The sequence below is a fragment of the Thermobia domestica genome, chromosome 13, assembly GCF_964235325.1.
Source record: "Thermobia domestica chromosome 13, izTheDome1.hap1.1, whole genome shotgun sequence".
In the NCBI taxonomy this organism is placed as follows: Eukaryota; Metazoa; Arthropoda; class Insecta; order Zygentoma; family Lepismatidae; genus Thermobia; species Thermobia domestica.
In genome coordinates, this window is record NC_137466.1 from 180,780,359 (window position 1) to 180,917,435 (window position 137,077).

At 36.1% G+C, this 137,077-nt stretch overlaps 3 protein-coding genes across 3 annotated transcripts; 1 reads left to right on the forward strand and 2 right to left on the reverse strand.

Annotated features, from left to right (window-relative positions):
* Window positions 1-2,514: 2,514 nt before the first annotated feature.
* On the forward strand, window positions 2,515-44,160 carry LOC145668829 (ATP-binding cassette sub-family F member 2). The gene is made up of 13 exons (XM_081737009.1): window positions 2,515-2,809; window positions 6,926-7,120; window positions 10,285-10,491; window positions 18,443-18,631; window positions 22,307-22,447; window positions 24,661-24,787; window positions 26,976-27,078; window positions 29,908-30,003; window positions 32,371-32,550; window positions 34,175-34,315; window positions 38,004-38,195; window positions 40,040-40,243; window positions 41,547-44,160. The coding sequence occupies exons 2-13, from the start codon at window positions 6,928-6,930 to the stop codon at window positions 41,676-41,678; spliced, it is 1,905 nt and encodes a 634-aa protein (XP_081593135.1). The 5' UTR covers window positions 2,515-2,809; window positions 6,926-6,927; the 3' UTR covers window positions 41,679-44,160.
* A 1,558-nt stretch (window positions 44,161-45,718) lies between these two features.
* On the reverse strand, window positions 45,719-77,315 carry LOC145667448 (transmembrane protein 98-like). The gene is made up of 5 exons (XM_081734930.1): window positions 77,150-77,315; window positions 60,262-60,452; window positions 56,849-57,077; window positions 49,930-50,139; window positions 45,719-47,264 (listed from the first exon to the last, which is right to left on the reverse strand). Exons 2-5 carry the CDS (start codon window positions 60,429-60,431, stop codon window positions 47,184-47,186), a joined length of 690 nt encoding a protein of 229 aa, XP_081591056.1. The 5' UTR covers window positions 60,432-60,452; window positions 77,150-77,315; the 3' UTR covers window positions 45,719-47,183.
* An 11,809-nt stretch (window positions 77,316-89,124) lies between these two features.
* LOC145668830 (uncharacterized) lies at window positions 89,125-132,098 on the reverse strand (the record flags this gene model as incomplete). Its single annotated transcript, XM_081737010.1, is given in 11 exon segments — window positions 89,125-93,769; window positions 96,516-96,709; window positions 97,601-97,836; window positions 101,156-101,275; window positions 109,162-109,333; window positions 113,148-113,311; window positions 117,123-117,176; window positions 118,194-118,308; window positions 125,702-125,840; window positions 126,930-126,992; window positions 131,893-132,098. Coding segments are annotated over 11 exon segments (1,521 nt in total). The 3' UTR covers window positions 89,125-93,632.
* Between the last annotated feature and the right edge of the window lie 4,979 nt (window positions 132,099-137,077).

The following is a 137,077-nucleotide window of genomic DNA, read 5'->3' on the forward strand; positions in this document are numbered from 1 at the left end:
ATGTTTTGTGTTTAAGTGTCTTTTAAGACGAGATGGCTTCATAGCTTCGTTACCTAGAACAACAGCACAGATAACACACTGAGGCTTCGGCAAATTGTCTGAGCCGGGAAACTGAATAAGACCACGCTTCAAATAGCTTTCTTTGTAACGACAAGTGGCATGCTTTTTCTTCTGTACTGGATGCACTTCCGTTCTCTTGTACGTCATCTTCAGTATCACTGTTACTGTTGACCACATTTTTGAAAGAATTTTGATCACATGCAGTCATATTAGGAACACTATCAATAGTACGGATTTTTTTAAAATTCCAAAACTAAAGAAAGTTCCTTGTCTCTTACTCATTTTCGATATGGAAAACAATACAGAAGTTCCAGTTTTAAATAATAATCACACAGCATCCATCCACTAAACAGAGTTCTTCATCATAAAATTTGCATTTAAAAGAAACGAGGATTACTTCGGAACTAGTAGTCACTGCACACGAAACTTGTTAACCCAAATGTTGCGAAACGAAAGCCACGACTCGCGAATGGTCTTCCTCAACACGGAGGCTAACAATGAACTAATCTTGGGTAATCTCTTTTCCGAAATAAAATACACTCACACGAAATTTTCCTCTGAAAATTAGATTCCGCGGCTTAAGACAAGGAAACACAGACGTATTCAACTGAAAAATGGTCTGTAGATCCTTGAATCCACCAGATCTTACAACTGAAAATCAAATGACTTGTCCAAACATGTAAATGAGACCAGTTATCAGGCGCGGAAAGCGAAAATAAAGAAGAAAGATGAATTTTTTAGCATAGGTACTGAGTGCATCCGCTCAGCTCAGTACCCACAAAAAATGCCCACATAGCCCATAAAATAAACTTATACCGTGCCGGGAACCCATCTCATGCACTACACCCGGAGTTTTTCTATTGTGCCAGGATTGTAGAACTGTTCCCTAAAATTTCACGAAAGGCACATAACAGTGATGACAATTAACTCTCATTGTTTCTGTTTTTGGCGTTGGTTTACTTTTGGCGCATCATATCTGAATTTTATGTTTACAAGTGTAGGATTACTAGTCTAAAATTATTACAAGTGCTTTATGACGGGTAAAATAAGTGAGTTGATATGCAAGATGCCTGTATAGAAACTATTTTCCACCGGCGGTGAATTTCTGCACAGTTTACAGAAGTTGTATTTTGTTTGCAAGTAAAACGCCACTAGTATGGAACCATGGCAAATGCTATTGAAACTCTTATCATTGTCAAAACCCACTCACTTTCACTACCCTCGCTTATGCGGATACCCACCTTCGCTAACGCGCCCGATCCCTTCAGACGCACCCTCTTGTTAAAGTTCGGGCCCTACAGCTTCGCATGACTCGGTTGGATAGCATTCGTGCTTTTTAGTGGCGACCTAGCACAGGTTGTTTTGTTTTTGGGCTGTAGTCATTATGCATGCATCCGGACGCTGTATTTATACGCAAATCGTAAAAGAATTATAATTTTCCAACAATTGCTTATGATACCCCCTTGAATTTTAACCATGCCATGTGGATATTTTCATGTCGAACAGCATAAATCATTTAGAAAATAATAAGAAGGTAATTAGTGAAAGAATTCCAATTTTTAAACAATTGTTTCGAGTGGTGCGCCAAAAGTAAACCTGCACGCTTTTTTTTTAACATGTTACATTTTTTTGGTATACAAATTGCACAATCACCTATTTTGATTCTTTTAAAAGATGTAATTACATTTGTTCACACCTGTAGAGTTCGGGCGGATATCTTCACTGCATACCTTCTGTAAGGTCTTTATTCTCAGGGCCGGATTTCCCAATAGGCCCGGGCCTATGGGCGCAAGCTCCCAGGGGGCGCACGGCCGAGAGAAAATAATAAAAAATATCTGGAAATAAAAATAAATAGCCATAACTTAACATATTTTTTGAATTGATTTAAAAAATCAGGCTAATAAAGCATTCTGATTTTGAAGTTCATTGGAACAAATAATTGTTGGTGAAGTTAAACTATTTTTCAACATTATGCATCAACTTCGTTACAACATTGATCTCAAACACGGAAGAACTGGCTGTAATTTTTTAATAAAGGTTTTTAGGAAAGTAACTTTAACCAGACTAGGGGGCGGAAAAAATTATTAGGCCTAGGGGCGCCAAAATCCTAAATCCGGCCCTGTTTTCTCTTGCATTTTTTTAAAAATAATATAAAGCGTGCGTCATGTTGTACAAAAAATCATATTTTTCGTATGCCTCTATTAATATTATTAATGGTTCTCTTGTCCAGGCAGCATTGTTTTGAAATACAACGAGAAATAAAGTTGAATGTCGTTAGGTGCTACTCTTTTCTGATTGGTAGTTGTATGCAAGTCCAGAAGAAAATAGAAACTGCTTCTATTTCTTCCAAGTCAGGATCCAAATAAGGACAGTAGAAAATATCAATCTGAACTAGGGGCAAGTTACTTCTCACACGATCGTGAGAAGTAAGGTCGTGAATTTTAGATCGTGATTCGCAGCCTTACTTCAGTCCCGTCTGAGGCAGGCTTAACGGACTGAGGCATTTTAGGATCCAAAATGTCGTATTCCATTTTCTTTCATGTGTTCATAACCACAAGTTGATGAGGGGAGAAAGAAAAGTTCTCTGTCGAGTAGTCTGTGCTGCGGCTCTGCTGCATTTGGAGGCAGAATTCGTGAGAGTACGGAGATTTATAGTAGTGAAATTTTAGAGTATTTAGATAAAAACCTTCATATTTATTTCAGGTGATATTTTGAAAAGTAGGTCTCATTTTCGAAAAATCATTAGCAGGTAAGTCATGATGTCTATAGGCCCTTTGTGTTAAATAACGTAAAATAATTAGATCCACACGAGTAACGTGTCTTCCGTGCTTGACAGTTTTCGCAGAAGTAGGTCTTTCCCTGTTACAAGGCCATTTGGTACAAGCATCTATTTTAATGGTTACGTGATAAAAGTAAGTTCATTGTTTTTAAATATAAGTAAGAGTATCTAACCGAAAAACAATTTAAGCTAAATTTGGAATACATAGCGTGATGGTGAAAGGGACATTTGGCGGTATAGTAAAAACGAAAGTAGAGTGCTATAAAAGAGGTCGAGAACGTGATTCATATAGCTTCTGTTATCTTCTTTAAGTTTTTAAAAAACTAAATAAAGTTACATGTGTTGAAAATTGCTGATATTCTTGTCCGATATACATAAAGTATTCTAAAGTCCTTAAACCATAAGTAATATAGAACAAAGCAGGCGTAGAATATTAAATATGAAGATTGAAATGTAAGATCGGGCGATAATCGAACGTGGGTCTGCGGCTAACTGTACATATGCGTTAAGCTCTATCCAACCCTCTCCAGCCCAGACATTCTTATGTTCAGGACGGTGTTCAGTCAACTTCGATCATCTGGAGTGTAACATAATTTACTGTTACGCTTGAAAAAACTGCAACCATCAAAAAATATGTTCTAATTAATTGCACTAGCAAACTTTTGTGCGGCAGAGTAGACCAGTACAAACTTAAAAAGGTGCAATTTCGTAATTTATCTGAAAATTCACTGTGATTTCCTTAGAAAGTGTTTCTCAAAGATTCTTTTTGCAGAAATACACCATAAAAATTATAGTGTAAAAACCACAAACCAATCTGTGCTAAATGGTCACTAAAAAGCACGAATGCTATCTAACTGAATTAGGGCAGGAGCGTAGCAGAGGGGCCTTGCGTAAGTGAGGGAATGTGTCCGTGTGAATTAGACGCGTCAGGGATAGTGCGTATGCGCGTAAACGAGGATATCACTAAAAAGGCTAGGTTACGTTAGATTAGTTACTTTCTTAAAACATTCACTGCGATTACTTTACCCCTTTCGTGTACTGCAACCACATATGAGGCGATAATTATAGGTAACCAAAATTAGTTGTAAAATTCTCAATGAAATTTTCCGAGTAACTGTTCATGTATAGTAATTTATTGAAGGTCTACTCTTGTTTCTGGGAACACTTACAAATGACTCTCTCAACCTTCTCGTCGAAAATGACATATGTTTTTGTGAACCAATTTAGATTTTTTTTTATTCGTACACAAAAGTGTTACCTTAGTCGTAGTAGAGGACTTGAATAAATACTCTGGTAAATAACCTTCCATGTTTTTTATACACCACTGAAACATTGTTCACATTTGATTATATAAATCTTATTCCATTTCGACATTAGTGCTGTTTCGCCGGACCATGAAAATCGAAAATAAAAGTACGAAAATGTACTGCATACGGTTATATTTGGTTGGATTACATTAAAGTACGTCAGATTACTTGACATTATGCATGCAGTATTCCTATATGGGCCCGGAGTATGAGTAGTAGTAGTATAGTAGAAACGGATTAGAAGCCCCGCAGGGGTTGGTTGGGTTCTGTTCTCGACATGAAATGAGCAAATTAAAGACTTGCCCAATTTTTTCTGTACATTTTATAATGTATGTATCCGTGTTGTAAAACAAGTCTCTCTCCGCGAAATAGTCCGGCAAATTTTTACTTTGAGCCAAACAGTGACTTCAACCGATTCATATGATCCGGTTCCCGGAGCAGTTTAGGAATCATTCCTAAACTGCTCCCTGAACCGGATCACATGAATCGATTACAATTACTAACACATTAAAAGTAATGTACGATGTTAAGAATTATACTATAAGTACAAGGGCCACAATGTTACTAAACATCAATTCAGTTTACCGTCCCCCAAACCCCCCGCTCAAGTACTATAAAAACATCCAAAATAATAATAAATAATCACACCACTACTATAAAGCTAAGATAAGAAGGGAAAAATTAAAAAAAAAAAAAACACTCGTCTCTAATCATAAATCACTGCATGACAAAAAAAAAAAAAAAAATTACATCTCAACAAGACAATAGGACAAGCAGCAGCAAACCAAATACTTTGCCTAATACTCAAATGCAAAACAAATCAAGAATTAAAATAATATGAATTAAAAAAAGAAAACACTCACCATTTCGCCATAGGAGAACACTCATGAATAATTAACTCATAATTCCTTTTACCCACTTTTACCAAACGTCGGGAGTATCTTCAGCCTTCGACCACAACCATGATAGGTTTTCTGTAACTCAATTAAACCACACTCTGCTCCAAAGCGATATGAGTTAATATCCGAATCTAATACAAACTTATTTAAAAACAAATTCAAATTCTTTCTATTAAATTCATGAAACGGTTTCTCAATCGGATTTCCTAACTCGATCGTCGCCATCAAACGAAAATTCAATTACGCGCTCCCCGCATGCCATCAGCAATAGCACACACAGACAAGCACACAGAACATGTGACATCACACTAACAAACTACCATATGACTGTAGAGAGACACCTAGTGGGAAAAATATGAACTAAGACGTCACACCAAAGGCAAGAACAGTTCCAACAAGTGACTCACGCACAAAACAATTCCAGGATGTGACTGAACCTATAAGAACCGATTAAAGTCACAGTTTGAGTCAAAGTAAAGACTTACCAATAGTCCATCCGACTCCACATAAAGTACCGCTTACATCATCAAAAACGACCAACAACTGTTCCCCTATTCCCCCTACCTGACTTTCACAAATTCCTCCTCACAAACTTAAATTCTCCAATTAACCCAGCAAATTTCCTAAAATTGGTCCGGCGATACAGCAGTTAACCCTAATAATGTGTACTGCTCCACAAAACCTAATAACTCTTTCTCTTCATTAATATCCTTTCTTATGAAACTCAAAATCGAAATATCATGTGCAACTCTCATCTTTGAATACGAGGAACTTATTTTCTCATTACACGCTAATGTCTGACGTCAGCATCCCTCCACTCAAAATAGTACTAACAATAGGCAGTTTTTACACTTCGAAATACTTGTTAACATCATTTTATGGAAAGTAGTGAATCTTTCGTAAATTTAACGTGTTTTTCATATTTCTGGATCTACTCTGCGGTACTTAACCCGACTTATTTAAAATGGTAATTTATTTCCAGCTTACTCTCATACTTGTACGTATTTATATTTTTCAGATATCCCTATTACTATTTGTATGCAAGTTCTGAACCATGTTAACTAAGCTTACCAAAGTCATGAACGTTGTTGGATTATAATTAGAAAGATTATTTATTGCTGGGACAGAGCTCTGATTACGTTCCGTTGTATCCAACAGCTGTGAATAAGTGTGTCACGTTGTAATCATGCAAGGTACCAAAGCTTTTTAGTAGGCAAACTATGGAGTGAACATTTTTTTAACTTTCTGCTGGTTTACTTGAAAGCTATGAAAAATACTTGTTGACGAAATCCTTTATAGTTGTAGGTGAAACTAATTTAATATTGGCTCTGACAGACTATTTTTCACTTCCTTTCACACTGTTACTAACTTTCTGACAAAGCGTTTCACACTGTTACTAACTTTCTGACAAAGATACTATACTCAAGAGGCAAAAAATATGTGACAAGTTTGGAAAAGATCTTGATAGCATAGCACCGAACGCATGAGCAAGCAAGCTTATTAAATATTAACTAAGTCACCTTTATTCCCTTTCATATTATCGTATTGATCATTTTTGGACAAATCCTCTCAAAAAAGTTTTTCTTACCCATTATTTTGAAATTTAAGCTTAATATAAGCTTTTAACTGGAAAAGTGTTTTGTATTTGTTATAGGGATATAATTGTATACAGTTCATCAGAGTTTGAACCGAACTTATGTTATTCCTTATTCATTTATTCCACACGTAGATTACATGGTTGGAGAGTTTTTATAGTTACCGATGGAAAGGTCCCCTTTTATTTAAAGGGAGGGGGCTAGGGAGTTGTGAGGTGAAAATTTTACATACTAACAATTATTATGGTAGAGGTCGTTTCTTAGGCCAGTGAATTGATTTTCTAGCAATGCCTTCCGATGCCAAGAAGAAGCGTGAGCAAAAGAAGAAGGAAGCAGCAAAGGCCAGACAGGCTGGAAAGAAGCCAGGGAATAAGGCAGTGGAAAATGGAACGGCTTCCAATAAAGACAAGGAATCTAGTCCAGATCCTAGTCAATTGAATTGTGATGGCACAGGAGATGGGAACGGTATTAGTGCAGAAGGTCAGCTCTAGTTCACTGTTCCTTAGTAGTTTATTGCATGAACGAATTCCTATATAATAAGCTACTCAAATGAGCATTGTTACGCTGTAAATACTAGTAGAACGTCTGCATGTTCTTGTAACAATTCAGTGATTGGTATATACCAAATATATCTATTATTTCTCAGTGGGACAGGGCATTTTATTCCGTTCTGGAAGGATATAGATCACATTTTATGTTATCGTCTTCATGGCTGCTGGGAGATTTGGATAATCTGTTCACTTGTTCAGTTAAGTATTCATCTAAGATTGATATGGGACTAGTGAAAAACTTAAATTAATGAAGGAGCTGTAAATGATGATTCATTAGTTAATGTGTTAAAAGGTACAGCATTTAATTTTTAAGTAATAAATTAGCATAGCTTTTAGTTGTTGACAAGTTATTTCTTATACGACACTGAAGCAATGTACGTATTTGTTTCCTATACTATAAATATATATATATATATATATATTGTTACGCAACTCAACTGAGGTTGATACAACATGAAATGTGGCCTATTTCCTTGACATAGCTAGTTAAAAAAGCACTCCACTGCGGAAGACAATTCAAGTAATTATTTATTACACAACTAGTCATTGGATTTACAGAAACATGCAGATTAGTGAAGCACAAGTTACTGTACTTTACGTGTTATCTCGGGTACAAATTTTGATTGCGAACATTGTTCGTGTTTTTATATAGTTTTTGAAATTTATTTATTTATTGTCTTTTAACGTCCCATAGTTATGCCCTTTAGGCTAAAGGAGAGCAATGATTAATGAAAATGATTTTTGTGCTCTTCCACCGGGAATCAAATCTTGGCACACCTTCAAAAGCATACGCGGTAATCGGTGGAGCAGTATAAAGGGCTATAGTTTTTGGTTCCGCAGTTTATTCAAGTGGGCTAATGGAGAGTAATAGCTAAAATTAAGAAAATTGATTATATGAGATCGTAAGATTTAGCCTGGGACTAAACTTCTGTCCACTTCTGTGAGTAGCGCTGCTAATAATCAATCTACGAGGGCCATTCCGAAAATAATGCCTCAGGGGATGTTGTTCGCGTTGTAGTCAATGTGGAACCTCGCTGCTAATATCGTCAAATTTTCGTTCTCCGAAAAGCAGCAGAACATCAGTCAACCAAAGTGGCTCTGACATAGAAACGCGTACGAAACAGAAGTACTGACTGCTGAACAATTTCCGCTCATTGGCATTCGTCAACGCTGAAGATCTACGGAGAAAATACAGTGGTGGATGTGAGTATAGTGAGGTGATGGGTAATGCGTTTTAGAGTTGGGGGGAAAGGATGTAAACAACAAGCCGCGGCCTGGGCATCCATACACAGCTTTCTCTTTTCACAATGAACAGCGTCTCGGTCAACTCATCCGTGGTGATTGCCGGATTACGACCAAGAAACTGTGTACGCAGCTGAATGCCGGCTATGATATGTTGGAAAAAATGTTGGGAGATAACCTTGGTTATTGCAAAGTTTCTGTGATATGAGTTTCGATCAGTGCTGTTCATTGTGAGGGATGTCAGCTAAGCGTGGACACCTGGGCCTTGTCATGTACATATCCTTGTCACCACTTCAAAATCGCACTACCCGTTCATTGCTTTACTATACTCATATCTACTATATCGTCTCTGTAGTTTTTCAGAAATCGTTTATCAATGTCAATAGGGGAAATTTGTTTAGCGGTCAGGAAATAACATATATCAGTCAGACTCCAGTTGGTTGACTGTTGCATAGTAAGAGAAGGGAAATAATAAATTAGCAGAAATGTTCCCCTTTAATGACTACAACATACACTTTGGACGCTATACATAGACATTTACATACAAAATAAACAAATAAATAAGAAAATGTATTATTTCCGGAATGACTCCTGTAATATGACATGTATTGAAATTCGGTAATTGACTACTACGTGTACTTGAGGATGTCTACCAGTCAGGGAATTTCATTATGGGTTTGTTAACTATTTTATAGCAAGTCCTACCATGTAATATCCTTATCCTCTAGACATTTTGGAAATTATATTGATTGATTAGACCACAGAAACCAATTCCTGAAAATTATGATCTGAATATTGTTTTATTTTTGTAGTCTTGTGGGTGATTGGTGGGATTTTCCTGCTTCCAAGGTACAGATAGTGGGATTCCTAGATAAAGACCATCTTACAAACGGGAGCAAATAAAAGTGATAAGGCTATTTAATTTGGGAGTTTCATCTACGTTTATCGGAATGAATTAAGTGAATGCCAACGTTCGTCTGTAAATACTTGTATGAAACACTGTGAAGATGTGTGTCGATTTTGTTATTGTACTTATACCTTTGGTTTTAAGTTTTTGCCATTAAAATGTGTTAAGTTGTGGTTACTTTAAAATAAACGATAAATGAGAGTGAAATGGGTGGTTGTGAAGGAAGGTCGCTATAAAAGACATAAATTACAGATAAATGAATTATTGTGTACGTTGTAATATAGTGTATAGCCAATATAAACGATGGTGAAAACTTACAGTAAATCTCAGGTTTTATTATTATTAATAATTATTTATTTATTTAGTTATACCAAGAAAAATAATAGCAACAGAGACTAGGAGAACCATGATTTGGTCAAGACATTTAATTATATAAATTTGATAAGACTCCTTGATTTGTGATGTATTTAATGCCTAGTTTTCTTCCCGTTCCGTTGGGACTCAGAACATTTCACGCAATGAATAACTGTAGAGTGTAAAACTGAACTGCGAGTTCGAGTTATTAAGTCGAAGATGTGAAGTGTTTGCACATTCTGTTAGAAATAACGTTTAATATGTCTTATTCAGAAATGTGATATACACCATTTCCTTTTAAACTTTAGCTTCATTGTTGAACTATTTTCTTCGTAGGGCCAACAGAGGTGATGGAGTTAATTTTTCTGTAAATTTTAAGACGTATAGGTAAAATAAGATGATGCAAATTATTTTAAATTGGGACAGAATGAGAGAATTTCGTTTTTGTATGTCGTTAAAATTAAAGACATAAATACTGATTGGTCATTTCTGTTATTCGTATTAAATAATCCGTTGTTAATAGTCTGTTATATATTTTAACACTTCCTGTGTTACCTGATAATTTTCTTTTGTTTTATCTTCAATTGCAGAGGCTTTATGTAAGAAGCTGGAGGCAGATGCCAAACTGAATGCAGAGGCGCGAGCATGCACAGGAAGCTTGGCAGTCCATCCACGAAGTCGAGATATTAAAATAGATAATTTCTCTATTACTTTTCATGGTTGTGAACTTCTTCAGGATACGATGCTTGAGTTGAATTGTGGAAGACGCTATGGATTGATTGGTCTTAATGGAAGCGGTAAGTGTAATGCGATGTGCAAAAATTGAATTAAAGGCTGGTCTACACGCTCCGTCTTGGCAACGATTTATCTGCGCTGCAAACAAGACGCTGCAATTCGTGTGTCTACACAGCACAGTCTTTTGCTCCGCCCTTTGCCACTCAGTTTTACGAAAGCCAACATGGAGGAAGTGTTGCTGTGGTCAACGTTTGCGCTCTGTCTTGTCAAGAGAAATATAATTAGACGACGTAATACACGCGACGTTTAAGGTGGCCCAGACATTGGCAAACAAAGTACCCCTCAATGACGTAATACCAAAATTGTTTCAAAACAAAACAGAATTCATTACCAAAAACACTGTAATGTAATAGTTTTTGTGAATAGCTCTTTACTAGAATCAAAAGAGGGAGGGGGGGGGGCTCTGAGGCCCAAAACGCTTTATTTAATTATAAATTTTAAAAAAGTATTAAAAAGAAAGAAAGCACTTTGTATGACCAACAGGGTGAAGCCTGACAATATCATTTTGTTTTCAGATGTATTGAATTAGAAATGTTAGAAAAATCTAAAAATATAATTTGTGGGCCTCCAAACCCCCCCCCCCCTATGGTATTGCTAGGGTTAATAAAGTAATGCGTGTCGATGATTATATTTAAAGTTGAAAATACTATTTCACAAAATAAATAAAATTTGAAGCAACTTTAGAGAAAGTTTGCAGTCACCGCAAGTCAAAGAAAACAAGTATTTTGACTTGTATCGATTTCATATTGTTTCTGAAGTGGTTCAGTTTTTTTATTTCAAATTTTTGCACGTTTTTCCACGTCTGTGCACTAAAATTTCCCACGGGAAAAATGACCTGAAATCATTACTGATAGCAAGAGATTTTATTATCTCTTCAGAGTCTTTAGGATCATCGTATATTGTCAGTGGCGTATTTAGGATTTTGTTTCGGGAGGGCTATCCTCAACACGTGAATAAGAACTTATATTTTTCCTTTTGGGTGCCGACAAATAATAATGAAGTTTTGCATATAACAAATTTATTTCGGGGAGGGGGGAGGTTGAACCCGATAGCCACCCCCTAAATACGCCACTGTCTATAGAGTTCCTAGATTTCCTGGGAGTTTCTTGGTCGCTCAAAAATGCAAGCAAATCATAATACCACAACACTGGCTTGTATATCTGAGCTTCTCCAGCACCGGATCGAATAGACTTGTTTAGACAATTCTTTCCTGTAAACACTTCGAAGAGAATTAATTTTCTTCACAATAGTTCCCCTGTTTGCAGTGATATCGATTTCTTTGTACTTATTAACTAGAACATCATAAGCCTGACTTTTCTTGTCCTGGTCGCTATATTCTTTTGACTTAACACGCCATAGGCATGGAAAGCTTTTATATAATTCTATAAACTCCGTGAGAAATTGTCTGGAACACTGCCGAAGATCAGCCATCGCTTCCCAATTGTTACCGAAACTGAGCAAATGCCTGAACTAAAGACGGAGTGACCATCTACACGCTACGATTTGTCTGAACACGTTGCAAATGTTTGTGCTAATTTGCTCAGTCTTTTAGCTCTGTGTTCCGTCTTCTTTCAGTTCGGAAAACTGCGCAGGTAAATCGTTGCAAAGACGAAGCGTGAAGACGAGCCTTTAGATGCCCTTATGTGTTACGGCAGATAATATTGTAATGTAGCACACACTTTAAAACTGATTGGGCTTAAGCATGCTATGAAAGGTAAAAACACGAAGGTTGTCGGAATCGTAAAGGGTCACAGTTTACAACTAGACTAAATAATAAAATTTGGTGGAAAAAATTAAAAGAGGAAAGAGAATAGAAAAGAGGGCCGTTTGCTAAGATAAGTGATTGTGTGAACAGATATGAGTGCTTTAAGAACAATGTACAATTTCGTCCATCAATTTTATAGCTGTCTCCTCTCACAGCTAGGTCGTGGGTTCGGTGGTTCGGTGAATTGGTTACCACTGGCGGTGAAGGTAGTGAGGAATAATCTCTATTTATTCTGATCAAAGTATTTATAGGGCTGTTTCATTTCAAATCATACAACGGGTGCCCGTCGACCATATTGAATTCTTATGAAAAAAATGTATATTAAAGATGGACATGACCAGAATAAAGAAACAAAATAGTTTTGGTCTCTGATTTGCAACAGTTACGAGAGTCACTACGAAAGTTTTGAGATGTGAAATAACTTACATACTTAAAATAAATTTAACAGTTACATTTTCTCAAAACATTCACCATTACACTGTACATACTTTTGCATCCTCGAAAACTACTTTTGGCAAGCAGTGTTGCCAGTCTTTTTCTTCAAGTGCTGAAAGTTCATTCTCGTAAGCCACTACAGCTTCTTTAGGGCTGCAAAATCTCTTTCCACGCATGCGTTTTTTCATCCTGGGAAACAGAAAAAAATCACACGGGCCAGGTCAGGGCTATACGGCGGATGTCATGTTTGACCTCAGTAGATTCTAAAAACTGAGTTGTGATGTTGGTCGTGTGTGCGGACGCGTTGTCATGATGAAGCAGGATCCCACGCAATCCAGTTCTTGGACGTCGTTCCCGAAGCTTCTGGAACACTTTTGTTAGGCAAACAGTGGTGTACCACTGAGCAGTAACAGTCCTTTATTCTTCAAGTGGAACAGTTGCAACATGGCCAGATTTGGAGAAGGAAGTTACGACCATCTTCTTTCCCACACTTTGCGGTCGCTTCACTTTCGTGGGTGGATTTTCGTCTGGAAAGATCCAAACCGTAGACTGGCTTGTATTTTCAAGGTCAAATTGGTAGATCCAAGTCTCATCACCAGTAACAATGTCCGAGACGCGTCCAGAATTGCCTCCATCAAATCTTGCAAGCATTTCTTCACACCATTCCACACGCATGCGTTTCTGCTGTTCAAAGTGTGAGGCACCCAACGAGATGAAACCTTTCTGAACCGAAGATGGTCATGAAGAATTTTTGTTACTGCTGGCGATCCAACGTTCACTGTAGATTCAATGTCCTTGAAAGTTGTTCGAGGATTTTCTCGAATCATTTGTTTCACAGCGGCAATGTTTTCATCTGACACAGCTGTTGCCGGACGTCCAGCTCTTTCTTTATCTTTAAGCGATATCCGGCCTCTTCTGAATTCACCAAACTACCGAAAAATTGTGGCACGGGAAGGAGCAAGGTCCCCAAATGTCCCCTGCAAACGGTCAAGGCTTTGTGTCTCGTTCAAACCACTTTTGAAATCGTAAATGATCATTGCCCGAAAATGTTCCCTTTCGAGCTCCATTCTAGACAGCCGAATACTGCTCACATCAACAAACAAGTGAAGGCGATACGGCCACGAGGCGAGTTGAAACTTGCTTCGCTTCTTCGCTCTGGATACCACTACCGAAAGCAATTATTGGAATTCAAATACTGTTCCACAACAGTGCGTATCTCAAAAGTTTCGTAGTGACCCTCGTACAACCTCTTAAAAAATCACCACAGATAGTTACTTTTTCAACAAAGTGAGGAAGTGGCGTTTTGAAGCTATTATTAAGAAAAAAACAAAAAGTGCTAGAAACATTTTTTGTTGTTTATTTTATACTGTTTTCAACTCTTCTAAACCATACCAAACAGAAACATTAGAGGTGTAACGTAAACTGTTAACAAAATTGTTAAACTTGGGGGGGAAAAAAAACTTCGTGGTGCACATATTTCAGATATGTCCTGTGCCTACATGAAAACAGATAAGATGTGTTTTATGCTAGGAATAAATACTATTGAAACATGACATTACGGTAAAAATATTATTTCCTACCTATCTGTACACCACAAGTGAGAATTTAGCATGAAAAAAATGAAGATTTCAAAATTTGACTATTTTCAAAAATTAATATCTCAAAAACCCCGTCTTGAATTTTTGAAAAACTTACACAAAGCATGTACACGACATTGTTCTCCAATCCTGTAGAGACAGACTAGGTATTATTTTTTTGCGAAGAGAGAGATGAAATTTTATATTGTATCTTACAAATAATAGTAAAATAGTGAACAGTGTGTGGGATTGGCAACACTGCTTTTGATTTGAGTTCCACATCCAAGGTGTTATATAAACATAGTAACAATGTAAGTAAATATATTGACCAAGAACAGGTTCGATAAAATCTAGTGTCAAAAATACGTGACTGGCAAACAATTGGATCGTGAAAGAAGTCTGTCATGCTCACGTTCGCCGCATTCAAACAGGCTATTGGTGCTAAGAAAAGATCAAGTACATTAACAAGTGATGCTTCTGGTTTTGCGCCTTGATTTTGCAGAGAACTGGATGGTTGTGTTGCAGGAAGAAATCCAAAGTTATCATTGGGAAACATCCCAAATCTCAAAAATGAAATTACATTTTTGAGTTTTACGTCCCACGATTATGCGGGCTAGGCTAGAGGAGACGGTGATGATGAAAGATGAATGAAATGGTAGAATGAAGAAAGTGGGAGGAAACGGGAGAACCCTGAGGAAACCCACGCACACGGTGTTTGTCCACCACAAACTTCACTTGGCGCGAACTGGGATCGAACCAAGGACCTCATTAGAGAAGTGAACGCTCTACCACTGACCCAAATCTCAATATTCACATGTGTTAGATACTTTCATGGTACCACACATAGCTTTGCAGTAGTCAGTGATGACTGGGCTCATGATAGTGCGCAAGGACTATGTGCTGTCCAGTTGATCATGCGTTTTTTACCCAGGTATTTGTATCTGAGCGTGCAGCTTCCAATTTCAAAACAGATTTCAGTTATTTGAGCTACAACGCAGGAGTGAGAATTACATGGAGATGGGTATTTTCAGCTACTGGGCATGGAAAATGTCCTTATGATGGTGTAGATGGTTTAGTAAAACACCGCAATTAAATTTAATCTGTAACATAGGCTATTGATGCAATTAGAGATGCAAGAGGATTCGTTGAAACTGTCTCTACGTTCATGAATAATACAACATTTCTGTTTTTAGACAAGTGTACTGTCGAAGAATATCGTTCAGTTATAAGAAAAGAGTATGTGAATGTGAAACCGGTGACTGGAATTCAATCTAGCCACTCTTGGATTGCATCACATGAACTTTTCCATTGCCAGAACTGCTGCTCATACAAAGAAACCTCTTATTTTTAGTTTCGTAACCAAACTGTGATGCGTTTGTGTACGTGATTTTGTATCGTGCGTATTAGACAAATCAGTGATGGGCAGTGGCATAACTTAAACCTTCAGCCTCCCCCCCGCGCGCCGCCGTGTAGCTGTTTACGTCTATGGTGGTTGGTGGGACAAATAACACACGTATCACTCAAACTGGAAGAGGTTTCGATCTCTCTCATGACTGCACATGGTACTGCAACTGGTTTCATATGGCCTTCAGTGCAAAATGTCTGTACAATTCCCATAAGAAGAGTACTGCTCAAGATGGATTCCCCTATTCCAACTGGAGGCTCTGCTCGTCTCCACAAATTTCCAGCAACCCAAGTAAAGCTTACAGAAGACGTTTTTGTACAGTTGTGATACACTGGTGAGTGCTTACATAAAATGAAGTCTTAATAATTAATAAAACTGTTCTTGGTCAATGTATTTACTTACATTTTTACTACGGTGATATAACACCTTGGATGTGGAATTTATACCAAAAGCAGTGTTGCCAATCCTACACTTTGTTCACTACTTTACAATTATTTCACAACTTGTGTAAGGTGCAATCTCTTTTCGCAGAAAAATAATATCTAGTCTGTCCTTACAGGATTGGAAAACAATGTCGTGTGCATGCTTTGTGTAAGTTTTTAGTCAAATTTTGAAAATTTTCCTTTTTTTTAATGCTAAATTCTCACTTGTGGTGTACAGATAGGTAGGAAATAATATTTTTACTGTAATGTCATGTTTCCATAGTATTTATCCCTAGCATAAAACAAATCTTATCTGATTTCATTTAGGTACAAGAAATATCTGAATATGTATCATTTAGGTACAAGAAATATGTGTATAACGAAGTTTTTTTCTTTTCTTTTTTTTTTTTTTTTTTTTAATGTTACATCTCTAATGTCTCTGTTTGGTATGGTTTGGAAGAGTTGAAAATATAGTATAAAATAAACAACAAAAAAGATTTTTAACACTTTTTGTTTTTTCTTAATACTACCTTCAAAACGCCAATTCCTTACTTTGCTGCTAAAGTAATTATCTGTGGTGATTTTTTAAGAGGTTGTAACACTGTTTCAAATCATCCGAGACCAAAACTATTTTGTTTCTATATTCTGGTCATGTCCATCTTTAATATATATTTTTTTTCATGCAATTTCAAGATGGTCATAGTACACATTTAGCTAACGTGTACGATTTCAAATGAAATGGGCCTATAGACGATTTTTTTCGGATAGCGTGGCGTTTCCTTGTTTCTCGCGAGGTCATTTATTGGAAGTTATTGATGATGGTGCATATGACAGCTCGGTTTTCAAATGTTCCTGTGAGGTGTTTGCATGTGTATTTGGACTTTTCATATATATCACCAAGGCTATACATTTATTTTTTAAAAGGTTGAGAAAATACATTCCCCTCAAGTTAGATTTTGAGTCACTGTCTCTTACAGTGATTGTCGAAGGAATAATTCATATTTAAGTTTCGATATATATAATATTTCAATATAAGTGAATGATGGAAAAGACCCACGGACACGATGTTGTCCACCTCAAACCAGCTTGGTCCGGGATCGAAGCAGGGACCCCACGCACCAGAGGGTAACCGCTCTACCACTGAGTCACCGTGCTCCCGAGTCTAAAAGTTGAGTTTTAAATATCTTCATAGGTGATAAAACCTTTCATACGTAAAACAAAGCATATTTTCTTCTTTGTCGTGATCCTTGGTTTAATTGTTAAACAGAAAAGCATTATTAATCGGTCTCTGGGACTCGGAAACCTTATTTATGTATTGCGATATCGACAAGCACTTAGCTAGGAATGTTGAAGTTTGGTAGTCAGGCGACGTCACAGCTCCCTTTGTCGGCGTCACTTACATCTTCCTCTGGTCTAGTGGCTAGCGCGTGTGTGGGATTCCATTGAAAAAGGATCCAATACACTGCAGTGGTTTAGATCCTACTTTAAACTGTAAAATCTCATCCTCTGTAGCCTTGCTGCGGACAAGAGGCGTAAATACTATTCATTGAATCAAATCCTCCTAGGGACAATATGTTGAATAGGCTTGAAGTTCAGACACCATGATAAAGAAACAAAACAAATATATTTTAGGGCTACATTTAGTTTATTATCATCATCATTATTATTATTATTATTATTATTGAAAATATTCTGCGGACCACTTGATTCTTGTCCCCTTCAAAAGCATATTTATTATTTTATTTTCTAAGCGTATGTTAATACTAGTATTAATTGAAATTTCCTTATTTTTATATTGCTATTAATAATGTTATGAAATATCTATCGTGGAGGGATAATGAAAGTCACTTGCTTACGTAATTTTCAAACTTGTTTCTGAACTATAATCTGTAATACAAAGTTTTTTTTTTTTTTTTTTTTTTTTTTTTTTTTTTTTTTTTTTTTTTTTTCGTCTTTTGAGACAAACATTTACTCTAAGATAACTAAAGAGGCAGGCCTCGAAAACCACATGTGGACCGCGAACCATAAGTCGAGAAATACTGTTTTAAGGCTTTAATGCGTGAAATATGTTCTTTGAATGAAATATACACATTTGACACCACATGTTAAACCCAGCGTATAGGAATTAAATTCTACAAGCTCCATGAATTCAGTAAGCACTAGATTTGAGTTCTTATGTGAATTGCACGAAAGACTCGCATTTCTTTTCTTATTTTGTTAGCACTTACGTTTGTCCTCTTTGTGTAATATATATATATATATATATATATATATATATATATATATATATATATATATATATATATATATATATATATATATATATATATATATATTTCCTTTTTGCAGGAAAGTCAACGTTACTTGCTGTTTTGGGCAATCGAGAAGTTCCTATTCCAGAGCACATTGATATATTTCATTTGACGCGTGAAATGCCGGCATCGGACAAAACCGCACTCCAATGTGTAATGGAAGTTGATGAAGAAAGAATTCGATTAGAGAAGCTAGCAGAGGAGCTGGTGCAATGCGATGATGAAGGTATGTCATACCTAATTAAAATTAAATATGACAAATTTGTGGTAAGATTAACAACCACATAATGTTGTTAATTTTAACAAAAATGTACCCGACTTTGTACTGTGGTAAAATATGACAATTTCAGTTTTCATATTGATACCATATGATTGATTTACTCCTTTAAGTTATTGCTGTCTTTAATAATTCAGAAGTTATTTTCAGAGAAAATGAAGATCGTTTTATAGCTAGCTAAAGCATTGATTGGAATTAGTTACTATCAGGGTGGAAAAAAATCATGATTTTTTTTATTTAAATCGATTTTTTTGATTTAAATCAAATCTTTCTCTTCGTATAATACAAGTCGCGAACTGAAGAAAAAGCATTACGAATTAGTATTAAATGCCAATTATGCCATTTAAGTGAAAGTATTGGGGTTGAATTTTGAATTAATCCCCAATCGTTAATCTATACAATCCCAAACAATGTTTCTTAACTTTTTTTGTAAATTATAGACTTTTAGTCAAGCATCATCCCTATTTGTCCTAGGATCATTGTTCATACCTCCTTCTCTTCAGAATAGAACAGCCTTTAAAACGGTAACTTTCACATTTCCCTATCATGTCCCTGAAGTGGAAAATTTTGAGAGAAGTCGGGATTTTTTTCTTTTTTTATTATTATTATTATTCCTTTTGGACTCCCCTATGTTAAAGCACAGATCTCAAAATCAACTGGGAAATACTAAGGGTGTACTAAGTTTTAAGCTTCTATCTTGAATAGTAAGGGCGGGAAAAATATTTAACAATGAGCTACGAACATCCGCACAATACCCCAGATGACTCGGATGTAATATAAAAATTTCCTCAGAAATCCCTATTTATCCTAGAATCATGATTTGTGCATTATTCTCTTCAGAATAAAACAGTTTCAAACGGTACCATTCAAATGTCTTCATGCTGTAGGCTATCTGGGGCTGGAAAATCACGAAAAAAGGGATTTTCTGTTAAGAAATATCCTCTTGTTTACTTTTTACCCCTCTGTACCGCCTCTGTTTAAAGGCAAGGATCTGAAACAAATCTGAAAAAATACTAAGGGGTGCAGTGAATGAGTGTCCAAAATTTCAAACTTCTAGATGCAAAAGTAAGCCCGCGAAAAATATCCCCAAATATCCCAGATTCCCGTATAAAACAGGATCTCAGGTAAGTTTCCTGAGACATCCCTATTTATCCTAAGATCATGGTTCGTACGTCATTCTCTTCAGAATAGAACAGCCTTTCATATATCTCTATCTTAGGCGGCAAAATCGCGAAGAAAGTTTTTTTTTTTTTTTTATATATATATATATCCCTTTTTTTCCTTCTGGACCCCCCTGTTTCCGCGTAGAGATCTGAAATCATCTGAAAAATACTAAGGGTGCACTGAACGAGTATGCAAAATTTCAGTCTTCTGAATGCAAAATGTAGGTCCGCCAAAAAATAGTAAAAATAGGCACAACAAAAAATATTTTTTAAATTTATGACGTCATCACATCCTATGTCTCGACGCAGAGAGGCGTGAAAGCATATGTAACGTGCTTTACAATGCCTTCAGTCCTGAAAGAACGAAGTAAAAACCTTTATTGGCACTTTTTTAATCGAATAATGGAGATCTTATCCTATCACCTAAAAATAGGTGATATAATTTAAAAGGTTAAGCGTTAAGGAAAAAGTACAGCAACGCTTATCAAAGTTACACTTTTTTTTTTTTCACAAAAGTTACTGATATTTGGCAGGGGCATATTTTTAAGGAAATTGTAACTAGTTCGCGGCATGAAATGCATAAATTTTGCCTAAAGTTATAAAATTTAAAAAAATTCGGAGAGGGGATAGGACACTTCTAAACACGCCCTATTACCTGGGAACAAATATATAGACGCGCACACAAAAGAACCTTCGTCTTAAATGTCGATGGTGATTTCCCCGTTGGAAAGTTAACGATTTACAATATAAATCTAAGTTACGAAGAGAAGAAACCAGGATTGCCCTGTTACCCGTTCAAAACGGGATTTTCCCTAATCATCCTCTGCATGACACTTGTTTTCATACTATACTGTACATACTGTACATTTGACTCTCATTGTATTATGATTATCATCTTCCATAATCGAAATAACAGAACAGAAATGGGACTTTACTTATTTTCACTTTAAATTACTTTGGAATTTGATTTAAATCAACGATTTTTATTAAAAAAATCAAGTGATTTAAATCAGACTGATTTAAATCAATCCACCCTGGTTACTATTACTAAAGAAATTAAATTGAAACATAAAATGATAACTCTTCATTTTATACGCCGTAAACTAAGAGTAAATATATATATATATAATGCATGCTCTATATATATGCTATACATAATATTTTTATGTTCAGTCATTTCGATACTCCTTATATTACGTGGCATCTTCATCGGAAGTTGTCCTTGAGTGTCTAAATCACATAGATGACTTATCACTTATGACATAATGTTTTTTACCATTGGACAAAATATTACTTCTCGCATACTCTGTAGAAATTAAAATTTTCAAAATAAAATACATGCGATGACTTTTTGCAAAAATAACGATTTTTCTTACACATCTAACCATAAAATCACTAATTATTATATATACGTAAAACTGTTATTTTTGTATAAAATCATCAAATTTATTTTATTTTGAGATTTTTAATTTCTACAGAGTATTCGAGAAATGTTATTTTGTTCAGTGGTAAAAATATTGTGATGTCATTGATACGATTTAGACGCTCAAGGAGGACATTTCTCGTAAAGAAGATGACAGGTATTATGGGGCATTGAAATGATCCGAGATAAATTCAGAAGAATTGTACGGAAGGTATGTAAATTAGTTTGCTCTTACATAAACTGATACATGATCATGAACTTAAGTTGTGAAACACGTCTAAATATTTATCAATGCCAACGTTGAAGCAGTTATATGACTTACATTATGGTATGGTTTATGTATTTTAGTCTTCATAATATTGCTGGGAAGCTTGTCCATACCGGGAATGTTTTTCATTATAGAGTGAAAGCCGTGAGATTTTATTAATAATTAAAACAATAGTGTTTATTAAAAAAATATTCTCATTGAAAATTTCGGCATTTTGGTAAGATAGTTTAGGATACTTAAGAATAGGGCGGAAAGTGTTACATAAATAAAACACATATTGAGAAAGGGATTGTTATAGAATAAACTGTCTTATGTGAGTAAATTATTACTACAGGATTCGGGTTTTGATTAGTGGTGGTTATTAATTGAAATCGTATATCTAAGTACAGTTATTTATAGGAAACAGATGGGAAAAGTAACAGGGTTTTTCTGTAGAGAAACTATGTATTGATAATCCTGTGTAGATATAACCAGAAGCCAAAATAAATAGAAAATAAGTTATCGGTTTTATGCATTACCTTCGACTACTTAGAAATTGATTATTTGGTCATATTAAGTCCTATTAGAACTCAGTGGGTTTCCTGAGCTTTTAAGTTAATAGTAATTTGAGAATAATTGAAAATTAGTTTTATTTTCAAAGGAAATTTATGAAGACAATATATCTTCTGGATTTCTAACATTTTGGCATGTGCTTACGACATTATTATTTTTAGTAATATTATTTGGTGTGTGTGATTGTAAGAGGTAACAATAATTTGATGAAATTCCAGATTCTCAAGAACAACTAATGGATGTATACGAACGTCTTGACGATATAAGTGCCGATACTGCTGAAGCGAGGGCAGCCTATTTGTTGCATGGTCTTGGATTTACGAAAGAAATGCAATCAAAGAAGTGTAAGGATTTTTCAGGTAAGAACTACCTTTGTTTATTCATATTCTTAGATATGTCATTGTTCTAGATCGTGTACACTCGTTGGATATGAGTGTTCTTTCTTTTAATTGGAACGGTTAGTACGTGACATACGCAGTAATTTGAAATACTAGAGAAACTCGCAATAGTTTTTTGGGATTATAGGTACTCACTCACTCTTTTTCCATATCTTGTTCACGGATGCGTTCAAAAAATCATATTAATCATCGAATTTTCTGTGACTATCATCGTTATCAAGACATGTTAAGTAAAAGATTCAGAATGAATATAATTACATACGTGATAATCAGGGCCCGGATCTTGTTGACCTAAAATTTTCTAAAAAGTGACCTATAAAATGACACTAAAATTCCTGTAAAATGACCCTAAAATTCAGAAAAATTGACCTTAAAACTTGCGTTTTCTTAAACGTTTATTTCGTTAAACATTGACATTTTTTAATATCCATTGGATTTTTAATTAACATTTCTAACTCATATTCAAAAAAACTTTGTTTCAGTTAGTTGCACTCCATTGATCATTTATTTCTATTGATCAGTCCATTGTACGGCATTGTAAGTCCTAAGTATTGAAAGCGTCAATTCACCCCTGAGTTGAAACTAAGAAGCACTCTTAAACAATAAAAGTTTCCAAGTGTACACTACATGAGAATAATAGATAAAAACCTGTTTAAAATCTGTGTACGCCTTCTAATCCATTTTTAGTTATTCACGTGATCACATCCTTTGTGGTCAACAACCTAAAACTATCTGTTTGGCCACCTACCAACTTCCACCTTTCGTTAACCAGCTACAGCTTAGTTTTCATTAGCTTGTTAAGAATGCTGTTTTTCCACCCCAATAGTCAGGAAGCAAGAAAAGAGATTATTCAACTTCGTATTTTTTACATCCGTAAACCGTGTTCATTTAAAGATTTCCTTATGAAGAAGAAAGAGAATAAAAGGACCATAAGTGACCTAAAAGTCATCTTAAAATATTAAAAAATGACCTGAAATTTCAAAACGGCAAAAAGTGACCAAAAGTTGACCCTAAAAAACTATATTTTTAGAACGTAGAGTTGATGGATAACGTTTTTATTTGAACTTGCCTTGTCCTATACGTAACAGAAAAAAGTTGACTTGTCAACAAGATCCGGGCCCTGGTGATAATTATATGCACAGGCATATCTATTACTAGTACACTGGAGGCTTCTGGTATGAACTTGATAGTATGCAAACCTTAAGATCTTGTGCTTCTTTTTAGTTGGCAACGACGGTGAAGGTGTATTACCCATGTCGTGATTTAATCATACATTTTATCTCCATCCTTAAGTATTTACTAAAACCGAAAGTGATAGAAATCGACTGCAACACCGGTTTCAATATTGATCTATTTAGAGAAAAAATGGTAAGAAATAGCGAAATGATGGTCTTTTGGAATTAATTTAACGCTCTAAGGATAGCTGTTGTCCTCTCTTGACATCTTACTCAAACCGGAAGTAGTAGAAATCAGCCACTCCCAGTTTTGAACTTTGATCGCCCTAAAATAAAACCATAATATACAAGCTTTTTTGTAATCAATTAAACGTCCCAAGAATGAATATCCATCCACTTTAATTTCTCTATTAGAACCGGTAGTTGCAGAAATCAATCACCTCTGATTCTAACGTGATCATTATAGAATAAAAATGATACAAACTAACGAGGAATGGTTTATCTTCACTTTAATTTCTTTAGTAAAACGGGATGTAGTAGAAGTAGAAACTTCCTACCACTTCCGGAGAAATAACATTCCATACAAACAAAATTCCTTCACATGGAGTACACGTGTCACCGCAACTTGTTTGGAGTGTAAAACTTTTTGTATCGCAGCAGGGTGGATACTATAACTATGTGATTTCCAGTGCTGCTAACTTCTTGTTTTACACGTCTGAAAAAATAAAAGCAATAGTAATAGTCCCAACAGTCTTTGGTTGATAGCGTATCACAATTATGCATTGTAGACTAAAGGGGTTGGGTGATAATAAATTACAATGAAAGAATCAGTGGGAGAAGATACCGAAAAAGCCCATGGACACGATTTATTGTCCATCACCAACTCTCAAGCCTCTCGCACAAAATTAATCGCTCTAATCATTGCGTTGCACTGCTTTTCAACAAGTCTGGAAATGTTACTGTTTTTGTTTCTTATAAAATGCATCATTTTCCTTACAGGAGGTTGGCGCATGCGAATTGCACTCGCAAGAGCTCTGTATGTCCGTCCACATCTTTTGTTGTTGGATGAACCGACGAATCATTTGGATTTGGATGCTTGCGTGTGGTTGGAAGAGGAACTTAAAACGTAAGTATTTGCTTACTTTATAAACTTGCGTGAATTCCTAGTATTTATTGAATTTTCGGTTGATATATATCAAGCTATCTTAAATTGTAAGGAATCACTCGTACGACATGGAGAGAAATATTTGCAGATTGCACTATGCACAATGTTCAAATAAATCAATAGTGTCTATTACAAATTGAGAACTGTAATTTTTTAACGCCTTATTGACGAAGCATCGTGAGGCACTTAGAAGAGGTACTTTATTCCAAAACTAGCTACGATCTTGGAAATCAGAAGTAACGATCGTAGAAGTTAGTCTACTGATTTCACTCCTCTAATAACCAGGGTTGGCTAGATCAATTGATATTGGTTTAGGGTCTGAATAATAGTGAAGATCTGCATTGGAAGGATAAAATAAGGATTGCAAAGGTATTCTCTTTGTATTGTCTTGGTTTTGATTTGGAGGTACCGTTTCATCATTTGCTTAATTGTAGGACTGAAGAATAAAGTCTTAGTCCTGATGGCATCAAACCTGAAATTGAACATACTACTCCCAACTAAGAAGCATCTGACATCAGTAAGGAATAATAAGTGAAAATGTAAGTCTGAACCACAAATCGAGCTCATGTCTCCGGGCTATTGTCCCGGTGTGCTAACCACCACATTATCCAGTCCGCTTCCTAAACAGCTTACAAACACCATTCACTTTTTAGGTTGGTGCTCATACTTTCAAGTCGACAACTACTACAACTCGTCTGTGGCTAAGCGGTTAGCGTACGCGCCTTTGGCGTGAGAAACCCGGGTTCGATTCCCGGCGGGAGCTTAGTGGTTCGGATTCCACGTCTCATCTAGCCTCGCTGCTGAAAGGGACGCTAAACTAAAATCAGTTCAATCAACTCAACTCCTCTTGTGCTAGGGTAACCCAATATCCGGTTTAAAAACATTATGACGGTTGAGTTGTATAAAATACTTAAGAAACAGTGAATTTGTTAGTGCGTATTTTTGCGTTTTTTTATTTATTATTATTATTATTATTTTCTGTTATAATGTTAAGGGGATTAAACTAAGAAAGAGGTTTATTAAACTGCTGGAATAGAAGTCTTCGGTTGTGATTAAAAGTATTTTGTAAATATTTATTTGATATTATTTTTTTTCTTTTTTAAATAATTGTGTTGGGCCATATGTTATCAATTTTGTACTTATTTTACAGTGACATGATTTTAGTTATAGTTAGTTTTGGAACTTGTTTTAATGATTACGTGTAGTGTAGTATTAATTTTCAATCTCTGAATATTTCATCGGTAAAAGGACGAAGTGGTGTAACTCGAAAACACGATTTTGAGTTATGACCAGCATTCATCCTCATTTAACCCGTTCTATCAACATAAAAATTTCTTAGCTGAAAGTCTGAGATAAAAAAGACGTAAACTTTCTGCAGATGGTGTATTTTGAAATGTATAGTACGGTATAATGTTAAAGAGACATTTTAAATTGCTCTATTGTAAAATTATAAAAACCAAGATACGCCACTTCGCCCCTTTACGGGCTATTTATGAAAACTACCAAGTAGCTCTTTGGCGTTAGCGATGTTTTCCTATCCAGTTGGTAGTGCTTGGACTGGGATAGTGTGTTGCGTGGGATTTTGATCTGATATGTGAAGTTCGATATTTGATAACAAATACATATTAAAATACTAGAAAATATAAATCCATGAGATATTTCCTAGCCTAACATTTCCTTTAATTGTAAATAGAATTAAGGATGAGTATGCAAGTAGAATAAATACACTGAGTGATGGTAATAATTTGAAAATAGATTTATTTTTTATTTAATCTTGTGATTCTTTTTACACACACACAACATATATAAATACTCAGAGCCCTGCTTTCTGAGATCAGTTTTTTGGTAGAGAGCTTTTATAGGCTAAAGGAGACAATGTTGGAATGAAGGTCGTGGAAAGAAAGTGGAGAACCCCGAGAAAATTCACGTACGAATTCCTGGAATCAAACTGAAAATCTTTCGCACCAGAAATGAGCACTGAGCTACTGAGTCCTCACGTTCCCCTCGTATTGTCATACATTTACATGTGAGAATAGGTCATTTTGATATATTACTATGAAGAAAAGTTTATTTTTTTATTTTTGTTTATTTATTTTTATAGATTTATAGCAAACTGATAAATATTCTCGATTCTTTTTTATTTTTCTAGGTATAAGAGAATTTTGGTAATTATTTCACATTCTCAGGACTTCTTGAACGGTGTTTGCACGAATATTATCCATCTAAATAAGAAGAGACTAAAATATTATACTGTAAGTACTTTTTTTCTTTTTTAATAATTCATTGTTGATTCATTAAGAAATGAAACTCAGGTTTTTCTTTTCTATAATTTAAGAATTAAGTAAATACAATTCGTTGATTTTGCAGTTGCACATTGGACTTCCAAGTGTATTTTCAAATTCGGAAAACTTGCTAGTTTATTCTTCATGCTGTAATATTAGAAGTTTCATATATATTCAAAATATTGTGATAATTGAAAGGAAGGAATTTTTACAAAATTACAAAGAATTAGAATACAGAATAGAAAAAAAAAGAATGAAATACAGGTATTTAAAGCCTTGTAAATGTATCGATGAGCACTGATTTCACACTAAGGGGTAATATTAGAAGAGGAATTATCCATACTAATGTATTAGGTAAATAGTCACTAAATGTAGAAAAAAGTGAGATCGTTCACAACTAAGAACATACCCTGGGTATATCTTCTTTAATATATTTTATTAAATCCTCAATTGTGTTGCTTTGTAGAACATGGCGCTATCATCAGCAAAGAATGCTATTCTTCTTAACGTGAGAAGATGGTCATAGTTCACATTATTTTAGAAATAACGGAGCTCCAATATTAGTTATTTCTAAGATATTTTAAATTTGAGGTGTATCTCAATGCTCCGTTTTAGAAATAACGGAAACACATACAATGTCTTCCATCTCAAACTCACCTGGCCTTATCTTTTTAAATAAATAAATAATGACTGTCTAACTCTCTTCTATTTCCAACCGAAGTCTGAAAATTTTATTAATGAGACTTCCAATAAAAGTATGAAAAATATAAAGACAGTAAACCATTTTGAACTAACAACAAACTCAGCCCTATACAGGGTTTGTCCGGAAAGTAATAGGACTGAGTCGATTTAAAAAAAATGTATTGAGCCAATCGTTACAATTTTTTAAAAACTTTAAAATAGGCTCCTTCTGCGTCACGGAAGTCGTTCTCCGGAATAGCCTTGAGAGCAGCGGTGCAAGCTGCTTGGATCCCCTCTGTCGTCTCAAAATGCTTGCCTTTCATCGGGCGTTTCAGGCGAGGAAACAAAAAAGAAGTCCGGGGGGGGGGGGGAACATCTGGGCTGTAGGGCGGCTGCGGAAGCGTTGGTCAGGTAGCTGTTCACAAGAAAGGCAGTGAGAGCCGGGGCGTTGTCGTGGTGCAGCTTCCAGTCGGCTCCGATGTCTGGTCGGACCCGATTGACCCTTCGTTTGAGTCTCTTGAGCACTTCCACGTAAAACTTGGCGTTGACGGTTTGTCCAGGAGGAACAAATTCATGGTGGACGATGCCTTTGATGTCAAAAAAGACAATGAGCATCGTTTTCACTTTGGATTTGCTCATTCTTCCCTTTTTTGGGCGAGGAGACGCCGGCGTGTGCCACTCGGAAGATTGCCTCTTTGTCTCGGGATCATACTCAAAGATCCATGATTTGTCACCTGTGATTACGTTATTCAAAAATTGGGGATCACTTTCACATATGTTAATTTTCTTGGCACAATTCCACTCGCCGCAATTTCTGGTCGTCAGTGAGCACTTTTGGGACAATCTTCGCGCACACCTTGCGCATGTTCAAATGCTCCGCCACAATTTCATGAACCACAGTTTTTGGTAAATTTAACATCTGGGCAATTAAACGAATACTTAGTCGACGGTCTGAGTTCAAAACTTCGCGCACACGAGTCATATTGTCGGTGTTTGTCGAAGTCGAAGGTCTTCCAGCACGGTCTTCATCGGCGACCTCTTCCCGGCCCTCCGAAAAGGCCTTGTGCCACCAAAACACACCACATCTTGCTAAAGTATCATCTGGGTAAGCCTGCTTGATCATATCAAACGTCTCTGTCGCAGATTTACCGAGTTTAACACAGAATTTAATCGCGTACCTCTGCTCTAATGAACGCTGCATTTTCGGCTTGCACCACTCACAGAAACACGTCGCGCGAAAAAGCCTGTCCTGACTCTCCGTGTGCTCGGAGACAACTGACCAGCCGCTCGTTCGTTAGCTAGGAACGCCCTCTACCGGATCCAGTCGGTGCGCGCACGCTCCGAAGTACAGTCATGGTGGAATAAAATCAGTCCTATTACTTCCCGGACAAACCCCGTATAGTCTTGTGTCAAATTTCTTGTTAATCTATATGCATCATCTCGGATTACACTGGATCATTCGTCAACAACACCTGCTACGATTGTGAACATGATTTATTTACATAAACGCAGAATTATCTAAAAATAGGTAATACTTGTAAATTTTGCATTCATTCACTGTAAGAATTTTTTCTTTCTTTCTTCACAATACATGTATGAATGTTGAAAAAGTGTAACTGTCCTTTTTTAACGGATTTTTGCAATTATTGTTTTTTGTCTCGAAAATTACTGTCGGTTTTTCAATTTAATATTTTTACAGCATGTAAATGTACTTGCTATACATTGCGAATATCACTTAAAAAAAAAAAAAAAAAAAAAAATACAACTCTTCAAATTGAAATATTTCCTAATACAGAGATAGTTTATTGTTAATTCATTTGATATGTATCCTACACCATCTATCAGAAAATACACAATAAATCATTTTTGGTAGTTCTTGTAGTAGTGTACATAACTTTTACAGTGAGGTGTGGCCAAGTTTTTAATAGGACTATATATTGAGAAAATCAGTTCTTTTATCTCCTTTCTCTTTCTAGATAGAATATTTGGTAATGATATTCAGTCGTCATATAAAAGACTGAAGCAGTTTCAAAATACTTACTAAAAGTGGTAAAAACTATATATAATAGTAATATTGATAAAACATTGTTCTAATATTAATTTTCTTTTTTCTTTCAGGGTAACTATGATGCTTTCGTGAGAACCCGTTTAGAGCTGCTGGAAAATCAAATGAAACAGTACCAGTGGGAACAAGATCAAATTGCTCACATGAAGGTAATAATGAACTATCCAAACCCCTTAATTAAATATATATTAATGAAAGGAGGAAACAACCGATTTATTTTACACACCACAATCCTCTGTAGCTGCGAATTAAACAACTTACAAAGAGCGAAAAAGTGGCTCCGACTGGATCGGGACCGGGTCCATGTGGTCTGAGTGGAGAGCACCGACTTCAGGAATGAGAGAGGTGTTTGGCTGTTCTGGGAAGCGGACTGGGTGGCGTAGTGGTTAACGCATCGGCAAGGTATGTCGGAGATCCCAGGTTCGTGTGCCAGTCCAGTCGGGCTACTTTGTCGCTCTTTGTAAGTCTTCTAATTAAATATTTAAGACACTTTGACAAATACCCGGGGAGTTAATATGGCTCGGATCCAAGTTCATGCCTTATATATCCTGTTGTGTATTATCGTCAGTTCCAAAGAAATCGATTCAATAAGTGATTTTTGAAGAAATATATATTGAGATGATACTTTGGAATCTTATCCTAAAATTCAACTATAAGGTTAGTTTAAATAAATTGAATAAGAAATTGTGAGGTGGCATAAGATATCATGACTATCGACCTTCATTATAAAATTCAATTACCAGGGTGTCTATCGGTCATGAAAGTCATGAAAAAGTCACGAAATTAAAAAAACTGTTATGAAAGCCAGTAAATTTAACTTTTGGATCACGATTTTTTTTATTATTTTTTTTTTTATCTGTACAAATATAAGCACAGACTGGAAAATTTTGCTCTTAAAACGTCAAAATTCACCACCAAAAATGTCTATGATCGGCTTTAGACGCTACTAAATCGCAGATAAAGCATTCTTCTATCGCATGTATGAAAATTCGGCCTAATTTGCACCCACCCTGATTACTTATCAAAACAATGCATTTGGAAATGAAAATAGTAAAACATGAAATGCAAAATAAGAAGCAGCTTCTGATTGATATTGAGTGTTTTTAATATGTAGTTGTGATAGAGTATTTGTGTAGTTAATTGTGTGTGTGACTAAGTGCATAGTGAATAGACCAGATTTCACCAGTCTCGTGATGTAAAAGCCCTTTCAGACCAGCTATTCTGAGTGAGGTTTTTCGTGGTCTTTTTCATTCACACCAGGTAAATATCAGGATCGTACCTAACATAAAGGTCCCAGGCTGCTTCCTTTCTTGCTTTCCCTTAAGAGGGCATAAATGCCGAATGTCCAGAAATACAATTCCTGAACAAAGTTTGTAGCCCTATATGCCTGTATGTAACAGTTGAATAAAACATGTAGCACGAGTTAAATTCATTTTCTCTTCACTGTTTGAACAGTTCTAAAATAATTCCCTCTCCCCATCCTTCATTTGCTATACTATTGAATTTATCTTCCACCGCTTCGAGGTATAATTTTCAAAATGTGTACAGTGAATGAGCTATTCTTATCTATATCTAAAAGCTCCCATATGTCTTATATGTTGCGTTGTGTCGAGGAAAATTTACCTCCCTCTCACTGCACCGGTCTTTTACAATTTTTCGCCTTATCTTCCAAACCATTATAGTGGAATATTCAACATTCCTGGAAGTGATTGTAAAGTTTCCTGACAGTCCCTCTGTACACCCAGCAGTTCAAAAATGAAAAGTAAAAACAAAGCTGTCATCTTCCCTTCGTTCACCACATTGGATTCGTTGAAGGGAATGATGTGTGTCTTCGCTGAAGCCAGAATCTCCCACATACTGAATTCTGTGTTTTTATACTTTAACATAGTAAGTGTGGCATATTTGTTAACGAGATACAGTCTACGAAAAATAATAAAATTATTTATCTTGTAGTGTAAGTTCTCTTTTTATAAGCCCTAGAAATCCTAATCGGATTATTAATTTTCTTATATAACTTTGGCAACCAATTCTGTCGCAATCGACTGCCAAACGTTAATGAATATAGCCTTGAATGGCGTGTAAAAAGCATTGTGAAGCCTGCGTCCTTCAGTTAGTGTCTGGTAGTCGATGGCAGCAGAATTGGTTGCCTAAATTATACCAAGAAAATAATTAATCCGAATAGGAGTCCTAGGGACATATAAGTAAGGTTAGTGGTTGTTAATCTGTATCTTTATTCAAAGATACTGGTAATAATAGTTAAATTGCACATGAAGGTTTTGTACATCTTGTCCCACCTTTTAGACTACTGTTTGGTTCTATGGAATTAGTTTGCTTGCCTATTACCACTGTGATGCTTCTTACGAATATATTGGTGAGGGTTTCAATAAAATCGGTTTAGAATTTGAGCCATTGACAGCTAAATATATACTCCAACGGTTAAGAGTTCATTATTTTAATATAGGTGACAGACTATTAATTTTCTGTTATTAATGTTGTATGTTTTTCTTTTGATGTAGAATTACATCGCACGATTTGGCCATGGCAGTGCAAAGTTAGCCAGACAAGCACAAAGTAAGGAGAAGACTTTACAGAAAATGGTGGCCCAAGGGTTAACCGAAAAGGTGATAGCTGAAAAGGTTGTGCAGTTTTACTTCCCATCGTGTGGAACAATTCCTCCTCCAGTTATTATGGTGCAGGTAAGCAAGGTTCAACTTTAGTTTGATATTGTCAAAGTTTCTATGTTAAATATCTTTAATTTATTTGTTATGTCGCAGATAAACTTTCTCCATTTTATCAGTTATAATTCACTAGTGTACTGGGTGTGTCCAAAGTCTGGAACCATAGGCCAACTTCATTATAAGTAAAGATACGAAAAAATGGAAAGAGAGGCAAGTTACTGGAAGTAGATAGTTTTCAACCTAAAATTGTGGAATGTTTCCAATTGCACCGGCCATTTGTGCTCCACACTGGTAAGATGTCATATGTTAAGTGGAAAAGCAACGTTCACAGTTCAGCATTGGAATGGACCATAGAGGCACGCTAGAATAATACAGGGTCCGTCATTGTTAAGTGAGAGTAGAATACCTTGAATTGGTGTTCGATATCTGGATAGTGATATGAAATGCGAACGTGAAATAAAAGCAAGGATAGGAATGGTGAAAGAAGCCTTTAGAAGGAAGAAAAGTATTTTCTTGGACCTTGAGAAAGACTCAAAACTGATACGTGTGGGGTATTGTACCATACGAGGCAGTAACATGGACATTGCGCAAAAGTAATGAAAAATGAGTGGAAGCTTTAGAAATGTGGGCGTGGAGAAGAATGGAGAGAATTAGCTGGATCGAGCGGAAAACTAATGAGAGGGTGTCAGAAATAGTGGGGGAGAAGAGAACAATTTTAGATATTATTGAAAAGAAGAGAAACTGGTTAGGACATTGACTAAGAAAGAACTGTATCATGAGGGTCGTTCTAGAGGGTATGGCGACAGGAAAGAGAGGGAGGGGGCGAAAGAGGGTACAGTTGATAAGCAGTATCAAAACAAAAAAAAAAAAAAAAAAATGGTACGTGAAGACGAAGAGGTTAGCGGAAGACCGTGGAGCATGGAAGCTTCTCAGCTGCAGCAAGTGAAATGCCAATAATGGTAGAATACCTGTGATTATGATAAGACATCTTACCAATATGGAGGCCAAACACTGATGGCATTGAAACCATTTCCCGATTTTAAATTGAAAACATCCAATTTTCAGGAACTTTCCTCTTTTTATACATATCCCGTTTTTCTTTTTTTTCTTTTTTTTTCCGCATCTTTACTCAAAACGAAGTTGGTCTTTGACCCCAGACTTTTGATACATTCTATATATCAATAAACTTGAGATACTAACTTTTGCCCATCGAAACTCTTACAGGTAGTTTAAAGAATTACATTAAACGTTGAATTTTCGCTGATAGATATCAGCAATATCAGGACTTAGTAGGTAAGGAACTGTGCTTGGGAGTGATAGTGTATAGAGAAATTGTTTACACTAAATGGTTAATTTCTATACATTCTCTCTCCCAGATATCGTTTCTTACCGAACTCTTGATAATACTGATATATGTCAGCGAGAATTTCACATTTAATATAATCTTTTAAACGAATTACAAGAATTAGAAGGACCAAAGTGAGTACCTTTGAGTTTATTGTTAAGGTTACTCGTCAAGCTGTTCACATTACAATACTAGTATATATTTCACAAATTACTCATCTTTTCGTGTAAAATGTTCATATTCTTTTGCGCATTTCTTCTGTATAATGAAGTTATAATTGATATCTGATTGTTTCAGAATGTAAGCTTTAAATACAGTGACAACGGCCCATGGATTTATAAGAACTTGGAGTTTGGAATTGATCTAGATACTCGACTTGCGTTAGTAGGTCCAAATGGTGCTGGAAAAAGTACTCTACTAAAATTACTATATGGAGAGGTAAGTTTATATTACCAAGTCATTTTTGTCTTTCCAAATACTTCGAACGTAAAATCACAATGTAAATCATGTCAATGTTTTCTTGATAAGTTGAATAACTCCACTTATGGAAATATGATTGAATTAGATTTTAGTACAGTAAGAAGGAAAGTTGAAAAATTGGCAGTTAACATTTCAGAATACATGGATCAAACATAAACCACCCATGTTATAATTATCGATGCACAAAGAAACAACTTACGTACGACAGATAGAGAATATATTGGAGGCTCCAAAGGTACATGTCTTCAATATGACTTACCTAAGCAATTGTGCGCCAAACAATATGCCATAAGTAAGGTTCGAGTGTGATTGAAACCAATAACAGGCCCTCTTCACTGTTATTGCACTTGTCTCGGGTCATGTGTGCAGTTTTTGCCAATGAGCGGTTTCAAAGGTCAAATGAAATGGAAATCTCCGAGAGAGAGGAGCAAAAATCTTTATGATAAATTCTAGGTCAAAGTTCGAAGAATTGTTTTTGACAGGTGCTTTTTTCTTTCTTATTTTTCGGGACGAGAAAAGTTTTGGCGTCTAAGATACTACAGTATACGATATTGTAAATTTGCAAGTGGATTTATTTACATTGCTATTTGTAGTAATAAAGAAATTGTCATTGGAAAACATTATTGTAAAAATTAAATTTTGCTTCGTCACCCATCGCAAGTCTTAGGGGCTCCTATGTATCGCTCCCCAAGATCGATATCGAAAATTTAGGATATGGATATATCGATGTTGATAATTTTGCGATATCGAACGTTGATATGTGTCAATATCGATATCGATATATCGACATATCACACAGGCCTCCGATGAGAGCAGAGGAAAAAAAATCACGATCGTTTACTTCCATTGATCATCCATGTCCTTTAACCTAACGAACATAAGTGGGACGTTAAAAAAAAGAAAAACAAATAAAAGTGTGTTGTCCTACATACCATTAAAAAGATCAAAAACAAACCATCTCGTTGAGTTTAAACAATCTAGACGTAGATTTTTTTAGACACCTTGAGCTAGCAACACTTTTAGTGGCCATTTGTTTAAAACTGCAGACCGAGGAGGCATTTTGTTCGAAAGTCAAATTATTTCGGGGACGGACAAATCGTCTGGTTTTTTTTTGTGTGTGTGTGTGTGTGTGTGTGTGTGTGTGTGTGTGTGTGTGTGTGTGTGTGTGTGTGTGTGTGTGTGTGTGTGTGTGTGTGTACACACACACACACACAAGTCAATACACACTTTATTTATATCTGTTACAATCTGAGGAGGATCACTACCTGGATTCGAAAATTTCTTAGTAAAACAGTTAATTGTCTAATTAATTGTAATCAACACAAATCTCGAATGGTTCTCAGACGAGACTAAATCTGTATTTTACGTGTTCAAAGCTTGAATATTTTCACCAATTACACTGTTGGCATTTTCGGAGTAGTAGAAATTCCTTAAGATAGATAAGAATATGATGCCATATAAAAAAAAAAAAAAAAAATAAGAAAGGAAAAAAATAGGAAAGAAAGATGAAAGCTGTGTTACATACACTTGTGGGACTTTTTTTTTAATTAATTAGTTTGATATTTATTTATGGAAAAGTAAATTTTCTTCTTGCCCTCAATGTTTCAAAACAAATTTTCAAACCTTAGTGGCAGAAATTTTGGATGTATAAATAAAATTCAACCGTTTTCGTCGGGACTACCAAGATCTGTATTTAATGCAGATTTTTTGTCGTGCAAACAATTTCTCAGTATATATTTATCTGTTAGGTATTTTTATCCTAAATGTGGCTTTATTTAATTTTGTATAGGACTGCAGAAAGCTTGGAAAACTTCAGCGGTGTTCCTGAATTGGGAAGCAGCTTTTATATCCTGTGAGATTTGGCCTTAATGAAGAATTTTGGACTAAATTTCAATATTTCTATCAATCATTAAAATTTCGAAATTTTATTATAATAATCTAACATTAGTATAGCTTTAACCAAAATCCTTTTTTTGTTTGTTTGTTTGTTTGTTTAAACCAGGTTTTTTTAGGGTTTAACTAATTTGCTCTATGTATTTATGTCACATATATACAGAAATAAGTTTGTTTCGCCTTGGTGTTATTATGCAACAACCGGGTTATGCTGGAAGGGGTCACATAAGCTTAAAGCGGAATCCAAATCGCTTCTCGGCTTACATCCGCGAGAAATTGTCCTTCATTTGAACTCGAAATCGGGACTAATTGGCCACAAACGCGATACTTCTACCGACTCACTCACGAAAGACTCCTGATAAAAATACGTTGTACTGAACTTTTACATACTTGTTAATATAATTATCAAAGAGTCATTTCAGAAGGACAAAAAGATTAACAATTAGAATTACATATGGATAATTTCAAAGTACTGCAGAGTACAGAAGAACTAATTTAGTCTAAGTTGGTTCACTACGACTTTTATTAGTCCAAGTTAAAGAAATACAAGGACTTACTTTGCATAACAGTAAGAAAAGTGAATAAAGATACGAATATTTTGAGTCCACTTTAGCTCTGACCCATTTATACATAAATAGATACCAAAGATACTTCTGATCTCAATAAATGCCTCTCGTGGGGTTTGTATGACCCTCCTCCCCCCCCAAAAAAAGAACGACATTTCAATGTATTTTATCAATAGTAAACATTATTAAAACGAAACAATATTTAGAATTTTTCTTGGTTGCAATTGCATAACAATAACCACCTACTAAAAAAAATCACGAAAGAAACATTCATAAACTTTTTTTAAAAAAAAAATGCTTTTGTAGTATAATCTTTTTGAGTAATGAATAGGGAATTTGTCTGAATATAATACTAATAATATGCGAGAGTGAAAGGTGATAACCCACAAATGTGTGTTCATCAAGATCTTATGAATAATTACACTTTTGCGAACATTTTTCGTTTTTTGGTATAAACTTTAAAAAAAAAAAAAAAAAAAAAAAAAAAAAAAAAAAAAACGAAATGTTAGTGTTTTAAAATGTCACTCAAGTAGGCGTAGGAAGTTGAACACAGTACCATTATATATTTCGAAATAAAAATCAAATGAAGGACATTCATGTGTACCACGATGCTTCATGTGCACAAATTAGAAATATATAAAACCATGTAGATAATTTAAAAACTGGAAACTTCAGGTTCTTTCCGAATATATCCTTTTTGTTAATATTTTCATGTGCATTAAGTAGCAATTAGCACAGAAAAACTATGAAATAACACAACAGCTTGGCCCCTAAACTGTTGGACTTGAACTCAGTTCTGAAAACAGTTTATATATTTGTAGACTGAATATAAAACCCGTGCTAAGTGCCAAAACGAAAATATTGAGTAAACAGCCTAGATGTTACTTCAGAACTGAACATATAGGCACACGCATTCTTCTGGGAATTATTTGAACTACTTCCACAATGAATACTAGATAGCCAGATTTTCACTGAGTAACGTTAGGCACATAGGCTACATTTTTACATTAAACCGGAATTTCCCATTTTTGGCACTTAGCACGGATTATATATATATATATAAAGTAAGCATTGATTCCTTTTAGCAGTTGATTGATGTGTGGAATTTATGATGTTTTCTGTTTAGCTTGAAAAATTCCTGTGCTATTGTAATGGAATTAATTAAATGAAATCATTGTCTTTTGTAGTTGATCCCCACTGAAGGAATGATTCGAAAGAACTCTCACTTGAGAATAGCTCGATATCACCAACACTTACACGAACTGTTGGACCTGGATGTCTCACCACTCGACTACATGTTGCAGTCTTTCCCCGAGGTCAAGGAGAAGGAAGAAATGAGGAAGATTATCGGTCGCTATGGTCTTACCGGACGACAACAGGTATGTATTACTTGTAATTTTTGACAGCAAATTATGCACTCTTACAAAGTTTAGTAAAACAGTATTTCAGACTAATACTTCTTTCCATTTAATTAAAAAGTAGTTGTAGTTGTACACTCTTTAGGGTACGACAATCAGTACTTACATGGGCATAAATAGTAATTTATTCCGAGAATAGTCCACGAAGCATAGAGCTTCCGAATTCCATACAGGTCACATCAAGTTTTCTTATTTTTCCTGGAAACTTTTCAAGTAACTCAGTGAGAGGTAGAATGTGAAAAACATAACATTACTTCATTAAAATGAACTTAACCCTAATAGCACCGTCAATTATTTAATTGTGAACATTTCGGCAGTAAGTTATTGCCTCAGCCCAGATGTCGTCAGCATAATCTATAATTTGGAAGTGAGAAGAAATATTGTGGATTGAGTTAAATTTCGGTCTTCAGCTTACATGTTTATTAAGTTCCTTTGCGTTTTAAAGGAGTTATCTCAAGTTTTAATTTTAGAGGAATGTTGAATATATTCAAGTTAATGTGTGTTAAGATTTTTCTTCAACCAATTACGTTATTATAGGGTAAACAAGTCTATCTAGTAGAAAAGTAATGCTAGTCGGAAGACTATAATCAACGGGATATAGTTCCACGGGAAAATGTTAAATTTCTGAAAATATAAGTTATTTCAGAATTTCTTACTTCGTTCCCACTTTCGTAAAAAAACAAATACTTGCCATGATTTTTTGGTGACCCTCGTATATTTCTAAACCTTAAATGAAAAACGCTTAAGATGAATTACAATTTTTAAAAAGCATTGTTGTAGTATCATCAATTTAAATTTCTCCTGAGTCTTCAGAAAGTTTAGTTATATTACAGTTGAACAGGTACAACATTCATCCTTATATCTGTTAGGTGTAAGTTAAGAAAAAAGTTCAGCTCATTCTGATTTATTTAGCGAAATCAACTGTACAATTCTCAGCTGTCTTTCATCATAGATCGCAACATCCGGAACTAAGTGGTAGCGGATTCGCTTTCAGAACTCATCATTGATTGGATTGTTGAGTGACCAGTAATAAATCTCATACCGCTTTTTGGTTTCTACTTTGAGTTCATGCAAATTGTGCCGAGGTTTCTTGTGCATAAAATCCAGCTGATATTCAAGCATGTCTTAACGATCGACACCCAGCACTGACTTGACAGCTGTTCGTTGTCCAACTTCGGTAGTAGCCAAAATATGTTTATATATCAAGCTGTCACTGCCCTCAAAATGCCTGTATCATTTCGAGACTTTCAACTATGTTAACCGTCCCGTGTTCTTCAGTTTCACAGATCACGGCATCTGTTGTTGATAGATGTTGCTTCTAGCAGTAGCATATCACGACTTGTGTTCATCACTTTCAACCTGCAAATGAAACAACCCTAAAAGAAGCACAACATTCACCAATCCACGGCAACAGCGTAAGAAACATACATGCATATAAATACACACATTCCACAGTTGTCAACTTTCTCAAGCTGTAGGAAAAGGCATTAATTTTATCAAAGAAATGTTAATTCATTCCGAGAAGTTTCGTAGGGGTAGGTTAATTTTTGCTGTTGAGAGTTAACCGATTTGTGATATGTATTCAGTTCTCAAGATCTGCTGAAATTACGTTAATGTCCATTTTTTTACTTGTTGACGATGTGTAAATTGAACTAGAATAGATAAATTTATCCTTAAGACTGCACATGTGAACCGATATTTTGCAAATACACGTAAGCCGTGAGCGTCGTATAAGAAGTTTACTTGTTTCAGAAATGATTTGCGTTCGTCTGATGCTGTACTCATTGTATGTTTTTTTTTTTCAGATTTGCCCAATTCGTCAGTTGAGCGATGGTCAGCGATGCCGTGTTGTGTTTGCTTGGTTGGCGTGGCAGGCTCCCCACTTATTGCTCTTGGACGAACCGACCAACCATTTGGACATGGAGACTATTGACGCCTTGGCAGAAGCTATCAATGACTTCGAAGGAGGAATGGTACTTGTTAGCCACGACTTCAGGCTTATAAGCCAGGTTAGTAATAAAGAATACAAAGCATGTAAAGGTTTCATTGAATGAACTCTTTGATATGTTACTGTACGCTAAAGCATATTAGAAATACACTTGAGAGACGATAAAATAAATAAATTACGAAAATACGTTGTAGCTCCAAATTAGCGGCAGTAACATGTTTTTTTAAGTAATTGGCAGTGAGTGTGGGTAGTTTTAGTAGTCGGTATAGCCGACTAGATACTCACAGTTGATTTGTAAATGAGATATACCGATTTGATATAGAACAGTTAAAATAAGTTTGAGATACATATAAATATAGATTACTGAGGCCATGGTGGCTCGGTGGGAGAGCGTTCACCTCTGGTCGTAGGGTCCCTGGTTCTATCCCAACTCGCGCCAAGTGAACTTTGTTATGGACAAACACGTGTGCATGAGTTTCCTCGAGGTTCTCCCACTTCATTCCACCATTTCATTCATTTCTCATCATCACAGTCTCCATTAGCCTGGCCGGCACAATTGTAGGACGTAAAACTGATAATTTCATATTTAGATTGCTGAAATATGTGTATACATGTTAACTTCGCGCTTACAGTGTTATTACTTGTGCCTGTCGTAGCTCATGATTTTGTTTCTAATATATGAAAGGACATATGTGCAAGATTCACAAAGTGTTACTTGGGATTGAGGATGCGAAAATGTAAGGCTGTCTTTTGGTCTACTTCCGTACATGGCGTCGTTCAATTTTATAGAAAGTGGTGCGTATTTGGCTTCCATTATTCCGGAACATAAATAAAAATATGGTGCAACTAGTTACAGTTTTAAAATAGTGTAAACACTACCATAGTATCAATTGTACAACAAGATGATTGAAACTCTGCTTAGCATAGTGGAAAGAAGTATGAGCGGAGGGCGCGTACTCAGCAAAATGAATCGCAAGGTAAATAGTAAGATGAAATTTCCAAACATGTTTTTAGCCTTAGATGCGAGACATCCGGCTTCAATTCCCAAGTTGTAAGTTCTCATCTCTCTAGCTTCGGTGCTGGAGGACGTTAAACTCAAACAAAATCAAACTTACCCCGTGTGTAAATTGTATCAAATAGAAAACTCCTTCGCAACTATGTGGGATAATTTAGGCGCCTTTGACGTGGGAGCTGATGTGGTTCAGATCTCACGTTAAGCTATAAGTCCACGTATTATATAGCCTCGCTGCTGAGACCTAAGCTCAAAAATGCTAATCTGTTTCAATAGAAGGAATGACATAAAGGTTACATTTGATCCCTGTGATGTATTATTTTCTAGTAACGACATGTGTTGTTTCTTCCAGGTGGCTGAAGAAATCTGGGTTTGTGAAAATGGAACTGTGACGAAGTGGCAGGGCGACATTCAGACCTACAAGGAGCATTTAAAAGAGAAGATTACTAGTGAGAGTTCTAAAGCAAAGAAACTACTCAAATGAATATTATGGACTTTAGGTGTTATTTTTCATTTTGTCAGACTAACGAATGTCTCGTGTAGAAAAAGAAATATTGAAATGTTCGTTTATTAGTTTGGTCCTACACACACACGGTTCTGAACAAGTTCAGACTCAGACATAAAGTTGGTTGTTTTTAATAATTGTATGAGAAGAGAGAGAGAGAAACAAAATGTTGTCGATTTTAATAATTGATAATTTTTTTTCATATCTCGTCTTTGTGTTCAAGAGCCGTATATTTACAAACATTTGTAATTGTTTCCTTGCCATTGATGCATTTCCGTATTTCATGATATTAATCTTGAGTGTGCTGCTGGTGTGTTTGAGAAGCCGTGTGAACTGATGAGTTAACATCTCCATAACGCCTTTATCTTGCATAGAGATCTCGTGTAGAGTTATTAAGCGCTTGAGCTTTTTTTCTTTTTTTATTGCTTATGTAATGAAATGTTATATTTATTTGAGAGGAGTTTTACGTTTTTAAGTGAAATTTTATGATGGAAAATAATAAAATTTTGCTCTGAATGCGAATGCCCCTCTATTTACTTTTAGTAGTATGTCGGTACAGTTATTAAATTCGTAATTTGCGTGGTCTGAATGTATTCGTGGTAGTTCTTGAATAAAAATTCTTCAATGTAACTATAAAACATTAATAATTCAGTAAGTCGAGATCATAAATTTGTCACGACACTTTTTTCTTCTTCTTAAAAGAGAATCTAATGAAATGGAAGTTGACTCGAAAACTATTTGACTTTAAAATAGCGAGCTGCGTGTTGATTTTGTAAAATAACATTTCCAGTTTCATTATCTAATTTGAGCTCTGTGAATGCATAATTTGTCACTGTAAAAGAAAGAAAGAAAGAAAAAAAAAAATTGTATGGCATATGATGTCCATTTTTTGCTAAAACCCAATAAGGAAATTGTGGTGGTATCTCTTTATACAGGAAATTTGGCAGTTACTGAAAACTATTCCGTACTAAGTTATCGAAAAATAGATTATAAGATCAGAATCAACATCATGTAACTTTGAAATCAGAACATAATTTATATGAATTCTCTACTTTTGATCTATTTCACACTTCTAACAAAATATATCGTAGGGAATTGAATAAGAAAATACAATAGTTCGTATTTATGTGTTTTATGTATAACAAAAGTGTCTACCTCTATTTCACATCTATGAATTGGACAGACAAAATGTTATACGTGATCCATCATATTATGAATTTTAATTGTGAAAATTTGGAAACTTTTGCTCATGCGCAGAATGTGCAAATAATTGTAAGAGACAAGTATAATTGGAAACAATGGTGTAGATTGCTTATATTGGTTTGATATAATCTCTTATCTTATCAATTTGCCATTTTGTAAATGGAAAAAGTTACTTCTGTAATGTAACTTGATTCTCTAAAGAAAAAGTGATCCATATATATTATATCTGCGATTTATCAGTAGGTCGGTTTCAGTGAATGTGTTGGAAAGGTCCAATCATTATATATTTCAAATCTAATTTCTTTTGGAATAAAAATATGTATTACATTGAAATTTGTAGATATAACCGCTCAAAATAATGCAATCTAAAATCTTCCCTCGTAGAAATATAGTATGTCTTCTTGGATTTCATAACGTGTAAATAATATACAAGAAATGTTTGCATGAGAAAATAATTTGTTTTGCGTAGAAATATCCAGTTATCTTGATTTTTGAGATTATTTCGTATGATGTAAGCTTAAAACTTGCACGAAGATAATCTCCGAATTTGAACAATTTTTTAAGTATTAATTTAATTTAATGTAAATTTCCACCAAGTTCTTAGGAAAATAGAAGGCAATCAATTTTGGAATGAAGTTAAAATGAACCAATCTAGATTATACTGTTAGTGAAAGAAAACATATAGTATCTGACCACGCTCCTATGAAAAACCACTAGCATTTTGAACGTATCAGTAAAACCTTTATGCCAAATACTTTAGTTGTAAGAAATGTAGAACGTTGCCTGGAAAATATAATATTCTACTAACCAGTGTTCATCAATATAAAAGTTAATTCGAGTAAATGAAGTAATTTTGCTGATTATTTTGTACATATTGAACTAGAAAAGCTTAACATACTAAATTTTCTGGACTGTGCTGTTTGGAAAGCGTTCAAGTGCATAATAATCATAATTGTTGATGTATCTTTAGGATTTAACGAACAAAAACCACTTGTAAAAAGAAATCGTAAGAGCTCTATTTTTTTGGTAATGTATTTAAAGAAGATAGGAAAAGTTGACAAATAATGTAACAGTGAGTATTTGTTTTTCGAAGTTTGCTCAGTAATTGGAGCAGATTCTCAGCTTATTTATATTTCTCTAAAAAAAATACGTAGCAAATATTTGTTCTTTAAGAAGAAAACGTAGGAAATTGGAAGGAATTAGTTGTTAGTTCTATGAAATATCTAAAAAGAAACAAAATAAATACAGTGAACGGACAGACTACTCATTTTTTGTTACATATTAACCATTTTCTCATTCAGTGGACCTTGTCGAATAAGAGAACGAAAACTGGATTTCGTATTGATCAAGGAATGAATCATCACAAATAATTTACCAAGTATCGGTATCGAGAATTACTAACCTGCCGGGCAATTGCCCGGTGCGCCTTTCCCTTTCTGACGCTCCTACATATTTATATATAATGGCTAAAATGAAATTACTAAATTTCCCTGAAATATCCTATTTTTAAATGGAATAATACACAAAAAGTTTGTGTATTTTGTAAATCTGTTGGTAGTAATTTTTCAAGGTGGGTGTAAGGATTGCTGACCCGGAGTTACAGCTAATATTGCTGGGTCACCACAGCTCTCCTCTAATCAAACAGCAAACTGAAACAGAACCTTGATATCTTCCGAAGTTAGTGGTGAGGGTTTTCAATCGTGTTTCTGTCTGTTGGTGCTAATGTATGTGGTAGATAGTTTCATAAATTGAATCTCAAGATGATAAGTTTTTTCGATACATCCCCTCTATGACCAATTGATATGGCGCCCTCCCAATATGTGTAACACCATGAAGGTGGTCTATACCTCATTCACTTCCTTATCCGTTTATTTACAATGTATAGTAAGGTGTAAAAGAATATGCAAACCCCATAAAGTTCTTTTTCATGTAAGTGTGTTGACTTCAAAATGGCTCCAACAAGGAGAATGCGCAGAGTAGACTTCTGAACCTTACTTTACACATATATCTTACACACTGTCGTTAGGGCCTACTCACTCTATTAACGACTCTACAATACAGAGAAACATCCCGTAATGGACATCTCTCAATAGAGGATATGTCCGTAATAGGACAATATTTGTTTCGGCAGAAGTATGTGTACTATGGAAAGAATCCCCCCTTTTACAGACATTCTCAGATACAGACACCCAGTCTGCTTTTATCCCCCCTCCCTCGCAAAGTTGTAGTAGCCCCTTCATAACAGACGAATTATTTTCAGCTCATGCTATTTAGCATAGAAAGTACTTTCTGTAACCTAAAAATAAATCTTGAGTTAATGTCTAACTAATCCAATAATTAGAAGCAAATTATGATTAGAAACTAGTGTCCGCCCAATTATACAACAGACAATTATTGCATATTCCCCCCTCCGAAAAAAATCATAAACTATCATGATGAAAGAACTTTTTTGCTTTGACAACGTTGATAGTGTAAACTCACTACTTGTTTACTCTTTTTCATTAATTTCTCTTTGCCATTTTGAATTTTAGTAGAAGTTATCACAACTCGTACGTGCGACATCATGGTTTTAAAATCCATCGTTATAAATTTATTTTATGAAAACTAAAACACGCACGCACACGTTTATTTAAAGAAAAATATTACAGGAATGGGCGATTTAGCAAACTACCTACATACAAGTTATAACATACTACAAATAAAAAAAAATGTCCACAAACACATGTTGCATTTTCCAAAATAATAAAAATAAAATATGACACAAATGATCAGTCCATAATGTAAGACCAAAAATCGAAAAATTTGTCCACCGGAGATCAAACCCAAAACAACACACACGAATCAATTATGCTTTTATATAAAATATAGAAAAATACATATACGATATGTTTTTTCAATCAATTTATTTTAAAGAACTATACAACTAAAAACATGACGTTCATATTAATATTACATACGATCAACCAGGATTAATTTCCCACAATAGCACTGACCAAATAATAGCAATACGTCATTTGCTTTCTGTGTTTTAACACGATTACGTTTATAGGGACGAGGAATTTACCATGAATTCTGATTTTATTTCAGCTCATTTATTAAAAATACGGGAAAAAGCTAATGCATTTTAGACAAAACCGTGCATTTTATTATATACGAAGTGCATATCAAAATTACTTAGTTTTACCAGAGCTCTCGCAGTTATCAATTTTCGAGTTATATGTTTGTCACTTCAATACAATTCCCGTCCACATCTATGTATACACCATTGCAATCTGTATTCTGATACTATCAAAAGTGTCTTGAGAATTATTTTCGGAGGTTTTAGGCATTCTAAAACGACGCTTACCAGAGCAGCTTTAATTGAACTGAAAATTTCTACCTCGCAATGAATCCTTCAGTTTTTAAAAAACAAAAGATTACTGGGGAGTTAGTTCTTGAAAACAGAGTGGATGTGGGAACCACTTTGATATTCTGTAAAAAGCTGCTGCTTTACCTGGGAGACCTAACGTGAAACGACTTTTTACAACTTCAAATGGTCTGTCGAACTTCTTTTCGCGAAGCAGTGAGGGTCCCGTAAGGTTAGATATTCTCAACAACCCTCCGTGACCGTAGCTTCAATAGGAACTTTTTCTGTGCTGATTAAACAAACTGAGCTTTCGGACCTTGGAAACTCTTCAGTTGACTCTCATCCCCTTTCTGCCATTAATTTACATACGTACCTCCACACCGTAGTCCTCAACATCCCTCAACTGCCGATGAATATCGGCATTTTTTCACAACATATACACAAAAGCTTTATTAGCCACTTCTACGATGAAATCCCTAATTTCAGATCTGTATTTAAAAAAAGTATTTCTTTGACATATGAATTTACTAATACTAACCTGGAAAATAGAAATTGTTTACAGTTAGTTAAGCTTTGAAGTATATTATTTTAATTATTATTAGTTTTTGAACTATGACAAAACGGCATAAAATTTTGTACCCGTCACGCATATGAATCTTAAATTTTGCTTCATCATAAAGAAAAGTTACCCCAAGAATAAATCTTTCTGGTCCCTCTCTTTTTGCCTTTCCTTAAACCCACCGCAAATTAGATCCGATTTATTTTCGCCTGCGTGTGAAATAATTTCGAAAGTTACTGCCTCTCTAAGTTATCTTAAACATTAAAAAAAAAAAAAAAAAAAAAAAAAAGAATATACATGTTTCAATCATACGTTAGTTGTAAAGATAGAAGAGTCAAAAGGACGTATAATATAGCTTCCGGTGGCCCTCTTTCTGTTAGAGCGGGGTGCTTGTTGATGCTCGGCTGTTGAAAATTCGCAAGGATGTTTCTTGAGCCACCGATGCTTCTCGTAAAACCTGTGGGAAAGAGTAAAACCTATTTTATTCACACGTTAAAAATAATCTAGCAACTTTTCTATAAAATTCGATTTTGGAATAAACAGTAAAATAAAACAAATACACTTCTTTAAATATTGTAATTAATTTTTATTATTTATTGTGCATTGTGAATCAAGCGAGGGTCCATGAGTGCCTAAAACAAGCATATACTCCTACTTGTGCTGGTACTAAGAAGTCCGTATAGACAGAATTATGGTAGAGCCTGGGTTTCTGGACCGTAGTGTTGAAATCACCTCTCCCAATGCATGCACTAGGAAATTCAGAGAATTGTGTATAATAAAATGGCATTTTAAGTTTTTTAAAATCCTATTAGATGAGCAGTCCAAGTAGTGAGAATTGTTGTAATCTTAAAAAGTGTACTCATATTCCATGAAAATCTAATATTTTTACGAAAGATATATTGAATCAATTTTTAATCGGAGGGAGGCTGGATAATCCATACCACGGTAGTGGACTAAATTCATCGCTTCTTGACTGATTTTAATCCTATGCATAAGGAGTTAAACTATGATAATATTGTATCAAAACTTCACTTCGAGGAGCGCTTAGTGGCAAGTGTGTGGGTCTATGAACGAAAACAACAAAAAAGTATGCCGCAGGTGATATATAGGTTTCGTGAACGGTTCGGTAAGGAGCTACCAAGTTGTGAGATTTTGATCACTTAGGAGAAGAAAACTGCCCGCCTGGGAAGTGTATGACATAGAGTCGGATTTACTCATGTTTGTTCGGGATGCCAATGTATTACAGTCATGGATTCTGTCCCTGTTCGGGCGCCAATCTATGACATATAGAGTTCGGATTTACTCATATCCGCGTTCGGGCTCGAAATTAATAACTAGATAGGATTCCGAATGTTCCTGTTAAGGTGTCAAATTTATGAGAGATAAAAGTTGATTGTCGTACTAGTTTCTGTTTGGGATGCTAACTATATAACAGTCACGGGTTCAGTTTCAATTCGGGAAGCCGTAGTTTGAGTGTGAATTACGATTCGATTCCTATGGCCAACAGAGCAGCGCAGCAGACTGGCAAATATCAGGCTATCCTAACCATTCCCTTCTTAACTTTTGTCACTTTCGTTTCCAAACTTCTGTGCTGTCCCTTCAATTTGATTTGATTCTCTTTTATTTCCAGTGCATAAGATAGACTTGCACCTTATCATCTCTTTACGCACATATGTTTTATTTTCAATGCTTAAGGTAGCTCTTTACGCATATGCAAAGTACTCTATGCTCTGCCTCAACTCTTAAATTTGAATTTATGTTTAAGTAAAATACTCTCCAAAAATCAGACATCTGTTAGTCTATAGATCACGTCGAATTAAAAAAAAGAAAAAAAACATTTGGAGATAAATCTTCATGCGTACTTTTCAAGAAAATCGAAGAAAATTAACTTTTGTGACGCTTGAAAGTATATTGTACGTTGGCAATAATAGTTGTTTTTATTATTATTATTTTGCTGGAAGAAATTATTTACTTATGTACTGTGTATGTAGCAAAATACACCATTAACTGGCGGATTGTAAAAGGGACCCCGGGGTAAAAGTGGGTCTGAAAAGGGATGCATGAACTCACGCCGTCCCCCGTGCCTATCTTTGTCCATTGTAATTTTTTAGGAAGTGGAGTAACGGCGTCCCCCCGGATTCCCCTCACTTTTACCCCTAATTGTATCTATTCCTGTGACATAGCCTACTCCTTTACGCATCTACTACTTGTATCATTGGGCAGGTGGCTAATCGTGTAATCGCGAAGCCAAACATTTCGAACATAGGCTCTTCAACATTATCGGTTGGCAATTTACGACGCTTGAACCAAATAATAAAAGTATAATGTTGGGAAAGTATTTCGGCCCAACTTGTAGGCCTATTTTCTATGTAGTGTGTATGAGATGATCAAAGTTATTTATTGGCTAAACCAAAGGACCTTATGCAGAGTCGTTTTGACGTATGATTAGCATCACACTAAGGCCCTGACTACTACAGAAACCTGTTAGTTGAATTCTTTAGTATGGCACTAATCACACGTCAGAACGATTCTGCATAAGGTCCAGAATAATTTACATATCGTTGGGAACTAGTTAATAAATCATCGTTGACGCTTTTTTTTTTTTTTTTTTTTTTTTGACCTAATGGCTGAATAAATTGGCCCAACTCTTTTGTACTGGCTTCTGTGACAAATATCAACCTTTCATACATGTGTATGAACTTTCGAACCTGAAAACTGACTACTTGCTATATTAAGAATAGGTTTATAACGGTGCTTTAGCGATCAATTGACCAAACGTAAACACATCTCTTCAATTCAATTAAGGTTACTCAATGATTAATTAATGCACTAATGTATGTAAGACCGTGATGAGGGGAGAATATTCAAAAATCAACCAATTCTCCCCGAAACTTTAAAGTTTACAAGGGATAGGATACATTTTAAGCCTATTGCTTCATTATTATTATTTACTTATTCGTATCTTCCGCGGTTTTCCCTCAGAATACGGCCTGAGCATATTGAATGCCAAAGAAATTGGAACATTTTTAAAACATGCTTCTCGTATAGAAACCTGTGCATAAGCTATATACATGCTGAGTAAAGTTATGCTTTGTAACCAAATGACAATCACAATAACTTACTTGAAGATGGTGTTCCATGTCAGCTAACGTGTGATCTATCCACTTCAAGTTGTTTCTTCGATTTGTGTTGCATCCATATCTAGTAACCAATGCCAAATGACTCACTGAAAGAACCATTACAGACACCCTGGCCTCCAACACTCGAGCATCTAAAGGTGGGTACATACTTCGTACGACATCGTCTACTCGCGGCGAAATAGATCGGGCAATCTTGAAAGAATATTAATGTGTTTAGTTAGTATTGTATAAAGTAACTTAGTGTTTTGAATAGCAGTTTTGAGTCTATCTGTGTTCGACTTCTGTGTAGAAGGTGTAAAGATGATGTGTAGACACACTATGTGATCAAAAGTATCTGGACACCTGGCTGAAAATGACTTACAAGTTCGTGGCGCCCTCCATCGGTACTGCTGGAATTCAATATGGTGTTGGCCCACCCTTAGCCTTGATGACAGCTTCCACTCTCGCAGGCGTACTTTCAATCAGGTGCTGGAAGGTTTCTTGGGGAATGGCAGCCCATTCTTCACGGAGTGCTGAACTGAGGAGATGTCAGTGTTGGGTAAGTTACTTGCCCCAAAAAAGTAACTGCTACTTTACTTCGAAAGTAACGCGTTACTTTTAGGTCCGAAACTTTAAATGTGTCAAAGAAAATTGTAACTTCAATTTACCGTACTGCTATTATTATTATTATTATTATTATTATTATTATTATTATTATTATTATTATTATTATTATTATTATTATTATTGTAAGTTCTGAATAGCTTTATGTAAATGCAAGGACAAATTTTTACTTCATATATGAACATTTTCATATAAAGTAACATTGATAAAATGCCATACTGCGTTATTCGTAGGGATGGGCACGACCGAGTTCGAGCGAGTTTTCTTTAAAACTAGGAGTCAAGGACATTATTAACGAGCTTCTGAATTTGGGTTGAGGGTCTAGGTTCAGTATTCGGGCTCGTGCCAAACACTTAAAAGTTATAGGGCACTGGTCAAATATCTTCAAAACTGCTCGGCCCGGGTTTAGAATTATCAACGACTCGAGCAGCTCGGCTCACAGCTCATTCACTATCGACCCGAACCGAGAAGTGAGCCGAGCCAACAGCTCACCCAACCGACTCGGCTCAGTTGAGCCGAACCGAGCAAATGGCTCATCCCTACCAAGCCAGCTCGAGCCGATGTTTCACCCGAATCGAGCCGGCTCGAGCCATCTCAGTTGAGCCGAGCCGACCTGAGCTTATTATAAAAAAAATCTCTTGTGGTCTCGCTATCAAGACGAGGTGAGATGCGAGCAGTGTCCCCTCTCGTGAGCAACACTAAAAGTATTCCATATTACTGTTTAGCTTACATTTCTCATGGCTTTCGCTTTCCAGTGCAATCAGGCCATGATTTCCAGACGAGTTAAAACGAACGAGCCATTTATCAAACTCGACTGGACTTGAAACTCGACGCGAAAAATTAAAAATGGTTGCTTATTATTGGTCTGCTAAACTAATTATATAATAATAACAATGTTGTTATGTAAAATTAAAAATACAGATTATAGAGAAACATTACACTACAACTAATAAAATGAGAACACATGAACTGGGAGTGAATCAAAACTTGCCAGTAACTCTAAAATCGATACATGTTTTTTAAAGCTAGTTTCAAACTCTATAATCAATGGGACTCTAGGATAAGCAAACTGATCTGAAAGAACTCCAATATTACATATCATCAGCAAACTATTTTCTAGTAATAAAGTAGACCTGCTCATCAGAACAGTTTATTCATATTAACCCCTTACTGTATATCGTTAATTATGGCACCCTAGTTGTTGATAAATATTTTCCTCCGGGGTACTTCAGACACTTTACTTTTAAATTCTGTCCACCATCATCCTCAGCTTTTAAGAAAAAAAAATATTCTTTCAAATGTTCGAACGGTAAAATATTTTCGTTCCCCATCTTTATAAAAACAACACCAATCAAAGTAAAATAGACTACCGGTATCATTGCACTCCTAGTTCACTCACTGAATGTATTGATTTGGAGCTGTCAAAATCTACGACAAAATCTTCCAGGTACTTACAATCAGATTTCCTTAAAGCTGTCGTCATCTTCCAAAAACAGCAAGTGGTACTACGAACTTATCTTTTTATCTGTGTGTCAATGACTGTCGATCACTGACATACGTAGTGCATGCTCGATTGTTTCATTCTGAGAAATTCACTTACAGGAAAGAAACATTTGTTTCCGAAAAAATATACATATATTGTAGTTACTCATCAGAAATGTAACGCGAAAAAAGTAACGCAAACTAGGTACTTTACCTAAAAATTTGTAACGCGTTATCGTTACAGTTACTTTGGAAACCATATAACGCGTTACTAGGAAACGTTACTTAAAAAGTAACGCGTTACTTCCCAAGATTGGGAGATGTATCGATGTAGGTCGGTGAGGCCTGGCACGAAGTCGGCGTTCCAAAACATCCCAAAGGTGTTCTATAGGATTCAAGTCAGAACTGTGCAGGCCAGTCCATTACAGGGATGTTATGGTCGTGTAACCACTCCGCCACAGACCGTGCAGTATGAACAGGTACTCGATCGTGTAGAAAGATGCAATCGCCATCCCCGAATTGCTCTTCAACAGTGGGAAGCAAGAAGGTGCTTAAAGCATCAATGTAGGCCTGCGCTGAGAGTGCCACGCAAAACAACAAGGGGTGCAAGCTCCCTCCAAGAAAAAAACGACCATACCATAACACCACCACCTCCGAATTTTACTGTTGGTACTACACACGCTGATAGATGACGTTCACCGGGGATTCGCCATACCCACACCAAACCATCGGATCGCCACATTGTGTACCGTGATTCGTCACTCCACACAACGTTTTTCCACTGTTCAATCGTCCATTGTTTACGTTCCTTACACCAAGCGAGGCGTCATATGGCATTTACCTGCGTGATGTGTGGCTTATGAGCAGCCGCTCGACCATGAAATCCAAGTTTTATCACCTCACGCGTAACTGTCATAGTACTTGGAGTGGATCTTGATGCAGTTTGGAATTCCTGTGTGATGGTCTGGATAGATGTCTGCCTATTACACTTTACAACCCTCTTCAACTGTCGGCGGTCTCTGTCAGTCAACAGGCGAGTACAACGCTTTTGTGCTGTACGTGTCCCTTCACGTTTCCACTTCACTATCACATCGGACACAGTGGATCTAGGGATGTTGAGGAGTGTGAAAATCTCGCATACAGACTTCTGACACAAGTGACACCCAATTACCTGATCACGTTCGAAGTTCGTGAGTTCCGCGGAGCGCCACACTTTGCTTTCTCACGATGTCTAATGAATACTGAGGTCGCTGATAATGAGTACCTGGCAGTAGGTGGCAGCACAAGGCACCTAATATAAAAAACTCCGTTTTGGGGGGTGTCCGGATACTTTTGATCACATAGTGTATATTTTAACGTATTAAGCCTAATATGTTTATTATTATTAATTCAAACCCAGTATAGCAGGATGGTAAATAGTTGAAACCAAAGGTAAAAGTGGATCTGAAAAGGTAGGGGTATGCATGAGATCACGTCGTTCCCCGTATCTATCTTTGCCTTTTTTTTTTTTTTTTTTTAGAAACCAGTGTTTGATCTTGAAAGTACATTTTAAGTACTCTCGTTGGAGTACTTAAAACTAATTACTTCAACGAGGGTAGAGTATAAGTACTTTCAAGGTCAAAAAGGAGACATATGTATATAACTCTACTTAGCTGATATTTCTAAATTGATCATCGAATTCAAATCCCCACCAGTTTCGAAAGACAAATTTATCTGAACTCACGCTGCGTTCCTGTGAGAATGTGAATGCGAATTTTTCAGTACATGTAAATGAACTGAAGAGCTGCTAGAGACCTGCACGGGCCGGGCTTGGGCGGGCCGACTCTGTTATTTCTTTGGGCCGGGCCGGGCCGGGCTTGGGCTGGCCGACAGATTTCTCTTCAGGTCGGGCCGGGCTGGGGCCGATCAATTGCAATTCTTTAATAATTATTGACTTTCATTAAACGATAATTGGAATAAAGCCAAACGTTGAAGAAGTGTGTCCGTGAAAAATGTTGCAACGAATGCAATAGCTATTTACAGTTTGTGTTGCTTAGTGGCTCCACTTTCACTATAGAGGATTGCAGGCATTATGCGGTAAATTGAGCTCTGACCTTGACCTTCACTGAACTCAAAATATAAAAAGAAGGGGTGGGAATGTTTTGCCTGTCGCTAAACAATATTGATATCTTCACTTTACGCTAAAAATCAATTAAGTTAGATTTTTGTTACAGGGAATGGAGTTTTTGTTCTCTCGATGACAGGCAAAGTTCTAGGAGGCAATGGTACCATTCGGGAGGCAAGCGTCAGGTTGTGAACCAAAGTTTAGAAAATGTTTCTGAGGATTAGGTCAAATTTAGTACTAAATTTTGAGAAAGATTCGGACTCGAGCTATTTTTTTTTAAAATTATCGGGCCGGGGTCTGGACAAAACCTTTTAAAATTTATCGGGCCCTGGCCGGGCTTGGGCCAAGAATTTTGAAAAATTTATCGGGCCAGGCCGGGCCGGGCTCGGGCCGAAAATTTCCAAAACTCTTCGGGCCCGGGCTGGGCCGGGCCTAGGTACGTTCGGGCTGGATTGGGCTCGGGCCGAAAAATTCGGCCCGTGCAGGTCTCTAAGAGCTGCAACTGCTTTAGACCAGCAAATTGCAAAAAAAAAAGAAAAAAAAAATATGACGCGAACATAGTGGAATTTTCGTTCGAAATTTTGCAAATAGAAGCATCGTCTGCAGTCGAATCGATGACATTTCCAAGATAGGAAATGGTTATAGAAATAGTGTTTAGTGATGAAAATACACTAAATGTAAGTTGTTTGAAATACAGTACAAATTTTAGAAGATATGGAATAATTTGAACGAGAAATAGTATTCCTTCCTTTTATTTTAATAAAAGAATGTATGTAGCCAATAATGAGAATCTGTATTATTGTTAAAATAAGGTAGCATACAAGCACTAAAGCTTCAACTTAGCATTACTTAACAAGCAGAATGAATCTGGCATCATATTATAATTCAGTTGGCCAAAGCTGAATCTATATTCGACTTTTAGTTGTAAAAGTATTTTAAATCTTTTGACCGTCATATCCTTTTGTGCAAAGTTAAGCCGTTTCAGACCATTCTTTTTAAATGCGAATTTCACATAGTTACTTTCAAATATTCATACCTCAAACCCTAATTGGCCTAAAGATGTGAAACGAAACCGGGATACTCAGAATAGAACGAAGATTCATAAAATATATAACGTCCAAATTTAGCAAACCGTCAATTCGAGAAGTGAGGGCCAAGTATGATTCTTACTTTGTACTGCCCGCAGTGCGTAATAATATGGCCATCCCCGCTCTAAAGAATCTAATCCTTCAACAAATGCATATTCCGGAGTTCAAACATGCACTCAGCTCTAGCTTTGTTATTATATGAAAATTGTGAATAAAGTTCCTATATTACTATGCTACATACATAACTATATGAATGGTAACAAATAGGATCTTAACTGGCATCACCAGCACATATATTGAAATGAAATAGGAATGCTTTTGTAAAACAGCTATCTCCAACTGAATGCCCAATGACGTCACAGTTTGTGACTATCCTTCCCAGTAAACCACACGAAGAGGTGAAGGAGAATGCAGAAAACCTGATGTTGATAAAAGATAATAATGACAGGCAAAGAGAAGCATCGATACCGTAGTCGATGATTTTGTAAGCATACTATCTGTGAACCTATGACTAAACATATAGGGCCTACTGCCAACACCTGTTTATTTCGTTCTCCTATCTCCTTCCACGCTCAACGTATTCCTCACTGCGGGTTCTCTGATTGCAAAAGCGTGCCCTTACGTCATACATCAGCCAGTTGAAAATGAAACTGCTCTAAATAATCCAATCTTTCAGCAAATGTAAAGCTGGAAATTCTAACGTTTGAGTTTGAGATTTTTGATAAAGAATTTGTTTCCATCGGGTTCGACGTTCTCACTACTTTTTTAATTAATATTTTACGACCTCAGTCCTCTCATGTAATGCATTGCATATCCAAGGGCGCCCATGTTGTGGTTTCCAAGGGGGGCAAATATAAGTGACATTTCAAATATAGTTTCAAATTGTGCTGTAACTAATGTAAAAATTCTATTGGGTTTTCGATATTCCCAAGTATAATTTCCTGTTAGGGAGGACAAGCGCCCCACCTTGTCCCCCCCCCCTGATGGGCGCCCTTGTGCATATCCTCTCATGAAATTTAGTAGTTTTATACGTATGACCATTTTCTGATCCTAACATTCTGACTGCTTCGCCAATGCCTTTTGCTGACAAACTGAAACAAACATTCCATCAATTAACACGCTTAAACCATTGTTGCTAGACACTATATTTTAATTACATAACCATTATCGTTGAGAAACAAAATCAGTAGCTTCATTTCAGGTTATTCCAGGGGAAGAATATTGTACACCATCATAGGAGTACCACTTTTTGTTAGTTGTATATTAGTATACAATTTATTAAAAAGCGTGTGGTTCTCAACCTCAGGGGGAACAATTGTCCTTGCCCTTTCTAAATACTGTCGCTGAACAAAGTCATAAAGACAGCTCCTTTAATTGTAATAAAAATTGCTTTTCTTTTCGCATACTTAAGATTTGAATTTCCATATTGTGCTATGTAGTTGCACCCACTGCAGTAGTTAATTCAATATTTTATCAAAAGAGAGCACAACTTGGAGCAATCAGTGCCACCTTGCGATTGAACTTTTAAACTTCATGCGTCGAGTTTGTTTCAGTGTCAATGTTAGGTCAGTATTTGGTCGGTTAGTAATGTACATAAATAACAACTGGTAAGCAAAAACTTTACCTCAATAATTTCATATGTTTGCTGATGGTGTATTGATTTCATAGCCATTGCAGCCAGTTGTTCAGTGAGATTGTGACAAATCTTTAATATAGCCAAGCAATGAGGAACCAAGCCTGTAGCATCGTCAATCCATTGTTCGTCAGCTAATATTTGTTCGATATCTGGATGCAGCCGAACTTCACCCAGTTCCAAAACAGCTGAATCGGCTTCAATCAGTCGAACATCAGCTCTGAAAAATAATTTGTTTTAGATTTTAAAAACAAATAATATACTAAAAAATATAATCTGTCTTTCCTTAGAGTTCAATCATGGTAGGTTAAACCAGGGTGCAAAATCCTGGAAGTTGCGAGAAATTTGCCCACTTAGTGTTTTTGGGGTAAAATTTCACCCTGTAATAAGTTAGGAGGGGTGGGAAAAGTGACACCATTACGAGAAATTCGCAAATTGATTACAGTAATTCACATGTAATTAATGGGAGGAACTAGTGATATGGGGAGACACAGAAAACAACTAAAGTCAGTAGTATTGATTTCTGTATAATATTAAAGGGGAGTAAGATATTAATACTTACGGTTCAGGTATTGTAAGTTTCGTAATCAGATATAAATTCAAAGACCCAAGTAAAGATATCCAGATTCTGGGAGGCCCAAGCTAACTTTTGGTCCAGGGAACTCTCGTCCCCGCTCCCCCAGATCGGTGCCCATGACAAGATTATGATCTTGCAACTTCGTATCCCTAATTCCACATAGTGTTCAAATATATGAACTCTATATATCAAGCATTCAAGCGAGACCTTTATTCACTACTCTTGCTCACCGTACCACTTCAGATGTGATGATTTCGCACCCTGGGTTAAACAGTAACTATTTTTGTAGCAGCAGCATCACATCAGGTTTTGCTTTGGAGGGGGAAAGACAAAGATTCTCCACCGACATACGAATGAATTAATACATGTTTTTAGTTTAAGGTTCCACTATTATGTTTTAGGCTAAAGGAGACAGACATAAGAATTTCTTTTTTTTTTCTGTTTTAAGTATATTACTATACAATTAAGTAAGAAATATGTATTTCTCAAAATCAGGAGAGGGAATTTTTACCTGCCCTACAATTCCTAATCACCCCTGTATTAAAGACATAACAAAGAAAAAGCAGTTTTTTCACTTCAAACGGGAGCAGGAAAGAGGTGAGACGCTTTCGCCGCCACTGTGTACAGTATACAAGACCAAGCTTTTTCAGCCACACCAACTAGTCTAGTGTTTGCTAAAGAATATTCTTGAGTATCCCATAATAGAAGTCTTATTACATATTTAGGTAGTGAAGCATGGGAAAATAGAATAATGAAAACATTTAATAAAGCAACATGCACCATCGCTCCTAGCGGCAAGTATGTAAAAGAGAGAATAAGAGCTTGTTATTGTGTTAAAGGCCGTTTCGATTCAAATATACAATTCGTAGTGTCAAAAATATATTAAGATAAGTTTCTCCCACAAATGAAAATAACCATGTATGTGTTCATGATCCCTCCTCATAAATCTGTATTCAGCTGCAATAACGGATAAATTATTGTTACTGTACCAATTCACGAAATATTTTGCACTGCTACTTGCTCTTGTGCCATTGTTTAAAGAAAAAATAGCAACACTCGGGCAAAATGACTTAGTGTTTACTTTGTTAATTTCGTTTTTAACTGACTCCAAGAAGAAGTTCACATTATAATAAAAGAAATAAAATATTTTTAAGTTCACAAAACGGAATCCATAGAAATATAACTAGCTAGAGAAGAAATGTGATGATTTAAACCTTTAATGTGCAAATATTTTCATTTTGTTCTTAATATTTAGTGTTTATTTTGAAGGAAAATGGAAAAGACCAAGAAGGAAGTTTCTTCATACAAACACTAGCAAAAACGACTAAAGAAAATTGTCTGATGTCACGAATTAAGAATATTATTGTTTTGTTTATACAAGCACATTTGGTGAATTCCCTGTAAATATTGGATCCAGTGTGGTGATTGTAAAACATGAGCTCATGAACGATGTACACAATCTAGTGTAGGATCTTATTTTTTTTCTGATTTGCACGAACAGTGAGTTGCTAAGATATAGGTTGTGTGTTAAGTGAAATGCATAACGTGACAAGAAGTTGAAATAGACTAATCAATTGCATTAATATAATTAATTTATTGCGTTAAGTCGAGTAGTGAAAAAAGTCATTATCTTAAAACTTAAAACTTGTATGTTATATTCAAATAACATTTCATTGTAATTCTTAGTGTTTTCTCATAACCATTAAGTTATATAATACCAGAATCTACAGTACTACTACTGACTCTCCCTGCTGGACTAATGGCTAGCTCGTGTATCTTATTGGTGCACGTGGTCCAGGTTCGATTCTTGGTAGGAGAGCACAAAAATTGAGGGGGTGAGCGCAACAGTGGTCTAATCCACATTTTTTTAAAATGGAGAAAAATCAAGTTAAACTTAAACACGTTTTTTTTTTTTTTTTTGACAATATATGTATGTACAATGTATGACACATTCAAGCACTTGTGCTTGCTTTTGGTATATTGTATATACAATCCGCGGCAAAAAAAAAAAAAAAAAAAAAAAACTGCAACATGAGCATATAAGTTTATTGTGAAATGACGAATTCTTTTGCTCCAAAATAAGTGTGCACGGGAGGAGGCCGAGGTTTATCCTGGCGTGATTCGTTCCACTTAGACGTTATGTTGATTCCCTGTGCTGTTAGTCGTAGTTTCACAATAAACTTACATCCTCATGTTGCAGTTTTTTTTTTCCGCGGATTGTACCTTAGTTTCTGATCTTTCCTTGTAGATAAGCTGAATAGTTCGCATGTTTCTTGTTTCTGTAAGAACAATATCTAAGAAAGTAATGTGTGTTAGAATTTATAGGCCTTATGCAGAGTCGTTTTGACATATGATTAGCGTTATACTAAAGGCCTGACTACTGCAGGAAACATATGTTAGTCGAACTCTTTAATATGGCACTAATTACGCCCGCCCTTTTCTTACTTTCTCCTATATAAAACCCAGACGGAAACGATATTTAATCTAGACCAGAGCGCAAAATTTCCGGTTGCCAGGTCGCCATTCGTAACTAAATGTTTTTAGTTTGGCGATAGGAATTTCGTCTTTATTTTCCTTGCCCTTGAATTGCGGAGGAAAACAATGGCAGCTAACTCTGATCTCGCTACTGCATGCAGACCTGAAATTTCGAGCCCTCATGTAGACAGACGAATTGAAATTTATATACTAAACCTAGGTTCTCAAAGGCACTTTTGATATGATATTCTTTGAAGAACAAATGTTTGAACGTGAAAACATGTACTTTCGTCCATTAATGTGATACAAACGTTAAACTTACGCAAGAAATATATAAAAGCTGAAAACTCACCTCATGTCAGAATTGCAAGCGTTGAAAATGCTTCCGTGACGACAGAATTTCTGATGACAAATTACAATGAGTACAAGGAAAGAGCCCACGAATACAGCAGCCAATACTCCAATAGCCACAGCAACCACTGTCTCCATGCCGTCCGTTAGGATTAGAGATAGCCCGCTCATTGTGGATTAGAACATAATGCACTTCGGATCCACACAGCACAAGGGAAAAGAAAACATATTTATTAGATGGTGAAACATACAATATTAATAGAATGTTTCAGTGGCATAAACAAAGTTTCTTGAAGGGTGTTTCAAGCACCAAAATTCATATTGTTTATATATTAAATAATAATAATATTCAAATGTGAACTACCTCCCACATGTGTTACTGTGGGCAATTTTTTGCGTTCTTCTTTCTGCATCTTTCATGTAGAATTGGTCGGAATTTGAAGCTTCGCAAAAAATCGAAACGTCTCGTCTCGGCATTGTAGATGATTTATCCTTTGTTCTTTCTTCCTTTTCCGTTTAGGGATGCGCACGAGTCGAGTCGAGATTTAAGACTGTCTCGACTCGACAGGTTCTATCTCGACTCGAATTCGAGACGAGACGTCTCGAAATTCGAGTCGAAATAAAATATATGAATTAAAGTATACGCACACATCAAACAGAACATTATAACTATCTACCTAATTGTCAGTATGTCCAGGGGATAACAACGGCGACGCGTCTTAGCATCGACGCAATGATTCTTGGTAGGTCGCTGGAAAGAGTTGGCACCACATGTGCACACACAGGTCACCTAATTCCCGTAAATTCCGGGAAAGGTGGCGATGCGCTCTTATGTCACGTTCAATCACATCCCAGATGTGTTCGATTGTGTTCAGATCTGGCGAGTTGGAGGCCCAGCACATCACTTGAAACTCGCCCCTGTGTTCCTCGAACCACTCCATCACACTTCTGGCCTTGTGACATGGTGCATTAACTTGTCGAAAAATGCCACTACTGTTGGGAAACCTGAACGTCATGAAGCGGTGTATGTAGTCTGCAAGCAGTGTTCTGTACGCCTCGGTCGTCATTGTGCCTTGTTCGAGCTCCACTAGACACATGGATGCTCACGTGAATATTCTCCAGAGCATAATTAAGCCGCCGCCAGCTTGTCTCCGTCCTGCAGGACAGATGTCAAGGTGCTGTTCCCTTGGAACACGACGGATTTGCACCCTCCATCTCATTCAGAGAATTTATGAAGTTACTTTATCGCAATACTTTTATACAAACTAGATAATCAATTATTATTATTATTATTATTATTATTATTATTATTATTATTATTATTATTATTATTATTATTATTATTATTATTATTATTATTATTATTATTATTATTATATTTGAAGTACAAACAAATATCACGACATTAATTATTAGTTTTAATTAACTGAATTCAGCTGAAAATTAAATCTTCATCTCGAAAGATTAACTATTAACTTTATGCGTTCTGTACCCTTCTAAAGTAACAAATAGTGGCATGCGCGCCGACTTCGTGGGTGCTCCGGGGCTTCAACACTTACACAAATAATCTTGTGGGTGCGCCGCACCAAGTTTTTTAGTTTGATAGAAACAAAATAAAATATTTCTCACTTGCCATTATCAAAAAATAATAAGCAATTAAAACATTGAGATGCAAGTTAAAATTTCTAACCTCTAAAACAAATCGTTTGTTTCAGGGTGTTTGTGCAAAACCAACTAAGCAACACACTTAAGAAAGTCATTTTGAAGTTTATGTTCACAACAAAATCCTTGTACAGTTTTTTCTGCAATACCATTACAATTCTTTGCTTTTATGAAGAATTATTTTATTTTAATGAATGTGGTATTTTTCTTTTAGTAACGTGTTGGTGATATTATTTCCTCTTGTAATCATCGTGCATCATGTAAGTTGTTTAGAGTAGACGACACACTTAATGTTACGATTACAGTAACTTATCGTTAACCTTGGACCCGGGTTTGAACCTGTTTCTCTTGCGTTTGTCAGCCGTGTTACCGACCATAGGCGTCTCTGGCGGGGGAACGAGGGGGTCGCGTCCCTCCCAATATTTTGAAGTACAAAATATTCAATATTTCATTCTAATTTAATTTATTTACTAACGACAGAATAACAAACAAATAAATAAATAAATAAATAAATAAATAAATAAATAAATAAATATATTTATTTGGAATATATTATTCAGGCTGTGGAACGATTATATCAGAGTTCTTGATATACCTTAGGGGATCCGTAAAGGTAAGCAGAAAGGTAACAAATGGAATCGAAGATAATAAGTAGGTTGGGCTAGGTACACCATTTTAATCACTTTCTTCGATGTCCCCCCCCCCAAATTTTACATGCCAGAGACGCCAGTGTTACCGACTAAGCTAGGACAGCCCCAACTTATCCTTATAGTACCGGTATATTTCACTTTATCACACCACAGCCCTTTATGATAGTGTTATAAAGGATTTAAACTAAAGGAAATCAATCTAAAAATATGGAGACTCCACTGAAAACATATAACACGTTCCGCCATTGATATGCACCCTCATAAATTTTGGAAAGTCGGAGTCGTTGAATACTGAAATTGGTTGTAAGGCTGTTTCTGAGTGAATACTTTCTTCAAAATAATATTAAAAATTGTAGAAAGATTTTCGAGACATTTAAGTCGAGTCGAGATTTTTACGAGCAGTCTCGACTTCACTCGTGTATCGACTCGAGAATTCGAGACAAGAAATACGTTTGTCTCGACTCGTCTCGAATTTTAAGAAGTGTGTCTCGACTCGAATCTTGACTCGAATTCGAGGTGAGTCGAGTCGAGATTCGAGACACGTCTCGACTCGTGCGCATCCCTATTTCCGTCCTTTTTCCATTCTAGATCAAACATCTAAAACGCTGAAATACGTGTTTGTTTTAGACAAATTATAAACACCAAATTGCATGTCTTTAATCGTAAGAGATATCAAGTTATGGACTCCTTATTAGAGTGGTTCTCAACCTAATTCATATCACGACCCCCATTTTATCACACCCTCTTGCCAGCAACCCCCTTATAATTTCTGGTTTGAATTAAGCTTGCGTGAGATTTCTAATATTGCGGATATCTCTCGATATCAATCTAATAGTAGAATCTATTTCTTGTATATAGTGGATACAGTAACTTGCCTAAAAGCGAATGGATTAAAACCAAATTTGATCAGTTGATTCATATTATAAATATCGAATCCAATCCGTCATACTATTTCAAAATGGAAGCCGTTTGAAAATTTTAAAACTTTATAATCCCCTTAATTTTGTGTAATGATAAAAAGTAAGTGATTTTCTAATTTTAATTTAAAAATACTTGGACAGTTGTTTAAAAAAAGTTATTGAGTATGTTAATTTTCGAGAGGCTGCAACTTTGAGTACCTCATATTGTTGTGAATCAAGTACATTGTTGTGTATATGTTCAGTATCACCGAAAAATGTGAAAAACAAGTTTTCTTCCATGGTAAGCATTAAAACAAAGACAATAAATCGCTTATTAGTTGAAAATGACTTGGTAATGTGCGTCACGAAGATTGAACCGGACATTGCCGCACTAGTGAAATCACATCATGCTCAGATGTCTCATTAGTTTTCAATTTTAATTGCATTTCAATATCCAGATTTTGTTGCATTTGTATTTTTCTGGTATTTCAATATGCAGTTCTCATTAGTTTCATATCGTACCTCTTTCATTTACGAGGGCAATCCCCCCAAAAAAAAGTATCCTATATTTTTAGATATACAAAGAACCGTTTATTTTCTATAATTGCTACATCAGTTTAATGGTTGAACAAAGCTTTATTTTTCTACATAATCGCCATTTCGGTCGATGCAGTTTTGTAGACGCTGTGGTAATTTTACAATGCCCATGTCATACCAGCTTGCCGCCATGCCCTTCAGGAAGCGTTGGACCTCATCTTTTACCTCATCATCGGAGCAGAACCACCGTCCAGACAAATGTTCCTTCAACTTAGGGAACAGGTGGTAATCGCTGGGTGCCAAGTCCGGACTGTATGGTGGGTGTATGATGAAGTTCCAACCAAAATTTTGCAGGAGATCGACGGTTTGACGGGCGTTGTCATGGAGAATGCTTACGCCCTTGCTCAACATCCTTCTTCTCCGGTTCTGAATTGCCCTTCTGAGTTTCTTCAGTGTTTCACAGTACCAGTCAGCGTTGACTGTTGTCCCAGCAGGCAGAAAGTCGACCAACAGTACCCCTTCCTGTCCCAAAACACAGTTGCCATGACTTTACGGGCAGATTGTGTTTGCTTGAATTTTCGTGGCTTGGGCGAAGAGGGATGCCGCCACTCTTGTGACTGTTGTTTTGTCTCAGGTGTAAAGTGGAATGGCCAGGTTTCATCATCCGTGACAATCGAGTCCAAGAAGTTGTCCTTTTCGTCATCATAGCGGCGAAGAAATTCGCGGGAAGAATCAACCCGTTGCCGTTTGTGGTCTTCTGTCAGCATACGCGGCACCATCTTGCACACACTTTCCGATATTAACTTTTCCGTTAAAATCCTGTGGATGGTGCTTCTGAAAACCTCAGGAACCAAAATACAGAGAACATCCAGAGTGATCCTCCGATCTTTACGCATGAGTTCCTCAACTTTCGCGATTGTCTCGTCGGCAATTGATGGCCTCCCGCTCCTTTTCTCGTCATAAATTTCAGTACGACCGGCTGTAAACTCTCTACAACCACTTGCGAACGTTTTTGACATCCATGCACGACTGTCCATACACTTCCATCAATTGGCGATGAATGTCAACCGGTTTAACACCTTTTGCGTTCAAAAATCGAATAACTGCGCGAACTTCGCACTTGGCGGTAACGTTCATCGGGAGCTCCATTTCGAATGGCTGCCAAGCCAAGACTGAGCATCCGAGCGAAGCGCCTGCGTGCTTATGTGGTAGCGGAGAAGGCACCACCCACAACAGTGTTGCCAACAACCGTATTAAAAGTTTCTCTACGTCCCCCCCAAAAATAGGAGACCTTTTTGGGGGGATTGCCCTCGTAAATTGATTTTTAAATAACTCTGCACCTGTTGAAAATGTTGAGTAGACCTATTTTTTGTTGTTCTTAACAGTGTGTATAAATGTAAAAATATGCCTATCAGAATAAAATTTAAATAAATTTTAAAAATATATTCCCGAAGTAGATTCTAATTATATTTATCTCTTCCGCTTATGTTTGCGACCCCCATGAAACCCTCTCGCGACCTTTCAGGTTGAGAAACCCTGCCTTATTATAATAATTGTAAATTCCTACAATTTTCCTTCCTACTCTTTTCTTCTCTTCTTGATTAAAGAAGACGCTGAAACACATTCCTTATTTTAAATGAAATGCTTATATACAAAATTCCATATTTCTAACTTTCAGATATTCTTAGATACTCAAATACCTAGATATCTAGACAGCGCCGTAACTTAGATTTTTTTTCTGGGGGGACAAGCATTAATATGCGTATTTGCGCCATCTAGAAGAAGTTGATTTTCTAATTCTTGGGCCCCCTCTTTTCATCTTTCTCTTACTCTTTATGGGTCCCCCGGAGCCTGTGGGCTCTCCCACACGGCAAGATCTGCAGGGCCGTTAGTTACACCTCTGGGCCTGTTCCACACATGACAAATTAATTGAGGGGACAATGTTGACAAATCTCAAATCCATACGAATATATATTATTTCTAGGGCCCCTAATAGTAGACATTTTTTACTGAAATGGGTCCATGACTCATTTTTGTTTTATTTACCTTTTCTGTGCTGTTTTCTTTATGTAATGTAGTGAACCTGTTTATAGGTATAATTTCATGTTCGTATCATATATGGAGTAAGAAAATTTTGTCTTAAAATGGCCCCCCCTCGAACTGCGGGGAGCCTCCCTGGGGGACAGTTACTCCCCTTCCCCCACAAGTTATGGCCCTGTACCTAGATACTTCAGATATTCAAATAATACACCCCATATTTCCCCACTTCCTTGATATATTTCCAAGAATCCTTTCTTAGTGGCACCTTACGGCAGAAATTTTATGTGCTGTCCAAGTTTGAAGTTTCTAGCTTAAGCGATTTGCCCTGGGCGTTGATCAGTTAGTCAAACAGTTAGGGCTTCCCCCTTTGTATATAGAGATTAGACTCTATTATGGATATATCTTATATATACGTAAGGTATATAATATATTTACATGGTCATTCTTTTACAAGATAGAAGCATACGAAGATAGGGATAGCATCTAGTCTCTTGTCGTCTCGAAATTTCGAGACGAGACCGAAATCGAGATGGATGTTCGTAAATCGAAACGATTCCGAGACTCAACGTATATTTGGACTTACTCCAGATGAGACCGAGCTCGATAGTCCAGTCTCCAAAGTCTCGGTCTCATCTCGAATTTTGACCAAAAATATGCGGTGCTGAAATTACCTTTACTCAAAATGTTTAGTGAGGCAGGTTGTCGCGAGAAAGAGCCAAGCCAAGCCAGAACACATGAACAGAGGGTAACATCACATATCGTAGCTTACGCTGTTACAAAATCTCTCATATATATATATATATATATATATATATATATATCAAGCAGGGTTGCAAACTCCATATAAAATAACAATTTTTGTTCGGTCATTCCTCATTTCTATAAAGAAATAAATGTCTATATTTACTTTTGTTAGTTATTATTTCTCTAATTGAGAAGGCATTTGACTTTTTGACTATTACAGAACCGCCCCTTCCAGAGAAGGATATGAACTTTACGGAAGTGAATTTTTCTCTATAAATAGGGCGTTTGGAGAAAAGGAAATCAAATCCAACTATCAAAGTTGTGGAAAAAGAGAAAGTTTGTATGGTGAGCTTAGGTATAAAGGTAACCAAGAAAGTTCAGTGGTTTTTTGTAGAGATCTGTGTTCAATTGGCCTTTACACCGAGTTGAATGCGAATGGAGATAAGGAGAAGGTCAGTTGTTGGTGTGGGTATATCCAACATACTACCTGGTTGTGGCCGTTCAGTTACGCCATGAACTTGCGTAATGACAGAGTGAACATGGGACCTCCACAGAACGTAATAAGGGCGTATATGCTGTACGAGTTCAAACTTGGGTTAAAAGCCGCTGCAGCGGGGCGGAAGATGTGCCAGGCTTTTGGTGAGGGTGTCATGACTACGCATACAGTGCAGCGGTGGTTTAACAAGTTTAAGGACGGTAACGAAACACTCGAAGACGCACCACATGCCGGAAGACCAACACATGTACAAAATGAAGATCTTTAGACAGCAAACAGTGGCCAGACATGTGAGGAACTGAGACCACAATTTATTGTGAGTGGAGAAACCATTCGGCAGCACCTCCATCAACTTGGGAAGCACTACAAGTTGGGTCGATGGGTTCCACATGATTTGACTTCAGGCCAGAAGGCAACGCGAACAGACACCTGTGTTTCTTTGCTGTCTCGTCTGAGGAAAGAGCCATTTCTGGACAGGGTGTTGATATGTGATAAGAACTGGATCCTGTACGAAATTCCGTCATCATTGGTTAACATCCCATGAACCGGTTCCAAACCAACCGATACCAGCGCTGCACCAGAACCAGTCCTCCTATGTGTTTGGTGGACTGCTCGCGGTATCGTGCATCGGGAACTGCTACCAGCTTGTCAGAGCATCAATGCAACTGTGTACTGTCAGCAGTTGAGCCGTGTTAAAAGAAAAAACTCAAAATTCTGGAGCCAGCACTTATGAATCGCAAAGGGGTCTTCCTGGATAAGCCCACGTGGCTACGATGGCCCGGGACACTATTCTACGCCTTGGATGGGAAACACTATTGACTCGTCATACTCTCCGGACATTGCACCATCCGATTACCAGCTGTTCCTTTTCTTGGACAATCACTTTAGAGGACACCAATTCAAATCCCTAGTAGAGGTGCAAAATGTACTTGATACCTTCTTCGCTTCACGCCTCACCAAGTTCTACCGCGATTAAATTCATAGCCTTCCAGGACGTTGGCAGAAGGTCGTCGATGCTGATGGGGACTATTGTTGATCTTGCAGGTACGTCTTAGGTGATATATCAATGTTCGAAGTAGTGGATGAAAAAGCGACAAAACTTTCTTAGTTACCTTTATACATGGAAAAGTTAACTGTAATTTTAACTTTATAAGAGTTTACCATGTCTGAACATGAATTTTTTATGCTCTAAAAGGAACTTCAGATGAGAGATTTTAAAGATAAAATATTTTCAGAATGACCAAAAGTGGACTTATTTTTCTTGTGCTCTGAATGAGCCAAATATGACTCTGCATATTCAAAGCTTATATTCACCCATGCGACTTCCTTTTCTCTGAGATGTAAAGGAGATGTTACAAGTAAATAAACTATTAATTCCTTTGTAATTACCCTGAGGCTGAGGCATATAATACTGAATTGTCGAACTTCCAGCAAACTAAGTTTCACCTCTAAAAGAAACCACTACAAAAGTTATTCTGTTTGTTAATGATTTTTTAAAAATGTGTTTTAGTAATTACTTGTTTTATGACATTTTCTCATGACGTCATTCACACAGCACAATACAATTGTTTCTTCATCTCCAAGAAGTACGTTTATGGGAATTCTTGTGTTTTACTAGGAAGAAAGAATGATGCCATTTTAAGCACATTCGCACTTTTAAAACTTTCGTTCACTTTGTGATTGGAATACTGATCCTGTTATTTTTCGTTGTTGAACGAAAGAAATATTTGAAAAATATTCTCTACATTTCATGTCTGCTTTATATGAAGTTTATGTGGAATATTGTATATAAAGGAATACTTATTGATTATAGATTTATACTGTCCAATGAGATTAGTGACTTTGCTCTTCTTGCTGGAAATTCGAATTGATTCGTTCACGTCTCATATAGCACTCGTGCTAAAACGAGATATTACATTCTAAAATTGCAACTACTTCGAGGGTTACCGCAAAAGTATGGCAACTTTTTTCTTTTACGGAAATGAGGACAAAGCAAGAAATTATGGAATTTAGAGACTTTCGAAGTAGTCACCCAAAGAATCCACCCAGTAGCATAGCCAGGATGTGTGTTTGGGGGGGGGGCAAGTGCTGTTATAGATACATATAGAAACATTACAAACAAAGAAATATATAAACATAAAAATATATAAAAAATTACAAACGTCAAAGTACCAAAGTACATTGTCGGACGTCTTTGGGGGGGCCGGCCCCTCTGGGCCCCCCTTCCCTACGCCACTGAATCCACCACACGCTGCCAACGATGTAAAAATGGGTGACCCGTGGATTCGCCATGAGTGAATCTTCTTATTTCATGGTTCACTACAGTTGCAATGGCTTCACGTGTTCGAAAGCCTATTTCACAATGGCTCCTTCAATTTTTGGCAAACTAGGGAGAAATGACACTATCGTATCAAATCCAATATCAGGATTCTAGCCGACAGGGATTTATCCTTGGAACTTTCAAGGAACATCCGCAAAATCTAGAGGATTGTCAGCAGCTACCGCATTCAATTATGTTGTTCTCTCAACACGTGTGTTGGGTGAATACAACAGCACGCCCTCTACAAAACAAACACTGGCTAAGGCCAGTTTTAGATGGAAGCATTTATCGTAGCATTTCTTGTAGCAAAAATCGTATCATCGATATTTTACCATGTAAAGTAGCAAATGTTATAGCATTTCTCATGCCATGGCATATCCTATGGTATTTTTTGTCGATAGAACCTACTCGATTTCGTAGCATTTTTCCCAGAACCTTATCGTGAAGAGTACAAAATTTCCACATCGCGACGTTCATAAATATATTTGGATCTGACCAGACGGGAAAACACATAATCAAATCGATCACGTTTTATTAGATAAAAGAAGACAATCTAGCATAATTGATGTTTGGTCGTTTAGAGGTGCTGATTGTGATCACCACCTGGTAGCAGCGATAATAAGAGGGAGATTTTCGTTGAATAAAGGAAATATTCAATGTCTGAAAACGGAGAGATTTAATTTAAAGAAATTAGAAGAGAGCCAGATAAGAGAGGAATACCAAATTGTTTCGAATAGATTCTCGGTTTTAGAAGATTCGGAGTGCACTAGTGTTGAGGATACTTGGATTGAAATTAGAGATAGCATTAAAATTTCAGCAAAAGAAAAATTAGGACACGCCGAAATACGTAGGAACAAACTATGGTTCGATCAGAAATGCGTTCAACTAGCGGAGAAGAGAAAACAGGCAAAATTACGTTGGCTACAAAATCCGAATGAAATAATTTTAATTCATTTCGTAGACATCAGGCCTGAAACTTCCAAAACTTTTAGAACCAAGAAGCGCAATTTTTTGAAAGTTAAAATTAAGGAACTTGAAGATAATAGTAAAAATAAAAGCATTCGGGACATGTACAAGGGGATCAACGAATTTAAGAAAGGCTTTCAATCTCGTGCCTATATGTTAAAGAAAGCTGACAGAATAGTTCTCACTGACACAGATAGCATCTTAAATAGATGGAAAGATTTCTTTGACGAATTGCTTAACACGCAGCCAAAAGCTAATGTGCGTGGAGAAAGGGAAATACACACCGCAGAACCATATATCCCAGATCCTAACCGAATAGTAGAAATCGTTATAAAGAAATTAAAGAAACACAAATCTCCGGGTGTAGAAATTTCGCCTGAGTTAATTTTAGCTAGAGGCGAAAAATTGTGGAACAGGATACACAAACTAATTCTCCTTATCTGGAACAAGGAAGAATTATCAAGTAACTGTGACTGTAATAATTATCGAGGCATTTCTCTTCTGTCAACATCCTATAAAATCCTCTCAAACATTCTATTACCAAATTGACCCCATACGCAAATGAAATTATTGGAGATTATTAGTGCAGATTTAGGCGAAATCGATCAACTATCGACCAAATATTTACCATTCTTCAAATACTCGAAAAGAAGTGGGAATACAATACCCCGGTACATCAACTATTTATTGATTTTAGAAAGGCGTACGACTCGGTTAGGAGAGAAACATTATACAACGTTCTTACGAACTTGGAATACCGAGAAAGCTAATTAGATTAATTAAGATATGTTTAAATGAATCCCAAAGTAAAGTTCGGGTAGGAAAAGTTTCGTCCACGAGTTTTTATGTCAAGAATGGCCTAAAACAAGGAGATGCGTTGTCGACATTATTATTCAACTTTGTTCTGGAATACGCTATAAGGAAAATCAAAGATAGCAACCAGGGCTTAGAGTTGAATAGGGTTCACCAGGTTATGGCATATGCTGATGATGTAAATTTAATAGGGGATGATAGGAGAGCAATCGAAGGAAATGCAGAGGCCTTATTAAACGCTTACAGGGACATGGGTTTAGAAGTAAATGCAGAGAAAACTAAATACATGGAAGTGCGTCGGCAAATTATGGATGCGTTAAAATATCGAATAATACTTTTGATAAAGTGGATACTTTTAAATATCTAGTATCAATATTAACAGACGAAAACCATATTCACGAAGAAATTAAATGTCGACTAAAAGCAGGGAATTCGTGTTATTATTTAGTTCAAAATCTCTTGTCGCGAACTCTGTCGAGGAATTTGAAGCTTAAAATATATAAAACGATAATCATGCCTGTTCTTCTGTATGGTTGCAAAACATGGTCACTTACCCTGAGGGAAGAACATAGACTGAAAGTATTGAGAACAAGATCCTGAGACGAATAATCGTACCCAAGAGGAGCGGGAATGGGGAATGGCGGAAACTTCATAACGAGGAACTACATAATTATACGGATTACCAAACATTGTTAGGGTCATCAATTCTAGGAGGCTTAGGTGGGCAGGTCATGTAGCTAGAATGGAAGAAAGTAGAAACGGTTTCAAAGTCTTGACTGGAAGGCCAATCGGAAAACGACCATTAGGAAGGAGACCAAGGCGCAGATGGGCGGACAATATTAAGATGGATCTCGCAGAAATAGGAATCCAAAGTAGAAACTGGATCCAGTTGGCTAAGGATAGATGTTAGTGGAGAGCTTTTGTGAACGTGGCATTGAACCTCCCGGTTCTATAGGCCATAGAGTTAGGTAGCTAGTTAGTTAATATTGTTGACACATTGGCATAGTTGTGTCTCTTTGATATTTACGAACACGTTAAGAAATATTGTGAAATTGTGGAATCTTCCACCTTTGCGCCAAAGACGCCCTCTTCAAGGTTTCTGTACATGGTTTATTTTAAGAATAAAATTGCTGAAACAAAAATGTCTTTCGACATATTACAAACAAAGTATCAGTCTTCTAAATGAACCCGAAATAAACAGTCTCATCTCAATTGCAGGAGTAGAAAACAGGGATCAATGAAAAAGTGATATATCTCCAAGCAACGTTCTCTACATTATTATGCCCAATTAATGATTAAATATTCCCATAATCTGGTTCGAACTAGAGGTTTAGTCAGAAACCGGTTTCTTGGTTTTTGAAAACCGAAACCAGATTTTGAAAACTGAAAAGCCAGTATTTTAAATTTAAAAAAAGAGTATTCTGTAAACGGATTCAGTTTTCTATCAAAACTGGTTTCGGTTTTAAAATCGGTTCGGTTTTCTATCAAAATTGGTTTCGGTTTTAAAATCGGTTCGGTTTTCAATCAAAAACTGGTTTCGGTTTTAAAATCGATTCGGTTTTCTATCAAAAACTGGTTTCGGTTTTAAAACAAATTTGGTTTCCTATTCAAATCGGTTTCAGTTTTCTATCAAGAACCGATTGCGGTTTTAAAACAAGTTCATTTTTATATCAAAACCAGTTTCGGTGAAAAACCGAACTGGTTTTGCAGAAAACCGATATGTTAGTTTTCAAACCACTAAGTATAGACTCATTTTTTCTCTTCTATTTATAGACTTAGGTACTCGTTGACTCTTTCAAATATACTGAATCAACAACTTTTCCTCAGTTAGTCCAGTCATTACACTTCAATTAGTTTTGTACTCATCCCTGTTCGAATGCTTACATAGCACATGTCCATAGAACGTCTTTTTTTATGTCCAATATCTGTCGTGGGACATCATAAAGGATCGCAGTAAAATCTTTAAGGGTAATGGAAATATCCACGGGTTTTTTCTTGGATTTCAATGAGATGTGCCTGTCAAGGGACAATTTAGATGCCCGAAAGACCTACTGTGATTATCCCGCAAACAGCCCAGAAATGTCCAACAGGAAGCCCCGATTGCGAGACATACGCAAGTATTATTTGATTTCCTCAAGATGTCCAGTGGCAAAAATTGGAAACTCCTATGGACATCCCGGCGTTATGTCATTTTGATATCCTGAGGAAGTATGTGCGCTATATGGATTGCATGCGTGCTCCCTGTATGCTGGTTCGGGGATCTAGTCCCGACAGAAGAACTTGTCTCGAACAGCAAGTAGTGATTTGGGCCCCATTTTGAACCGTGAGTTCCGTCTGATATTCATCGGTGCTGAAAAGGGATTTTAAGCTTGAATCAACGAGCCAATTAATTTTGAACCTTGTTCTACATAAGAAACGTTTATACATTGGCCTACATACTCATATCCTGTATATATATATCAGTCTATCCATCACTCTAATTCCTACAATGTTACGCTAACTTCAAAACATTTAAGAGTTGTGAATTACATAAACATCTGGGCAAATATTTATATACACGTGTATTATTAATAGACGAGCCTAAGGTGTGTGAGGAAACCCAAGAGATGCTAAAGCTGCACCTATATACATTATAACCGCCAGAATCTTAAGAAGCAAAATAATAATAATAATAATAATAATAATAATAATAATAATAATAATAATAATAATAATAATAATAATAATAATAATAATAATAATAATAATAATAATAATAATATGTAAACTTTCACAAACTTATTCTTAGTATCAATATAGTCACACAAACCACTGACCACTGCACTGCACTGCCCTCTACTGACTCGCGCGCTTTTGGTGCACGAGAGGGGTTTTGGCTTGGATTCCTGGTAAGAAAAACTTGAAATTCGTACACATATTACACGGTGATTCGAATTCCACTTTAAACTGTTGACGTCCACATCTCTTATAGCCCTGGTACCGAAAGGGACGCTAAACTATCAAACAGCCAACACACAAACAGTAAGAGAACATCTTAATCAATTTGAATCGTTCACAGAAGAAATATAATAAAATGTATCACAAATTAAAACATTGAGATGTATTACTTTTTAAATAATTGTTCACTCGTTAATGCACCATTTTATATATACATACCGTATCTTCATTATAAATGCAGCTTTGGAATAGATGATGCAATAATTTTATTCTAAATTCTCACTTTTTAACATAAAATTTACGAAGAAAAACAATGTTAGTTGTTTCAGAATTTCTCAAGTACGTATGTACTCGAATCTTAAAACGAAATTAATCATGGTCGTGCCTGAAAATATGACTTATCATTCAATTCGCTCGACTGAATTATGGAAACGTGCGACAAGAATTTTATGATTTAAAAAAAGCGATGTTGGCCAAGAATTTTAGGAATAATCCAAAAAAATGCATCAAAATATTGCGATCTTTGTCGATACCTAATTACTTTTTGGATCAGGGGCGCCACAATTTTTGAACGGCCCCTAAATCGAGTTTTCGTTTTTTTTTTTTTTTTTTTTTTTTAACGGAATAAGCACATCATATTGAATTAAGTGATAGTTTGGGTTTGGCTACACTATATGTAGTTCTCCAGATATAAGGCGTAAGAAACTTTTTGCTTGAAATATATTGGATCTTGGATCAGGGAACAAATTTTTTTGAACGGCCCCTAAATCGAGTTTTCGTATTTTCTACGGAATAAGTACATCACACTGGGTTAGGTCATACTCTTGGTTTGGCTACACTGTATGTAGTTCTCCAGATATAAGTCGTACAAGAAAATTTTTGATTGAAATATATTGGATCTTTTGATCCAATAAAACAATCAGCACTAGATTCGAACTTGGAATACTCTTATCTTGATTATGAAACAAGTACGCTTTTTCTATTTCATATGTTCGATATATTGTAATTAGAAGTGCCTAATATTCAGATTTATATTTGAAAGCAACAGATTTTTATCTATTTTATTGAATAACTTAGAATTAGGGTAGGGCGCCCATATTGTAATTTTCAAGGGGGGGGGGCAAGTATACGCGACATTTCAAATATAGGTTCAAATTTTGCTGTAACTAATAAATAAAAATTCAATTGGGTTTCCGATATTTCGAAGTAAGATTTCCTCTAGAGGGTCAAGCACCCCGCCTTGCCCCCCCTGATGGGCGCCCTTGGAATCAAAAACTTGGAAGATGGGATTTGTTTAAAAGATAATATTTTTTTTACCCAGTAACATATTTCCTGACAAGTGACCACGTCAGCTTTAATTTCCTGGAATAGTGGGTAGAAGGCGGACTGGAAGAGACATTTTGGCTGGACAGTTATTTCTTAGCATATGGAAAATAAGTTTTATATTACTTGACTATATTAAAACACATGTCTGCGGAGACAATCGGGGGAATGGACGATGCCACCCTTCCCCCCTCTAGCGTCGTCACTGTTACTGACAAAAAAATATATACTTTTACTGTTGCAGAGTAGAGACCTGCACGGGCCGGGTTTGGGCGGGCCAACTCTGTTATTTCTTTGGGCCGGGCCGGGCTTGGGCTGGCCGACACTGATTTCTCTTCAGATCGGGCTGGGCTCGGGCCGATCAATTGCATTTATTTAATAATTATTGACTTTCGTTAAACGATAATTGGAATAAAGCCAAACGTTGAAGAAGTGTGTCCGTGAAAAATGTTACAAAGAATGAATAGCTATTTATAGTTTGTGTTTCTTAGCAGCTCCACTTTCACTATAGAGGATTGCAGGCATTATGCGGTAAATTGAGCTCTGACCTTGACCTTCACTAAACTCAAAATATAAAAAGAAGGGGTGGGAATGTTTTGCCTGTCGCTAAACAATATTGCCATCTTCACTTTATGCTAAAAATCAATTAAGTTAGATTTTTGTTACAGGGAATGAAGTTTTTGTTCTCTCGATGACAGGCAAAGTTCTAGGAGGCAATGGTACCATTCGAAGGCAAGCGTCAGGTTGTAAACCTGAGTTTAGAAAAGGTTTCTGAGGTTAGGTCAAATTTAGTACTATTAATTAATTTAGTACTTTAAAAAAAATTATCGGGCCGAGGTCGGGCCAAAAACTTTTAAAATTTATCGGGCCCGGGCCGGGCTTGGGCCAAGAATTTTAAAAAAACTTATCGGGCCGGGCCGGGCCGGGCCGGGCTCGGGCCGAAAATCTCCAATACTTTTCGGGCCCGGTCTGGGCCGGGCCTAGGTACGTTAGGGCTGGATTGGGCTCGGGCCGAAAACTTCGGCCCGTGCAGGTCTCTATTGCAGAGTACAGTAAATATTCTACTACATTCCACATTACTTTTTTTTACATTCACTTTAACATCATATACACATTTATATGAAGTAGAAAGATGGAAAAATTCTAGGTAATTTCCATATCATGTGAGATTTTACTCCTTTTAGATTTTAAACTTTACATTTGTCATAAAAGTATATCCATGTTTAACACATTTCTTATGTAAAGAAATAAAATGTGTTGATAACATTTGAGCATTTCGTTAGCTATGTGATTGAAAAACATGATACTGTGTAAATCTTGCAATGGTGATGTATTGTATTATAGTGTCGTTTCAGAAGTTCGCAATAATCACGCCCCTCCAGCTTGGCACATAAAAACAAACAGAAATAATATTGTACAGTAGATCAGATTCATCAGTGAATATATGTATTTGACCCAGGACTGGAAAAAAAAAAAACTCCTTGGCTACATAATGTACTTACCCCTCTATACAGTACACAATCCACTACGTAATGTCCGTTACTGTTTACTTCAACTCGATGTGCGAAAGCTGATGCTCTTGATGTTGTGCAGGAGTCGGCCACTTCAAATGCAACGCTAAGCGCCAGCATACATAGAGCGATCAGCCGGATAGACTTGTGCAAGCGCGTTTTCATTCAACAGAAATGAAGAGAAAACAAATCTCGTTAGTCGAAAATTGAGAACTTTCAACACATTTCTTATGTTAAAAAAAAATGTTAATAACCCTACAATGTGGCATTCAATTGCTTCGCAAAACCTTTTTTTTTTTTTTTAATTTTTACTTCCCTTTTCAACTCTGAGGCTATAATGAAACGTGCGAGCTCTGAGTCTCACCAACTCCACCGAGAATCGAAGTCGGATCTCCTATACTTATTCTCGTAACTAGGATATTTTCCTTCGGGAGGGGGTGGGGGGTGGGATGGTCCCGTAGTTCTGAAAATTGGAAGAATATTTTAGAGGGCTTTGTTACAATGTTTTTTATATATCCTTCTGGGTCCCCCTTTCCCCGCACTCACTATCATCTCTTCAAGTTAATCAGTTCTCCTAACACAGCACTATCATGTAACAGTTCAGTGAAAATTTATTGCATCAGAAATTTGCTTAAAATTGTATATTTCCTATATTCTGTTGCTACCAAATAACTACCTAAAATCTATTCTAATTATGAAAACTCATAATTTTCTATTACTGTTTTACTCGTGCAATTATGAGCGAAAGCACATTATTCGTAAACGTTAACTATCATGTTCTCAGTTTACTCTTACATCTAATAGAAACACAAATAAATGTACATGCAATGACATACTTTAAAATTTTTAACTTTTTAATAGTCAGTCATGAGCTAATATTTATTCATTTCTGTATCCAGGGGGTCTGGGGGACGCCCCCAAAATGCTTACTGACCCCCTAAAATTTTCACGGTAGGCTTGCAAATGAACTATAATATGGTGATGAACAATAATATGTTTGGATCAGTCCCCCCTAACTTCTACCGGCCTCCCTACATTTTTGGGCTGGTTACCGGCCAGATTTAAAGTGTAAACTCTTTTCATTTTAAGTTTTACAATAAATCGTTGTCGTTTAATAGTGTTGCAGCTTAATTACACAAATCTTTGCGAACAAAGAAATACAATCATTTTTTATACAAAAAACATTTTAACTAGAAAAAAAACAAATAATGAAGGGTAAAACTACCGAATCGGAGAAATATAGTTGTTTAACTCTCCGTACAACTTTAAAAAAAAAAAAAAAAAAAAAAAAGGAGCAGGTCAACAATACGGGAGAAGACTTGAAGACGGATTTGGACTCATTTTCCTTTAAAAGATATTTGTTTTCCATTATCTTTTCAATAAAATATTAAATTACACACCTTACTATTTAAAATTTTTGGGAGGACTGAAACTACATAGACCCTACTTATGTATGTAGAAAGCGACAATCGCTTGAGTTTAGCAGTTCAAGAATTCGGCTTCTTTCTTTCCTTTCTGTTGTTTTTAGTGTACCTTAATAATTTGCTCTGAGAATCTTAACTATTCAAACATTGTTATGCTCAGTGGTGTATTTAAGGGGGAGTTTACAGGCTTAAGCCCTTCTGAAATTTTATTTACTATTTTAACAGGCCCGCAGCCAGCCAAAAAATGTAGGGGGGCCCGACCCAACCATATTATAGTTCATTTGCAAGCCTACCGTGAAAACTTTAGGGGGTCAGTGAAAATTTAGGAGGCAACCGCCTTAGCTCCCCGTGGATACGGGCCTGTATCTTAAAATAAATGAAATATGCATTTTTTTTATTTCCAGGAATAAAGTTAGCAAAGCCCCCCCCCCGAAACAAAATCATAAATACGTCACTGATTATTATGTTATAAACAAAATAATAACAGTAAGACTGGTTTATTATACAGGGGAAAGTGGGGGAATACCACGCACTTAAGGTGCATTTTTCAATATCTCACTACAAATCAAACAAATTAACATGAGGAAAATGTATGATGTAACTTAATCATTCTAGTTTCATATTCGGTTGTTGGTAGTGCTCCTTGATTTTCATAGGTTTTGTAAAAATAAATTTTGTGGAAAACGAAAAACAGGTGGTATTCCCCACTACATCGGGTAATCACACGCATTTCATCGGGTATTGCCACGCACTAATTACTAGCGCAAATTCCTTAACGTGAAGCATCAGAATCACTTTCCAAAAACTTCAGTCTTTTGTTGACTGTACGTTTAGGTCAACTTCTAGTTTGTTTCCTCAGGTTGTCCTCACGTTTTCCACCAACATCGAATTTTCGAGTTTTCTTCTCAACTTTGCTTTCTTGGTGCTATCTTCGCTTAGTGCTCTTCGGAATTCAGCATCTTTCAATATTCGTTTGGTTGGAGTAGAAGTTAAGATTTCTGAACGCTTTTTGTTATTTCGAGAAGTTGACTTGGCAGACCTGGAGATATGAGAAATCTGTGAGACTTTCACAGCCTCGTTTGTAAAGAAGACGGTTGGACAAGCAGTGGTAACTGCTGTGATGATGTTCCGGGTAGTTGATATTATTCTTGATTTAGCCCTATTTTCGTCGAAGATGGTTGTTCATTTTGGCTTAGGCCTATAATAGGTTGAGCATAGGAAAGCAATTGGAAATTCACTTCTTCAGAAATCTCTCTTTCATCTTAGAGTTCTACTGCCTGGAATTGCTGAACAGCTTCAAAATCTTCTTTTCTAAAAGTGTGCAGCTCCAAAGGACAAATACCCGCTTGTTTAAAACCATTAACAGCTTAGTCCATATTTGCTGCTTTCAGATAAGCTCTATTAAAGATATCGGCTAACGTAAGTCATATGGATAAATTTTTCATTAACGTAGCGCTTCGCAAACAGAGCGCATTCTTGGTTGAAGTATGTTTTGAGGGGGGACCAAAAAAAGGTGAGGTCTAGCGGCTGAAGTTTATGTGACGTATGCGGTGGTATTGTAACCATAACAATTCCTTTCTCCTTACAAAAATTGTAAATTTCTAATGAAATATGGCTCGTGTGATCCAAAATAAGTATGACTGGATCATTTGTTATCGGTTTCGCAATAAGAGCAAAATGTTGCAGCCACTAGATTCATTGCTCCACCCACGAATATATAGATCCAGTAGATTCTTCTTTCTGCCGCTGAGGTGACATGCATTTTCTTGGGTAGATAAACATAGGATTTATGGAAGACCTGGCACTTTTGTAACTGTTTTACCCCTTTCCCATGATATTAGTGCTCCGAGCTGTTTCACTCCCTTTGGATCCAAAATACGCCCTGGTGTCTATACTGTGAATATACCTGTTTCGTCAACGTTAAAGATCTAATCTTCGCAAAAATGATATTTTTCGGTAACTTCTGTCAGGTTCTTAAAATACCCTTTCACCTTTTCTTCATTGAATTCGTCGATCCTGTAAATACTAATTGCTTCAGATTTCCTTCACCTTATCGTGGATTTTTTCTTTAAAAATCAATTCCAACCAATCATTCCCAGCAAGTCGACTTTCTTTATTCAAATTGTGTTTGATATTATTAGCTGCGTATTCATAAGCTATTCTGCGTAGTTCAATTGGAGACATTCCGTAAAACAACTTGACTAAATATAAGCGTGACCAGCAAGTTCCGTTTTTTGTGTAGAGCTCAATACAGCTTTTCTTCCCATTTTCTTCGAACAGACAGTCCCAACTTTCATTTTTGTTCTTAATGTAGCCTCATGTATCCCAAAATCATTTGCTACTTCCCTAATTTTTCTTCCGCTATTAATTCTCCTATGGCGTTTGGTAGCTGTTCCAATGTCGATTTGCACTTCTTTGCCTAATATAGTGTCATGGCATCTGCAATATACATAAAAAAGGAAAAGAAATGTTGTATAAACTTTTTTGATAACTGCTTCGTGAAGGGGCAATACCACGCACAATGGACGACATGCGTGCAATTACCGCATTCCAAGCCGAGAAAGAAAAATTGAACCTTCAGAAGTTTCACGTCGTTTCATATAAACAGATTTAGGATGAACTTACTACTAACACACTACGCTGAAACACTGTATACACAATATAAAAATCAACTACGTATTTCAATACATACCTCTAAATCTGCAAATGAAGTAAATTAGAAGAAATTACAGCAAAACAACATTTCGCCATGCCATGAACCACTCCTAGCAGCAACTGGCATGGCGCCTCGCTCATGCAATATGTCTTTCATAGTCTAAACTAGATAGTAGCACTAATCTGAATCAGTTTCAAAGCATTACAACTGAGAAAATAGGGTGCGTGGTATTCCCCCACTTTCCCCTATAAGTTTTTGTTTATATATATATATATATATATATATATATATATATATATATATATATATATATATATATATATAAACAAGAAAAACTTACTACGTCAATAAAGTTAATTACTTGAAACAATACAAAAGTAATTTACATTAATGCAGCTATCGAATAAAAAAAAAACGCATATAGCCAAGTTGAGAGGTCGCTATACTTCCCACTATCGCATTGGCTAGGGGATTTTATTACATCCAGGCACCAGATCATATTGTAAAAAAATCGATGGGCGGACGAGTAAAGACACTATTAAACATGTCGAATGCATGCATCATTAAAATTGTTATGCATAAATTGAGGTATAGTAATAACATAATTTTCGTCCAGTAGAAAAATTTTGGGGAGGGCCAGCTTTACTTCTGGGGTGTCGGCCCCCCTGGCAATTGATTAACCACAAGAAAAAGCCTAAAAGTCCGGAAAGGGTATTCATTCATAAAACTAACAAAACAGTGCTCTCTAGGAGAAGCTGTAGTCTGAGGAAAGACCTTGAAAAGTTACATTCGTTGTAGAAATGTATTATTATATTCAGACGTTATTGGGTTGAACTAACCAAAGTAAGGTAAGAACGTGCAATGCCCAGTCCCCGTTATTTGAACGCTGTTGATTTTTTTCTATTTTTATCTCTTGTCTTTCCTTCTTTCATCAGCTTTAGGTTATATACAGGGCGGACCATTTATCTCGAAACGTCCTTGTAGCCTTTAAACTAATACATAGAAAATGCTGAAATTTTGCAGGATGAAATATCGACAGAGGAACATTGTTTGATGTACTCTGCAATGCCAACAAGTTAACACTGTTGCTAACCCAACATAAAATTTTATTTCTTCAAGTGGTACTACGTCTGATTATTATATACTTCAAATCTACACGTTAAACGAAAATTTGCAATACCACATTAATTATTTAGTGTCAAAAAATTACAAATATCCAAACTTTGGAGGCTTGTAGAACATTAATAGTGTAAATGAGATGGGTGAAGCAATGCACTTCAAAAGTACCTTAGTATCGAGTCTTACTTCAATGTTACGTCCCACGTTTAAGCTAAATGAGATGGTGATGATGAGAACGAATGAAATGAAGAAAATTGGAGAATCGAGAAAATTCACGCACACGGAGTTTGTTCACTACAAAGACCGCTTGGTGCAAATTGGGATCGAACCAGGAACCTCACGCACTAAAGGTGAACGCTCTACCAGAGGCACTGCGGTTCTCACCTTAGTATCGAATTTACGGTCATGATACAATTTCGAATAAATAGGAAGGAAATTAGGGAGATTGAAAAGCCCTAATCAAATTTATTTCGAAAAAAGTACCTACATAGGTATCACATCTCAGACAGTTTACAGTGAGCATAAAAATCACACCGCTTACAGCAATTTGATATCTCAAATCGTTCTGGAGATATATAAAATATAAATATAAATTGCTGTACTGATTAAAATAACGTATTTGTGGGAGTATTGTTTTTCTCCACTTGTATATTATATATATATATATATATATATATATATATATATATATATATATATATATATATATATATATATATATATATTTTTACTTTTCTCAACAGTATGAGCAACTGTGTCTGGGCAGGCGTTGTCATGGATCAGAAAAATTCCAGACTGTGCCATTCCTCTCCGCCGATTTTGGATGGCACGTCATAGATTATTTAGTATTTGGAAATACATATCTGCTGTACTTGATTGTTCTGGTTCCAAAAAAACTCTTTTGCTCCCAAACACTGTTGCCATGATTTTGTGAACTGATGGTGTTTGTCAGAATTCGCTTTAGGATATCTGAGTAACCCTATTGCTTTGACCACTGCTCCGACTCATCAGTGGCGTACGATATCTAGGTTTCATTCCCCGTCACTATGTGAGAAAAGAGGCCATCCCATCATCCCAAAAGCAGGTCAAAAAATCACACGTAGCTGTTATTCTTTGGTCTTTGAGCGCGTCTTTCAGCATTTCTAGAATCCACCTCGCACACAATTTGTGATAATCCAGCTTGTAGGCGGATTTTCATGCCCGCGTTAGAACGGAAGCATCACATGTAGCGTATTCACCGTAAATTATTTTCGTTTTCATACATCCGTGCGTGTATTGCGCCAAATTACTACTCCCTAGCTAATGCGCATGCGTAAAATAGAAAGTTTGCGACTTCCGCCATGTTAGTCAGTGAATACAATAGTGTACGCGCGCTACTTCCGTCAGAATTGAACAAATTTCTACTCTGACGCGAGTGTAGCGCGCCATCTCCGATGCGTGATTTCATTGGCTGTTTAGCACAATCGCTCGCAACTCACGGAGGTAAAGGACACATGAAAATCCGCCTTGTCTGTAACAATTCGATGCACTGTTTTCGCAGATACTTTTGGTAACTCTTTAGCAAGTTCTACGGGTCGCGGTGGCTCAGTGGTAGAGCGTTCACCTCTGATGCTTGGGGTCCCAGGTTCGATCCCAGCCCCCGCCAAGTGAACTTTGTGGTGGACAAACACCGTGTGCGTGGGTTTTCTCGGGGTTCTCCCGTTTCCTCCCACTTTCTTCATTCCACCATTTCTTTCATTACTCATCATCGCCGTCTCCTTTAGCCTAACCGGCATAACATGAGACGTAAAACTCAAAGATTTTCTTTAGCAAGTTCAGTTATTGTGGATCGGCGATTCGATTGCACTTTCACGAGATTGTCCGTCTATGTCATACCACTTCACTCATCGTCATGAACATTTGAACGACCTTTCCAAACTCTCTACACCATTACTCCCTTATTACTGTCGGCCCGTAATTGGCACAATTTCTGATGGATGTCAGCTGCATTTTGTCCTTTGGTGTTCAGAAATCATATGGCAGAAATCTAGAATTTTCACCTCCGATGTATGTTGCCACAGGCGCCGAAACCCTGGAGTCCCAGGACCCTTCAGCGCTCCCCACTATCGTCGAGGGATCGTTTTCGTATTTTTATTTCTACAAACAAAAAAGTAAGTTTTAAAAATGACTACTTAGTGCACACTCGCTTTTTTTTTTTTTTTTTAAAGAAAACTATTTGGTTTTAATTATCTATTGAAGTATTTAAATAATGTTAGTGTCCCCAAAACAATTATTTTCTTATGCATGAGGTATGATAGATCTCGACGCGATTATTCTGTCACGTTGTCAACTAGAGTTCTCCTCCCCAAGTTTCTTCGTGTTGGCGCTTATGGCATCAGACACACTGCTGCTACGACAGCAGGCGCTTCGTTCTAGTGTCATTCCCCAGATAGCATGGCGTTCTTAATCCGGTCTGATATAAGCTGAACCCGTAAGCTACTTCTTAGGAGAGAATACCGATTATCATCAAAAACAATGGAAATATCTGAAGAAAATCAGTTTGTCAGATTAGTACGCCGCGGGACAACCATTAGCCTGCAGAACAACTCTAATTCGTCAAGGAAATACAGTCATATAAGTCACGAATAATTTCCAGAGGAATATTGTATCATTCCTCATGCAATGCAACACTCGTTTCTGTCAGCAAGAATTGATGGAGGAGCCGGTTCGGAGCATGAGTTACTTGAGACATTCATGAACACGGCTTGTTGTTGGAAATAGGGCAAAAGAGGACTGATATTACGCATTTCCCATCATCTGCGACCCACTTTGCACGTTCTCAGCAGTTAGAAATGGTACTATAATCATAGGTTATACAACTCAAGTCGTAATTGGCTGCTCAGATGACTATTCGTAGTTCGGTAGTCCCTTTTACTGCATTCGCTCTACTCTTTGATGACAGCCCTCTTTAATACTCATCGATTCCTAATACTGAATTTTCATTCGTCCATTATCCTTTTCGCACATTTTGTTTTTCCATGGTTTTTGTAGGCTAGCATCTAGGACACTGTTCCACGCGATACATCTAACACATTGGCCACCTTAAATACATCTCAATTTATCTACTAACAATAGTGGAGTTCCTCCACCAGGAAAATCGATACAAACGATACATGGAGAGACGGCAGTTGTATAGAAAGGAATCCTCATGTTATGACAGTGAAACTCAAAGAGAATTTGAATGTGTTCGCACAGGTCTACAGGATGATCCAAGAGAAAATTCTCTCTGAATAGCTGCAAGTCCATACATGAAAGCAAAAGTTGAACAGTTAGTGCTTGAAAATAGATTTGTTTACGTAAGGAAATTAACATTAGTAGGGGTTCCGTTCACACCATACTACATGGCAGCAAGCTGGGTTCCCCGATTGCTGATGCCTTTACAAAACCAATGAATTGTGGAATATACAAAAAGCCCTATATCAGAAGACAAAGATACTTTTAGAATAGTGACCCGATAAATACTGGGTGTATTTATCTGATCCTGAAACCAAAGAAATTACTGAAACACGGAAAAAATCTTAGGATTTTAGATTTCTGAGCTGTCGGCCGCTAAGGCCATTCAGCCCGTCGCGTTTGAAGGATGACGTCCCTTGGCGAGCACACTATCCTGGGAAAGGAAAGAAAGGAAGCGGCCTAGGATCTATAAATTAGGTACCCCGCCATTTGACTGGTGTGAATGAGGAAATCTCACGAAAACCTCAATCAGGGTGGCTGGTCTGAGTGCCTCCACCGGAAATCGAACCCGGGACTGCTCGCACATAAGGAGAGAGCGTTAGCCACTATACTACGCGGGGGCACAGGAAACATATCTTTTCACACACCCTCAGAAAAGGCGAAACTGCAGCATTTAACCGAAAACATTATATTGTCCGCGTTTTATGACCATAAAGTACTTACACAAAGGACTACAAATCACAGGAACCTGCTGTAAAACTTACGGCAAAGCAAACAAACGGGATTTGCTCTCGAAAGGTGCCACTGCTGCTAGCGGACAATGCATCGACACACTGAACCGCAGAAATCCTCACTTTTATGCGTCAATATGACAACGAACCTTTACCCCACTCACCATATTTGGCTCAATACGAAGAAATATTTGCGTGATAAGAGTTTTGCGGATGATGTGGTTATTATTGTGGAGGAAACCTGATTTGTCTAACTTCGCCGACTTGTGCGGGTTGTATTAATAGATTTATCCATAGACGTGAAAAATATAGGCAACATGAATGAATATGTCCATTAGAACACGTCCGCAGACCAAATTGCTGTTCGTAGCTCATACTATCATGGTGAGGGGAAGAACTTCCTGGCCACTTTTCGTACAGATAATTCGTTTAGTCTTTTTTAAAGTCATACACTACCGGAAATACACTTGAAGTTTGATAATTATACAAGCATTTGGTTATGTGAAATTAATTATATATACGGTACATACAGCAGCAAATTCCTGCGGAAAAACGTATAATAATCGTGACGTCAGTTTGTAAGACGTGACCATCGTAATTATTTAATTTTTAAGGTGAGTATTTTACCTCGACTAACGAAGGAACAGGGATAGCCATTTTTACATGGTAATTGAAGTCACAAACATCAACAGGACTGGACCACGAACTCGAGCTTAACGACCGACTCTCATTCTTGATTTGCAGATTGGTATTAAGCGGAAACGGGAGAAGGGTGAAAAAAAAGTACACGTTTCCGGGTTTATGCCCTGTATGATAAAGAAGCATAATAGCGTGAAATGGCATGGAAGAATTGATGCAACGTAGACAGTGGAAGAAATATTGAGAACCATGAGAAAACTCGGACTGGGATCAAACCATGGGTCTTTCGTTCCAGAAGCGAGCGCTTTACCACAGAATAACCGTGAAATCTTGGCGTGGTGGAGAAGTTCAAGAGATGAAAAACTCATCAGTTTGTAATCCTTAATGCTTAAGGAGAAAAACACAAACACAATGGAAAACGGAGGTAGCAAAATTCAATAAAACAAAATCAAAATAGACTTCCAATATTTTTCTTCAATTTACCTTCTTTTACATAAAAATACAAAACTATTATATAATGGATAAATTAAATCATACATTTGTACAAAATACGATATATAAACTTCCCAAAAATACATAATAAATAATTACATGCTCAAAAAAGAAATACTTAAAGCAAAGTACTAAACTTTTGGAATGACAAAATAATAAGACAGTGAATTCATTAAAGCCACTAACAAACAGGAGATTGTGTACAATAAAATGATTATTCTTTTTAAGAGTATTTTATTTCCTAGCAGTATTCATCTGAACACATTATTACGTAATAATGAAACATACTACATCGTACTTCAGTTCGAGTAGCGATTACAAGCTGACAGTAGTTGCACAAACGATCTGACAATATAAAAAAATACACGTAAAATAAACGTTGCATTTGATTTTGTGAAATCAACTATATATACACACCAGCAGCAAACTTCTGCGGAAAAACGTACTTGTATAATAATCATTCAACAATGTAATTAGAAACCGAACTATTTTATGCTTTCTAATATAATAAAGAATACTGAAAATGGGAAATGTAGTTGCTATTGTTTTTTATTAAAAATAATCAATCTATTTCATCTAGTCACGGAATACTAATTTATTTCGTTGATGTTCTGACTTCTTTTCTTAGTAACACTTCATTACAAATTTTTACTTATTTGATAAGTACTCGTTTAAAATAGACTCATCAAATAGAGTTTGGTAAGACTTTTTTTAAAAAAATTATAGGTAGAAATTACAATTTTTCAAATCGTTTTCATTATATTTAATAAATTTCAATTAAATCAATAGTCGACTATTACAACTAGCACATTACTATTAGCTGATATAGCTTGTCATCATGTGATTCAAACACGTAATGAGTGAAACATAGGGAAAGCTAAAATAAGCTATCCTAACACGAAATCTTTGAAACAATTTGAATTTTTCAAACACGTGTAACGTTTTGAAAATGAATTAACCCCGTATCAAACTCTCATAAAAGTTTTTGTTTAACATGAATTTATTTTAAATGTTCTAAAATTCAGATATTCTGTGCTTACATTCTTAGTCTTACAGAGCACAGAGCAGGAAGTATCAAAACATGCCCAATTTACTTAACCATTTCAAAACAAAATCATAGTATATGTTGTAGTGACACAGCTTCGAAATATGAAAACTTATCACTAGGGCCCAGAAGTTAAGGAAAAATCCTTTCTTTTACGAGTGCCCTTAACACAGTGTGTGTTCATTTTGGGTCATTGTAGGCCAGAAAATGGTGGATTTTTGCCCTTTTATGCCTTTTTCGGCGTTTTTTTTTTCTTGTTTGTTTATTGGTCTTTTTTTTAACCTTTTCATAGGTCTTAACGGTTTTTTTTTTTCACTTCATCTTTCGACAATAAATTTACTGGCCATTAACTCGAATCACCACCACCTCTTAAACATCTTTTCTTTAGTAAAGAAAATTTCAATGATAAGACATTCTTCAACGATTGGACTGATAAGACCAGATCTGCAACGATTACAAGTCAGATAAGAAGGCGTAACAATGTCCTCCAGCAAGTGGGGGGTGAGGGTGGAGAAGTTTTCTTATTTTAGTTTGTATTTCAGTTTGTGGAAGGACAGGCCGTTAACCTACCAGAAGCTTGTATTTGTTGAGAATTATATTCATTAAATATGTAATTCTAATTAAATTGGATTTTATATATATATATATAAAGATATTTTTAGGTCTTTTTATAGACAACTTTTAGGTCTTCAACTTCCGAGCCCTACTTATCACCCATATTTGCTTTCAACCTCATACAAAATGGAAGCTTTACTTAGGAATAATACAATAGTACGTTAAACTTGAAAATATACTGAAAAACAGTATATTACAAAAATATTAGCTTGAACTATCGATCAATAATACTATGTTCTGTAATTTTAGAAAAAAAACTTCATTCACAGGAAGTTAATATACCTGTAAACATAACGGAACCTGCGATTCAATGTTGATTCTCAATCTATAATTATAACAACACTGGAAACACTATACGAAACAAAAATTACGTAAACTTTAATAATCCAACCATTTTTAAACCTAATAATGCCGCAAACTTAAATAATACGAAAAAAAATTCTGTAAATATTTTTACATGCTAACAGGATGTGATTTAAAAGGATTAAGGCATACAAACTGCTTAATTATATTTCTTTACCTCCACATTCTTTTTACCATTTTCCTTCTGACACGCGAACTTGAAAGACAATATTTCAACCCACATTGTGTGCTAGTTGACGACAAAGTGATAATCCATTTACTACTAACACCAAATTCATACAAATATCATTACGTTTTGCCATTTACGTGCATCTCTTTACTACACTATCGGAAATTGCTCGTCCGATCTTTTGATTTCCCCCTTAAATGTTTTGTTGTATTATACATAAATACAAAATTATTATACATTAGTACATAAACCCCCTCTCTCTCAAAGGTAGAAATTTAGCTACACTATAATGCCATAGCTATCCGTCCATAATACCTGAATTTCATATACGTACTTTTTTCCTTACCAACTGTACGTTTGTGAGCATTTAAAATACTTATTCACATAAAAATTTTATATACACATTATGAAACAATACTGTCAATTATCCTACAATATCCCATTTTCCCCTTGTTACTTTTAATATTTTCAAGGCATAAGTACTTTTGTTTCCTATTGAGGTATAGCAACTCATCAAAATAAGTACTCCTTACATTCAGTTTCTTACTTTAATATCGTTTGTGTTAAAATCACCAAATTTCTGAACCTTCGTTTGCTTTCATCGAATATTTATTTATTTTTACAAGAGTGAATACATGGTATTTAGCATACACGAAGAAAATTTGATAAAGTGACTTAACCAGCACGCACAAGAGTTTAATCCTAAATAGTTTTACTAACTAATGGCGTCTCAGTTAGTAAACGCGAACGTCAAAAGAGAGAAATAATTTCTATATCAATTATTTAATGAGTTTTTGAGCCATTCAACCAACAGTAACGCACAATTACTAACGAGACGCCATTATTCAACAGATGTTTTTGGGTTTTATTTTTGCTGTGTATATACATATATATGTTAGGTTAATTATCCTTGTATAATCTAAACACCATACACTTTATCCTTTCCTCAATATTCACACGGTTCAAGAATGTAGGTATCAACCGTGTGATTCATAATATATAACCGAAAACTGTGATTCATAATATATTAAGGAACTTTTAATAAAATTTTCTTTCTTCCCTAGTGAGTAGTTAACAACTCCCTTTAATAACAGAGATTTTTATTCATAAATACACTTGATATTAGAACTCAGATTTGTATCTTCCTTTTACTAAGTACATACCTGATTACGAAACTAATCTCTTAGTAAATATCTGATATTTTCTTTCTTCCGGAATGCAGAAAAAGAGAGATTAATACAATAACCAGCATACCTACTTCATACACTTCTTTTATCAATAACTTTCAAATCAACGTATGAAATACAATTTTTGACAGCTTTAAGAGAACTATATTCTCTCCATTTTTCAAAGAAAACTTTGCTCAAATTAGACCACTGTTCCGAAGTTATGGACAAAGAAGTGTGTAAAATCTGAACTTTTTTTTGGATGATTGTATGTGCCAGCACTCAGTTGTCATTATCACAAATGATTCTGGCTAGTACTGTCTCTCTATATATATATCTTATGGTTTAAAACGCTACACCGGCCCCGCCGAGCGTTCAGTACAAGTTACATAAAAGCTGAGATTCATTATTTGATTCACTACATTTTGTAGTTACTGAGAACATCAATATTTGAAAAGAAAGACTACTACACGCAATATGTGCCAGCACTTAGTTGCCATTATTACTACTGTTCACCGCGCATTATAAACTACTTTATAGTGGTTACTTTTGTGGAAAGATGCAAATACATATTGGATATAATTATAAAAATATATGTATTATGTATAATAATATTCAGCTCGATTAGAACTAAGTCAATACTCTTAGAGCAGCTGATCATGATATATCTTCTGAAAAGCAATTTGTACAAAATTCATAATCTAACTATATTATGTATTTTAAATCATTACTTTTACAAGAATATGATTTTTTTTTCTTTCAAGGCATATAAAACCAAGGAACACTATTGCGGCAACATGAGCCTCTTCATGCAATTAGGCCACCATCATTAACTTTTTTTTCTTTTTCAAGAGGGAAATTAAAATAATTACGTTAATACCTTCTGGTTTTATTACAAAAGATAAACTCTTCTTCCGCAAGAAAACACACACACTCGATTATATCGATATTCTGTCAACTGGAAAAGGAAGACTGGTTTCTGTACATGGATTACGAGTACACTTAGTATATAATTACACAATTGTTTTGATTTGAGTAATTCATTCATATTTATAGAAGTTATTAAATAAAACTATTAATTTAAGTTTATTCATTTACATGAGGAGGTATTACCCCCTTTTATTTTTTCAAGTTCTGTTTGATTATTTATTTTAAATGGTTAATTAAATATCCTTTGCTTTGCAGAAGTAAGTTATTTTCTACGTAAAAACATGTAAATGCTACGTAATTCAAGCAATATTAAATATATATACACAAAACTAAATTCATCTTTCAGAAAGCAATGTAGATTAAAATAACCATACAGAAGATATTAACCAAATCAGGGTAGAAATCTTCACTGGACTTACAACCAAAGATGAAGCAGATATTTAACAACCTTACGTATGTATAATTTCACTGAACGTTAATAAGCCTAAATGAATTTTAATTCTGGACAATATTTCTTATGCATATACAAACTGAATTCACGACAAGCAGAGTGGCACAACTTAATGGAAATTCTAGGTTTATTTTCTATTGATATCAGCGTAATATTTCTACAATTGCCACAGACGTTATCTACTAAACGCTTCCGAAATTTTCTTTAAAATAGATTAGTATTGAGTTCTATATTTGAAATTTAAACTAAAAATAGAAGAGAATCATACATATAGTGAAGATACCTAATAATTAAATATGCCCGACGCACCCGACGTCTTAATTTATGGTAACTTCGAGCCGGAAAGAACTGAAAAATCTAATTATTTAAAGGAAGGATTAAATATATCTACACAATGCACTTCTTATTTTCTTTTGAAACAACTGAAACTAAATTCTCAGCTGTTAAAACATATCATTTTTCAGGTTTGTAGATATATTGAAGATCAATACAAAAGCTTACTGCAGCTTGTATTTATTCATTCAAGAAATAGTTGCCAGTTTTGAGACGTAAGTGACTAAAAGTAAATTTGTACAGTACCATTTAACAGCAAAGTTAAAGGGAAAACTATCTTTCACGCTTTTACTTAAATTTTACCGTCTGCATCCAACACTTCCCATATACAAACGTACCGCAATTATCTTTTTAATTTTCAACATTTAAGATGATTATCACTGGTCAAAAAAGATACTTTTCCATTTCTTTGAATATAACATTGTCTTTTAACTTTGTCGTTTCCCAATTGAGTTGTCAAATTATGGAAAGCTATTTCAGTTTCCATAAGAGAATTTCAAAACACTTTGAAAGCAAATATAACACACACAGTATGACAAATTCTACGGTTAAGTTAGCAACTTACGGACGGTTTAGACTAACCTAAATAAATGCATTTAAGAAACTTAAGATTGCATTTCTGAGCAATTATATTCCTTTTCCATTTCACAGATATGGATTTCATGCTAGGTTCGTCTTTGGTTACATCATACATACATATACACTAACACACTACACACATGAAAATAAGGGGTCCAAAAGTTATCAAAAAGATATCTTACATACTGTATATATACGAAATAATGTCTTAAATAATTTATAAATGTTAATAATCCAAATAGCTCTTCTATATATAATTCTATATATATTACATATACTTTTGTAAACAAGATATCTTGATTTCAATATAATGAAGATCAAGCAGTAGACACTGCTAAAATACTATATTTATAATTTGCTTATAATGTATATATATGTATATATAAAGCTTCAATAATATTCTATACACTGACACATACACTTGAAAAACAGGAGAATACTTTTAATTATGGCTCATATTATTATGCTTTAAAATAAACCTTAATTACATATTGTTACATGTCAAATGTAAGACTTCAAAAATAAGTTTCTTATATTAATTGTTAAGTGTCACTGTTGCTTACAGCCATCTTTACCTTCCTTTTTCTGTTTGCCTTTCTTCGACTTCTTCTCTAGCGATGAAGAGCGACGTTGCCCTTGAATTGGCATGTATGGAGGGGCAGGATTATCATCATCATCATCAAAATCTATAACAGACAACGAATGCAAATTATTTTAACACTCTAATACCCAAGCCAACATACCACACAACTGAGAGTTAAGAAAAAAACTTGGATGGAAATTCATCACACGGAATTTAATATAATGTTATAGACGTTCTACTGCCAGGTGAGTCACACACTCTAAGGAGAATAGATTCCTAGTATTGCAGATCTATTATCCTAAATTGATAATTTTGTAATTCTAATGTTTCATCCATCTTTGGCATTATCAAAGATCTTATGTTAAATTAAAACATTTGGTTTGAAAGCTTAAAACAAAATTTCAAAATGCACCAGGCATTAATAACAATCAGCGTAAGAATTTTTGTTAATGTAGTTAGATTAAAGAGAGTAATACTGAAAGTGTATAGGTTAATGAAACTATATATATAAAACTCATTTTGGTAAATAAGGGTGTACTCAACAAAGACTTACATACTGGAAATGCAATCTCAATGGTCAATATCATCATTTACACTATAGTCCCGTTTAACCGAATCGCTAAAAAAGCCTTTACCAAAGAAATGTCAAAAGAATATATATATATTAACAAGTAGACTGAAATTAATTGTTCTAGTCATACAGTTTTAGTTTAGCAATGTTCAGTTTTTAAGGCATCATATGTTACCAACAACGTCTTTTCACACTGAAAATATACCAAATACACAATTATATATATATGAATTTTATTCTGGTTTAATCGAAGCATCCTCGGTTTCACCAAATTCGGTTAAGCGGACTCTAGTGTATTTGAAACTGTATTTTCTGAGAGAAAGAGGAACGACTTCCACAAACTAATATAGGCACGAGAGCTAGCTGCCAGAGAGCAGTTTGGTATTACTCCTCTACTTCAAATGTAATTTCTGATCGTTCATATCGCACATATACGCGTAACTATTGTTGATTTCACTCTACCCTGAATGCCCCATATGGATGATGATACTGCTTCCGGTATGTTGAGGTTATTTCCAAATGCGAGCAAATATAGATTTGATGAAAGAAATACAGAAGCTGCTTAAATACTGCAAACATCTGCCACTGTATATCGTAATCACTCAGGTTAATATTTTAGACTGACATCCTTATCAACCACCCAACAATCAATCGATCTATGTTTTACATATATCCAGCAAGACTATAGAAAGAAAGCATTTCAACCAATCTGCAAAAAAAAAAAAAAAAAAAAAAAAAAAAAAAAAAAGAATTCATTGCTATACTGCTTTATCAAACAAAAATGTTACATGTAAATGAGACAACGTCCATTTATCCATACAATGTTTATTATAACTTCTTTGCAAATACATATAACTGAGGCCAGGTTACTCTATTTTGTGCGTTACAGCCATTAAGCATGAACATGCGTATTTACATAAAAATTGAAAATTTTTAACTTCCTTATATGATTTTGAATCCTGTCTATTTTGTTTCTTAAAACTAATAAAAAAAAACTTACTTAAAAATCTTAGTTTAAGGTCCCACGATTATGTCCTTTAGGCTAGGGAGACTGATAATTAAGGCTAGTGAATGATGGAATTGGTGGAATGAGAATGTGGAAGGAAACGGGAGTATCTCAAGAAAACTCGAAGACACGATGTTGTCCATCACAAACTTACTTGGCCAGAACTCGAACCATGAACCTCAAACACAAGAGGTAAGCATTCAACTACGGAGCTACCATACTCCCCTTAAAGAAGCGAATAATTTACAAGATACTACGGAACAATATGGTTAGAAAAATTTTCATTTGGTTTTAAGTTTAGAAAACTATTATATAATTCGATATGAACAACGCCACCTTTCCTCCCAATCCAACTCACAATGATGGCGAAATTATATATATATATATATAAGGTAATAAAATTGAGATTCCGAATAATTTGTGGTGGCTTCGCTTTCTTTTACAAGTGTGACAATTAAATACAACTATACACTCCTCTTCACTGACTTATGCTGTGCTAAGATGCTGATGGCCTGTTTTCTACAATGCTCTAAGCATTGCTCTTAAATTATATTTTTCAGTTTAACTTCAGTCACGTACACCTACCTTGACTACCAGATACATTATAAATTATACTTGGAGCAGATAACCGATTTCATATCTCAACAATTCGTTTCTAGGTATGAATTTAATGATGTGCAAACTAAAAAATATTTCACGACTGGGTCGAGAATCCAAGGTTCGGCTTACTGAACCGGATTTCGTTTCGTTGTTGTTTGAATTAGTTTAGTGTTACTTTTCAGTACCGAGGCTACATGGGACATGGATCTACGGTTTATGGTGGAACTCGAACCACTGTAATACGTTCAATTTTTCTAAGATCTCCCACCAGGAAAAGTTTTACTTCATGCCAAGGCATTAAATCATAATTTAACTGCATGCATATATATATATACACTGCCCGACAATAAGACTGATTTTGACATCCCATAGGTAAAGAGGACGGAACTGCAAGAAGTTTTGGAGGGAAGGGATAATGTTACTACCTACAGTTAAAATTTTGACAAAAAAATAATAATATTTGAAACATTCAACAAACTTGACCAACGAAAACTTTTTTTTTTTTTTTTAACTAACAAAACAATTTCAGACTCCCGGACTTGATTCCTAGTGAGACAGTCTTGGAATTTGAAACGCCTTTCGGTGGTTCAGACAAACTGGTCTCGTTGCCGGAAAAGGGCGCAAAACTCCAATCTCCCCCCCCCCTCGAAAAAAGAAAAAAATTCTAAATACCTGGAGGAGGCAGTGACATGGCAGGACTTGAGACATTACTGTTTGGAGATTCCACACTTGTAGGTCTAAACTCTCCACTTTGAATTCGCCGTGGGTAAGTAGGATCAATCGCCATGGCAATATTTGGAAGTCCTTGAGAAGTACTTGGCTCAGGCGAAGCAGGGAGAACCTCAATTGCCTCTGGGTCAGGATATCTAGAAAAAAAAAAAAAAAAAAAAAAAAAAAAAAAACAATTATTTGAATTTTGTATTTCACAGGTAGCTTCCTAGGAAATCCAAAACATTAAGTTCCAATTAAAGTTCTTGCTTTTCACGAAAATCCTTCTTACAAATAACTATGAAGCTTTAAATATATTATTAAGGAAAGGTACCGCAAGGCATTGAAATTAGTTAACCCATATGAATTACTTAATCTTATAATCTTGTGGAGATTTGGGACCATGTGGAACAGACTAATGTAAGTCACGAAATACGACCAACTAAAACATGATGTCACAGCTTGATACACTACACAAATTACATTCCACTTTATCACCAATAGAACTAATACTTAATTCGTTTTTAAACAGATAATAGAACTTCCAATATCTGGTAACACTATCGTTAACGAAAACAAGCTCACAATACAAAGGTGTCATCTTTTATTTTCACAACTGTACCCAGTCAGTATAAGGTATTATACAGTAAAACTTTTGTTTTTAAAAAAAGAATTGTATGGTACTACATTTTACTTGTGTTGTACACAGGTTACCAATCCGAAATTACAGAATTTAAACTTCATGCAGCAAAATATCAGTAAAACATTGGTTTCCGAAATATACAGAACGAGTTTTCGAAAACGCACAGTAAATAGATACACGGAAAAAATGATAGCTTATAAAATAGATGCAGGCTAGGACTAATGATTAAATATCACAAACATTGTAGAATTGTGTCTTTTCTATTGAGATACTCAAGTGTTCTCTGTATGCTACCAATAAAAGACCATCAGAAAACAATATCTGTAACTGAAATGAACAGATATAGTTATCAATGTTAGTTGCAAGATACAATGGAAAAATCAATGGAGATGAAACTTACTCATACCTTGGTTTGAATTTTCCTGTCGTCCTTGAATTCAGGGCTCCAGTCAAATCAAGATCCATAGGTCGAACTGCAGGATACGGTGCAATATCAGGTTCCGGAGAACCAGACAGTGCTTGGTTAGGCCCTAGACTTTGACTTTTTTCCACACTTCCCTCCACGGAACCTTGCTGCTGTTGCTTCTTTAGCAATGCTTTCTGTTTAGCTCTTTCTCTTGCTCGCTTAGCTTTAGCACGCTCCTAAAGAAAAGAAGATATTTTATCACGCACCTTACGCAGTTATTAAAGTGATAAACAATTCTGCACATTGGTTTGAAAATGTATGATCGTATTTAGAATTAACTACAATGTCCTCCTGTAAATTCCATCAGTGCTGACCATAATATATATATATGACACTCCAAGACTTGTATTACAATATAAAGGTTTCCCAAATAGAATAATGGCAATATTTCCATTATAGAAGTAGCAGACATGTATGTTTCTGAAAAAATGTAAATGGATTCAAGTGTGTGTGTGTGTAGAGTAGATCGTCGGATCAAAAAGATCACGAGGTTTAAGGAATCCTCTAAGATCAAAACGTTTCAAGTTAGTATACCTGTTATTTCGAACTATCAGTGTAAGTGACAAATCAGTTGGATACTTAAAGCTTTTATAGTTACCACAAACTGTTGACTGAGGTTCAGGGTTGGCAAAAACTATGGGTTTTATTGAAAAAACCAAACCTTTTTTTTTTTTTTTTGTTTAAATAATTTGCTCTATGTATTTATATCAAATATGGACAGAAATAAGTTTGTTTCGCCTTGGTGTTATTATGCAACAACCGGGTTATGCTGGAAGGGGTCACATAAGCTTAAAGCGGAATCCAAACCGCTTCTCGGCTTACATCCGAGAAAAATTGTCCTTCAGTTGAACTCGAAACCGGAACTAATTGGCCACAAATGCGATAAGTCTGCCGACTCACTCAAGAAGGACTCCTGATAAAAATACGTTGTACTAATCTTTACATACTTGTTAATATACTAATTGTCAAGAGTCATTTCAGAAGGACAAGAAGATACCCAGTTGCACAAGTGAAACCATTATACAGAGTTACATATGGACAATTACAAACTACTGTAGAGTACAGAAGAACTAATTTAGTTCAAATTAGTTCACTACGACTTTTATTAGTCTAAGCTAAAGAAATACAATGATTTAATTTGCATATCAGTAAAAAAAGTGAATGAAGATACGAATTATCTGAGTAAACTTTGGCTCTGACCCATTTATACATAAATAGATACCAAAGATACTTCTGATTTCAATAAAGGCCTCTCGTGGGGTTTGTATACCTCCCCCCAAAGTACGGCATTTCAATGTATTTTATCAATAGTAAACATTATTAAAACGAAACAATATTTAGAATTTTTCTTTGATTGCAATTGCATAATAATAACGAACTATATAAAAAAAAATCACAAAAGAAACATTGATAAACTTATTAAAAGAAACAAAAGTTGCTTTTGTAGTTTAATCTCTTTGAGTAATGAATGCGGGAATTTAGATCTGAATATAATACGAATAACATACGGGAGTGAAACATAACTCACAAATGTGTGTTCATCAAGATTTTACGAACATTTTTCGTTTTTTGGTTTAAACCAGCCAACCCTGCTGAAGTTATTACCACCGCCAGTTTAGTTCCTTTAGTAGTGATCCAGAACTAACTTCTAGTGACGCAATTAAGTTTCTAGTACTTAACTTTACACGGACTTGCAATTTGAAAGCTTTGTTCCTGTTTGTTCGTTATCAGTTATTCGGCAAAGGAGCATAAATGAGATAAAGATACAAGTTTGCTGACGAATATACATAAAAGTGACGTTAGACAATGAAGTAGAGCATACTGTTCCTAAGTAGAATTTCAAAGGCATCCACAGTCACAAGCAAACTATCGCCAAACGTAAGGTTCCCACAGCTTACGAGTTGATACAATTTTTATTTATTTCAATTACTGATTATGAGCAAAATTCACTTGAATCTAGTTCACTGAGCTTGGTAAATACTTTTTTTTTTTTTTTTGCTGAATTCACAGTAAGATAATACTTACATTTTAGTTCTTGTCGGTTTTGAAACAGCAACAATCTAAGATGAAATTTATACGACGTTATCCTTTAGCTTCGTTCATTTACCTAATCTTATCATAAAAACCATAACTACTGACCCAAAGTTTTACGTACATCGACACAAAATGATTACAGATATTTTAATATCCTAACAACATGAGTTACATAAATGCATTATGAACCAAGATCACAAATAATACTTCAAATGACCACCATCAGCATGCACACAGTAAGTAAGTCTTTATGGCCATTCATCAACTGCATTATGCAATGCAACTGGAAAATCTGCAGTTGACTTCCAAAGAGACACTTTAAATTTCAATATTGGGATGTGTCTTCTTGCAAGCGATCTCCTGAAGTTTGAACAATTTGTAGTTCAAAGGTTTAGGTTCGGACTTGCAGAAGGCCAATTTGAAGTGGAAATTAAGTCCGGAACACTTAGATTGCCCGTGCTGTGTGTGTTGGGGCTGAGTTCTGCTGGAAGCTCCAGTTGTCCATGAAAGAGGGTGTTGAGATTTTTGACTAGTTTCTCAAGCACTGTCTCCTGGTACACTTTGGCTGACGTTTTGACCCCCTTTTTACAGAAATGGTCCGTTGTAACCTCCTAGCTCACACCCCACCACTCCATGAGTGAGGCAGGATGCTGACTCCTCTAGATCCTTGGAGTCTTTTCACTAGCTTCTGTAGAGGATATGGCACATATCCTGTCATTTTGGGCACTGGATGTTTCTTCAACAGTGAAAATCTTCTCATCCGAGAAAAGGATTCGCCGTGCTTATTGCTGTGTACAGCTTAAGTAAGCGCTTTGCTTTTAAGAGCCTCTGGTGCTTCAGTTCATTTGTCATGAGATGTCCTTTGCGTTGTTTGTAAGCATGGAGTCCCAGGTCACTGTTTAATGTGCAAAACAGACATTTTCGATATTTTTAGCTCACGAGCCATAACTGACTGTTTCCTAACTCGCTTTCGTCGGACAATGCCGCCTCTACTTTCATAAGTTCAGGTGTTCTATTATGCGTGGTCTTCCTTGCCGCGGGCGATCTTTCACAGTTCCAGCCTCAACAAAGCGCTGGAAAGTGCGCTAAATGATGATTTTTTTTTAAAAAAAAAAACTAATTTGCAGCTTCTAGAGAGTTTTGAAAACCTCCCCTTGTGATTTGCCTATCTTGTGCGACGCTTTCATGGTCACATGATTTTCATACTCGCCCTATTCCATTCTGAACACTTACAACTGATACCTTTACACTTCTTCAGCTCATCCATCAATGACTCACGCTTCACAATACCGCTCTTTACGTCGCTCGCTTGTGCGCGCGGTTGTTCAGACACCCTCAAAAGTTGGAACAATATTTGTGGTAAAATAGGTATACCTTTAGCTTTAAAAAATTGACAGTACGAAGCTTACTATTTTGCTACCTTGAAAAACGTGAAGGAAAATAGAATTGTAATAAACTTACTCTTTCCTGAAGCATCTTTGCCAGTTCCCGATCTTGAGCTTCAACCGCTAACAAACGATCTCTGTCAAGCATATCCCCACGACGCTTACTTTCCTGTTCCTGTAGTAAGCGTGCCAGTTCCTGGAAAGGAAGAAAAATTAAATGTAACGTTAGTTTAACGTCTTTCGGTTATGCAGTCTAATCTAACAAGGATGATGAATACAAGTGAATTATGTAGGACTGATTGGATTGATTGATTGGTTGAGCGTCCCTTTTCAGCACTGAGGCTATATGGGGCGTGGGATCTGAAGCACATGAGCTTTCACCGGGAACTGAGTCCGGGTCTGGGACCGAAAATGCGTAAGCTAACTATGTAGTCACGAGAGAGCTCCAGGACTGACTGCAATTTAACACTATCCGCACCAAGTCTACAGGGTGGCCCAAAAGTAGGTATACAGATCAGCATCAATCAAGTATGACATTTTAATTTATTAAGATAATGCATTTATTTGCTTCGATCTGTTCCGAGCTTGGGGTATAAATGAAAAGAAATTAAGCACAAATAATGAAGAAACTAAGTCAATACCTGTGTGGATAATAAGTAAATGATATAAAATGCCGTGAGCCGATCAGTACGGGACTGTGTACCTACTTTTCGGCCACCCTATATACGACAGACAGGAAGCACTGCTTCCAAGTGGATTCCGAGGCACCAACCATGTCTTTATCCGGGGCTTAGTATCCCCAAACCCGGGGCCACGTACATAGAATTGGTATAAGTCAAAATGGGACGCACGATAGAACTTCGAGGACACTCATGAAACAACGCTAACCATCAAAAACTTACATGACTGGAATCAAGAAAAACAACCTCTTGCATTAGAGGTGCGCTCTAGCATGAGTAGAATCGAGAAGCTCACCGTGTTCTCATAAGATCTTAAATCACTACAATACAACTGGTCACGAATATCAAAAAATTTCAAAAGAATAATAGAAACTGATTCCAGGTTTTCTCAAACTTCTAAATATACATCACAAATTGAGGGTTTTCTTTACATTAAAATTTACATATATATATATTGTTTTCTTCTTTCGCTTTTCAGTTTTTACAGAACATATAATTTTTATATCTTTACAAGCGTAAACAGCACCTTTTCTATACTTACAACTGTATTTCGGAAAGTATGTACACTTGGTTCTAGTATTTTTTTTTTTCTACTTCAAAACTCTGAGAATCAAACTAATTTCTTTGGTGATGTATCAGGGTGTCCACAGAGAATTCCTTCCTAATTTCGCTGATTTTCCAACTTTTCCTTTACTTTTTACTGGTCTCCACTATCCCCACAACCAGCCAATTCCCACCTCTTCTGTATATATACAGGGTGGAGCAAAAGTAGGTATATATATCCCTGCATCGATCAAGTATAACATTTTAGTTCATGAGTTTATTTGCTTCGGTTCTTCCGAGCTCAAGACGTAAAAACACATTAGGAACAAATAATAAAGAAACTAAGTCTACCTGATGGATAACAATAAGAAATAACATGCAATGAGCTGATCAGTACGGTACTGTGTACCTACTTTTGGGCCACCCTGTATATATATATGTTACTTTTTTTTTTTTTTTACATCATATACACAAGATTACAAAGGTATATAAAGATTTATTAAGTTACAATTACAAATTACAAAATGTATTAATATTAAAATATGCTAACATACAACTTACGAAACATTAACACTGAAAATACGAGGAGCATACTGAAAGTCGTAAGCAACATGCTTTCACAACCGTAATCTTTAGTTGTAAGTGAAACCAAGTATATCATCTCAATCTACAGACCTTTCTTTCTTTCTACATGTTGACGCTGTTTGTTGAAAACACGTGACCACAGGCAGGATTTCCAAAATGGCGGGCAGCGATGTTTCGTTTCGACAGCGTGCTGTGATTGAATTCCTTGTTAAGGAGAACTAATCTGTTTCTGAAATTCACCGCAGACTGCAGCATGCATATGGAGGTGTGTACGTGGTGAAATATTTTAAGGATGGAAACACGAATATCGAAGATGAGCCTCGCAGCGGGCGCCCTCGAACTGCATCCACGGAACGCAACAAGCTAAGGGTTGATGAGCTGATGAGGGGAGAAAGGCGTATCACTGTAAATGAAATCGCTGCAAAACTTGGTGTTGGATATAGTGCGGTGCAAGAAATGATTCTCAGCTTAGATTATCGGAAGGTTTGTACCGTTGGGTGCCACGTTTCTTAACCGAGGACCACAAACGTCAGGGACTAACCATTGCCCAAACCCTTCTTCCGAGATTTCAACATTAAGGTGATGATTTGTTGGAGAGTATTGTGACTGGACATGAAAGCTAGTTCCATCATTATGAACCTGACACAAAACGACAGAGTATGGAATGGCACCACTTGAATTCGGCACCGAAGAAGAAAGCGAAGACAGTGCAATCGGTAGGGAAAGTTATGTGGAGCGTCTTCTGGGGTGCACAGGGTTGCATTCTAGTTGCCTTTCTTGAGCCTGGACAAACCATAAATTCTGCTCGCTACATCCAGACACTTCTGAAGCTTCGTCGTGCATTGCGTGATAAACGTCCTGGAAAGAAGATCAACCTTTCAACAGGATAATGCGCGTTCGCATACTGCACGTGCCACTAGGGAGCAGATCAGGAGATTTTTGGTGGGAAACACTTCCACATTCTCCCTACAGCCCCGACACGGCACCCTCCGACTACCATCTTTTCAGTTTTGTGAAGGAACAGATGCGAGGGCATTGCTACGAGACACTGGAGGATATTCGGCAACCAGTGCGTCAGTGTCTACGGGCAACTGAAACGAAATTCTATCGCAAGGGTATTTTCAAACTTGCAGAACGATGGGAAAATATGTATTAAAAAAAGACTATGCGGAAAAATGAAAGAAAGGTCAGCCGATTGAGATGATATATTTGGTTTCACTTACAAATAAAGATAAGGGTTGTGAAAACATGTTGCTCACAAGTATGCCCCTCGTAGCATGATTAAAAAAACGAAAAAAATATCTGTACAATATGAACAATGTATTGACATAAATAATTATGGTAAGTTATAGTTATTTTATATATATAAAATTATAAAATATCTTGGTATTCTAGTTTTGAAGAGATTTACAGAATATGCTACTGTATTTTTCCTGATTTTATAAGCAATTTCTCTGGTTTCATTGACTTTCCAGAACGTGGACATCACGTGTATTATTCCTGTTGTACTCAATAATATCTTAAAGAAGGCCTACAGTTTTAATGTACAAATATTTTATTAACTCCCTGATGAGAAAATTACGAGAAGTTAAAATTTTTCTCTCAGATTCTGATTAACATAAAAACATACATAGAAGTGCCAGAACAACAATTTTACTAAAAATACCATCAAACCCTTAGATTTAAGTAATACATAAGAAGCTATGAACACATTCCTGAATCCTCATTTCCTTTTCCACTATATAACACTGATTTTTTATACAAATGAAAATTTATTATCAATTGGTTTATTTATTGGAATTCAAAATCAATACCTACTTGTATCACAAAAGCCGATTGGACCAATTTAATATCTGAACTTAGACTTTTCTTTCTTGATTTAACACAGTGCAAAATTCAAGATACCATATTTTCACAAAAGTATGATATCGGATCAGAATAATGTTATTTACCATATCAAAATATAAAGTTAACATAGACTTATAGGAAAGAAATGCATAGTTTCGAGCTAAGGCCGTCCGAAAGTGTTAAAAAATAAACTGCAACACACGTCATTTCAAACACGAGGAACCGAGTGGCGGTCCATATCGGCGTAAAGGAAGTCACACACACACGCCACTCAAAAATGCATATTCCAGCAATGTGCAACGCTGCGCAAAGGATTCCCCACAGGGCAAAACTCCGACATGCTCCTAATAGTATTTTCAGATATGAACGGATTTAAAGGCGGGTTCAAAATAGGCAAAAGGCCTTGACGGCAGTGAACACAAAATGCATCGGCAGGTACTTGGAACTGTTAAGAACCGTCAGTTCCGCGATTCCCCTCACTCGGAGTAGCGCGTGCTGTATGTTACACACTTTGGATGGCCTTAACTCCGAAGGTGAAAATTTAAAATAAATAAATAGCTAACTAACTAACTAAATAAATAAATAAATAAATAAATAAATAAAAAAATAGCTCGAATTGAGTTATCCTGAAGGAATGACATATAGCTGTTCAAGTCATTCTACAATGCATGAATGGTCATGTTTAAATAATACTCTACTATGCATTTTCCGCACACGAACTTTTTTTTTTATGTAAGGAATTACCTCTTTAAAGTTCATCGATTCAGTTCATTAACATCCTATGTATATATCAGGTTGTGTAAAAAGTATTGAGCCTTTTGCGCAGAAGATGGCATTTGTGCCCCAAATCTCAGGGCACAACAATCGCAGCGGGTCAGGTATAACGCCAACTGACAGTTAAAGCTATTAGACGAATTCTTATAATCAGACGTAATGTATTCCGCGTGGAAGTGAGTGAATTTCTTGCAAAATTTCGCTACATTTTACAATTTGATTTCGATAAAGGCGTAAATGCGGCACAGGCTCGTGAAGGAATTTGTGCTTTTATAGGCAAGATATATTATCAAAAGCAACAGCCTAAAGATGGATCGGTCGTTTTCGTTCTGGAAATTTCGATGTCCAACACGTTCTTCGCCGTGGGCAACCAATTACACAAAAAGTAATAATCTGGCAAAATATCGATCTGGTCGATAATCTGGCAAAAGTTAAACAAAATCGGCAGCAAGTAAACAGTCATGACATCTCCGTTAATATTCATCACCAAACAGTGTTAAACCACTTAGAGAAAGCGGACTACAAAAAGGAACTCTACATTTAGGTAACATATGACGTGACTCAAACATTTACTCGATCGAATTTCTACTGAAGCGCAACGAACTTTTAATTGTATCTGAAGCGGCTGATCACGAGTGATGAAAAGTGGATAACCTATAATAATGTACAAGGAAGATCGTGGTCGAAGTGAGAAGCTCCAAAATCTGTGGCAAAGCCCACACTGACGCCCAGGAAGTTAAGTTGTCCATTTGGTGGAATTGAAAGATCATGCATCACGCGCTGCTGTCGCAGGGCAAACGATAAACTAGGAACAGTACTGTTGATAATGGAACGATTGCACCTAACAATTAAAAACGACCGAAACTGGTCAAGAGAAAGTGTTTTGTACACCACACTGACGTCAGACCGCATATATATATATATATATATATATATATATATATATCTTTAACGAGTGCTCAGAAATTGAAGAAACTTGCTGCCAAGTTTTAATACATCCACCGTATACCCCGGACCTGGCACCATCAGGCTATCATTTGTTTTAGTCTTGCAGGCCTTCCTAAATAGTGTTAAGTTAGTTTCAAAAGATGCCTGTGAAAACCATGTGCCAATTTTTTCACTAGAAACCACAGAAGCAACAGCGACGAGTTTATAGTGTTGACGAAACAATGCCAGAAGGTCGTCAAAGAAAAGGGTGTATGTGTAGTATTTTAATACTAATTTCAAATAACAAATTAATTCTTAATTTTCACCTCCAAAGGCAAAGCAATTTATTGGACAGTTCGATATTTTTCATGACTTTTTATACATATATTTCACTCAGAACTTTATTGTATCCACAAATATAAACCTCCAAGATTCACAGACTTACTTATTAGTATTGCAAAATGCTACATAAACTTAGTAATGACTTTTATACCAGAAACACACACACACACACTTCACATTTGAATTTATGACAGTATTTTTCGAACATGCATCCAACTTTTATCAGAACATTTTCGAAGTTAAATTATTTGCTGTAAAACTCCATAAAGTTCCATTATACAAAATAAACATACTACACAAGACTTACGATCTAACGCATCAGAATACAATCATCATGTGTGATTATGAACTGTTGTCTTGCATATCCTCTCCTTACGATTATGGACACTGAATTCAATTGGAAGCTGGAACTGGAACCACCAAGGATGTAAAGGATGTAAAACGCACGACGTAACTGATGAGTGTTACTCTAGTCATGAATTATATATATAACATGCACTAGAGACACACCCATCGATTACACAGTGCCTTGTTATTTGGCTTCAACTAGCGACGGTAACGCCTCTTCTTAAAAACATATAATTGTCTGAAGATCACATTACATGGAACAGGATTTCCCACTTATTTGGCAAGCACGAATTCAAAGGCTTCTCCAGATCATAATATACATTTCCAGGTCTATATATAATAAAAAAGCAACTTATTTCTCCTTATCAAGAAGGCTCCTTTTTACTAAGTATATACATGTACAATGTGTGTGTGTGTAGGTAGAGTTTTGCGAAACAAACTAATTTATTTTATAAAATATCCACTATCAAATAGCAGGTTAAGGCAAGAAATGTCTTCAGAAGTAAAAATCCGTACTTACTGTTATCTTTTTTTTCCTCTCTCTCTCCCTATTATTAATTATACATCGTTGATGATAATAACTATGTAATTTTTACTACCGGTCGTAAGTGCTGGTGATCCTAAGTCAACGACTAACTATGCATCAAAAATTATAACTTTTTACAATACCTTCCTTCTACAAATTTCGAATACAGTACTCGACTATTTTGTATAGAAATTAAGAACATTGAACACACGCCATTTAGCAAGTATAGATGTACAGAAATTAAAAACTGAAACAGAGACATAGATAAGCGTACATTACAAGCCCTTTACCTGATTATATGCTTTGACAGACAAGTAGGATGAAACCATTTTGAAGAAACATGTCTGAGAAGTGTCAGATCCAGTTCGATACTGGCTCCGCGGGTCACATGGTAGTACTTCCACGCTAGAAGTGCAAGAGTTTATTGAAGGAAGATAAAAAATTCACGGGTTTACTTGGATAATAACAATGTATAGAAGAAGTAGGGATGTATCCACGGGGGGATGAGGGCCCGCCCCACAAACCTCTTGCCCCCTCCCCCAAATGGAGTTCGATTGTTAGATATTTATTTAAACATGTGTAGTAAAGCAAATGAATGCTTATAATAATAATAAATGAAAGTACCCATTCTTCACACAGGAAGGTTTAAACTAATATAACACTGGATATTTAAATATTGTAAAAATTGTCTCTCTTTTCCTTTCTGAAGTGGGATTGTCGAAAACGCTGCAACACATGATTCGATTGAGTTTATATATCGAATTTCACGTCTCCAACTGAAGCGAATACTCACATTAAGCATTTTATGAATAAAGAATCGAAACTTTTAATACTGGAAATTGCCTCCTTTAGAAGCCAAAATTTGAAAAGGCTGAAACACATTTTCGATTAGTTTATGTACCAGACCTCATACCTCCAACTTACCAGACCTCTTATTTAAATTAACACTCGTATAAAGTTTTCCTGTGTAAAGAATTGGAAATTTGAATATTATAGAAATTGTTGCCTTTCCCCATTAGAAGCTGAATTGTCGAAACATGTAATCTCTTATTTTTAATTAAGAGTATCTACCGAATTCCACTCTTCTAACTTGAGTGAATCCTCACATTTGACAGTTTCATAAAGAACCGACATAGGTTAGGACAGAAATCCCCTCCTTTGTTTTATTTAAGTGCAGAATTTTCGAAGAATGATGAAACACAAGTTTAGTTATTTTTAATGGGAAGCTCATATGCCATGTTGTATCTTACTAATGTAAGGAGAAAAAGATTCTTTTTAACCTCCCTTAGGATACATATATATTTTTAAATACTTTCAGTAAGTAAACCGTTTTATCTACGCCTGCTTTGCGATTTTTCTTGTTCCTGCTAAGAACAATACACGAATGTGTATTCGTAATATAACGATATTAAAACATAATAGTGTTATTTGCATTTTCTAAACACATCTAGGTACAATTTAAGAAACGCTTTTACACACGAAACATTTACATAGAACGCGTTCACTTACCGCATCCTGTTCCTCCTGTAGCCTGCGTGCCTCTTCCTCTGACATTCCTGGGGACGGCTGAAGACAGAAATCTGATAAATCACTGAGTGAATTTGTTTCTGTTGGCTGAGTAGTGCATTCTGATGAGTCACTTGTTGCCACCCTTGGATTAACATCACCAAGGCTTAAGACCCTGAACAACAACAATTACATATACTATTATCTCGTATTGTCGCATCTGCATTCTAAATTTAATATATTTTCGTATCTACACAAGAATGGCTTTAGTTTAATTCCATTTAAATGTCATCTGAAATAATCATATCGCTAGTCACCTCCCATTTTGACGTGAAAGAGACGGTAAAGAAGTGATATGCAGAAATAATTATTACTAGTATTAGCGTATAACGAGAATTCCAATGACAAGACATATGCGAATCGGTAGATCTTACAACTAAAATACATCCTCATAAAGCTTTTCATGACACGCGCAAAGAGACAGTATACAGTATAATTAACGAGATGTAGCCCCAAATTATAATTAACTCTAAAATTTTAATTTCCGTACTAGCTGAACTTGTTCTGTTATGACCATGAATCTCCTTCCCCCTGTGCATAAAGGGTAGGAGACTCCCAAACGAATAGATGTTGCAGTGAGTGTGTAGCAAATTTGTAGAAGTAACACGATTTCAAGTGGAAATATTTTTTCTAATAAATCCATATCCGTCCGAGTACGCCTCATTGCGTCTCTTGAAGCCTTTGAAGTTGCAATAGGTTTTGCCATTCTGATTTAAGCAAAGCACCTGCAATGTCCGTCAACCCGTCATACGTAACTTCTCTACTGGTTGCCTAATACTGTAGTTTCGGCCTGCAACAATGTTCATCTTATGGGCTCAAAACGGTCCATAAAATGTTGAATAGAACAATAATGGACACGGTTTTTGAAAACTTGAATGAGAACTGGACAATCCACACAAAATTTGGAATCGACCAGTGAAAACGGCAAGTTTCTAGCACGTGTGGTTTTCGAGATCTCATTGTCGAAAGGATTGGGGACAAACATATAAACCTAGCATTTTAAATATCTAGATAACCGTATTATTGTGCAAAGATAAAACATATCAATCGATAAATGACATCGCCCTGAACAAAATGTCAAGCTCGAGGGTAAATTCTTATATGTAGCTTTTCAGAAAATCAAATCCTTACGGTGCTAAAAAGCATTATGTCGTTCGTTCCGAATAATAATTTACAGTTTTCATGCTTCTCAAACAATTCTACGGCATTGCATCTCATATTTCAACCTTTGCTTTCGTTCTTCCTACGCAAGAATACGTTTATGGCATTAGTCTTTGCGAAAAACTTAAACCACTTTCCATCTTAGAATACGCACTTCAAAAGTAAAATAATAAAAACTTGTGTAGATACAAGTGTTCAATATTCCATTTAAATGGTCCATCCCCTCTTTACCCTTGATCATAAAACTGGCAACCCCAAAATTATTGCCTCTCTTCGAGAAAAAAAATAGAAATGGCCCCCCTTCCCTAGTTAACATAGGAAACGCTGTGCCGTATGTCCACTTGTTTTGAATAAGGAGTTTATATACCAAGTTTCATATCCCTAACATGTCTCTAACCTTACGGTATTTCGAGATATGACCATCTTATTATAACAACTGCAAACCCAGTAGTTTTTCTTTCCTTCTAAAAAGAACACGGAAAAACACTTAAACACGTTTTTAATTATTTTACATAAAAAATCTAAATACCAAATTACGTGTTTCTAACTTTATACGATTTCGAGATATGGCCACCTTGTAATTACAATTGCAACCCCAACCTTCTTTTCTGCTCTTCTTGAGAAATCTGAGGAGTAAATTTGGATAAGGGCGTAACTAGCAATTCTTCAATTTTTCAAGAGTGCAGAAAAACAAACGCCCTTATCCAATTAACCAACAATTAACCAATTCACACACCAATTTTGGAGACGGGCGATCGCCACGGAGCAGAGATATTACCTTAACACCACCTAGACACATACGAACATGCTCAAACTTGAAGAAAATACGTGTGAATATATATATAATTTTACCGGAAATAGGTCGATATGCCCTTATCCAAATTACACCTTCATATTAAAAAAATGCTGACACACGTATCTATTTTAAATGGGAAGTTCATACACTAAATTTCATGTCTCTACCCCTCAGAGATTTTACTATAAGTGAACTCCCCCTCCGTCCGCCCCTTCTCCGTCGATTTTCCAGAAATCATTTCTTAATGATACTTTACATTACAAATCCTATGCACTATCCAAATCTCAAGTTTCTACCTTAGCCGGTTTAACCTGGGCGTTGATCAGTAGTAAGTCATCCAGGACGACTCTTACGTATAGAGATGTACTTTTTTTTTTTAACGTTAGACGATTATGCACCGAGGAAGATCGTGATAAATGAAAGAAACAGTAGAATGAAGAAACTGGGGACAAACAGGACTACCCCGAGAAAACTCAAGCACATGATGTTTGTCAATCACAAAGCTCAGTTGGGGCGCAACCTGGTATCGTACCAGGGATTCCACGCACCAGAAATGAGTGCTCTATCATTGAGTCATCGCGGACTTGTATCTACTTTCGTTTTTTCTTCTAACAGTAACACACACAATACTGTCACTATTAATAGTGTAGCTTCAATGTTGAATTGAATCAGTCATTGCGTAAAGGCCATATGTCCATTCCCACCACATTTTCATTTCAGTGCAAAGTCAAGACGTATGCGAAGAAACGCACATCCCCAGTGAAAAGACCAATTATCTGGTCACATTATGTTACATATCCTATACTATTGCCTCAATATCATCGATGCCATTGTACACGTCGAGTTTGCAATCCAAAGTTTTTTTTTTCTTTCTTTTTTTTTCTCTTCAACAATTTATTTTGGTGGACTGATTCAACTAAGTAAGACTAAATACAACAAACTTGAACAAGATCTCACGTTCTGTTCAAGCGAATGCACTAACCAGTACTGAATTAATTACTGAGACAATTGTCGATACATCTTTTCAACTTCATTAACTAACTATACTAAACTAACTCTGTGGCCTATGGAACCCGGAGGTTCAATGCCGCGTTTAGAAAAGCTCTCCATTGACTTCTATCTTTAGCCAACTCGATCCAGTCTCTACTTTGTATTCCTATTCCTACGAGATCCATCTTAGTACTGTCTTCCCATCTGCGCCTAGATCTTCCTAATGGCCGTTTTACGATTGGATTCCCAGTTAAAACTTTGAAAGCGTTCCCACTTTCTTCCAGTCTGGCTACATGACCTGTCCACCTGAGCCTTCTAGACTTGACGACCCTAACAATGTTGGGTAAACTTTATAAATTATGTAGTTCCTCATTATGAAGTTTCCGCCATTTCCCATTCCCGTTCCTCTTGGGTCCCAATATTCGCTTCAGGATCTTGTTCTCAAATACTTTCAGTCTACGTTTTTCACTCAGAGTAAGCGACCATGTTTCGGAATCTCACAGGACAACAGGCATGATTTTTGTTCTATGTATTTTAAGCTCCATATTCCTCGACAGAATTCGCAACAACAAGAGATTTTGAACTGAATAATAACACGATTCCCTGGTTTTAGTCGACATTTAATTTCTTCGTGAATATGGTTTTCGTCTGTTAATATTGATCCTAGAGATTTTAAAGTGTCCATTTTATCAAAAGTATTATTTGATATTTTAACGCATTCATAATCTGCTGTATTACGATCCCGTTTCAATTTCATTACTTAATCAGCCGTTCTACTTAATACTAAATAATCAAAACATATCTATTTGTTTCTTCTTACTTAATACATATATACATACTTAGAAATTCTACACCAAAATATGGATAGTACCTAGTCATGCGTTTGAACTTTTAAGTTACATTACTAGCATTATTTTTTAGTTACATTACTAGCATTATTTTTTAGTTGCAGTATCAATTCAGAGTTAAACTTTAAAACTACCTAAGATCCTGAGACAACGGTTCTTCATAAAAAGGCGAACACGGTTGACTTAGGGTCTTCATTTGTGGTCTTTCCATTGGACTTTCCACTCGAGGAGGGGAAGAAGCATTTTGGGCTTCTTGTTTTAGAACTCTTAGCTGTTCCAGCCGTCGTCTTTCCCGTTCCTATAAAAAGAAGTAACGTCACAGTACACAAAATACAAGTTTACACTTCATCTCTAAAAAATATTGTTATTCATACGCAAATTTATCACGTTTTAAACATATTACTATGGTACAATTTGTAAACGTACTCTTTTACTTATTGCATCTACTATTTAATGTACTATTAACTGTACTATTTCGGTTTGCCCTTATTCCCTTCTCGGCAGACTGGGTAATTCACTAGCAATCCATCTCATTCTCAGAATTTCCTCTTGCACTCTTTTGTTAATATGATCATGTAGATTCCAAGAGTATGTTTACAAATTACCATAAACATGTGTCAATTCATATCGTTAAACTACTCTATGGTACATTTAAATTCATACAAAATATCAGCTCTGCTGCTGTTGTGAATAAACACTGAACTTATGCTTGCGCGTGCTGCTTATTTAATACAATAAAAATACCTTCCGGCTTCATATAAGACGTCGTGATAACTGACAGTAACTTCTACTACAGGTCTACTAGTGACATATGAAATGATAGTGTGTGTTTTATTTACTTAAATAAATTAAAATTGGTACGAAACATTCTCAAACCCATATCGGCCACTTCCAGTGTTACGCCCACCTTCCATTTCAACAATTGCAACGTGCTACTATGGAACTCAGCTTGTTCGGCTTACTCTCGACATGTAAATCTTATTACAAATTGTGTACACTTTAGTCGGCAGAGGTATCTACTGTGAGCTATTGCTGAACAAAGGCTATAAACTGATACTGTACATATTCACATCCTGTCAATCTGCAACCAAATATAACAGCACTTCTGAAAAAGTTTCCATGCGTTTGATATTGTATATCCAAGACAGGGGACAAGATCTGTGCCATGACACAGAGGTATGCAGTATGCATATCACATGATTGCATCCATTACCTCTCCACGCCGCAGACATTATAGTAGTAGTTCCACACACTTTTTGAATCACCCAGAAAGTAAAGTTAAATCAGATATAGTGCTCGAAACATTTACAGTAAAATGAATGTCACCGTTACATTCAGCGCACTCGAATTAGAAAAAAAGAGTTTTTACTTGAAGTTGGCCGATCAAAATACCAGTGTTCTTGTTCGCAGTAAAGAAAGATTATACTCAATTACTGCATTTGAAGATTTCAAAAGAAGAAACCAGTTTAAAACGTCCCGATGAGCTACTAGTTTTTCTCAATATGGAGCAATATTTGCACCCATTTCCGGTTCAGAATATACTATTCTATCCTGTAGGAACGGATGCATATAATTAAATTTTCTCAGAGTGCGAATACTTTGAATAAGAACTTTTTGCATCAGAAAGTGCGAGCCAATATCTCTTGTACATTGGACATACTGATAAGTGCCTAAACTCGAAAGAATGAATTTCACTTTTTTCGTTCGACGTACTGGTATCTTAAATTTAGACGTCTGTAAGTACGAAAGAGTGAACATTAACATGTTCCAAAGTGCAATCGGTTCTAGTTACCAATTCTATGGTTTGTCTTAATATGCCACGATTACTCATGTAACAAGTAATTTTTACAATAATTGCATTTACCCATCTGTATACTTCAAGTAGGGGTTTAATAGATCTCTTTGCAAAACATGATCTGTACGCATGATACTAATTTTTCAAAACCATGCAATCTTAAGAGTATATCCTTTTGAAATGAATTACGCATGCACATAAGGGATGATCAAATTAATAGTGTATTGATTTTATATATATATAAAGTATAATGCAACGGAAATATCTCGTCGAAGCTCATGCACACAGTTTGTCTACACACGTGGTATGGTAGATCAAGGTTTAAACTCTTATATCGAAGCACTAAACGTAAGCACTTGTACTAAGGCACCATGTACATTTAGCTACCGATTATAAATTATTTGCTTAAAAACATTACATGCAAAATTAATATAAACTAAGCTATAATTTGCAATGATTTCTTTCTGTATTTGTAGACGAGTAACAGTACCTACAGGTTCACATAAAATATCCACCATAATGTTTTACATGCATTCATCCATTCAGAGTACACAACAAAATTAATAAATAATGAACATATTTTACAAAAACATTATACGACATAAACACAACGGAACTATGTTAGATAGCAACGACTAATTATAATCTCGAAAAACGTAGTTCACTTGATACCATTTTCCTCGATTTTTTCATTAGGAATTCAAGAGACTTTTAATGACACAACAAAATATTAGACAACTGACTTTCTTATTCACGCTTTAAAAAAAAAAAAAAAAAAAAAAAAAAAAAAAAAAAAAAAAAAAAAAAAAGAGCAGTAAAAAGAGTGAAATTCAAAGTTACTCAGATTTAGAAGTCATGACACATTTTACAAAAACATACTACAGATTTTTTTTCCCTTTGTATAGAATAATCATAGAATTACCGTAAGATCAGAAACAAACTTTAATTAAGAATTTATGAACACAAATTACATTGAAATACGTATTATGCATGAATGACGAATATAAAAAAGCGAAAATTTCGTTTGCGGAAAAGTAAATAATAATAAAAGTTATTGTCCCCATTCCCAGAAAAAGACTAAAAATTATGAAAATTGCGCCAAACATCAAGAAATAAACCAGTGTTATATATAATCCTCTGCAGGCATACACACAACGAAATTTTAAAGAATGAAAATATGAAAGTAGGTACGAGACAGAAGCGGTTGATTTGATTTTAAGTTTAACGCCCCTTCCGGCAATTCCGGCAAGCGGGGCTATATGAGTCGGTACCTACTGATTAATGTGGAATTTGAACATGAGCTCCCGCCGGGAATCGAACCCGGGTCTCCCGCGCCAAAGGCGTGTAAACGAACCGCTTAACCACGAAGGAGTTCTTCGAGACAAAAGTAGATCTCTGATTCATCGTGCCGCTGCTATCTTTATGTCACTAAGTCCATCCCCAAACCTATTACACAGTTCATTCCCGAGGTTAATGTCCAGCCAACTCAGACCACTTGGACTACAACATACATCTCTTGTATTTGGACAACCTCTACACTTGACATGTCGGTATATAAAACTACTTTCTAAGGTGTGCAGAATGTATTCCGATAAATACATGCTACGCCGTGAGAGTGTATTCTTCGCCGATTCTATTTTCAAAATCATGATTTGAATTTACTGTGTTATGCGAAAAATAAAGGATCAATGTCTATCGAGAGTACATAGCATTAACACCACTCAGTTCTCAGAAAGGAGCCGAATTTTTAATCTACACTAAGTTCTACTGAAGCCGTGAACAGTATACTGGGTTTGTAACCAGACATATATCGCTTAGCCTCTTACAATCCACAGAAATTTTATACAATATCTGTGCCCATCTTAGATTAGGACTAATTTAATTCTCTATTTAAATAGATCATATAGAACTGTTCCATTTTGTACACTAGTTACTTTGAATTTCGATATAGACTGGAATTCAAATTTTCGAATATTCTTTTCTTGTCTTTATCCAGAACTACCGAATCAATTCATCAGACACACGACACCTTTCAGAGTAATTGAATGAACGAATGGGTAACTTTTGAACGTATTTACAACATTAAGCAAAAACATGTTTCAATCACCTACAAACCATAAGCATTTATTTGTACGATAAACATTCATGCATTGTTCACCAAAGGGAGTATAAATTGTAGCTAAGCTTAAAACAATTTAAACATAAATTACATTTTAGACAATTAACAAGCAAACAGACAAAAGAACATCGAAGTAGCTTTTTTGTTTTCTTTCCTTTTTTGCCTCCAAGCGTTTATATTTGTATCATGCCTCACCTCGTTCTGCTCTGATTCATGCTCTGAACCAGTACTATCTCCATTCGGAATAATCTAAACGAGAAAATTAAAATAGTGTTACACGATGCCTCATTATGGTTTATACCCTATCCGCTGTCAAAAACAAAATAATGGAACCTCAAAAATGAGTATACACACTAAGACATACTAAGAGCACTACTACAAGATACCCAAACTATTTTTAGTTTTTTAGATTCTATTTTACAAAGCGAAATGTCACTCACCAAAAATTCATGAAAACTGTACGATAGCTTGCCGCAACAGTCTTATGGGTGGTTAGGAGACAAGGAAGGTGTGCGAAGAACAGGTTAAAGATAAATACTTCCATTATCTTTCTTGAACAGTTTTTCACAAAGAATGGTTGCAGCAAGCAAACGAATATAAGTTATACTACATGTTGAAGTTTACATCACGGAATTGCTGAATGACATTCTTTACAAAGAACTACAAATTTAGTTCTGTTTTACTCACACATATATATATATCACATTTCTTGTTAGCGAATAAAAACACAAGGTGAGAGGGTCCGACCGTACATATTAGTTCTGTGTGCAATATTTAACAGTACAACTACTACGGAAAACTGGTAATTATTTGAACCTAATTATTCGTGATTAAAAACACTACCAACGAGTTACGTAAAGTTTAATCTGCCTAGTTCGTAAAATCAATGGCTGAGAAATTTTCCCCACAAACAAGACTAACTCTTATCTGATTCTACGACTTCAGCTATTTAGATACCGGTACGATTATATATTTCGAAAAGCACGTCATACGATAAAAACGTGACGATATTTCCTACCGTCTGTTTAAAGTAGTTCAACCTCTGCCTAAAACACTGAAAAATATATTCAGAATGTCCTGTTTAGAAAATGAACACTCACTTTAATTCCAAGTATTTTTAGTGCTCGTGATCCGGGTCCTGCACTAAAAGGACTGTTCTACAAGTATCACGAAAGTCTTAGAATTTAACAAAACTAAATAATCCTATGACAGGGATAAATTTGAAAACAATGATAAAGTAATAACGTGACATGTACTTCAACTCACTTGTAGCTCCTGAGCTATCTCGCAATCCTTTTCCTCAGCAGCACGTCGCTTCTCCATTTCTTCTCTCTCGAGCTTTTCGGCTATTGTTTGAGCTAAGTGGGCGTCTAGCTGCTCCCTAAAATACAAATAAATCAACACTCAACCTAGAACTATAAAACGATCAACACGATCTATAAGTGTACATTGTCAGAAAAGAAACTGTTAAAGTTTCACTTAGCTATCCATAATCCCGCCTTGTATAAATATGAATTTTACGCTTATTAAGAATTTTAAATACTACAAAGCAGGAGAATTTATTTAGCGCCTAACGCTATTATTATTTGTGCGTAGGTTTTCTTCCACTTGTTGATTCCACCAATTCTTCTATCATAAGCTCAAATAATTTAATTTCATTTATTATTATCATAGCAACAAGGCAATAGCACTTCAACCGATGACATGCAGTAGACTTACGAACTTAATCCGATCCGTAACGCTGTTTATGAACCGAAATTGTTTTACCAGTCTTTTTCTAATTTTTTAAGTGTTTTCTGTGATAAAGAAAATAGAATGAAAATAAAATTACCCCTAATTAGCCTTATGAGGGCTAAAGTAACACTTGACAGAGCAGTGTAACAAATTCTGCATTATTATTAGCAGTTCTCGAAAAGAAGAATGTCCAAGACGAGACATGCCAATCGATAAATATCAATGAGCTTAACAAAATGACATTTACAGTATAAAAGCTCATGTGTACTGTGTCCGCACGGAAAGGTGGCTTCTGACAGTTGGGTAGAGCACGTGGAGTATTGGAGGCGCTGTTACCAGAGACTCAGCAACAGAGACAGTAGCTCTAGCGACAAACTTAAGACGTTTAACAAGTCGTCTCAACTACCAGCAACAGCGCGGTCAGTGACCGTTGCCTAGCAACAGCATGAAAGAATATTGCTGTGATTGGCGAACAATCCTCCCTCTCGTTTTGTTTACAACATGTGCTGCTGCTATCTGTCAGAAGCCACCTTTTTAGTAACTCAATAATAGTTTGCCAAAATCGAGACATTTTTTTTTCTCTTTGTACACCTAAAATTTATCGGTACAAGAACCGCAATACCTATTAAGGTGAAACTGACACTGAAGTACGAGATGCACACCAAAGCAGATGCCGTTTTGTTCTAAAGTTAGCATTTTTTGTCATTTCAGGAAAGCAACTGCTGCGCCGGAGACTTCCATCCTTCGTTTCTAAGCAATGCGAGTTTTGTTTACTAGGCGGCAGCAGTTGAGTCACTATGCCTAAACGAATAAGAGACATAGTTCTGATACTACCTGCGAACATGGAATTTTCGGTTGAAGAGCAACGGGTAATTGTAAATTTCCTCATCCAGCTGGACACTGTGTATGGTGATAAGTGTTCTTGCAGAAAACATTGTTAGGAAGTAGGTGCTTAAGTTCAAAGCAGGGTGAAAGAGTGTGAAACATGAGCAGAACTCTGGAGTCCAGAAACAGCACCAACCTATGCTAATATTGCCCGTGTTGAGAATTTCTTCATTGAAGATATGCGTGTTACCATGGAGGAGATTTGAGATACACTGTGGCTAACACTGAGAACAATAATTATAAACGTAGAAAGAATAATTATAAACGAACTGGGCCCAAGGAAAGTTTCTTCTAGCTAGGTTATACAGTTGCTTAATGACAATCAAAAGAGGCAAGGATTCGATAGTGTTGCAAATTTAATACATTTCAGAAGTGAGGGAAGGAGTTGTGACAATGTATGAATCAGAAATTCCGTTATTCAAACCAGAAACAGACAGATAGTCGATGCAGTAGAAACACACAGATTTACTCAAAACATTTTGTCCGGTGGCATTCAATGAGAAGGTGCTGCACACTATCGTCTGGAATTCCCAGGTAGTGACATTGTCCCACGTTACTCCGAAAGATCTTACAATTATGGGCAGGGTTTGAAAAATCTTGCTTGCAAATACTAGCCAGCAAAAAAATAATAAAATAAATAAATCAAAAAATAAAATGAAAAATAAAAGAAATGACTGTGTGGAATAAAACACGTTTTTTATTGATCGGACTTTACTCGCCAAATGTGAAAAAGTACTCACCACTTGCGAGCATGCGAGTGGATTTTTCAAGCCCTGATTATGGACGAGTATTTTTGTACAAATTTGGATACAGAATTATTGTCAAAATTGACGGAGAAACTAGTACAAACGGCACGGACACATGGACAATGCACCGTCACACCCACCTGGTGACTTCTGGTTGTTCCCAAACCTCAAGGATTCATGGACACCATTTTGAAAGTAATTCATCCCTGAGAAGTGCTATTTTCCAGCATCTGAAACATACCCCCCAGAATGACTAACACCACATGCTACACAAAATGGACGGAGCGATGGCTACTGTGTAACAATAAAGAGGGAATATGTTGCGAAACAGCCAACAGATTAGTTCCCTGTATTTCCTTGTTCTTGGAAAATTAGAACGAAACGGCATGTATTTTTGATGTGCATCTCGTACCCTCGCATCAATCTCTACACTATGATACTAATAAGAAGACAGTATTTATGGTTAAAGAAAAAGACCAAAACTGCCATTAGTTCTTAAACTAATTTCCGCTGCAATAAAATATTGTCCAAAGACGATATATATATATGAGTTAATAGACCACATCGTGATGAACAAAATGGCATACTCGAGGTTTCAAGAAAAATGTCTTCTCTCTCTGTTTTTTTTTTCCTATTTATGAGGGATCGACCATCATTCTTCTGATGACCTATTCCCTGTTCCGCCTAAGCTCTAAAATGCGATAAACAAAGCCACGTGAAACTAAATCTAGCTGATTTGCTATTCGCCTACCTACGCTTGTACTCCTCCGCAAAATAGTTCATATGATTTGATTATTACTTTCACTATGAAGCTCCACATAAAACTACTACATTATTATAAATGACAAAATATAATGCGGATTATCTAATAATACTGCAATCGAGTGTGGTTGATGAAACAATAGAAATAAACACTAAGCATGCACAGTAATTATGGCGCCAATTCAACTGTGAAGGCGTGCTCTGCTTTTAAAGTCTGAAAGATGGCTGGCATGAATCCCGGTTCCACGAGTGTTGTGCTGAAACACCAACCAGGTAAACTTTTCTTTACTCACTAAGCAACAATTGTTTACCAGCGAAATTCATTTTTTTAATCTTTCGAGTTTTCTTTCTTTTCTGCTGCTGCTATATCTGGACAACACCTTGACAGTATTATCAAAATACACGTGTATAATTTGCTCTTCCCCGTGGGGAGTGGGAGTGATAACATTACTAGCCAATAGTAATTGTGACAAGCGAAAGGATACAAATATTTTGTTTATCGGAGTTTAGAGCTTACGCTGAACAGGGAATAGTCGTTTGCTCTTTTCATTAGATGGCCATACCACTGCAGTATCCTTTCTTAGATCTACTTAGATATCTCCACAACTCTGGTTGTTTCCTTTCCTCTCTTACTCCTCACTCTGTCTCTTCTTGTTATCCTACACATCCAGCATAGCATTCTCATTTTGATAAAATTCAACTTTTATTCATGTGCTTTCTTTGGGCCATATTTCTGATCCAGAAATCATTGCTGGCCTAGCCACTATTTTGCAAATCATCCCTTTATTCTTTACCATGATTCTGCGGTCACAGAATGCCACATACTTTCTTCCAGTTTCATAATCCCTCTTGCATTCTGTGTGTTATTTCCATGTTCAAGTCACCATCCCTGAAACAAATGAGCCTAAATACTTATAATTCTTCACTTCATTCAATTTGCCTTCTAATAGCCTTATTTCTCCATTTTCTTCTTCGCTGAACAAGATATTCAGTTTTCTTTCTAATTTTTAGGTCTCTATCTTCCAAAGACTTTCTCCAACTATATTTACCTTTTAACATCATCTTCCCTGTTTGTATTGTATTACAATATCATAAGCAAGCTTTATATCCCTCACATCTTGAATTATAACATTCATGACAATGTTGAAGTACTGGCTTAAGGCTGAGCCATGGTGTAATCCAATCGAACAGGAATCTGACGTGTAAATTCCACACTATTTCTTACCTCAGTCGTAACTCTTATACGTATCTTGGATTTGCCTTATGCATTTCTCTGGCATTCTTTTCTTCCTCGGACATCTCCATACTTCCAGACGTGATACTCTGTCGTAAACCTTATCCAAATCAATAAATGTCTACATACAATCAGTTTTATTTTTCCTGGTGTGTTTCTATAATTTGTCTTAGCATAAAAATTCTGCCCTCGTACTCTTTCCCGAAATGAACTCAGACTGTTTTCTCCTACTGATGTTTCCTTACGTAATTGCCCATCTAAATTTCTCCGAAAGCCTCATCGTATGTGACATTAATTTGATTCCTCTGTAGTTTTCTCAGTCCTGTATCTCTCTCCCTAAAAATGAGTACAATAACACTATCCCTCCACTGACTTGACATTTTTTTCCTGTGCATACATTTTCTGCATCAGATCCCATACGATATCTATACCTTCTGGCCCCAAACTCCCATGCTTCTATGATATGCTATCTGGACCTATTATTGCTTTTCCAGTCTTCATTTTCTTTAGTGGTTTCTCTACTTCGTTCCTGGCTTATTCTTGGTGTTGATCCAAGATTTGATATTCAATCGTTGAAAACTTTTCTCGGATTTTCATAATCTAAAAACTTTTCGAAATAACTGACCCATCTCTCTCTGATCCTGTCTTTCACGGTAAACACCAATTCTTTGTCATCTTTCCTTTGCCTAATATGGTAATATCCTTTGTTGCCTTGTCTCTAGTTTTGGCTAACCTGTATAGCTTCTTCACTCCGCCTGGTGTATCAAGTTTGTCATGTGTTTAATCCTAGACTTGCGCTTTTGTTCTAGCCACTGCCCTCTTTGCTGCCTTATTAGTCGCCTTGAAGCTACATTTATCCACTTCTATCCTACTTTTTCTTTAGGTCTTTCTTCGCGTTAATACTTTCTTACATTTTCTTGTTCTATCACCACATCTCTATTCTTGCAGGGAAACTATTCCCTCAAGGTCTACCCAAAGTCTTCTTTGATTTTATTCTTTACACTCCATTTTTGCACATCCTCTTCTTGCAGGTTTACTCCTTCCATACCATTCCCCTTAATTTCTCCTCTTTCAGTCTCTCCCATCTTTCAGTTCTCTATTTCCCGGCCTCTTATTATATCTATCCACTCTACGCTCACCATTCTATGATGCGGGGCCACGCTTTCACCATTTTTACTTTACAGTTTTTAATTTCCTTCAGAAATTGTCTTTGGCACAAAATGTAATACATTTGACTTTCTTCTCCGTTACTCTTGTAAATCAAAATGTGCTCCTTTCTATTCAGAAAAAAAAAAAAAAAGTGCAAATCGAATAATCGAATGCCGTTGCAAAGTCAATCACTTTCTCCCACACCTCTAGCCACTGTATATTTTCTCAATCCCTTCTTGCTTTTACCGACATGTTTATCCAAGTCACTCGTACTTACTCCTCTCACTTTTGGGATGTTGCGAAGCTTGTGGTCAAATCCTCCTAGAATTCTGTCTTTTCTTCCTCCTTGCAGCCTAATGGCGAAGCATATGCGCACACTATATTGACCATTTCGTCTCTGCATATTTTGATTCTCAACATTTTGTCTATTCACACCTATCACACTACCTTTCAGATTACTAGAAAGAACAATTTCCACGCTGTTTTTTCCTGGTTGATTTGCTCCACTACACACAGCAACTCGTACTCGCCTTCTAGCTCTCTTACATTTCCATCTTGTTTCTTGCATGCAATTCCCAATATTCTTCTTTCCGTCAGATCTGCAATCTCTCGTCCACTCATCGTGTCGATATTAAATATTCCCACTCTTACCCTCACACGAACTACTTTTTTTCCGTCCCTGACTAGGTAGCCCTCGCCCATTTCCCACAGAAGTCAGGCGAAGCCTCTATGCATCGCTTACCGGATATACCCAAGCATTTTCCGAGGTTTTATTTAGACGACCCATCATGATGGTTATAGCACAACTTCTACAAATAGATCCCCTTTCTGACGTCAATCCACTCCCTTTTACCAGGCTTGGGATCGTCACGAATTTGGACATGATTGCCCCCCTCCATTCCCTGTGTCTGGGTTTCATGGCGAAAAAAAGTATGTCGTTTGTTGTCTATTTGTTGCAGTTGATAAGTTTTTTTTTCCTTTTGTTGGAATGGATTTATTTATTTATTTACATACTGTATTTGAAAACTGCATACTATTAACTAGCAGACTGCTTGATTCCTGCTAAAAATGGTATAATACTACTTGCAATGTTCAGGCAAACGTGTGATGTGAATATAAGGCACGTGTGCGCGTTCGCACTCCGAAATATGGCTGGTGAGCTGAGGGAAAAACTGTTTACAGACCTAGTTTGTGAACCGAGTCATATAGACGCTGTAATTTTTTTCATAATTTTTCAATTGCAGACATGAAAACTCACCTTTAACTGTAATATGAATACAAATTCTAACTTGCAAAAATCTTTTAGTTTAACGTCCCACGCTTCTGCCCTTTCGGCTATGGGAGACGAATGATTAAAGTAAGTGAATAAATGAAGAATTGCTGGAATGAAATGTGGGAGGAAACAGGAGTACCCCAAGAAACCCCCGGACACGATGTTGTCCACCAGAAAGCTGGGGATCAAACCACAGACCACATGCACCAGAGGTAAGCGCTCTACCACTGAGCCACCCTGGGCCCCAGAGCAAATTATAATTTGCACACGAATAATGGAAAATTTCTAAACATTCACTACCAGTTCCTACAACCAACAATAAATAAATCAGTTGAGAATGCACCAAGAGCATTACCAACTTAAAATGAATTAAATTTTCTTATTAACTTCTACAGGGTTTATATCAATTGTTGTATGTACTTTATTATTATACTCATTAAACAATTTTCGTAACATATCTATCCATTTATAGTTTTCTTTAGTACCGGTACTAAATTTTTTCCACATGTTTTGTGTAAGTGTTCTGTTAAAACTTTCTACGATATGTAGTTTTACAAAGACACATGCTTAAAATAGACAACTCAAAATTGAAAAATTCGCAAAATATCAACTCTCTATGACATGGTTCCCGAGGTATGGCTTCTTCTATAAACTTTTTGGTCAATATCTCAGGAACGGTAAGAGTAAATCAAAAAATTCCATCACTTTCTCAGATAGTTTCTTGATGCTCTATCGATTGAACGGCTCAAAATTGAAAAATTCGCAAATAACAGACAAAGAATTCAGTAACGAACTCATACCTTATCAAAATACATAAATCTTTCATATATCAAGGTCTAGCACAGATAATGCAAGTTTTGACAATGTGAAAATGAAGAAATAATATTAGTGTAACACTTGTAGTTAAATTTTCTGTTTTTTTTTTTTTTTTTTTTTTTTTTTTTTTTTGTAAGTTTTATTTTAATTTCTTCAATCAGATTCAAATACTTACTGTTCCCGAAGCATCTTCTCATACAAGGCCTGCACGGCTGCTGCTTCCTCTTCCTCTTTCTTCTGCTCATCTTTCGCTTTCGGAATGTCCTGTCTTACAATCGCATTCCGGAACTTGTTGCCAGAATAATGCTGCTGAACTGCAAAGCAAGATCATCTCAATTAATTCTCAAAGTTTAAGAGGGGTTCTATACTCTTACTACAATAGAATTTCAGAAAAAAAAAAAAAAAAAAAAAAAAAAAAAAAAAAAAAAACTGGTTACGAAAATGGTAACAGATAGAAAGCGGTTTCTTGCAAACATTTAGCGTCTCAAAACAACATATGACTATCCGCAACACTATACCAAAACTGAAAGTGGTTCAAATTTACTATTACTTCTGGTTTAAATACTAACTTTAATAGAGCAAAAACGGAAAAGATATCAAGTAGTGTTTTTGCAATAGGTACTATCTTCTCCGTTAACCCTTTATTCAAATCGGAAATGACAGGAATCAACTATTTCCGGTTTAAACGTTCGTCATCACAGAACTAGAACATAGATTGAGACTTTTTTTTCGATCGATCGATCATCCTTCAGTCTTGAGATAAACTACTTTATTTGAAGAAAAAATGTTACTTAGCGCAAGCCACATCTTTGGAAACATTTCGGTTATAAAGGTTTACACATTCAAACTTCTACAACACCCCTTCCCAAACAAATAAAAGTCGACACTCTTATCTCTTGGTTAATTATATTTCTAAAGTCTTCGCATGTGACAACACATCGATAAACAGATTTATCAAAACCAAGAATTTTTAAATATTTTAGAGGATAAGGAATTGTTTACATTTCGCAATTTTTAACTGAAGGCATCTGAAAATCGTTAACTCTCTCTATGGATATGTCTTAACTATGTTTAATCCTCCATAGCACGCGTGGTCAATTGTAACAAGGCACGCGCACGGAGTCTCACACCGCAATATTTATTTATAGGCCTATATCTTAATTTTAATGTTTATTTTGTTTTGAAGCGATATTAAACTGTTTCATATTTTCTTTGCAACGTTTTTGACAATTGCGCATGTATATTTTACAGCACAAACTCAACAGTTCTATCCATTCACAAATTCTCCCGTATCGTTAAATATTATTATTATTATTATTAAAAATCAAAGAAAAAGTAGTGAACTTTCCAGATATTAATATATTTAGTACGATTACTCTACTTAAACTTGTTAACTTACTTACTTTCTTCATTCTGTAGTCTATAAGCTAAGGCTCCATCTTCATGCACCAGCCATTCACGACACACTAGAAGTCAGAAAAAAGGCACACTTAGAAAGTAGTTTATACACAGAATAGGAATAATGTTGGGTCACCTTTTCTACATGATATCTGTATGACTGAAAGTTACAAAAGTAGTGTCTTGAGTGTGGTAGGTGAAGATATTTAAGACATTTTAGAAAGAGAAAATGAAATCTTTGAGTTTTACGTCCCACGGTTATGCCGGTTAGGCTAAAGGAGACGGTGATGATGAGAGGAGTGAAATGGTGGAATGAAGAAAGTGGGAGGAAACGGGAGAACCCCGAGAAAACCCACGAGCACGGTGTTTGTCCACCACAAAGTTCACTTGGCGGGGGCTGGGATCGAACCCGGGACCCCAAGCACCAGAGGTAAACGCTCTACCACTGAGCCACCGCGCCCCCCATTTTAGAAAGAGAAATAACGTCAGACAGTTCTTAAATCCGTAGTTGTTTGAGAATAGAGGGACTTTTCCCAGTCCTAAATTTAGGGTTGGTTGGTTTAAACACGACCACCCCCACCACCGCAAAAAAATAAATAAAAGTGAAAAAAGTAAAACCAACAATAGAACAAAGTAAATGTGAACTTCATGGTGACACTTCCAAATATAATCTTACTTGTATATCAAATCATCAAGATCATCTTTTCCCATACACTACAAACCCAGGAAACATGAATTTAAGTGATTTACTGATATCGAAAAATTTTTTTTTTTTTTTTCAAATGTATATGTAGAAATGGTTCGGAGCTAGAGTGAACTCAATCATTCCTATCTTTATTCACTTATTTATTGATATGTATATTAAACTAAGTCTGTATTTCTGACTCAGTGAAATAACTTTGACTAAATTTGCTCACGATCCAGCCATTGTGCTCACTGCTTACGATTGGCGTAGCAGATACGATAGGGATAGGAATAAACTTTAGTATACACGCTCCAGTGTCGTCTTCCGCGTTGAAAAATAGTTTTTGTTTACAATTATTTATTTTCTTTAACTTTTGGTTAAATACCGGTATCATCTGAGTGTCATGACGTATAGCGCAAGCACATGTTCTTGTTTGTCACGTTTAGTAGAGCGCGCTGTGTGTGTGATACTTCTGTTGTTTTGGTAGTCAAATACGTGTGTTCTCATAAATTCGTATTATGACTGCAATGTGAAATGGCTGTGATATTAACTTACGTGAATTTTCTACAGACATATAATGACAAACAGTAATTATTCAAGTTTTTACAGCGTCACGGTTGAATTAACTTGGAAATTGATTGCAATATATGTGGAGCAAGTTTGAAGTTGTGTAAAGATAGAGGACATTACATTTTTTGGTGTAATCGGCGGGTTAATGATTTTTTTTTTTTAAGTGAAAGTTAACGTGTGCAGCAGATTGTTCATTTTGTTTTGCATTGGTGTTATGTTAAGGAAAGTCGTTAATGTTGAACTGAACATGACTTTTGATACATGTTTTTTTCTTGTGTTTTTGATGCATGTTGCATACTCTGGATTTTTTGATTGCAATTATAGTGTATTACAATTTTGGTGAAAAGGAGGTATTGCCTTACGTGAATGTGTAATCTTTTTTTTTTTTTTTTTTAATTATTTGTGGGGGGGTGTTGCGGGGCTTGCCCCTTATTTGTTGAGTTATAGCTGGAGCGTGCTTTGTAAACTTTCACCCCGGGGGATAAACTTAATAATACACGCTCCAGTTTCTCTTTGTAGGTATCAGAAAGCATGTGTAATTCACATTTTTCTTAATTGTTTTTTTTTTTCTGAAATATTCTAGTGAGTTGGTGAGCATGTTTTTCATTTAAATATGGCAGTGTGTTTCTTTGGTCGAAGATAGTCCCAATGCGCAAGGGTACTACCTACGCCACCGTGTTATAACTGGAGCGGGCTTTGTAAAGTTCACCCGATAGATTAAACATCTGACGTGACAATTCAATGCAGAAAACTTTCCCAGTTACACTCAGAGAATTGTACACCTCTAGACAGTGATTTTTGTTGACCGGGGTTAACTCTAGTGGCATTAATGAGTCTATTTCACCTTACAGATTGCACGACGACGCCAAACAACAGTTGCATGGTGTATGTCTAACCCATATGCCATGGTGCAAAATATTTCTCTGAGGGTCTATTTCCAGGATATTACTGAAGAACTAGTCCGAATAAGAGTCGCTAAGCACCGAACGAAATTTGACAAACGGCAACTGGTGTTTTATTTCTCATTCTTGGACCAATACACAATTAATGTTTCTACGGCTCACTTTGGAGAAAGTCTTAGTTTCAAATTCTAAATAAAAATCACTTGCAAATGTGTTCTCTCCATAGCGCACATTCGTAGCACCCTGTTCAACAAGGCAGATGGTACACGAACCTATTTGCTGGACGTGTACAAAGTTTTTGGCCTTAAAAATGTGTCCTTGGTCCATCCTTGCGTTATACTGATTGCTGAAGACAATTTCCCCACCAAATGCAACGCGGACATTTCATTCGCAGATTTTGTAAATTAATGTGGGAACTGTTTTGGAGGAAATTTGCAGATAAAATATGTAATGTCACAAAGGAAGAGATGTTTTAAGAATAAACTTACAGGGAGCACACATGTAAGCTACGTATATCAACAAATAGGCCAATATAGAGTCCCCGGTGAATCGGACGATTTTTGAATGTTAGTGAGACCACGAAAATATTACATGCTATGATATACATACTTTCATTACAAAGTATATCCATTAGCATTTGTTGAACATAACATTAATTTCAATTTTTAAAAAATGGTATCCTCAATATGCCCTCTATTTCCACGTACAAATTGAGCCAGCCAGCCGATCGCGAAAACTTGTCAGAGACTGACGAAACATTTCCACCGGGTTTCGCGAAATCTCTTCCTATATCCGCACCTTAAGCTATGTGAAGTGTTGGGGGGCAATACAAAAGACTTTTCATGACCCCAGAAGAAAAAGTCACAAACACACTGGTTTGGTGATAGTGCTCGCCATTCGATGCCACGTTTTCTGGAAATGAGGTGTCCAGGAAAAAGTGGATACAAGACAGCTATTCTGGCTCTTGCGACGTCGCTTGTGACTCTATCCTGCTCCACAACATGTAGGCGAGGTACTAAGTTCTAAATCATTACTCTGAAGAAAAAAATAGTTTTTTATTCATTTTTCCCTGGACATCATCTCTCTAGCTGCCATCGAATGGCCAGCACAATCACCAGACCATGGTATTTGTGATTTTTTGTGATTTGTGTGCCGGGGTCATCTGATGAAAGTCTTGCATATTGAGGACCAACAACACACACAACTGAAGATGGCGATGAAGGAAGAGATTCCGAGAGTACCGGTAGAAACGTTACATCGGGCTGTACCGCTTCCGGATTGGTTGGCAGAGTGTGTGCGTCGAAATGAAGGGCATATTAAGACATCATTCAGAAAAATTGCAATTAAGATCATATTCAGCAAATGCTAAAGTTGGTACTTCGTACTTTGTAAGGGCACATCAAGGATATAATTTTGAAAAGTCGTATTTAACGTTATGTTCAGCAAATGTTAATGTGCACAGTACGTATAATTTTTGTAGTTTGTAAATTTCACTACCATTTAAAAATCGCCCGACTCAGGGTGCAGCTGGACTGGAAAGGAAGCTTCCTGGCTATGTAACTGCACCAATATCTAGTAAAAGTGCAATGCAGTTACTGGAAAAATACCTTCTCTGGTATGCAAGCACACACGTGTAAAATGCACCATCACCAGTTTGTATCCTCACGTACACACAAACGTATACTTTCTAGACGCGTAAAAAACCGTCGCTAACGCGCCTACTCGCAATTGACGCTTTCCCCACACACTGATCTCTTACCTTCCCCTTAACCCGAAGCGGATTACTACTAAGCTTGCTGGTAATGACTATCTGGAGCACGTTTGTGTATGTTCTTGCATTTTTTTTTTTCTTTCAGATCAGTTGGTACCATATTAGGTAATAGTTAAGAACAGCTACTTCTCATCTCCCGTGCACGAGGATACATCTTAATGTTGCACTACCTAAACACCCTAAGTACAAGGGCAAGAACTCAGTCTATTACCTACTTTTTAACATCCTAGATAGTCACTGAATAATTCCTGAAAGTATGGCGTTTCTCGTCCCTCCCTAAATGGGAAGTACGGCTCCTTAACTATAACCCCATATTATATATCTTGACGCAAGTAACGGACAATGGGTAAGAGAAGTGATCTATTTTATAACGTGAGCTCCTAGTCTGAATCTGTATTGATATGTATATCTAACTTCACTTTTAACAAGATATTTCAAAATTACTAAAACTAAATTTACATTTCACCCAACCTTTTGTTCGATTCGTACAAAATTCATTAATTCTACTTCTTTAACTCAGTCATTCTCATTTGAAAAAAATTACCCCTAAAGCTAACGTACTTTTACTTGAACTCAGTGAGCGAGTGATGTTCAGAATTAACAAACGTACATCATTTCATGAAATAATACTCCATGTAATTTTGCAAAATCTTGTGAATTACAATTTAGAAGCAAGAAAGTGTTACAATTTTCGTCAGATCACATTCTACCTCAAAGATTTAACATGCATTTATTCAATAACCTGATTTATAAAAACTAATTTGCTCGGATTAGGACTAAATACCAGCCAACATAGAATACTTTACTAAAAGCAAATACGGGTTTGACAGGCACCAGGCCTTTATATATGCAGAGCACTTTTACCTAACTTGATTTCCTGTTTGTTTCAATTGATAATTTATACTTGTTTAACGTATATTATTTTCTACATTATTAACATGTTTATTCATGAAATGAGTTACTTCGACCTCATTCTGTCCATCCACTCCTAATGTAAGCCATTGCGGCTTACAACAAAAACATTCCAATCAAGTAATTACCTTCCGTTACACGGCCTGGTTTGGGCAACGTGTCGCTATTCTTTCTTCTTGCCTCGTCCATTTCAACCATACCTCGAATTTCACACTGCATAATGGAAGGTATAATGCTTCTAATCTTAACTATCATACAGGTATTTTGAAGTGACAGCTATGTCCCTTCGTCGTATACTCTCCCCTCTCATCCAAATCCTCCCCTAAAAATCGAACAAAAAGGCGAGCTCTCCATTGTCTGTCACTACACCCTGCTGCACCTGATCCATCTGTAACAGAGTTACCAGGTAATGCTCATAATTCATACCTATTAAATAAAAAAAAAAAAAAAATGTTACATCCAGTTGAAATGTAGGTTTCAAATCTTATCAGCTTTATCATGGCTGCTTACACTAGATAGACAATAATTCGTTTATTCATTTTGAAGGAAAGTTAGGGGCTCATTCTGAAACGGATTGCGTCTAAGCAACGCAAAATCAGCGATTAAGATTGCGATGTAATGCATAGCAATTATAACTCATTTTTGCATGTTTTGCGAAATTTCGCGCTGTGTTACGTTCCACAATTATTTCGCTGTTATTTTATCAGATGCTCTGTGGCAAATTTAATTAATACTAATTATTTTGTCCATACAATCATTTGATAATAACAAGTGACCTCATATTTTAGGGTAAATATAGGGTCGCCTTCCCTTTTAAAAAAATTCTTGTAAGAAGCATATATACAATTGCACCTCCAGAACTCTACAAGAGGGAAGTCACATAGGCAGTGGCATGAAACCAATTTTGCCCACCACTCCTTTGACTTTTGGGCCACCATGGCGTTTTCTTGGTGTTACCGCGTTTACCGGCGGTAAACAAATAATGGACATTTCCACTTTTTTTTTTTTTTTTTTTTGGTTCTAAAAGAACTTTAGAGCTAGTTGATTACGGAGAACACTTCCTTTTGCTCATGCGACGTCGAAATTTGCGATTGAATTCCGGTCTGCTGCTCGTGCGCTTAAAACAACGACCACCATGTTTGTACGTCACAGATCGGTAGATGTGAAAAGGTCTGCTCCACTCACTAGGGAAACGGCCTAGCGAAAGATACGATGCATGTTTTTCAAATGTGTACCATGTTGCTAATAACACAAAGAATAAGAAAAGTAACAGAATTTAAGATTTATTTAAAAAGCAAGCTATTTATTTATTTATTTATTTATTACCAATTATTTGAATATACTTGAATATCTTTGGAAAGTTGAAGTGTACTAATTTGCTATATTATTGAATAACTATGCAGCCTGCAGTAATAAACTAATTAATATTCTCATGTTTCGGTCACCGACGGGCCTTACGAAGCGAATTTTATTCATTCTTAAGAGGAAAAAATCAATATAAAAGCATAGTTATTTGATAGTAGAGTGCTAATTTCTTAAATGCAAGTTCATCGTGGATTCGATAGTTATGCGCTCAGGAAATTAATACATGAAGAAAACATTTCTCCAAATAAAAGTAATCTAAATTCTTTATTGAGTTCAACACAAGGACGCACAAACTTACGATGATAATTATATTCATGAGCATTCTGATAATTTACCAGTGCTATTAACGAATTACTTTACACATTAGCAATATTATTTCATCAAAATATCTTCGCGCTTATTGTCGTTTTCTTTAGAAATGGAACATACTCGTAAATTGTTTATAGTAGTCCATGTGAACATTTAGAAATTACCTGAAGTGTTTTGAGCACAAGAGTTTACATTTAAACCAACGAATAATCAAGTATGGGCTCATAGTAATGATAACAAACTAATTATAGTGGCTTATTACTGAATACAATAAAATGAAATTTCTACTTTTATGTTCCACGAATATGTCCTATAGACAAAGGGAGACGGATGAATAATGATAGTGAATGATTATAAAAGAACCGGTGGAATGGTCGTGTGCAAGGAAACATCTGAATCGTGAGAAAACCCACGGACACGATGCTGTCCATCGTAAATTCATATGGCTTGAATTCGAATCAGGTGCCACTCACACTAGAGGTGAGCACTCCACTATTGATCCACTGTGTCCTTTGATAATGAATGTTTGTAATGTCATGACGAGTAATGAACACAATATTCTGTTCCAGTGAGTGAAACAATATAAGAAAAATCAATCTACTGGACGAAACTTAAGATGTTACGATACAAGTTCTGAGCTCCTATACTTTCAGGATACGGCCCTGTCCCGATTTGTAACCGGGCATCAAACACACGTACCCCAGATAAGTGAAGTTGAGAGAGACACAAATGATGAGCATTAATATAGAATGTTGCCGGAAATCGTCGCCGAGTTTAGCACCGGAAGCGCGGACAGATAAGAAATTTACTTCTTTTTAAGTTTAAACAATACTTATAAGCAACAGAAAAGAATAATTAAAAATTAAAAAAATTAAAACATAATAATGAGTCGATAATGTGAATAGATTTTATATTCACCTTAAAATCTCAGTGATACCATGATAGAAAAACCGTTTTTCTGCTGGGTTGGAACACAAATGAGAGGTGTCCTGGTTCGACTCCCAGTCGAGCTCGGTACACATTAAAATGTTATGCAATAAAACAATAGGAGGACGAAGTATGAGACTGAGTTGTACTTGGTTGGCTGAACGCAACAGGAAGCTTGGCCGACTGTATGCATGATCATACCTAACGTGTGCAAGTTCTATCCTAGGTTCGAAGTAAGTCACTGGCGAAGCCGTACAAGGCCGTAAACTTGCTTTGAACCGGTCGGAACCTGGATTCCTGGCTTTTGCGTTAGGAGTGTAATGAACGCAATAGGTAAAGAAGACTTGTTAGGTAAAGAGAGATTGGTATGTGAGTGATGGCACGCAGAATTAACGGCGATCTCTTATGTTTATCAGAGATAAGGAGGAAAAACGCTGTTGTGAACGATAAGTACCTGATCTAGACGATATGGAGAATATTCTCTCCCATTAAATTTACTTTAATGCATTCTACTAGATCGTTGTTCTCTTCAAGAAATTCTATCTGTTTTCTCATATAAAACTTTGTGTTGAAAAAAAAAAGTGGGATTTTGCAGGAATTCATGAAAAGATGCGATTTCCGGTATTCAGACAAATACGGAAATAACATCTTCTCTCTCTATTGTTGTGTCTTCTTCCATCTCACTCTAAAGAGGCGTGTCCAAGGTTACAGAAATCCCATCCCTCCTTTTGTGAGCCGACCCAAGGTTATGGTTATCTTACTTCCCGAGTATATAAACGCGAGTTCGGAGCCCCGCGGGGTCCGACAGGAGCTTTTTCGCAGTGTCTATCTGAACTCGATACGCGCTGTTTAAAGGTTACTCTGAGGTAGAATCCACACGGTGAGTAGAACACTAACAAACATGTAAGGAGAATAAAATTTAGCGCGCGGATGTTAAAGACAGTAAGGTAGTCGACATACACCCATGTCCGCCAGCTTAGGAACAAGACCGAGAGTAAGCGACCTTCTCCTCCGACCCAAAAACGTGAGTTCTAAGGTGAATTTTGTCCAAGTTAGGAATTTTTAACAATAAAGCGATTATAAAAGCGAACTTAGTCTCTGTTTGCCCATGACAGACCAGAGAAATCTAAAGTTTTTCCCTATTATTTTGGCCGCGTTGGTCGGCTGTGTCAGCAAGCATAAACTGAACCCAGTCGAGCTGGGCATGGTATAGAAGTCTATGCACTGTAGACTCAAACTGTATTAGGCAGAAATAGTTTGACTTGATGCTGTAATGTGTTTAAATTAGATTTCTCGAAAACTTAAGAATTTAAGAATAACTGTACCAAATTTATCAATTTTCATTCTGTTTTAATGAGATAGTCTCGGAACGAGCTGAAACGTACTCGTTCCTTGTTGACAGCTTGGATTATAACTATCAGCACTAATATTAATAACACCTGACGAGCGTATAATTTTCCCGTTGATCCGAGCAAATTTGGTTCATTTGGAGATTTATTTCAATTTTTCCAGTTTTCTTAAAAACTTAGGTTTTGCGACTAGCAAGCCTTCCCACGGAGAATTACGCTGGATCGTGATCGACCGATCTCAATTCAAGGTAATTCTAATCAATAGTTGTTGTGAGACGGTGATTGTTGACATTTCTCTATAATTCTCTGAATGCTTTGTAAACCGTAGCCCGAGATCGATGGAAAGGCTAAACAGCTTGTTCTGTGATTATTTCTAGTGTTCCAGGGAAACTCATGACCAGCACGAAGGTTATGTGAAAACCTAGTCATAAGTAAACCGGAAATTTAAAATCGAGAAGATCATTCTCGCCCCTAGCCGAGTGGTATGTTGTTAATACATTTTTGTATTATTTTTCTTTTTCAATTTCTTTAATAGAGCTATTTAATTGAGGGAATGAATTTAATTTCTAGAGAGGTCATAAGGAAATGACGTGTAGTAAGGAGGTCAATTTCTTTCCTATGTTGAAAGACATGGTGTGTGAAGGTGCAATCCTCAAATACCAGTGTTTCGATCGCCCACCTCTTGTAGGTGCCAAGTTTAGTAATTAACTTTAATGCTCTACCATTTCTGGGTCTCGATGGTACATGATGGACGCCGGGCCCAGAAAGAATCCCATACACTTCGGGTTCTCTCGAAGTACGATTCGACCGCTTGAGTTCAACCAAGCTTTCGGCTGAAATCGAGATGTACCGGGAATGTCTTGACCCAGGTATTATTCAAGCTACGCTATGTGTCAAAACCCAATCCACAACACATTAATTTTTTCAATATTATTGTTACGGGCCTCCGTAACAAAGAAAGGCTGAAGTCTTAAAACGTTTGCTTTTATGTATGATTTTTTTTTTTTTTTTTTTTTTTTTTTGTAACTTGTGGACCTCAGAACACAAAACACAATACTTTCACGATATAATCTTTTGCAAATGTACTACAATATACCAAACATTAATCATCTCGAGCTGAGGGCAGGTTTGTAGCCACCCCAAAAATGTAGGGGGGCTCTGTAGAAGTTAGGGGGGCTAATCCAACCATATTATAGTTAATCACCATATTACGGTTTATTTGCAAGCCTACCTTGAAAAGTTTAGGGGGCAGCCTCCCGGGGATACTGGCCTAAGAATATAAATAAACTTATGTTTGTATACTTAGAACACTATTTCGTGTGAGTTTATTGAAAAGAAAAGGCTGAAGTTTTAAAGTAATAAC

What these genes read in the sequence shown, in the direction of transcription:
- LOC145667448 (XM_081734930.1), bottom strand. Translation starts at nt 60,431, where the DNA reads ATGAGCGGGCTATCTCTAATCCTAACGGACGGCATGGAGACAGTGGTT. An exon ending in AAACATATGAAATTATTGAG is followed by an intron (nt 50,140 to 56,848) that starts GTAAAGTTTTTG and finishes TATTCTTTCAAG; the next exon opens with ATTGCCCGATCTATTTCGCC. An exon ending in ACATGGAACACCATCTTCAA is followed by an intron (nt 47,265 to 49,929) that starts GTAAGTTATTGT and finishes TCTTTCCCACAG; the next exon opens with GTTTTACGAGAAGCATCGGT.
- LOC145668829 (XM_081737009.1), top strand. Translation starts at nt 6,928, where the DNA reads ATGCCTTCCGATGCCAAGAAGAAGCGTGAGCAAAAGAAGAAGGAAGCA. An exon ending in GAACGGTATTAGTGCAGAAG is followed by an intron (nt 7,121 to 10,284) that starts GTCAGCTCTAGT and finishes CTTCAATTGCAG; the next exon opens with AGGCTTTATGTAAGAAGCTG. An exon ending in ACTTCAGGCTTATAAGCCAG is followed by an intron (nt 40,244 to 41,546) that starts GTTAGTAATAAA and finishes TGTTTCTTCCAG; the next exon opens with GTGGCTGAAGAAATCTGGGT.